The sequence below is a fragment of the Sceloporus occidentalis genome, unplaced genomic scaffold (genome assembly GCF_023333645.1).
Source record: "Sceloporus occidentalis isolate IW3139 unplaced genomic scaffold, rSceOcc1.0.p SCAF_1, whole genome shotgun sequence".
NCBI classification, from domain to species: domain Eukaryota; kingdom Metazoa; phylum Chordata; class Lepidosauria; order Squamata; family Phrynosomatidae; genus Sceloporus; species Sceloporus occidentalis.
Window position 1 is genome coordinate 96,964,328 of NW_028316981.1, and position 119,723 is coordinate 97,084,050.

Genomic DNA, 119,723 nt, shown 5'->3' on the forward strand with positions numbered 1-119,723 from the left:
GTGAACTCTGCCTATGATGATTTTTATTTAGCTCTTAGTTTTTAATCTTACATTGTTTAATCTTGTTTTAAGGGGGGGTATTATGTATATATGGATGTATTTTAACCTGTTGTACGCCGCTTTGATTGCCTGGCAAAAAGCGGGATAGAAATAAAAAAAATATTTATTATTTATTTAGAGAAGCAATAAATAAATTCTTTAAATAAACAATGGCCTTCTACAGAAGGGCCTAAAGTACGCCCCATCACATGCTAGGGCTTGGCCAAGGGCGCACCACCCATACATGTCTCACCCCTAGCACATGATGAGGGCGTCAAAATGGCAGCGTCCTGTACACATGGGCACCGCCATTTTGACGTGATGGATGCCTAGCATCCACACATCCTGGTGTTATTGTGATGCTGCGAGTGTGCCATTGGCACACTGCAGTGTCACAATTGCGCTGCAGAAAGAACCCGCTTTTTGTGGTTCTTTTTGCGGGTTCTTTTTGCTCTGCAGGGAAGCCCCACGGTCTGGAGTCTGCAGCTTCCGCATGGAGTAAACCAGGGCGGTAGGAGACCGCCCTTTTTGGGCGGTCTGTATCCCACCAATAATTTTTTTTTCAGAGTGCCTTCATCTTTAGTGAGAGCTGTAACTAAACAGATGGCCTTCTCAGTTGTGGCACCTTGATTGTAGAATCACCCTGCCTTTCTGTTTATTCAATACTCTCTTTTGATGATTCTTAGAAACCAGTTTAAAATGCTACTCTGCAGCATCTGAGTTTAGGACCTCATAAGTTAATGTTTTATAGGCTTTAAACTCACTTTAAGCTCTATTTGGATGTTTTTGTGGTGGCTGATTTTACCATGATGTTTGTTATTTTTATGTTCTGTCTTTATTATTCTCTGGTTGTTTCAGTTTAATGTGTACATGGATTTTAATTCTGTTGTCAGCTACACTGAAAATCAAGACTGAGGAGCAGAATACGAATGCCGCCCCATACAAATCCACTTTGTACATGATGATATTTGACATCATTTCAAAATTATAAGGCGGGATCCTGATGAATGACATTAGAATGCCATTTGGGAATTCCAGTACCAAGCAGACCAAAAAAACCCACCAATATAATAATAATGGTGCTGAATAATCAGACTCTCTTCCCTCACTGAAATTAGACACTACTCAAAAGACAGCTGTACCTCTGTAGCTAATACTTTTTCAAAAATCCAAAATATGTCAAAGGTACAATACCAATAGACTAACACATCATCTACTGGTCTATGAAGATGATTACAGTGGATCCTTGTTATACACTGGGGTTTGGTTCCAAGATCCCCCGTGTATAACAAAATCTGTGTATGCTCAAGTCCCATTAAGTATAATGACATAGCAAAATGGTTTCCCTAATAAAAAATGGAACATCAAGGTAAATTTATACTTTTTTGGAACATTTTCAAACCGTGTATGCTTAAATCCGTGTATAAAAAATCCGTGTATAAGAAGGGCTGACTGTATTTTGTTAACTGGCAATAGAAATTTCAAAATGATTTTACCTGTGCCAGCCAAACACCTATCTGGCTGTGTAAGTTGTACTCAAAAAGATGTGTGCATCATGACACAAGCTCCAGTTAGTCTCCCCCCCCCCCCCCCTCTGATAGCAGTGGCAAGCTGGCTAGTATTGGTTTTAATGTGATGTGATTTTTTAATGTAATGTTTTTTGTGGTATGTGTATGTTTTATATAATGTTGTGCACCGCCCTGATTGCAAGAAGGGCGGTATAAAAATAAAACTTTTATTTATTATTATTATGAGAAAAGAACTTCTTCTGGGAATTTTTTTCAAAAACCAAGCCATATCTCTGTCAGAAAGTGTCAATAATTTTGCTTTATGGGCATCATTTTTCAAACATTTCTGAGCCTAGAATCAGATACTTTTCACGTCTGTTTCTAATTTATTTTACTACTAAAAAGCCATAGAATAACGCAGACTAACCACTTACTGTTAAACAGGACATTTTTCAAGTGGTTCTTTTCGTAATATTATACACCGCCCCACTACACATAATCATAAAGTGCTTCACAGCTGTAATACAAAAAATACACATGAGTTCAAGATCTTGGCACCAAATATTATACTCCTTCTCTTTTCTTGAGAGGGAGTGGGACTGGTAAATGCCATCTATGATATTCTCAAAATATTTGAAGAGCTGAAGATTTCACCCGCCTGTGGCATCTAGCATATTTCCTTGCTCTTTCTCACATTTTGAGGTTAATTTGGGAAGAAAATATGCTCCACATCTGACACTTGCTTTCTGTAAAGGGGCATAGCCCCGTGGCTCTAGAATAATAGACAGAATCACCAAAGAAAATCTTTTCCATCTTGTTCAAAATGGCCAAGTATAGCATTCCAAACATGGGTTTCAGCTGATTCGCTTCTCAGGATATTATTGCTGCTCATGAAAGCTTGGAAGTCAAGTTGCATTACATCACCAAGATTTCCCTCTCCCAATTTCTTTTGCTCAATTTGTAACTCTCCAGACATTGTTGGATTAGAATTCCCACCAACAAACACAGCCAGTGGCAAAGGATAGTTAGAAATGCAGTTCAATAATATCTGTAGGTCCACACATTCCTGACGCTGTTCTAAACTATATAGTACATGCAAATATGTAATGCATACACTTGTAGTATCTATGTATGTATTACATTTGCCTTAACCCTTCTGATTTATTTGTATACAGTACTTGCTTTGGCCCTGTAACTGCAGGGACACTGCTTCCTTGGCAACACCTCCACGACTACTGATGCACTTCTAAAGGACAGCCATCTAAGGAGCCCAAGGTTTGACTTCCCACAGGTTGGAACTGTGTCCTGTCTGATCTTACTTGTCCTTCAGTGATATCTACTTGTCATGCTTCCCTCTGAACCAAGCTTGCTGTTAACTGCCATCAAGTCAACTTTGACTTATAGTGACCCTATGAATGAGGGACCTCCAAGTCACCTTGTCATCAGCAGCTCCGCTCAGGTCTTGCAGACTCAGAGCTGTTGCTTCCTTGACCAAGCCTATCATAGCATTTTCTTGGCAAGTTTCTTCAGAGGGGTTTTGCCATTGCCATCCACTGAGGCTGAGAGAGTGTGACTTGCTCAAAGTTACCCAGTGGGCTTTTATACTTGAGTGGGAATGTGAACCCTGGTTTCCAGAGACATAATCCAATATTCAAGTCACTACACCACAAGACAAGCATTATGGTCTTTTCTAGGGGGTCATGTCTTCTCATGATATGACCAAAGTACAACAGTGTCAGTTAAGTCACCCTGGCTTCTAGGGAGAGTTCAGGCCTGATTTGCTCTAGGACCCATTTATTTGTCTTTTTAGCAGTTTACAGTATCTGTAGAATTCTCCTCCAGCACTACATTTCAAATGAGCTGATTTGCTTCCTATTAGTTCTCTTCACTGTCCAGATTTCACAACCAATCCATACATAGGAAGTGGAAGTATTTAGTGACAGATCTTTGCATTTTAGGATCTTGTCTAGTTCCTTCATAGCTGCCCTTCCAAGTCCTAGTTTTCTTCTGATTTCTTGACTGCAGTCTCCATTCTGAGCCAAAGTATGTATGGAAAACCATTAACTTTTTCAGTGTCTTCATCATCTACCTTAAAGTTATGTAAGATATCTGTGGTCATTATTTTTGTTTTCTTAATGTTCAGCTGTAAACCTGCCTTTGCATTTTCTTCCTTGACTTTCTTCAGTGATTGTTCCAAGTTTTTGCTATTTTTTGCTATTAGTATCATGTAATCTGAATACCTTCAACGGCTAATGTTCCTTTCACCACTATTTTGTGCCTCCTTCCTCTGTGTCTAATCATACTTTGCATATGATATGTTCTGCCTACAAGTTAAACAGATAGGGTGACAAATACAGCCTTGCTTGACCCCTTTTACAATTAGAAACCATTCAATTTCTCTGTATTCTGTCCTGGTGATAGTCTCTTCTCCTGAGTACAGGTTGTACATCAGGACAATCAAATGTTGTGGCAGTCCCATTTCTTTAAGTACAATCCATAGTTCTCCTTCCTTGGGGATTGAAATGTATATTGAGTGTTTCCAATGTATGTTGAACATTTCCTCTAGGCCATTGTTTTGTTTTCCATATTCACTGACAGATTTAAATTAGAACTAGAGTGGATTCTGTCTCCCCCTGGGGGGCCATGGCAGCCCACGGGATCCTGCCGCGCCTGGCCCGGGCCCGAGCAGGGACCCGCCATGGCCACGTCACTTCTGGCCCATGTGGGGCTTGGACTACTGCTCCCAGACTCCTCTGGGAGCGGATGAGGAAGTGCCGCGCTGCCGGGCCACGTCCGGGCCAGGAACTACAGTTCCCAGCCTCCCTTGCGGGGCGGAAGTGGCCCTTGATTGGCGGCCTTCCCGGGCATCGGATTCTGATTGGCCGGGAGGCGGGACCACCCCCAATTCCCGGCCAACCATTGGCTGTCACGCCTTTTTTAGGCCCAGGTCGCCCGGGCCTCGGTGCCATTTTAGCCTGCTCCCCACCCACCCACCCACACAATTTTGCTGTGCTCTGTCACAACTTCTAGGTCTAGTTTTATGGGGTGGCAGCATAGGTCATGGATCTGATGGGCATGGTTTCCGATGTTGCGGAGCACGGAATCGGGAATCCCACTGGGACCCGGGGGTGCTGAGGGCTAGCGATGTCGCCAGTGCAGGGGCAATGTCGATTCAGCGTTCCCCGGTGACATGGGGTGAAGATGCGCTTATGCGCATAGCCAGTGCTTTTAAGTGGTGAGCACGGTTTAGGCCAGTTACCCCTCTGTCATCCCAAAGCCTGGGCGTAGCCAGGCGATTAGGTTCATCGACCAACGCGGGTTGGTGGATGTCAGATCCAGACCTCATGCTTTCTGGCCAACCCACTTATTGTGGTTTCTGTGTTTAATAAAGTTGTGGCCTTTCTTTTGCCAATTTTGTGTCTGCCGTGTTTTTCCACCCGGCAACCCCCTTTCCTCTGCAAAAGTCAGTCTGATGTGGGAGACCCTCCCAGCAGTACTGCTGCCACCAGCATAACCTCTTGCTTTGCAGAAGCATGCAATCCCACCACCAAAAAGTAGTGTGTGTCTTCCCATAGAGCTTTAGAAACAGCTTCTAATGACAATGTGTGGAGAGGGGCTGAGAACCTCTAAAAGTGGTTGAACTCTCCTCAGCCCAATCCAGCATGGTCAGTGGTTGGGGCTCTGAGATCATTAGGAGAGGCCCTTCTCACAGTTCCACCAACTTCACAAGCACAGTTTATGGGGACACAAGAGAGGGCCTTCTCAGTGGCTGCCCCTTGACTTTGGACCTCCCTTCTGTCAGCACCTTCCTTTTTTTCTAGAGACTTTTAATACAGAAAGTTTTAAAAGTATAAGGTATGGGAGCTGTATTGTTTTAAACTGACGTGTTGCTTTTTATTCTTTTATCTTTGGGTCTGAATTATTTTAACACCCTAAACCAGGAGAAAAGTGGCATATAAATAAATTTTAAAAATTAAAAAAATGATAATAGTGTGGCTTGTTTAATTCTATTTTAATGTGTTTATTAAATATTTATTTATTTATTTATTTCACTTTTAAACTGTAATCCATCTTGAGGCCCAGTTTTGGGATTAAGGTAAGATGATAGTAGTAGTAGTAGTCAGAGGGGGGCAAAATGCCCTGCAAGGAAATTTTTCTGCCACTAATGAATTCTGCCCCCTAATAAAAATTTTCTTCACTCCCCAAATTTCTAGCACTACAGTAACTTAAAGTTTAGCTTAGCATTTAGAAATAGAGTTTAGGCATCTAAACATGATCAGTCAAAGTTACTGAGCAAACGGAAACACAAGAAATGCAAGAGTTCTAGCTGTGAACATTTTTTCATGTCTCACTCTCTGCAAAGCTAGGAATTTGGGGACTGAAGGAAAATTTCATTTGAGGGGCAGAATACTCATTTTAAGCCAGTGCTGTCATTTTGCTCTTCCTCTCCCAATATCTACACCTCTGCATACATTGTATCTGTAATATGAAGGATAGATTTGAATAGATAAAATATATCAGTTTCTGCATATTTGTATCATTTATACATGCCTGAATTGCAGGATCCCCAGCCTTCAGCAAAATAGGTTTAATTCTTTTCTATAAACAAATATGAATGAAAGCAGGATTTATTAGAATATATACTGGATCTTACAAAATAATTTATCATTACTGAAGCATGAAATATTGAATTAGAGCCTTCATAAGAAAGAGCATTTGGGGCTGAATTGAAATACAAGCATGTGGAGGCTCTGGAGATCTTAGGAAATATTGTCCAAGGGCAAAAGCAGACAGCCAAGGCCCCAATCAACCAAGGCCACAGTGACCACATGGCCTGCTCCTGAAGCGGGCTGCCACTGCAGTCCCGAATGGGCCGCTGGCAGGAGCGAATTAAATCCATTCCTGAAAAGTCGGGCTCCTGACATCTCAACACAGCTTCGGAGTGGCTTCTGCCACTTTGAGGGTGTGCATCATCTAAACGCCATGCCCCCAAAGCAGCTGGAACCCAGGTTTTTTTAGGTATTCTGTTTTGGGCCTAAGAGATGTGAGCTGGGAGGAATCAGCTTTCTAACTTCTTCTAAGAAACTAGTATCTCCCTTTAAGGATCATCCATAGCAAAATATATCAGTCCTTGAACAGATTCCAATTCAAAACAGGTGAATTGATCAGGAAGTTCAACTCAATTCTCCTCTGCCCAGAACAAGAACAAAGGCATTTTCCTTCCTTCTTTGCATTTATGTCCCTTACATCATAAATACAAGACTTCCTGTATTATTACTCAAGTATTATTAATGACCACTATTAAGATCATTATTCCTGTCCATACTTCTTTGCATTTTAATGCTCCACATCCCACCACACATGCAAAGCACATGTACAGCTTTGAATGAGTTCTATTGGTCATTCCCAACAAAAATAGACCCACCTAATCAGATGCTGAACGGTGACTCAGGGGTAAATCCCATGGATTTAATGGGTCTAATCTAGTTGGGATTTGGGCTGTATGTCTGATGACACCAGTTGCAGTTCACAAACTATATGCCTGATAAATAACTGTTTGTTCTTAAAATGCCACAGAAGTCTTTGTTTTTTGTTGCCACAAACTGAGAGCAACTCACACACTAAAATTATTATACCAAGCACAAAGAGTTTGCTTTTTTACTTTGCCACCCAACCCTTTTCCCATGCCATCTGAGCAATTAGTGATGCAAATGAATGACTACATAAGTTGACAACATGTATGCAGAAATTCAGATTCCATCATGACAAAGCCACATGTGCCATACGTGTCCTTAGATGGTAGTCATGATATATGATCCTTATTTCTATTCTATGTTCTCACTGATCACTGTGGAAGGGAAAATTTCATGCAGCCATAAATTCTTGTTCCTTTCACCCAACAAACAACAAAGGGGGGGGCGGTAAATGCTATGCACACACAGAATAACTCTTCATTTTGCATCCCATCTGGGTTTACCACTTAACAGTTACCACATGGCCTCCAAGAGAAAAAAAATCACAGGATATGATCTAACAGTTTGACCTAAGCCTATAAAGATCGAAAAAGATATAGTCACAAACACAACGATACATTAGCAGAACAGCCAAATTATGTTTACATTTCCCAAGATGTGAACAAGCTGGGTAAAATCTGATTTCTGACACAAGTTCATGAGGGAGATTTGCCACTAATTTCAGTCATGGTTATGCAATGCACAAAAAGGGTTCTCTCCTTTTTTTTTCCCCAGATGGAAAGAAAATAACTTCATTTATCTGTTTGGATTGATAGAAGCATAAGACTTAGATTTTTCCTTCAGAGTCTGCAAAGATTGCAAGGTGTTTTCTTGTGAGTCTCGTAGCAGAGCAGTCAAAGTGGCAACAATTTCATAATAGAGTTTTTGCAACCTAGAATGAGGCAATAAGCAAATATATTTAGTTACTGTAGCAAAAAATGTGATGACTTGTTAAATCTATATGGTTCCACTAAATCTGGCAAACAATTTTAGACAGGGACAGTACTACATGCTTTTTGCTTTCTCGCTCAAGCATTAGCAGGAGACAGATAAAAACATCTAACACTATGATGCTTAGGAAGTGACTTTGTTATTTGTTACATGCCATCAATTTGACTCTGACTTATGGCGATCCTCTCATATGGTTTTCGTCACAAGATTTATTCAGAAGGGCTTTGCCATTAGCTTATTTTAGGACCGAGAGAGTGTGGCCTGCCCATGTTCACCCAACAGGTTTTCATGGCTGAGTGGAATTTGAACCATGGTCTTCTGAAGTCCTTAGCTGAACACTCAAACCACTACTCCATACTGTGGGTGACTACCTCCTCCATCCCAAAATTAGTTTAAGCACCCCATCCCTTTTGAATCAGAAGCTCCATCTACCAATGAACTCTTTTTTCATTGCTACTGAATTTTTCATGGTTTCTTTAAGAGATGTTTATGACTGGGTTCTCAGGATGCTAGCAACAATTCCAGACATTTCAAAGAGTAACCTACATTCTCAGTTTTAAGCATCTCTGTCAGCAGTAGCAGATGGTGGCTTCTATGTCAGTATGGTGGTGCATCTGCTCTGGGTTTTGGTTTGAACTTTAAAGGAGATATCCAGGGTGTTGAATTCCATAACCCCAAAATAGGTTGAGCACACCTATTTTGGACCAAAACACAGGGCAGATTCATCACCCTGACCTGGGCTCCACCAGGCACCACAGTCTGTCACCTCCCTTACAAGGGCTCATCCCTCTAACCTACAGTCAAAAGTAACTAGAGGCATAAAAATGTGTGAGAAACATCTGGATCACAGCAGGAATTGTGTGGTCAATGGGCAGCAACATGGTTGTATTTGAGGCCCTGGGGGGTCACAGTCACTCTCTTAAAATGTTTCTTTTAAGAATTAAAGTGGTTTAATAATTGAATATAATCAAGATTTCTTTAAACCAGAACTTGTTAGAACTACAGCTCCCAAGGTTTCTCAGCCAGCATGAGCACTGGCCAAGTTAGCTGGGGCTTTCTGGGATTTGTAGTCCATCAAGCAATATTTCTAGCCTCCAGGTAAAACAAAGCACCATGATCAGGATCAAATGTTCATTTCTATTGATATAAGAAGATGCACATACTTATAAATTGTGGCATCCTGGCGATCTAGGGATGCTAGATAGAGATCAATGAATGGTAGGCTGGCACAAAAGTCTTCTAAGATCACAGGATCTGTGTGAAGCAAGGTTTTTTTGAAGTCTTCCACCATTTCATCAAAGGTTTGATATTCAGTTGATTTCTGATGTGAAAAGACAGGAGGACAGTTGAAAGATTAGTGCTGCAATGCTACATTTAACTTCTCAGCATGGCAATACCAACCAGGTTGGTGGGTTCATGGCAATACCCACCAACTCCCAAAATGGCAAATAACCAGGGCTGGAAAAGGGAGGGCTCTAAGTAACAGAAGTTGCATCTACAGTAGATCAAGATTAGTGTTTTAGTCAAGAATTTATTGAAATTTAAATACGGCACTGTATGGGCAGCACTTTCAAACTTTTTTCAAAAATTGTCTCACTGGGAAACGAATGGATTGGGGGGTGCCTTATTATGGCACCCCCATGAATTTCATAGGGTTGTTGTTTTTTTTAAAGCAAGGGATATTCAGAGCAGCAGCCGCTAAATTTCTGAATTTCCTGCTACTTGTGGTGACTGTTTCAAATTTTTTCAAAAATGGTCTCCTAATACTGAAGGTTAGAGAAAGGTTACTTTTTAAAAAAAAAAATGCTTAGTACCATTGACACAGGAGCTCAGCAGCAATCTACTCAGAGGCTGAGATACTGAGGGTCTGAACAGACAGGCCAAAATAAATCTGCTTCAGGTCACTTTGGAGGTAAGCTGTTTAAATGCTGCATGTGTCTTAAGAGGTCGGAAGCCACGCCAAAGCCACGCTCCAGTCCTAAGGACTGCAGCATAGCTTTGGCACAGCTTCTGGCCTCTTAAGATGTGTGTGTCATTTAAACAGCATATCTACAAAGTGACCCAAAGCAGCTTTATTTTGTCCTGTCGGTTCAGGCCCTGAGAAAACATCAGTATCAACCAAAGAGGCTGAGCCTAAGATGCTGGAGATCCCAGAGTCCAAGGGGACACCTTAGCCCTAGATCTGGGAATTCAGACAAACATTGGTGATCCCCCTGAACCTACTTCCAGCACAAGGACCACAAAACCTTATCCACAGCCACTGGAGCCAATGTACCAGTACTGGCAATGTGCCACACATGAGTTCTTGAAGAGACAAAGAACTGCTAGGATATAAAGACCTGGTCTTTCATAGCAGAGGTGAGCAAAATAAGACCTACTGGCCATCTGAAGACCCTCAAAGGCTGCTTTTGTAACCCCCAGGTTCTCTCAAATGTGACCTCACTTCTAGAAGCCTCCCCAACTCCCCACAAAACCAAAAAATTGAAATGAGCATCTGACCAGGGATTGATTTTTCACTTTTTTTTTTTGGGGGGGGGGGGACATATTTCCAAGGCTAGTGCAACCTACAGCGGGGGTGAAAAACTGACCCTCAGCTTCATGGAAAGGTACATCAATACTGTAGAAATATTGCAGTTTGACACCACTTTAACTGCCATGGCTCCATCCTACAGAATCCTGAGATATGTAGTTTTGTGAGGCACTAGCACTCTTTCGCAGAGAAGACTAAAAATCTTGTAAAACTGCAAATCCCAGGATCCCATAGGATAGAACTACATCACTTAAAGTTGTCTCAACAGCATTATTTCTACTTTTTTTTTTTTTTTTGGAACAAATTGCTCACTCAGATCTCTTTCAGGTGCCATCAATTCACAGTTGCCTTGAGGTGTGATATCTTCAGCAACCAGCTTGAGCATGTGAAACAGATTCTTGAGTCACTGCATGTCCCTTTTCTGCATACATTTCTGAGTCACTGGGAAACTGATAGATTGGAGGGTGCCTTCTTATGGAGCTCCCATGAATTTCAGGGTTAAGGCAAGAAATATTCAGAGCAGCATCCATTAAATTTCTGAATTTCCTGCTAATTGTGGTGACTGTTAATTTGGCTTAATCTATACAGGGAGATATAGGACCTGTAAAAACCAATGAGGCAACTGCAAGCATGAGTAAAAGATATATATGTGTAACTAAGCACAAATTATCATAAGCCATGGTGCTTATGAGATAAGAGGCAATATTCCCCACATAAGCAAGAGGGGTTTTTTTTTTATCAATTTGTATAGTTTCAGCTTTAAGGGCACAACTACTGCTTTCCGTTGAGCAGTTATATACCGTCTGGTCCCAGGCGGTGGAGCAGAGGTACAGCCAAGCCAAAGAGAATATTCTTCTAATTTATATGCAAAATATACAAGGTAAGTCTCTGCTTTAAAAGTAATGAAAATCTATAACCTGGTTTGCTTTTAAAATTTTATAATGCTTAGGAATTCATGAAAACTTGAGACTAACAAACAGGTTAACCAGATGTCCCACATTTCAACCTTCTGTCCAGGAGGAATTCCAAAATGTCCTCCATTCTGAGCATGACTCAGAAACATAAATTTCTATTTATATTAGTGTTTTTAGCTTTTATTTGGTAACATTCTACATTTCCCTTGAATGTCCTACATTTTGAGGTGCCTTGTCCTCCTTTGCGGTTAGGACGTCTGGTCATCCTAACTAATGAATAGAAAGTACAGTACTATTAAGAAAACAGCAGAAAATCCAGTGCTAACTTGCTGAGCGAGCAATTCATTCACTTCTTCCTGTTGCCTTTTTAAAATGGCTTGCTTCTTGGCAATCAGATTAGCCCTCCTCTCCGCTTTAAGCTTTTGATCATATTCTTCAGTGGACTCCTGCGAATACCAAAGCAAATGTGTCAGATGGTCCTGAGATAGGAAGTCCTGCTATCTTCCCCATTTTGTAGGGAGAATCCCTCAATTCAGGAAAACTACCTTTCCTTGTGCCCTTCTTGCTCCCTTGGTACATAGATGAAGTAGCAGGTAAATAGGGCTGTACCACATTCACATGAACATGGAGTCTGCCTAATGCTAAATAATCTATCTATTCTCAGACTGAAAAAACAGTCTCAAATAAGTCAGCACCATTAGTTTAAAATAAGACAGAGCCATTGAATCAACAGAACATACGTACATAAGTATTTTTGTAATAAGTTCCTATTGATTTAATGGGCCAACTCTAGATAAGAGCCAGTGTGGTGTAGTAGTTTCAGTGCTTGACTCCATGACATCAGGATTTGAATGCCTGCTCAGCCCTGGAAACCCCGAGGGTGACAAATCACACTCTCTCAGCCTCATAGGAAGGCAAAGGCAAACCCCCTCTGAACAAATCTTGCCAAGAAAACTGCATGATAGATTTCCTTTGGATTGCCAGAAGTCGGAAATGACTTGAAGGCACACAACAATTCTTGTTAGGGCTAACAAATGGATTTAAGCCAGAATTTTAATCAGAAATTTCCCTATCACTCTCAGAGGCACAAACACACACACAATGCTTAACTTTTTATTTGTTTTATATTAAGTGTCAAACAATAAATGAACATACATGCCCAGGGGGAAAAAAACTACAGCCACCTCACAAAGCCAACTTACCTGAATATCCATAATGACAACTCCAATAAACATATTGAAAAACACAAAAAATCCTAAGAGAATGAACACAATTGTGAAAGCCCGGCTTGTAGCAAACATTTTGTCGTCCAATTCTTCTTGCAAGTCTGTCCAACCATCAACCTGAAAGGTTATTTAGAGCATCATCAAACTCTATGAAATAATCAGGCATGAATCATATAAATCAACACCATGATGCAATGAACAATGCACATATACACTTCTGTTGGCGCCTACCTATATGTAAAAGGATTTAAACTCCTTTTACTTATAGATATTAAAAAATACCAACTATAATTGTCCCTGAGATTTTGCATGCAGAGTTGCTTTATCACATTTTTCTTTTTTTTCTTTTTTTCTTTTTTGTTTTATCAGTTTATTTCTGTGTTTTGTATCCCTTCTGTTTATATAGGACTTTATCACATGCGGGTTTTAAACTGCAATTTTAGCAAGACAATAACACCTTTGGCAGTACCTATTGCATGGCATCACCTCTGATTCATTGTTGTTGTGCCTCTGAAGGCATCTTGTTAGAGGGCATCTTTTAATTGAGGGGCAAACCCATCAATAACCAGCCAATCATATGGAAACCCTATTGCTCCACAGGCTCGATGAGCGACAGTCCATGGTAGTCCTGATATTGGGCAGTCAAGTGGTGTCAGTCTCCTTTTTCCCCACTCTTCCCCTTCCAAGCAGCCTGTTTGTTCTTTTCCCCCACATTATTTTCACCTTCTTCCCCCTCCTCTTTTTTTCTTCTTCACTAAATTGCATTCCCAAACTATGGAATTCCTATATATATATATATATATATATGATGGACAGGTCATAGGGAAGGAAGGGGGGATATGCAGACAAGAGGACATGGCACCGTGGATGGCAGCAAAATCCCCAGATATGCTGTTGAAGATATGTGACAATAAAAGCTCCCAAACCAGTATGTTTCCATTCTTTTTAAATAAAATGATTTATTTCCATGAAGACAAGGCTTGTGTGATAAAGTCTGTAGTCATGGAGGAAAAGACTACCAATGGCTACTAGTGATGATAGTTATATCCAGGATCAGAGGCAATATCAGACCCTGGGGAACAACAGTAGGAGAAGGCTACTGCGCTTTACACCTGTTTGTGAAATAACCAGAGGCACTTCATTGGCTTCTGTCACTCCTAGGCACAGACTAGGTAGTCTTCAGGACTTCTTATGTTTATTTCTGCCTGAGCTTGGAAATTACTTATTAAAATTAGTTGCAGCTGTAGTGCAAAGATAGGATAACTATGTTTTTGTTGTGTGTGTTTTAAGGTAATTTCTATAAGAGAAAACCCTCTCTCACATCCCCCACTATGTATTACCCTGACTAATGGGACATAAAAGTGGGCTCCTCCAGCAGATAGCTTGAGAAGAGAGTCAGAATAGACTGCTGGCTTGTAGTACAAAATACAGGCTATTTCCCAAGCTATCCTTCTCATAGTACCCTAGCTCCAAAGAGAGCCAGGTGCTAAAGAAATAAATATCTTGAGAAAGAGGCAGACTGTAGCATGAGATATGTGATAGGAATTCTGCTGCAAGAGATATTAACATGCTTTTGGTATGGGAGGAAATTTACTACAAGTAACTAGTTACTTCCAAACTCTGACTCTGTCCAGCCATTGTGAAAATGTAGGAAAATCAGGAAACATGACTGGAATTTTAATATGTGATAACAGCCTGGATGAAGTGCACAAACTGTGCCAGCTGTTTCTGAGCCTTGGAAAAACAATTAGTGTAAATATATCCTGACATTTCAGTGTCACTGTGTGGTACCTGCACACTTTGTGCCAGATGGCAAACAGCAGCTGGGGAAAAGAATTAGACAGCCATCCTGATAACATGATGTTCTACAGACTAAAAAGACCACTCTTCCAGTTTCTTTCCACCTTTTACTATTGCATACCACAAATTGAACATGAGTCAACAGTGTGATGCGGCAGCTAACAAGGTCAATGCAATTTTAGGCTGCATCAATAGAAGTATAGTGTCTAGATCAAGGGAAGTAATAGTGCCACTCTATTCTGCTTTGGTCAGACCCCACCTGGAATAATGTGTCCAGTTCTGGGCACCACAATTCAAAAAGGACATTGAGAAACTGGAGCGTGTTCAAAGGAAGATGACTAAAATGGCGAAGGGTCTGGAAACCATGCCCTATGAGGAACGTCTTAGGGAGCTGGAGATGTTTAGCCTGGAGAAGAGAAGGTTATGGGGTAATAGGATAGCCCTGTTTAAATACTTGAAGGGACTAGGACCCAGAGCAGTGGATGTAAGCTGCAGGAAAAGAGATTCCACTTCAACATTAGGAAGAACTTCCTGACAGTAAGGGCTGTTTGACAGTGGAACACACTCCCTCGGAGTGTAGTGGAGTCTCCTTCCCTGGAGGTCTTTAAAAAGAGGCTGGATGGCCATCTGTCATGGATGCTTTGATTGAGATTTCCTGCATGGCAGGGGGTTGGACTGGATGGTCCTTTCAGTCTCTTCCAACTCTATGATTCTATGGCTCTACTGTATCACATCTAGCGGCATTGCCAAATGAGGTTTGTCAAAGTTACTGTCACTATTGCATAGAACCAACATAAAAAGAATCCCTCTGCTTAAAGGTCTTCCATTCTTTTTTCAAATCAGGAATGCTGTTAACACAGTCTGTCTACCAAAGCTCACTGGGACATGAAATACTTGGAAATAAATTACCGTTACTAAACTGAAGAGAGTGAAAAAGGCAGCTGCTAAGGTGCCCCAGTTCTTTGAGTCTCCACGGTCAGTATCTCCATACAAACCATGACCCAAAATTGCAAAGATAAACATTACGAGGAATAACAAAACAAGGACATAGATCACATTTTTCATAGTCTTTCCCAAGGCTGCCATCAGAATCTGGAGAAGGGGTTTGGAGGGGAGAGGAAAAAAGAAAAAGGAAATGACATGAATACAACTGACATGACAAAGAAAAACATTTTCTCAAGTTAAAACAATGGGGGCAGGGATTAGGAAGTAGAGCACTGTTATCAATGGCATAAAATGGCTATTTTTAGGAAGATGCATACAGGAGAATGAATTATCAGCTCTAACCTTCAGGATCTTGGATTTGGGAACTAATGCCAGATGACAAAATAAACACACAGCCAGACCTTGAAAAATATTTTTTTCCCCAAGAAATCCCAGAATCCCCCAGCTGACATAGATACTGGCCATGCTAGCTGAGAGTTTCTAAAAGGTGTCATCTAAAAAGCAGCTTCTTCGAGCTCATTAGACTCCTACTTGCATAAATGGTTGCTTTTCCCCAGCCTTCTCCTAATCATTGAATATATTTATTGAACAAGAAGAAGTGACAGCATTCATACATGAACATCACTGATCAAGAACCTGAGATCCTTGAGGTTTTGCACTCAAGAATGGGTATGAAATATAATGTAGAAATCAGTCCAAGACAGGGCTGCATCTGGAGTTATGGAGAGTGAAAACTGCCAAGCTGGTGATAGCCTTGATCTTTAAAAAAAAAACAACCCACAAACAATTTCCTTTGCCTTACATGAGATACAGTTGAGCATCTTATCCCAGCTTTATATAAACCTATTCACCAGGAAATGACACCTGAACAGGCCAACAAATGGATTTGGGGTTGAAGTATGAAACAGTGTTGGCAGTCACAGCTGTTTGTCTTAAAAGAGCCGGTGGATTGTATAAGAACCCCTTTGGCATTTGCATTTGGCATCTGCATGCTTTCTGTAGTGAAAGGAAGGCAGCCAGCCCATTCTTTAGTCAGTCCCTGGAGTAATATAATACTCAGGCAGTGCAGAGTCTTCTGTAGTTTTGAGTTAATAGAAATGTTTGTGATCTTGGCCAAGATCCATGACCAACAGTCTGACTCAAGCGGTATTCCCAAGTCAGTATTCTCCCCAGCTCCTCAGAGAGTCTAGTGTACATTCTGATGTAATTTGTCGTACTTTATATGAGTTCATTCTGTTTAAAGTTCTTACCCAGTGACCCTGTGCTTTTCAGTGCTTCCTCTAGGGGCATATTAAGCCAGAGTTATCGTAGTGCAAAAGACCAACAAGACCAGCATCTGCTTCATAATAAATATCACTGATGCATTCAGTCAACAGGACCATAGTGGATTCGTTAAGGAAGTACGGGTCCTCAAGAAGTTTTTCTTTCCCTTTCAACTGTGACAACTCTATATGGGATAAGGGATTCTGGTTACAAAGAGAATCAGTTACTCCAGAATTACCATGGGGGGCTAAACAGAATGGCTTGTATACAAAGAACTGCAACCAGAATTCTGTTTTTGAAAGGAGATTTTCCTTTTCTGCTTCTTATTGCAGTCTTTTGAATTGATCCTGCCTTTTCAAGAAAACACTCCAAAAGGTTAGCTGGGGAAAGTGCACACTGTGGTGTAGCAGCCTGCTTCTGGGGAGAAATTAGAACATTCCTGACACTTGCACAAACAAAAATGTTTTCCCTCCAAGCACAGCTTAGGGCCCAGGAGCAAGAAATACAAATGCCCCACCTCTTGTGCTGCTTCTTCCACCATTTTGTCCATTGGCAAAAAGCAGAGGTGGGGCAGGTGTGACTATGTGGCCTTCCACTCAGGTTAGGGTATGCCTGCCTAGCTTCAAGCCAATATAGAATACTGTCAAGACACTATTCACACCCTCTGACCTACGTCTTCCATTGTGACTGCAGCAACCAAATGAAATGAAAAAGTGCAGTCCTCCCTCCGTTCTCATGGACTTGGGATCCACGGCCCTTGATTATCTGTGGGGGTGAATAGAGGGAGTTAAAATGGGGCATGTGCCCGTGGTGTGCATCCCCTTGCCCCCACAGGAGCACGCCTCCATTCAGGCCAATAGGGCTTGAATATGCACATTTTCATTTTCATGGGAGGGGGGTGGGTTTCCAGAACAGATCCCCCACAAAAAAGAAGGGGTGACTATCTGTCATGGTCAGAGGGTTTCCCAGCCAACAATGGATCACTAATTAAACAGACGCCATTCAACAACAGACCAAATCACAGACGAACATGGGTCACACAGTTTATATATACCCCACTCTCTTCCATGCCAGCATTCTCTGAAGATGCAGCCACAGATGCTGGTGAAACATCAGGAATAAACTCTTCTAAAGCACATCCACTTAGCCCGAAAAACTCACAAAAAACTATGGATGCTCACCGTGAAAGCCTTCGACTTCATGTCTCTCTGTTTGCTTTTTATTATTGTATCCCACCTTTCTCCCAAACAGGACTCAAAGTGGCTCGCAATATAAGTTTAAAAAAGAATAGCTAACACAATATGAAGTTCAAAAGTTATCTGGGCAAGGCCAACTGTCTGATGGCGTCCCATCTAATGTTTGTCTGATCAACATAAATGTCAAAGACATTTTAGCCAATACTTTTTTTAAAGGAATCTTTGCATTCTAAATATTTCTTCACAGCAACTCAGTGATAGGAGGGATTTAGAGCATGACGCTATGAAATACAGGATGAACATTTGAACAGAGATCTGAATACAACAAATGTACACATTTTTTCTTTTTATGGATAGTGTTTTACAAAATTACAACTAAAAGGCAGATGACCTGCCCCGAATAGTTTCCAGTCTGACAGTGGGTGAAGAGGAAGAATGAGACAAAAACTTAGGCTTTGTACTTAGCCCAAGTTTCAGTAATGGTATTCAGGGTGTGCCAAAGACTTAACCAAAAGGGAAAAGAAGCTGAGGAGAGCTTTAAATGGATAGAGAGGAAGGTGGTATCATATACATATAAGATCCAGGCAGAAGCAGCAGAACTTCAGATGTGGAACCAGAGAAGGGAAGATCGTGGTCTGGGGTATATTGGAATGTGAGAGTGCATAACTACTGGAGCAAAGCTATGGTGAACCAATCAATATCATTATTCTTTCTTGCCAACAAGAACAAGTAACTCACACAAATATCTCTTCACTGCACTTTTCAAGGAAGTATTCACAAGAATTTTCTGTGCTGGAACCTTGCTTTTGTGTGGTGGAGGGTAATGGGATTTGCAAATAGTCACCTTTTTCCCAGAAAATTCTAGGTTTTGCGCTCTCTCTCTCTCTCTCTCTCTCTCTCACACACACACACACACACATAGACACACACACACACACAATAGAGACATACCCACCTTGCATATCCTCCCATCCTGAGGCCTTGCTATTCAACAACAGACTAACACAGAGATTAACATGTAAATTTCTTCCTCCCAACCAAGGGTCACACAAGTATACATACAACCCACACAATTCCATTCCACCACCCTCTGAAGATGCCAGCCACAGATGCAGGCAAAATGTCAGGAATAAATTCTTCCAGAACGTGGCCACATAGCCTGGAAAATCCACAGAAAACTACAAAAAAAAAATCCTCACCTGATGAACTCTACACAAAACAATTCTTAAGAGCAACGTTTGTGGTGGCCTGGATTGTTCTTGTCAGCATGGAGAAAAACTATATGATGTGTCAAAGAACTGAATATGGGTGGTGCAAGCAAGACACAGACTGCATCTACATTGCTGAACTAATGCAGTTTGACAGTGCTTTAATTGCCATGGCTCACTGCTATGGAATTTTGGGATTTGTAGTTTTGTGAGATATTCAGCCTTCTTTGTTGGATAGCGGTGGTGTCACAACAAACTACAAATCCCAAAATTCTATAGCATTGTGCCATGACAATTAAAGTGGTATCAAATTGCATTATTTCTGCAGTGTAGATGCAGCTTAGGTTACAAATGCATAACTGCAATACTGAATGAGAGCCAATTAAAATAGTTACATCCATATCAAACCTAAATACAAACAGCAGTGCATCTTAAAATGTTAACATTTACAAAAATGTTTTGATAACATGCTTATTTTCAACTATAGTTTTAAGTAATTAAGAATGAAATAAATGGTTCAAATGCCTATATTTCCTAAGTTCTCACACAACTCTAGGCTATTCACCAAGTGATTGATGTCTATCCTCGCCCACAGGAAACTAGGATGTTTACCACCTGTGTCAACCTCCTGTATTGCCATTCCCCCTATTGTTTAACATAAAATATTTAACATAAAATATTTGCTATGATGGCAAACCTCCTCTGAACAAATCTTGCCAAGAAAACCCCATGATAGGGTCACCTTTGGGTTGCCGTAAGTCAGAAATGATTTGAGGGCACACAACACACACATACGTATGTACTTCTCACATTTCCATCCAGCTAGTTGAATTCCACTTCATGAAGAAATGTGAAGTCCAGGCTTGCATTCCTTAACTAGCTAAGAAAGATGCACTGGATGTAAGGGGAAGCATCTCACCTGCTGTAACAGCTTGGTACTGATGCTTTTGTGTACCCCAAAAGGAGATGCAAAAGGGCTTTCTTGAGCCTAATGGAGATGCCTCTGCGTGTGGCCAAAACATCCAGACAGAGAAGCATCCTCCCATAAAGTGCTATGTAAATCAGTAACAGTCCAAAAACCAGGCTTAGCACCCTGCATGATCAAGCTCTTAATCATACCTTTAGAAATTGGCCCTCAAAATGAGAAGGAGGAACAAACCCATTTACACTCCACAGCATGGAACATTTTTATAAAGCTATGTAATGGTGGTTCAGTCAATCAGGGCTTTAGATACAATCTTTAAAAAGGCAACCTCCCTTCAGGTGAAGCCAACAGGAGAGCTATAAAAATGCCAGCAGCAGCAACATGCCAGCAAGCACCACTTGTATATTTATACCCAATAACTTTGTTCCCCTGGTCCATCTTTGCATCCTTCCATTTGCCTTCAGAAACCCACAGCAATTCCTGCATCTGTTCTCAAAGAATAGGTTTATGCCTCTGACCTTTGCACACTTGCACACAATGTTGAAATTAGTCCCCAGTACATCTCCTGAAATGGCAGTTTTCTAAATAATTTGGCATTCTAAACATTTATTTGCAAACCAGCCAATGGATGTGTGGAACCTCCATCATATATGAAATTGTGTCTAACAGAACCCCTCTGTATGGAACACAACAAGGAAATAATATCCCCCAAGGTGGAAATTTACTGCACTGAAGTGGAAGGCAGAAAGCTATAAAGCGGCTGTTGCTTTTTAATTAATAAAAGGGAACCCTACAAAGAAGGTGTTCCATGTTTCCCAGCCCTGAATACAATTTCCCTGCAAAGGAGTAATTTAGGCTGCAATTAATAAATTGTAATGCTCATACAGATGTAAACAACCTCCCACAACTTCCAGAGGCTGGAGATAAGGTCCACTAGGGCACAAAGGGAAATGGTTTTCAGAGGGGGAAATATCCTCCTTACTATAGGACATTATCCTACTGTTTTGGGCCAAAGATATGTGAAGACTCACAATTGTCTCAGCCATAATCAAGGATTTTGGAGAAGGATGCCAAAGACTTCACAATGACTTCTTCGAAGCAGATGCACTGCAGTCTTTAGATTGCTATAAAGCAATGTATTCCTGTGCAGCTGGGGGGTTGAACTGGATGGCCTTTGTGGTCTCTTCCAATTCTATGATTTTATGAAAGAAGAACTTTTAAATACTCAAGGAATAGCCAGAGCCAAAGTATGGGTGGTCTACTGCTCAATGATTTATACAGTCTCACACTGCAAACTTCAGTATATTTACTCAGAAGTAAGTCCCACTATGTTCAGCACAGTTCTCCTAACCAGTGTATTCAAGACTGAAAACTAACCATGCAACCCTATCATGTCTACTCAGATGTATGTCTCATTGGGATTAATAGGATAAGGAAAGTATATATAGGATTGGAGCCTTTTACCTCTCTTTTTCAAAATATAAATTTGGTTTCAAAGCAATCTAGTTCTGTTTCCTCAGATCTGCACAGATGAAACAGTGTTTGTACATAGAAAAAAAGTTTGTTCCACAGGTCAAAACTTTATTAAATCAGTTTGCTCTCTTCCACATTTTATATGGGCATCCCTTTCTTCAAGTATTATTAGCAAAGATAAATAGAAATGCATGATTTACCTTCTATAAACTGCTGGGGTTTTTTATATACCCCCTTCTCAACCTTTTTTCCAGAAACGCTGGATAATTAGCATATAAAAACCTGGTGATAACTGAAGTCCAAGATCAAAAGTAGTGGGATAAAGGCTCAAAAGTGATCATTATAAGAGCTTTGTGCCTATAAATATCCCACTTCTGGTGAACTCCCAGGCCAATTAATGACAAGCAGAAACTTGGGCTGAATGGCCACAATGCACACATTAGCTCCCTGCTTGAAAACTAAACCTCCAAGGTTGCCAGGAGAAAACCATGGGCCAACACTCTTTAGATTCAGTGTGTTACTGTTTATATGCCTGTGCCTATGCATAGATATGCATTCATGTATATATTTATCCTGATCCAACACTGCAACCCTTGTTCATTTCTACTGATAGACAGAGAAACGGTCTACATCTCGTTGAGTAAATAAATAAATTGAAAATATTCCAGCATCTTTGGTACTATATGGTTAAGCACACTAATTGAAGATGCAATTTATTTACTTTCAAAGGTAAAAGAGAGCTAATATTCCACATTATAAAAGCACTCTCAAAATGCTTTAAAATGTACAACTGAAATCTTATGGAAAAAGTAGCTGATTTTATATAACCACACTATCCAGGAGGTGTGAATTTTCTAAATGGTAGAGACTCTTAGATAAATTTAACACAGAACTGAATGTTAAACTTTTAGCTATTCAGTTTGATGCCCATTCTGCATTTAAATGTTTCAATATAGACACCATCTTCTTCCACATGATAGTTCCAGAGCCCATTGCACATTGAACTGCTTCATGGGACATGGTTCTTTGTGGATTCAGCTATGATGTAATTCAAAATTCAATGAGTGATGATCAGGAGGAAAAAGATATCAGACTATTCTAGAAATCTGAAGAATGGAAGAATTAACTCTTAATTTCTCTGCTTAGTTCCACACATACATGGAGAAACAGTGGCTACCTATTTTGAGACCTGTAGTTTTAAATGTGAAATTCAAGTTATAAAATCCTCATCCTCATCGACACCAACATCACCATCATCTCTACCACCACCATCATGAGCCTCATCTAGCACCAAACATATTATTGTTAACAATATCACCTTGTGCATTCAAATTATTCCAGGTTTAAAGATCAAACATATCCCCAAGTGGCTTCTAGTGATCAATAATATAAAAAACTGTGGGGTTAAGTGGTCAGAGGTCTTACATCTACTGAAGGCACAGATCCCACCTAATCTTGGAAGCTAAGCAGAGTTAGACCTGATTAGTATGGATGGGGGGATCACCAACAACTACCTGCTGCTATAAGCTATATTTCAGAGGAAGGCAATGGCAAAACACCTCTGATTAGTCCTTGCCTAAGAAAATCCTATGAAATTCACAGGACTGCCATAAGTCACCAGGCAGCTGGAACCAGGTAGTCATTATTACAGCTAAGTAGTAATGACTCACTTTATATATCAAGATAACATAATAACAATGGGGGGGGGGGTCAAAATCTGTCTGTCCCTGTTACAAAAGAAAATATATCTGTGTGCATACATACATATGTTCATAGTTACAAAGGTCTGGAAATGTGATTGCATTCCAAAGCAGATTTAAATGTCAAGAAGGTAAGTGAACCTACCAATGACACTGTCTCACCATGGTGGTGGGCTTACATGCACATGTGAGGGAAGAGACTATGCTGACTGCAGCACTCCTGCTGGGAAGGTCTCCCACAGACAGGCTGTTTCTGAGGAACCAGACTAAATGGGCCAAACAGCTATTGGGCAGTAACAATAGTGGAGGGTGACACTGGTGGAAGATCTCTCAGAGAAAATGCCATAGCTAATGCTTGTTAGTACTGCACAGATGGAGGCATGATAAAACTCCTTTTGATGATCTTTTACCATGAAAACCCTATGATGAGACAATCCGAAATGAAACAAGGGATAGTGCCAGAAGATGAGACCCCCAGGTCAGATGGCACTCAACAAGCTACTGGGGTAGAGCAGAGAACAAAAACAAGTAGTGATGTAGCTAGTGACGTAACTGGACTCAAGCTGAAAGGACAATGATGAGCACAGAGGTGAAAGGAAAGTCTGGAACTGCACAACACATATTATAGGAACATGAAATGTGAGAATCAGGGAAAGCTAAACATAGTAAAACAAGAAACAGAACATATAAACACTGGAATACTCAGGGTGAGTGAGCTAAAGTGGAAAGGAATGAGACATTTTAAGTCAGATAGTTAACCAATGTTTTACGCAGGAAATGAAAATCTATGAAGAATTAGGATGAAAATTATATTGAAGAGAGATATAGTAAACACTATCAAAGGATACCATGTGAACTCTGACAAGATCATGTCAATAGGACTTCAGTGAAAACCTATAAATGTAATGATTCAAGTTTATGCTCCAACTACAGAGGCAGAAAAGAAGAAACAGAAAGGTTCTGTGTTGGAGTCTAGAAGGAAATTGTTCATACAACAAAACAAGATTTCTTGATAACCATAGGCTATTGGAACATAAAAGTATGAAATAGAGTAGAATCAATGTACAATAACATCAAAATCCACACAACAGTGATATCTTTATTGAGACAACCAAAATGCATAAAATATATGTTGCAACCTTTCAGAACTCCACTGGCTTCTTCATCAGGCAATGGTGTTAAAAAACATGCAAGAGGTGGGAAATGACAATGTTAGTCACAGGCATTTTGTCAAGATGTTGTTGATGTTGTTCTGAGTTGAAATGATATGGAGGAATTTTGTGTGTGTGTGTGTGTGTGTGTGTGTGTGTGTGTGTGTGTGTGTCTACCCCGGATGTATTTTCCATATTGTAGAAAAAATTGGTCCTAGGATTAAGAAATCAAGCAGAAGACCAACCGACTGACGACCGAATTTTGTGAGGCCAACAGTTCGTTAATCACAAACACATTGTTCAAGCAACCAAAGACATAACTGTGTATATGGACATCACCTGATGACTTATATAGACATCAAAGAGACTATCTAATTGGAAGCAGCAGATGGAGAAGCTCCAGTCTCTCTGCAAAAACAAGACCAGGAGCAAATTGTGACCACGAACTACTAATATAATTAATTAGAATAAACCTAAAGAAGTACACTAAACCAACCATCATGCCAAAATACAACCTGAAGAACATCCCCATAGAATTTAATGATAACATACAAAACAGATTAACACTATTAAGCCTAACTGAATGGGAACCAAAAGATTTCTGAAATGAAACCAAGGACATTGTCAGAGAGGAAAACTAAAAGATACTATCTGTGGCCAGAAAGAAAGAGAAGCCTCAGTGGATGACAGATGAAACTCTTCAAGCAAGTAAGGGCAGAGAAGAAGCAAAAGCAGTTAAGCAAAAGCAATTAAGGACAAACAAGAAGCAAAAGTAAAAAGTGACAGAAATAGAGTCAGAACCCTGAATGCAATTGTTCAATGACTTATGCACAGGGGCAAGGAGAACTATTATAATAATCAATGCCAAGAAATAGAAGTTAACATCAGAAAAGGAAACACAAGAGACCTCTTCTGCAAGATTTAACAAATCAAAGGGAAATTTAAACCAACAGTGGGGATGCTCTACAACCAGCAGATGAACATATTACATGACCAAGCAGAAATATAAAGATGATGGAAATAATACACAAAAGAACTATATAAAAGAGCTGAAAGGGTGAAAAATTATTCAAGGAAAAACCATATGAAGATGAACCAATTTTAAAAAGCGAAGTGGAATCTGCTTTCAGAACACTTAAAATAAATTGTCCAGGGGGTCAGGCTAGACTTCGTTTTATTACCAGTTTAACTTGCATACTGAACATATACATAAAGCAGGATTAAACTCAGGGGAAGGAAGCATGAAACTGGAGGAAGGGATATTAACAATTTCAGATATGGAGATGACACTACTAGCAAAAAATAAGCAAGGCCCTGGAATAATTACTGGATGAATATTGAAGAAAGTCAAGGAAGAAAGTGCAAAGACAGGTTTACAGATGAAAATTAACAAACAAAAATAATGAATACAGTTTATTTATGTAGCTTTAAAGTAGATGATGAGGATATAGAAATAGTTCAAGATTTTCCAAGAAATCTGAAGAAAACTAGGGCAACAGTGAAGGAACTAGACAAGATCCTGAAATATAAACATGACTATTAAAGTTAGGATAGTCCTTGCCATCATATTTCCACTTCATATGGATGGTTGTGAAAGCTGGGAAATGACGCAAGCTGATAGAAAGAAAATCAACTCATCTGAAATTCTCCAGATACTGTGCTTAAAAAGGCAAAGAAATGGGTCCTAGAGCAAATCAGACCTGAATGCCAAGATGACTAAACTGAGACTATGATACTGTGGCCATACCATGAGAAGATGACACTCAATAGAAAATACAATAATGGTAAGGCAGAAGGCCTAACTGAAAATAAATCTGGCATTAGTCTGAATTTGATCCATGCCTCTGGGCTATTGTCATCTTTCCACCTTATCTGACCAGCATGACATAGTGACATGGATCAAACAACATTATACATAGAAGCAGGAAGCAAAGCTTGCAAAAAATCAGTCAGAACCAGGTAAGGTAATGATGGTATCGTGTGTCAAAGCAGGGCAAAGCTGTTCTGCTTTGTAAACATCTCATTGGGATTAATATGGCCAGCAAACACACAAACCACGAAGCTAGCTACCACAGTCCACAAAACTGGCTCCATCTAATTGAGAGGCAGGATTCCTAAACAGGAGGGAACATAACATACATGGATGTGATTTTAACTCCTGGGAAGATTTTGGGGCCCTTTATAAATTTAAAGCTGGGCATACTACAGATATTATGAGCTGATTAGTTTTCTCATCATTAGATAACAAATTCAATATCATTGACTGAGAAATTCATGTTTCAGTTACGTATGACAAGACCAATCAATCAAAAAGTACAAAACAGATTTCACTCTCATGCCACTCTCTGAGAACATGTCACAATGCATGTGGTAGAGTTTCGGTTGTGAAACTGATAATCTGCAACCACTGCGTTTCACTGCAGACGTACAGCCATATTAACAACTAAGAATATTACCTGATCCTGACAACAGATGTCAGCAGTGAGCACAACAAATAGAGCAGAGAACAACTCTGATATTACAGTCTCCCTTATCCTATAAGCTTGGGACCAGAGGTATTTGGGATTTCAGTTTTTTTCTGAATTTGGAATAACTGCATATACATAATGATATATCTTGAAGATGGGACCCAAGTTTAAATGTGAAATTCATTTATATTTGTTATGCACCATATATTCATAGCCTGAAGGTAATTTTATACACAATATTTTAAATACTTTCGTTCATAAAACAAAGTTTGTGTACACTGAACCACCAGAAAGCAAAGGTGTCATTATCTCAGCCACCTATATGGACAATTTTGGAGTATTTGGGATTCTGGAATTCCAGATAAGGGAGACTCAACCTGTATTAGTAGCAGGGTTTTGACGGCCACGGAGGAGGGAGGGACTGCAATTCATAGAATCCTACAGCCAGCTTGGCCACTGCCTTTTTTGGATTACAACTCCCATAAAAATTACTTTTTGGATTCTCCAATTCCTCAGTATTCTGCGATTGTAGTAAGTAAGGTTTCCAAGCTCTCGTTAGCACTGTACCATTTGGGTTGCAATTCAGTGCTTGGATGTATAAAAGTATGCCCAATTCAACTCACGGAGTGTTAGGCCTGTTACAGACTGCCAAAATAAAGCTGCTTCGGGTCTCTTTGGAGGTATGCTGTTTAAATGATGCATGCATCCGAAGAATCTGGAAGCTGCACCAAAGCTGTACTCGAGTGCTTAGGAATGTAGAAGATTATCACATATCGTTTTCTCAGAACGTTCCGAGACGGAACGTTCTGGGAACGAATATTACCGCATTAAGGAAAGTGGAACGTGATGGGAACATGATGAGAACACATTTTACCGCACAGCGCATCCCTTTTTCTTGAGAACGTTCCCAGAACGTTTTGCTGTAGCGCATGCGTATTTCATTTGGAGGACTGTAAGGAACTGGGAAGATTTGGTTTCTGCCCCTCCGAATGCCTCTGGAAGCAAGTGCCCACTACAAATACCTCAATCTGGGTATTTAGCCCCGGCAGCCATTGCAGCTCTTTAAACCGGTATGAAAGGAAGAGTCCTCTGCTGTCACTCCAGTTCCCCTTTTTTGCAGCTTCTCACCCTTTGCCTCCTGTGTGTGTGCATGTATTGTGTGCCTTCAGATTGTGAGCTTCCTTCCCCGCTTTAACTCTTTGTCTGGCTCTTTGCTATGGAATTCTGGGAGTTGTTTGCTTGCTTTTGTGTGGTGCTCCAAACAGAGGAGCTTTTGTGGGTTCTCTCCTGGAGGGAAGGAGGAGAGGGTCCTGGGCATCCCTGGCATTCCTGCCTCCTGCAGGCTGACAGCACAGGAGCCCCACTGGACACGAGACCCTCTCCCTCTTGCTCTCTGCCCTGGTCCCCTCCTTCCCTTCCTTCTTTCTTTTCCCTCTGTTTTGCCCACTCTCCTTCTCGCTGCTTATCCTTCCTTCTCTCTCCCTCTTTCCATTTTCTCCTTCCTTCTCTCTTTCTCTCTCTTTCCCTCCTTTCCTCTTCTCTCCCTTGTCCCACCTTCCCTCCCTTTTTCCTTCCTTCCCTCCCTCCTTCTTTCCCCCCCCCCACACACACACCTTCCCTCACTGCAGTCGCTCGCCTGCCTGCCTCCCTGCCTGTCATTCTTTCAGCCAATCAGGAGACGGAGGAATGAGAGAACGGATTTGCGAACGGAAGAATACTGCACAGACCTCTTGTGGAATGTTCTGAGAACGTTACAGCTCGCTGGGAACACATCTAATCCGTCCCCTCCCTGGAACACATGTGGAACACATTGGGAACATTCTGGGAACCCGATGGGAACACATACGTGTGGTATACTTAAATGCGTTCCATTCCCATCGGGTTCCCAGAACGTCCTCAGGACACTGTGCTGTATTCTCCGTAGTGTGGCTTTGGCGTGACCTCCGGATTCTTAGGACCCATGCATCATTTAAAATAGCATACTTCCAAAGAGGCCTGAAGCAGCTTTATTTTGGCAGTCTGTAACAGGCCTTAGTTCTGAATAGAAACAGGTAGAACTGAACTGTTAGCCTTGAATGGACAGCATATGTTTTCCTCCCTGTGTATAAAGCCTGAAGTCAGTTCTGATGCATATCAGCACATATGTCCCCACATTAATACCATAATATGAAATTACCATGTAAGGCTAGGCTAAAATCCACACTACACATCTGTGTCCAATGATGAGGGTTTTCAACAGGAGCATGTTAACATAGGAAAACACTCAAACATGAAATCTCCACCTGCAACTTGAAGTGCTACAAACCAGGAAGGGCTGTGCCACAAGTTATTTCTGCACAGTGGTATCCCTTCCCAAATAAAAGAAAATGGAATTAATTCTGAATGGACAAAGAGGTGTGTAGATCAGGACATGTGGTTTTCATGGGAATAGCAATGTTAATACAGAAGTGGAAAAGTTAAGCTGTGACTAATACAACATCTTGTTGCACAGCTAACAAAACAACAGCCACTTACCCTCATTCCTGGGCTATAGTAGATAAGTTTGAGAACCCGTAGTACCTGGAAGCCTTTTAGCATGGTTGCAGTTTGGTGCATTTTGGGGTTGCCTCTGTCAATGGTGTATGGGAGGTAAGCAATGAGAAGGACAATGAAATCAAATCGTTTATAACCATCCTTCCAATAATTAACAGGGTCCAGGTAAAAACTCATCAGAAATTCTGTGGTATAGATGGCTAAAATGATTAGATCTGTTACCTGAAAAGGAACAAGATGCTAATGAAGGAATCAAGAACATCACGAGGAATCTATTTGGTACTTCAGTTACAAAAGAATGTTCAATCACAACTAAAAGTTACCCCCACGAAGTAGGCATTTGGTATGAAATAAAGAACTTCTGGAAGCATGAGTGATCCTGTAACCTAGTTGTGCTCAGTTACACAGTCCATTTTATTGTAAGGATGAGGACAAGCACCCCAACATTTATTAACTTCCCACAAAAACTGTAAAATCAAGTAGTACTGAATGGAGCTGAGATGTTTAAAGGATCTGAAATATGACAGATCCCCACGTCAATGATCTGCAACAACTGTAAAGGATGCCAGTGACTGTAAAGTCAAAGCTTGTTGAACAAAAAAAGGTTGTTTCAGTCTACACAGCATGGAAGTTTAATACTGTACTTTCATTACTTGCTGTAGTTTTATACTTTCAGACAGTAATGTTTCTTCAAGGGAGACAAAAACAACCATCTCACTTAAAGGAGAGAATTTGACAGGCAACTTTACAGAACAGTTTAACCATCCAATCCAGCCTAAGAAGGCAGCCATGATTTCTTGCACTTAAGGATTCACCTTCTGAGATCTTAAATACTCTTATCACGTTAAGTTTCCAGCTCTTTTAACATTATAAGACACTTTAGAGTTTATCTGCACAACCCCAAAATAGCAGTTTTATGTCATCTTAACTGCAGTGGCTGCATCTGATGGGATGCTGGAGTGGAAAGATTTCTTAGTGTGGGGACTGACCTTATAAGCTTTTCTATGTTTATTAAGCAAAAGGGGGGGGGGGAAAGGGGGGGAGCATATGCAGTTACATACTCCTTGTCACAAGACCAACATAAATCATACACATTTCTAGTCTTGGTACATTTCTTTCCCAGACATCACAGAATGTAGGCTTGTATCACTTATCATAGACTTTACCTAAATCTTAGGTATAGATTCAGATATTTCATTTTATTGGCATATTATGTATGTTCTCTCCTATAAGGGACACATCTCACACCTATCAGGCACATGGTATTGATAGTCCATTGAACATGGCACTTATTACACTGCAATGGTAAAAAAAAATCAACCTACACAATCTTAGGACATCGTAACTTATATGTCATCTTTTGAGAAAATTGGCACACTTCATATGAACATTTACATGCACTGCTGTTTGTGACAGCATTATGTTGCACACTGCATTATGTTGCTCCTTCTGCAATACAGTTCATATACTTAACCACATAGTAGTATATTTACATATATTGCATTATTTCAGCATATCTATTGCTACAGAGTGTAAACCTTTATCTGTCAGGCTGGCATTTTATTGTAAATAAAACATTCTCACCTATCCTGGAGGCAGCAATCCGCCAGCAGCTTCCTCTGCCATGGTTGCCTATGACCAAACTGGCCTTGACCAGTGACACTCAGTCTGCTTATATAAAGCGTGCAAGCAGGTTGTTTATGTTTCCATTACCCACTCACAGATGCATTTCTGTGCCTTTCCTTCCAGTTCTGTTCCAGATGCCAAACACTCTCAGTTTGGCTTTCTGCCTGAGGTTTCCTGCTCCTTTTATGGTAGATATTTGAGAACTTTATATTGGCTTTGTTTTGCTGCTGCACAGAGACTTCTGTTGCCTCTTATCTTTTTCCTTACTTTTAGCCAGCTGGCAGGGCTTTAGCTTCTTCTGTTAATATTTCCCTGTCGCTATACACAGACAGGGCCTTTTAAACTTTTGTTTTTTAACAGGTTTTTTCTCTTAAATTCACTATGCAGAGTGCAAGTTGTCATAATTGACATATTTTCTATTATACAGTGTTTGCATGCAAACATTTTCAACATTAAAACAGCATTTCAAGGAGGTCACATTATTGACAACAACAATCCCAAGGTATCTTTTTGGGATATTGCCAAAAACAATCTCAATGTATCTTTTTGGGGAGCAAATTTGAGGCTGTTAATAGCTATTTATGTCTGCTGTTCATTTAGCACTAATGTATCCTCTCTCACTGCATTATCCCAATGAATTATGGATCACATCATAAGTATGAAATAGTGCTCACTCTAAATAGGTGAACATATATGCCTTTTTTCACAGTTTTTAACCCCCACCTCTAAAACCAGGGACTACTCTTTACAATTTACAGACATGATTGTAAAATCCAGGGTCTTATTGATTTAGCCCTAAAGTTATAGTTATATAGTACCAGCTGTATATATTTTTAATTCTTTTAATACAATCCTTCTTTGGCCCTGCATAACATAATGAGTAGTTTTAACAATATAGCAATAGCAATAGCAGCTTCATTTATGTACCACTTCATACCACACTAAGCAGTCTCTAAGCAGTATACAACTGTAAGCTAATTGCCCCCAACAAGCTGGGTACTCATTTTAGGACCTTGGAAGGATGTAAGGCTGTGTTGGCCCTGAGCCCTGGCTGGAACTGAACTCAAAACCTTGTGCAATATGATGCTTTCCAGCTGTTTTCAATGACATAGTCTATCATCCCTTGACAGCTATCATGTGGTTTGTGAGTGGCTCAGTACAGGCATTTAAACACTGTGCCACTAGGGCTCATATATATAATGTCAACATGTTATAAAAGTTAGGAAGGTGTCATCTGCACTGCAGAAATAATCCGTTTTGACACTGCTTTAACTGCCAATGTTATGGGATTCTGGGATTTGTAGTTTTGTTTTATATTCAGCCTTCTCTTTCAGAGCGCTCTGATGTCACAACAAACTACAGATCCTATAATTCTATAGCATGGAGCCACAGTATTTAAAGGCAATGTCAAACTGCATTATTTCTGCAATGCAGATTAGAACTAAGAGTAAATGCTGCAAGTGTAACCCTTCAGTGTAAGAAACGGTACATGTTCAGAGTGCATGTCTCACCTGCAACATGCACATATTCCTATTTAGCTAACTCTACACATTGTGTATATGAATATAAAAACAAACTTGTACTGCCATCACATGAAACAGAATACACAGTGGCTGCCGTCCTGTTGGATAGTCCCAAGTGCAGTGGACCAATTGTTGAATTGTGATTCAACTTTTAAGCGAATCCCAACTGTATAATGGACCTATTCTAGTTGGAAGAACAGGATTTAAGCCTACACAGAAGTAACAACAGTGTAAGAAACATATTTTGTGAACTTCTTTTACTTTTGTGTTGTGTTGTAATGATGCATAGGAGTCATCATCCCATTCACTGTGGAGTGTGATAACAGATAGTGGACAGGATTATCAGCCAGAAAGGGGCTATAATAGCAAAGATATGTTTAATACAAGTAGTAAGGCAATTATTTTCTATTGGCTCTAATTGGTGTGTTTCTTTCTGAAATACAGAACATGTGTGGAAATTACAGTGCCAAGCACACATTTACCTCAATACCCAAGGTATATATAGAGTTTGCAAAGTTGAGCTTCCCACAAAAATGGTATTGAAGAAATTTTTTTAAAGCTTTTATAAAGCAATAAGTCGACTTCTTGATATTTTCCAGACTTCTCTGTTGGCCTGTATGGCACGGGGATATGGAGTTAAACTTCCAACAGTTGCGTACAGTAGTCAATTTCAAACAAGTTAAGATATGCAAGGTGTGTGAAAGATAAGTCCTTCTCATGAGAGGTTATTAACAATCTGACCACTTTCTTTGCACAATACTGTTAAAGCCAGATGGTGTATTAAATACACTCCAAAAGGAAAAAAAAATGTATCAGGAGATGGCAAAGCACTAATAGTGCTGAGTATTGGTCTGCAGACACACTTATCACATCAAACAGTCTCCACTGGCTTTGTCAAAGATACGAGATTTGTTAGGATGGACAATAAGGAGAAAACATGACCAAGAGATACATGGCAGTTGAGTGGTATGAGGGGCCTTGAAACAACTGTAAAAGTAGGTGCCTGAAGTGCCAGATAAGGAGACATCAGATGGCATGTATGATATTAACCTGCCAGCATCAAGCATCTTCAACCTACCAGGATTTTTGAGAGGGAGGAGTTGCCTTTGCCTCCCTCTGAGGCTGAGAGCATGTGACTTTCCCAGGGTGAGTATTCATGGCTGAGGAGTGCTTTGAACCCTGGTCTCCCAGAGTCTTAGTCCAACACTTAAACCACTATACCACTCTGGCTATCTATTGTTAGCAGACCTGCCCCTAAATTCTAGTTGGTATAATGTGTGGTACATAGAGTTTAGTAGCCAGCATGGAGTAGTGATTTGCGCATTGGACTGAAACTCTGGAGACCAGGGTTCGAATCCCTGCTTGGCCATGGAAACCTACTGGGTGACCTTGGGCAAGTCACACACTTGTAAATGACTTGAAAGCACACAATAACAGCAACATTTAGTTCAAGGGTTCTACCTATGTAGTTCCATTGGTTGACAATGATCTAAAATAAACTACTACCTACATTATTACTTGGAACCAAGTGGAAAAGGAAGAGGGACAAATCAGAATTCTCTAAACTTTCACCCCAACACTCCTATCCTCCCCAGTATATTCCTCTGTTCTGCTGGGAAAGAGAAAGTGTTTTCCGAACAATGAAAGAAATAAATCAAGGCAGTCCCAATAGTCTAAAATCTTTGGTTACCTCCAGGAAGAAATTGGACTCATAGCGAACTTTATAATCAGTTTCTAAAGCCAAAAAGATTGCATTTAGTGTGATGGTGCTGATCATAACTGACTTGAACAGTGGATGATAGAATAATGTTTCGATGAATTGATACAGGTCATTGTCGTTCCTCCTGGAAAGAAATAAGAAGAATGAGAAAATTTAATCTATTAAACAGGGTAAATGCCAATTTATATATGCAGTTGAAGAGAAATCTGTAGCAAGAAGGCAGTTGCATATACAAAGAAGATAAATTCAGGGAAGGAGGACTATAAGAAAAAAAGATTTATGCATTTAGTCAAATTTGCTGAGACAGCTATATCATGCTAAGGTAGGCTGACCTGAGGCTCCCCTTTTAGAATCCCATGTTCTCCAACAAGAACCATAAAAGGCAATGTTTTAGGAAGAAGAGTGGACACAATGCACAGGAAAGTCTCTTATGGATTTGTCTGATCCGTGACCCAAACCTCCGCACCACCATTTGCAAGGTATCATTTAAAAAAATTAGTGCTTTTTCCAAACTCTGTCCTACCCTAGAATCCAAAGCCAGGTTCATACCATGGCAGTTAAAGTGGTGTCAAATTGCATTATTTCTACAGTGCAGATGCATCACAGGAATGGGATGTAAGACACTAGCATAAGCTCAAAGGAATTACACTTAAGAATAAAGGCCAAGAATTTTCACACTGTTCTCTGTGTACACCACTACTTTCACACATTTTTGTCAGCAAAGCTGCTTCTCCCAATTTGTTAAAAAATTGAAGCATTTTTTTTTTAAAAATGTAATTTTATTACATGCTTGATAAAATGTTACTTTAAAAGTTAAACGTCTGTTCCCTGAGTTCTCAGGAGTCAATGAACCCCTGTGTTCAGAGATGGGTTAAGATACACTGAGTCGTGCCAAATCAGGTTTATGAGGCATCATGGCATTATCAAAAATGTGCATTATTCTAACAATTATGTAAAAATTTAATTTTATGGGATTATGTTTAGAGTCCCCTCATAACCTGAGGATCAAAACTGTAGCATACCTAGCTGATCCCTGTGCTCCTGCTGAAAAGAAGTCTAGAATAATGATTCATGCAAAGATATGAGAAGACATACGAAGCTGCCATATTTCAGGTCTGTCCTCTAGCAAGTATGCTGTACTGTCTCAGGCAGATTTCTCTACTTTCAAGAGTTGGTAGAATGGTTTGTTTTTTGTTTTAATTGCTAAAAACAACCCACATACTCCTAAGAGCCATGGAAGGCAAACTCACCATGTTTTTAGAACTCCCTGGGCTAAATTTGGGCATTACAGACATTTTTAGCAAGATCTAGTCTACCCATTAGAATAACCTGCATACTTTTTATTTGCTCTGATGACGTTTTCCATAATTTCTATGAATCAGTCATCATAGGTCTTTCTAATTAAGACTCCCAGGAAAGTAAAAAAACATATAGCGAACAGACACTTTAGTTAATTTCTGCTAAGGCTCTTGCACTTACAAAAAAGAGTGAAAAGAGTTTTGATTTAACAAAGTTCATTTCCAATCCCTTCAATACTCTCAAAATTATCAAAAAGTTTGTTCAGTCCTGGGAGGGTCATCTTTGGGAAAGGAAACAGGGGATAGTCCTGTTTTGTATCCCTTGTAATAGAAATAGCAATAACAAGTACATTTCTATACCGCTTATCAGTGAACTAGCACCCCCTAAGCAGTTTACAATGTGTAAATCATTGTATAGAGAAATAGGAGCTTAATCTAGTTTATTAATATGTTCCAAGGCATGCAGTCTCAGCTTTAAATTAATAAGGAAGGATTTAAAATTTCATCCCAAACTGGGGTGGCCTAATAACATGAGGTGTTCATGTTATTTATTTTAACGTTCATGTAACACTCCATATGATCAAATGCTTTTTAAGTCTTGAAGAAGAGGAGGGAAAGAAGAGAAGAGAAACTGCTTTCCCTCCTCATTTATTATTACTGTGGATCATATTTCAGGTTTTCCTAATTGCATCTGCTAATAATGTGCCTGGCATGAACCCAATCTTGTTAGGATGTTTATTGTTGTTGTTAGCTCCCCTCAAGTCGGTTCCAACTCATGGCGACTGTGGATGAGACATCTCCAAGGATCCCTATCTTCCACTTCCTTGCCCAGATCCTGCAACTCCTTGCCCATAACTCCCTTGATTGAATCTCTCCATCTGGTTTGTGGTCTTCCTCTTTTTCTTCTACCCTCTACCTATTCTAGCATTATTGTTTTTTCTAGTGATCAGTGCCCCAACTCATTGGAATGTGCTTCCGGAAGAGATTCGACTGAGTTCGACATTGGAAACCTTTAAGAAGGTATTAAAAACTTATCTCTTCCGGAAAGCATGCCCTCCCGATTTGTAGAATTTGGATGAAGCTTTTTATCTAATGCCCGACTGTTGTTATATACATTTTTAAGATTGTATTTTTGGAATTGTATGAATTGTTCGATATATTGTACTATGACTTGGATCATAGAGTTTTAATGATGTAAACCGCTTTGATCGGAAGGAAAGGCGGTATATAAATAAAAGTTTTATTTATTTATTATTATTCTCATTATGTGGCCAAAGTACAATTGTCTCAACTTGATAATCTTAGCTTCCAAAGAGAATTCTGGTCTGATCTGTTCAAGAACCCATTTATTTGTCTTGTTGGCTGTCCATGGTATCCTAAGTACTCTTCTCCAGCACCACATTTCAAATGAGTTGATTTTCTTTCTGTCTGCTTCCTTCACTGTCCAGCTCTCACATTCGTACACAGTACTTGGGGATACAATGGCCTGGACAATTCTGATATTAGTGCTCAGTTGTATGTCTTTGCTCTTCAGCATCTTTTCCAGTTCTTTCAATAGTTGCCCTTCCCATTCCTAGTCTTCTTATTTCTTGACTGCAGTGTCCATTCTGGTCAATGTTTGATCCTAGATATGGGAGTTCTTTAACCATTTCAGTTTCTTGTTATCTAGATTGAATTTGTGTATTTCTTCTGTGGTCATTATTTTTATTTTCTTTATGTTCAGCATCAGACCTGCCTTTGCACTTTCATCTTTGACTTCCTTATTAATTGTTCTAATTCCTGAATGTCTTCTGCTAATATTATGTTGCCATCCACATATCTTAGGTTTTTAATGTTGATTCCTCCTATCTTCACTCCTCCTTTTTCTGATTCTAATTCTGCTTTTCTTATTATGTTTTCAGCATATATAAACAAGTAAGGTGATAAGATGCAGCCTTGCCTGACCCCTTTTCCTATTGGGAACCACTCTGTTTCCCCAAATTCTGTTCTGATGGTGACCTCTTGTTCTTGGTACAGATTCTTCATCAGGACTATAAGATGTAGTGGCACCCCCATGTCTTTGAGTGCATTCCATAGTTTTTTGTGATCTATACAATCAAATACTTTGCTGTAGTCTATGAAACACATGCTGATTCTTTTTTGGAATTCTTTGGTGTGCTCCATTAGCCATCACATGTTTGCAATGTGGTCTCTAGTGCCCCTTCCTTTTCTGAATCCTGCTTGCACCTCTGGGATTTCTCTCTCCATGTATGCTTGGAGTCTATGCTACAGAATTTTGAGCATTATTTTGCTTGCATGTGAGATTGGTGCTATTGTCCTACTGTTGCTGCAGTCTTTTGTATCTCCTTTCTTGTGGATTGGTATGTACAGTCCGCCCTCCCTATACCCAATTTCTTTGAATTGGATTTCCTGCATGGCAGGGGGTTGGACTGGATGGCCCTAGTGGTCTCTTCCAACTCTACGATTCTATGATTCTATGATTCTATACGCGGGGGATCCATTCTGGATTCCCCCATTTATGGGGAAATGAGCATATGCTCAAGCCCCATTGGAAATAATGAGGCGCATGCTCACAGTGGGGCACAGGGCACATGGCACGGGTACGCACAGTGGGGCACAGGGCGCATGGCACGGGTATGCACCGCATTTTAATTATTATTACAGCTTTCAATTATACATATAAATTTGCATTGTTGTACAGCGCGCCCGTGCCATACGCGGGCGCGCCATACGCGGCCTTGAGCATACGCGCTCAAGCCGCGGGGTGCGCGCGGGGCAGAAGGGGCGGCGTGTTCCATTCAATTGAATGGGCGCGCGTGCCCGTTGGCCCCACGCGCTCCCGCGCCGCCGCGCACAAGCCCCATTGTTTCCAATGGGGCTCGAGCATAGGCGGAATTCACCTTACGCGGCGGGATCTGGAACGGATCCCCGCGTAAGGCAAGGACAGACTGTATATTGCTTATATTTACATCTTCATTTCGATCTTTGGTATTCACTTAACAATATATTTCTACTACATCCTGTATGATTTAAAAATTAAACACCATTCCCTCCCCTTCACTTTGTCATATTATTCAATTTGTTTGGTTCTTGCTTGAGCCTAGTTGTTTCAACATTCTTTCTTTATAAAGTTTCTTTTATTTCATTTATCCATGTGTCACTCATATTGTTTTTAAATAATCGTTGTCTGTACATCTTAATTCATGTTTTTCTACCATTTGGTTACTTGTTAGAAAATATTTTGATTTGATGTTTTGTCCTTTTATCGGTGCTATTAAATGCATGTGAAGTCATTGAACAGAGATAACATTAATTAAATTTGACCTTTTTGTAGAAAAAGATAAGATTCTACAATTCCTATTCTTTTTCTTCTTTACGACATATTTGACAAGTGTCTATGTATCGGCACCTTTTTATATTCCCTTTGGCCTGTTACAGACTGCCAAAATAAAGCTGCTTTGGGTCTCTTTGGAGGTATGCTATTTAAATGATGCATGGGTCCTAAGAGTCCGGAGGTCGCACCAAAGCCACACTCCATTCCTTAGCACTGGAGTGCAGCTTTTGGTGCAGTTTCCGGATTCTTAGGATGCATGCATCATTTAAACAGCATACCTCCAAAGAGACCTGAAGCAGCTTTATTTTGGCAGTCTGTAACAGGCCTTTGTTGGTATCTAGCCCTTAATAATTTATATCGTATAGATTTTTTTATATTGTATTATTTAATACCATCGGTTTTTACAAAATTTATTAAGAAGTTCCCAGTCTTTGTTCCATCCTTCTTTCCAATTCCTGTTTATTAACATAGTCAATCTATCTAAGTCTATCATATCAAGACTTTTTCTTAGCCAATCATCTAGAGTTGGTATTTCTTTTTGTTTCCATTTCTTTGCATACGTTAATCTTGCTGCCATAATCATATATAGTAAACATTTTCTTTCTTCTCTTTCTTCTATAATATTTAGCAGAAAACACTCTGGCTTGAACTTGATTTGAATTTGTAATATTGTTTGCATTGTATTGTGTATATTCTTCCAAAATTTCTTCCTGGTCTGATTTTGGCAACAAGGATAGAGCCTCTCCATATTCTACTTCCAATGATGTAGCCTATCTGGTTTTTGTGTTTACCATCTGGTGATGTCCAGGTGTATAGTCTCCTATCTGGTTATATGAAGCAGGTATTTGCAATGAACAGATTGTTGGCCTCACAGAATCCTATCAGGTGCTCTCCTGTTTTATTTCTTGTTCCTAATCCAAATCTTCCTACTGTTTTTTATTTTTCTTTGTTGCCAACTTTAGCATTCAAGTCTCCAATTATTAGTTTGAAATCTTTTGATGGTATTTGTCAATTTCTTCCTGGACTGCATTATACTTATTTTTATACTTATTTTTATGTTTTATAATTATGTTCATACTGACTTATTATTTTATTTAAATATATTTGGCAAAAGCACTATCAATAGTTTTAATATCTTAGTTGATGACGGATGACTCAGTTCAGTTCCAAGATTTTGTCAGAGCAACCACCCAGAACTATTTCCGTGACTGCAGTATGTATCCTCCATATACAACTTTGTTAAGCAGCTGGTGATGTGGAATAATTGTATCTTCTAACAATTTGTGACAGTCTTCTGTTAGGCTCTCTACACTTGGGAATCTGCTGTCACATCTTCTATTTCTGCTTTGATTTCCACTTCAGAAACCGGATCATTAAAGAATTCCCTGTGCTCTTCCTTTAAGTTGGACATTTCTATTACTGAATTCATTTCTCTGTGTGTGATGCAAGGGATTTATTAATTTATTTAATGTATATCCTGTCTTTCTCTCAGCACAGGATTCAAGGAGGCTTGTAGCCATTTAATAACACAGTATAACTAAAAACAATTATACAAGAGTTAAAAGACAATTAAATCACAGTTCTGTTTTTAAAAACCTTAAAAGCAGTTTTAAAAACATGCTTAAATGTAATGAAATTGTTGTTGCTGCTATGTGCCTTCACGTCATTTCTGACTCTTGGCAACCCTAAGGTTTTCTTGGCATGGGGGTTTCTTGACAAGATTTGTGTAGAGGAGGTTTGGCATTGCCTTCTCCCCATTACAGGGTTTGTCTGCCCCAACTAGTTAAAAACCACATGCCTGCCTTTAAAAAAAGGTCTTAAGGAAAGACAGCAGTTAGGAGCCAACCAGACCTTCTGTGGAAGGGTATGCCACAACTTGGATGCAGCCACCAAGAAGGCTCTCTCCTCTGTCCTTGCCAAATGTGTCTGTGTCTGTGATGGTGGTCAGAGTAAAAGAAAACCCTCCCTGGTAGATCTTAAACCTGAGGCAGGCTCATAACAGGTCCAAAACACACTGCAGAAATAATCCACTTTGAGACTGTTTTAACTGGCCTGGCTCAGTGCTAGGGAATTCTGGGATCAGCAGTTTTGTGAGACATTTAGCCTTCTCTCTCAGAGAGCTTTGGTGCCAGTATAAACTATACTTTTCCCAGGACTCCATAGCACTGAGCCAGGGCAGTTAAAGCAGTCTCAAACTGGATTATTTCTGCTGTGTATTTTGGATCACAGTCTTTCAGATAGCCAGATAGGTTGCATTTCAAAAAAGGCTGCTAGCTCCCAAACAACTCTTTCAAGTTACTCTGGATCATACCTTTGTTTTATGATAGCTGTCTATAGGCTCAGAGGCTGCCTGAGGTCCTGGGACTTCTTTCACAGAGAAGTTGGAAGGGGACTCTCCATATTGTCTTTCCATTGGCAGATAAGGATTTTTTTTTTTTTAATTCTGGAAGAGACTATTGAGAACCAAAAGTTTCTAAAGAAAGAGCTTCCAAGAGAGTATGGTACTGTTTTAATTGTGCTGCTTTTTAAACTACTTTTTATTCTTTTTAGTTGTATGTTTATGTTAGTTTATTTTAGTTGTTATTTTCATGTTACTGATAATTTACCGCTATTTTAATTTCCCTTAATTTGTAAGTCCCCATATATCAAAATTTGGGGGGAAGCAGGGAATATATAAAGATGTGGTGGCAGAGGTGAATTTGTTTGTTTGATATATATCCTGCTTTCCTAGGACCCCATCAGCATATGTGCACCCACATTAATGACAGAGGAAAATCTCAGAGAGCATGAACATGAGCACCACCCTCACTGTGATTATTATTATGTTTGCAGATATCCTACACCACCTACTGAATGACAAATGTTTAACATTTCCTGGCTCAACTCCCTGAACCTACCTTAACAATCATGACTATATAGTTGTAGTGAATTGTGGTATGAATCCGTAACTCTTGGTTACAAATCTGTAACTAGGATGCCTCACCAACCATGTATTTTCCCCAATACTGACATTTAAGACAGCTACTAAAATAAAAACAAATACAAATTTGTCTTGCAGCACACAAGCCTCTCATGCTACTGGTGTAAACCCAACTGAGTAATGCTGTTATATAGGTCCAGGAGCATCTCCTTTGGCTACAACAGTACCAAATTCCTCAGAAGGAATGACAAGACAGTGCCTAACCACATGTTCACTCCTAGAAAGCTTGTTCAAAACCTCCTGTCCTACTATACTGCATCAACCATATTTTTTGTGGGATTTGTGTTTTCAGAATTCCAGGGAACAGGTTCAGGGGGGCAGGATATGAATATATATTGAAAGCCTTACTTATATCCAAGGATAAAATGTTTCACGTCAACCTCAGAAGTAGCATTGAAGGCCTCCAAAGAAAGCTTATTGATAAGCCGCTGTTCTTCAGGCAGTTCAACCATTATTTCAAATGTCTGGACATAGCTTCTATAGGTGCTAGGTATATTTATCTTGTAAGCAACACTGGAGATTAGAACAAGTAAGTGCAGCTGAAAGAGAATGCAATGGATAATGTGACCTCATGCACTTTGTGAGATCATGTATAGAACTCTAGAATGCCGAGGTCAAAATCTTTAATGAACATTCATTAATATTTGAAACCATCGTACAGGACAAAATTGTGAATTTAGAACAAACTGTCTTGCTAAAGGATGAAGTAAAGCTACACGCTAAGATGATGCAAAACTTTTTGGTTTAAAACAAATCCAGAAATCCTAAGCAAACCTACTTAGAAGTTAACTAACTAAAAATGGACTTTGAGGTAATGTTGGGTATTAGAATCCACTTCAAAAAAGAACCACAGAACTAGTACCTTCTGCTCAAGACATCTTTAGCATTCACAAATAGCTGCCTTCCCCTGTGTGAAATGGCAAACTGCCTTTGGAACTGAGGAATCACTTATTCACCCTGGTGCCTCAGATGTGCCTGAAACTATTATTTGGATTCCATGGAAGATTTATTTGGTGCTAAACCCAACTGAGAACTTCTTGAAATGTGACATTTCCCCAAAAGGGGTTATGTCATTGCCACTTGCATCATATTCTTACCAGTATCAGCTCTGCTGACTCCTTGCAATTAACAGTGATGCCGTGTGCCATTGACTGGCATGCCTGTCATTGATTTGTTCCAGTTAGGGTAGATGGAGTGGTCTGCAGTGTCTAGATGAAGCTGACATACTGTTTCCAGAAAGGCCAGAAACACAATTACTATGTGTAGTTGAAGGCTTACATGTCTGGCATCCATAGTTTTTTATGGGTTTTTCGGGCTATGTGGCCATGTTCTAGAAGAGTTTATTCCTGACGTTTCGCCAGTATCTGTGGTTGGCATCTTCAGAGAATGCTGACACACTCTCTTCCAGGTCAGCATTCTCTGAAGATGCCAGCCACAGATGCTGGCGAAACATCAGGAATAAACTCTTCTAGAACATGGCCAGATAGCCTGAAAAAACCACAAAAAAGTACAATTACTATGCTTGGTGGTTCAAATTTCCTCAGACTTGACCAAGTTGTTCAGACTTGGAATGATGGAACTGAGGCAAGGTGGGTGGGGATAGAGCAGATACTTGTGAAAAGTCAGTAGAACAACAACAACTGTACAAGGGAAAAGGGAATAATAATCACAACTGAAATGTGAAGTCACCTCAATAGCTGCTTAAACCGGAAAAGGAAGAGGCATACCAACAAGTGGATTCCCCCCCCCCCCTAAATGGCTCCTTTTCATCCTGGAGAGAAGTGACCAGTGGGGTCCTACAGGGCTCTGTTCTGGGCCCTGTGCTATTCAACATCTTTATCAATGACTTGGATGACAGAATTGGGGGCATACTCATCAAATTTGCAGATGACACCAAATTAGAAGGAATAGCTAATACCCCAGAGGACAGGATCAAAATTCAAAATGACCTGAATAGCCTAGAAAGCTGGGCCAAAGCTAACAAAATGAAATTCAACACGGAGAAATGTACGGTATTGCATTTAGGTTGGAAAAATGAAATGCACAGATATAGGATGGGTGACACCTGGCTGAATGAAACTACATGTGAAAGGGATCTGGGGTCCAAGTAGACCACAAGTTAAATATGAGTCAACAGTGTGACGTGGCAGCTAAAAAGGCCAATGTAATTTTAGGCTGCATCAATAAAAGTATAGTGTCTAGATCAAGGGAAGTAATAGTGCCACTCTATTCTGGTCATTGATAAAGATGTTGAATAACACTGGTCCCAGGACAGAGCCCTATGGGACTCCACTGGACACTTCCCTCCAGGATGAAAAGGCGCCATTGTTGAGCACCCTTTGGGTTCGGCCGGTCAACAAGTTACAAATCCATGTAACAGTTACTTTGTCTAGCCCACATTTTACAAGCTTGTTTGCAAGAATGTCATGGGAAACCTTGTCAAAGGCCTTACTGAAATCAAGATAAACTATATCCACAGCATTCCCTTCATCTACCAAGCTGGTAATTTTATCAAAGAAAGAGATTAGATTTGTCTGGCATGACTTGTTTCTCTGCAACGCATGTTGACTTTTTGTGATTATGGCATTGCCTTCTAGATGTTCACAGACTCTCTGTATAATTATCTGCTCTAGAATCTTTCCTGGTATAGATGTCAGACTAACTGGATGATAATTGTTGGGATCCTCTTTTTCCCCCTTTTTGAAGATGGGAACAACATTTGCCCTCCTCCAGTCTGCTGGGATTTCTCCTGTTCTCCAGGAGTTCTCAAAGATTATTGCCAATGGCTCCGATATTACATTTGCCAGTTCTTTTAATACCCTTGGATGCAGTTCATCTGGTCCTGGACACTTAAATCCGCTGTCCGACAGTGGAACAAACTCCCTCGGAGTGTAGTGGAGTCTCCTTCTTTGGAGGTCTTTAAGCAGAGGCTGGATAGCCATCTGTCGGGGATACTTTGATTTGGATTTCCTGCATAGCAGGGGGTTGGACTGGATGGTCCTTGTGGTCTTTTCCAACTCTACGAATCTATGATTCATCTGGGCAAGCGAAAAGCACCATTATTTCTGTGTGGCCACAGTTATTGATGTCTCAAAAGAAGGAACATGTTTAAAAAGTACTATGGAGAAAGCAAATATAGCTCAGAGCCCACAGAACCACCTCTGAAATATGGAACATCTAGCACTGCTAAAGTGGAGGTTTGAATTAGAAGAGGAACTGAATAATTTTCAGTTAGGTAGATACACCTTATGCCCCCCCCCCAAAAAAAAGAGTGCCTTTCTTCCTTGATATTTTTAAAAATACTTTTAACATTCTCTTTAATTTGGCTGTCATTTATATACCTTGTTAAATTGTATTTTAACATCAACATAACTAAAAAGATAGGGAAAAAACCACAATTTAAGTTATATTTGCCTTTTTAATCACTTCTGGTTTGAGTAATGGGATTTATTCAGATGTGGAATAAATGAATGAGTATGTAAATAAATATAGGCTAAAACTGAATGAACAAATGGAATGAATGATACCGAAATAACCTTTTAAGCAGAAACTAATTACTGAAGAATTATTTATTTTCCATCACAAACATTTACATTTGTTCTCTTTTAAAATACAGGATTCGTTTTAACAATTAACTTATTTTCTGTAAAAGTCTGTTTAAAAGGCACAGAAATGCTTTCATCTTCTGAACAGGTGTTTTAATTAATTAAAGCTTTTTGAAATAACAATTTTTCCTTGCTGTTGTTGTTAACTGCCTTTGAATCGACCCCAACTCATCAGCTTCATCTCTTGCCACATTGTGTGCTACATCAATAGTCCCCCAAGACCTTCAGCGCAGCATTTGGAATATGAGGAGAATGAAGACATAGTATGTGAAAGGGCATCTAAGAAGCACCAATATACACATGGAAACTGTCCCTATTATTTTAATCCCAATAATTTGCTGCTTACCACTTGTTGGTTATCAAGCAAAAACTGCCATGAGAAATCATATTACCCTCATTCACTGCTGTAGCAGACACTGGGGATATCACTGCTATGGTAAATTGTGTTACATCCACTGGCTGTATATATTTATTGCCTTTCTCCCCCCACCCCGAACCTGGGACTGAAGGTGGCTAACCATGAAATGCATAAAACAAGCAGGGGTTAAACACGGAGCAGTGATTTGTTGTTATCTACCTTCAAGTCATTTCCAGTTTATGGTGACCCTATTGTGTGGTTTTCTTGACAAGATTTGTTCAGCAAGGATTTGCCATTGCCTTCTTCTTAGGCTGAGAGAGTGTGACTTGCCCAACATTATCCAACATCATGGGTTTCCATGGCTAAGAAGGGATTTGAACCCTGGTCTTCAGAAGTGTAGTCCAATACTCAAACCAATACACCATACTGCCCCACTTAAAACACCGGATAATTTTAAACAGAGAAAGAGAAAATATAGCATCCCAGCTGGCTTAAAAGTACTTTGTAAAATACAACTTAGGAGCCAAAGGCCAGTCAGTATAAAAAGGTCATTGCTTGAAGGAAGAAGGAAAGATTATGGTGAAGGGTTGGGAGCCTAGTCTTTCCTGGTAAGGAGTTCCCACAGCCTGGGAAGAAGCCCAAACTAATCTTATCAAACTGGAATATGAAGGTGGCAGAATAAGAAAAGAGCTTCCCTCTGAGATCCCAAAACCTGGTTGGGCTTGAACTGGAGAACACAGCCCTATACAACTAGAACTTGAATTGTATAGGGCTCTAAATGTCAAAGGATGGGGAACCTTTGGCCCATGAGATATTTTGGACTACCTTAATACTTTAAATTATTAGCATTGGCCATGCTAGTTAGGCCTTCAAAGAATCCAAAACATCTCAAAGGCCATAGTTCTCCCAACCCTAGTCTACAGAACGGGAAAAAACAAATGCTGACCTTGATTAATGAGGGTGGAGCAAGTAAACTGAGCTTTCAACGTTCTGCTCTCTGGGAATGACTGATGGAATATTATTAACATTGTCAAGGGTATGGCAGTTATAGCGCCAGTCACATGTAAGTATACCGAGTGAAGGGATCTCAGAGCACCTTAGTCTTCTTTATCCAAAATTTCTAGTCTGCAGACCACCAGCAGGCTGCCCACCCAATACATCTCTATGCTTATGTTTCAGCCTTTGAAACTATGGAGGAACTTAAGGATCAATATCTTTGAAAGAAAGAAAAGAGAGAGGGAGAATGAAAGTCTCATATAATGTAGAGGGAAACATTTGGAAGGAAATGCTGTTTTGCACTGATTTCGACACCCCGTTAGACAGATGATGCAGCTTTGTCAATAAACTGAGCCAGCTTGACATCTCGCTTTGTCAGTCCACCACAGTCATGGGAAATGAGAGTTATTTGGACCTGTTAATGAGAAGGAAGAAAAGAACATTACAGTTCATGAGCCAATGTGTTTCCATACAGACTGACTGGATTCAGTCTTAAACTCTTTGACACACATTTTGATTTGTTTATTTACCATATTCATTTTTTAAAAAATCCAATCTGCTGATTGTAAATTGGAATGGCACTGCTTTTTCAAATAAAAGGCATCATGTAACACAGCTGTCAGGTGAACAGCCTTGAGAGAACTTGGAGACTAACCAAGGAGAGCTCTGGCACACAGCACATAACATTTGAGGGTTGGGACTCCTGAGCTTCCTCCAGAAGAATGGTGTCCAATTAAATTACTCCAGAAGAAAGGTGTCCAATTAAAATAATTGCATATGTTGCTTTCGGGAGGAAATCAGGCCCTAACCCAATTGCAAATGCTAAGTTGTGCAATTCAAACCAGAAACCTAAATGTGAAGAACTTGATAATACTTTGCAGCAGGTCAGTTCTGAAAAGAAAAACAGGCCGGTGTTGTATGGTGTAAAGGAGCCCTGGTGGCGCAGTGGTTAAATGCCTGTACTGCAGCCATTCACTCGAAACCACAAGGTTGCGAGTTCAAGACCAGCTAAAGGGCCCAAGCTCGACTCAGGCTTGCATCCTTCCGAGGTCGCTAAAATGAGTACCCAGACTGTTGGGGGCAAATTAGCTTATTAGCTTACTTGCTGTTCACCGCTATGATCTTTGGAATAGCGGTATATAAATAAAACAAATTATTAATTATTATTATTATTTACACTCTCCCCCTGCACTGGAGAAATGTTATGTGCTACTTAGCTAAATTTTCCTGGTTAGACAAGTTGGGGGGGGGGGGGCAGCGGGGAGGAGATAATAATATATGCTGAAAATCTAGATGATCTTGGTTTAATTCTCAGATATTAAAGCAATGCCAGGAATAGGCAGAAATACAGTTTCTATACAAATATAGCTAATTGGTATAATAGAAATTGTACTCTCCATATCCAACCGTAGAAGCCATCCTCGGATTTGGTTTAAAATGGGTGATATTTATCTGCAACTAAACATTTCTCAGGGTGAAATGGGAACACTTAGATAACAGTTTTATACTACCCACATTGTGACAAAGTTGCCTTTCTTTCTGAAAAATCTAGGATCCCTCTTCTGAAGCTTCTATTTCAAGTTATTTTTTCAAAGACCTATACTCCATCCCCATCCAGACATTTTCTTTCCCTTATATCTGTGTTTAAGGTATTCTTTACAGTAAGAGTCAGAAATTGTGCTCAAAAAAATTTAACTGACTGTAATTTGGAAATTTTACTTAGGACATCTGCAGACAAGAATGCCAGACACCTTATCTTTCTTTAAAAAGGGTCTGAAATGGAAAACAGAGGATAGAATACAACACTGTGTGACTGGAGATCCACTCATCCAATGGGATTTTCATATTCTCTCCTCTCCACTGCTAACCCCCTAAACCATCCCATTTGCTTCACATGGGGTCCCTAACCCTCCAAAGTTCAGAGTCTGAGCGTGCAAAAGGAACTGCCCAGGGTAGGGTTTTTGCATCCTTCTGATTCCACTGATGGAAGTAGTTCTCTTAGCAGAAACACCATATTGGATTTCTCCCACATAGCTTTCTGAAGATTTGAACAGGAGGTTTGAATGAGAGATTCTTGACTATAGTGCTTCTCACAGAGTGTAGTCTCATCCTAATTTGCCTTCTGGTAAAACAACTTGGGAGTGTCTATTGTTTACAAAAATTACACACTGTTTTTGGACCTAGAGACAGTAGTAGGAGAAAAAAATGCCTGTTCACGGTGAGAAGCTGTGGCTCTCAAAACAGTTTGAGAAACAGATAGGATTTTTAAAGATGGTTGCGAATGGCAGCAGTATGTACACTTTGAAAAAGGTAAGAACAGATGCTTGACAACATTAACAATTGGGACTCACTTTCACTTGTCTTTTCAAAAGTTACTCAGTTTTCAAAGCTGCTATCCAGTCAAGGATCCAGCACTCCCCAGTGGCCAATGGAAACAGCTCAGTTATTATTACATTTATTACCTTGTTGTATACATTAAACCACTCAGGGTGATGATTCATCTTTTCAGCTTGAAGAGCAATCCGAGTCATAAAACCAAATGCCTGTATTAAGAAAAAGAAATATTTAAACATTTTACATAGATATGTAACTTTTAAGATAAGGCGTTATCTTCTGGGGAAATGTGAAGAGAGAAACATGAGAGGAAGAGTAACAGAGAATTAAAGCAACCAGGAGTAGTTGACGGAAAAATATATAATAATAATAATAATAATAATAATAATAATAATAATAATAATATATTTATTTGTATACCGCCCTGTGGCGAACCAATCCGGGCGGTTGATAACAGTAAATATCACAGAGTAAAATATAAAATTAAAAACATTATAATCCCTCCCCTCCTTATGAAAGTATTAAAAAATATGACAGATTAAAAACACAATATCAACACATAAAGCATAATTAAAACAAACTAAAAACCCTGGTGTCCCTCTGGAGATCCTCAACCATCACTAAAGATGGGGCCACGAGAGGAAAGAGGGGATCAGGGAGCCCGGGCCGGGATGGTTAATCTGGAAAGGTATTGAGCCTCCCCCCCCCCCCCCCCCCACACACACACAGAGAAAGTTTTGAAGTAAAGAAAATTCTGGCAAAATGTTGCTTGTGGAACAGAAAATGCTAATAAGGAGATAGTTCTTAGTGGTTGTATGATTGTTGCCATTTGGCTCAACAGAAGAACTACTAATATTTTGAAATATAGCAACAACAAATGCATTTATAAAGCATATTTCAAATATTTCAATTACTTCATTATTTCAATAACCCCAACAAAAGTCTTATAAAAGTCAACCAGCATTATTATCTTCACATTGAGGAGGGACACCAAGAAAACATTAACTTCCCTAAGACCACCTACTGAGTTCACGGCTGATGAGAGAGTTCCAGAAACAAAGCACAAGTCTGTAGCTGCTATACTCCACCAGTTTTTTGTACACAAATAAATCTAAATTACATTGGCAGATATGCTGTGTATTAATGCTCAAAACATCAGAACTTTTAATTCTACACATTTCCTTCCAATACTGTACCCTAAACTGCTCATCTCAGCACAAGACTAAGAATCTGATCTAATTTAAAAGAAAGTAGTCTATGGTGTACTAAATACATTTTTAAAGCTATCTTTTCAAACAGTGAATTGTCTCTGCAAAATAATCTGCACTGAAACACGTCCAATCCTACAAAAGTCATTCTGAACAAGTACACAATTAAGAGACGGCATAATAGCTGGTAATAGTTCCAGGTTTTTTCCCTCCACCACTGCTGAATGAATGAAGTATGACTTTGCAAGCCACTTTGTCCGTCAGATTAAGGCGGTCATTACAATCAGGGCAAATTATTCCAGTGAAGTTTTTCATTTACAAATCACCAAATTGTCAGCATTTGAAATGACCAGAAGCTGCCGTATGCCACTTTCCTTCAAGCTCTTGTTTGGTTAATAGTCTGAACATGCCCATGTTTATTTGAATTTAAGTCCCACTAAGTTCTATAGAATTTCTTTCCAAGTAAAAGCACACACAACTTCTGCCTTCATTTCACTTGTACAAAACAATTTATGTCTCAAAAAACAGTTCAAGTGGTTTTGAAACCTTTCAAAGTACAAGTGGCATGTATTAAATCATCTTTAATTTATGCAAAAGGTATCCATGGCCAGCTCGAAACTACTAAATACCCCTGAAATATGCATTTTGTATAAAGACCCTTTTAATAATGTTTGAGAACAGGGTTCTCAAACTTTCTATTCTCAGCACCCTTGACTGAGCCACACCACTCACAAAATGGCAGAGCAGGGCTGAAGAAAGTTGCAAAACGATGTCAGATGGACTACACAATTGGTTGGCAATTACTGTTATCATTTTATATTAACATTTAACCTCTCATTAGAAATTGCTATGTTCTTTGACAAAGCAATTTTCTTATACTAAGGAGTTCCATTTTAGACATTCCTCAAGCATATGAACATTGGCTCTAGAAGTTATCATAACTCAGCAATCCAGTTTCAGGGAGGACTAGCTGATCCAGAGGCTCTGACCACATCACTTTTTATTATTCACCTCAACATGCCTCCTATCTTCTCCCACTTCTTTTCCTAACTGGTATCCTATCCCCAATGGGCAGTTTATTCCTGCTGCTTTTACATTTGCTTCCACCTGTTAACCCCTTCCCTTCCATTCCCAGATTTTTAAAATATTATTTTTAAATAACAGAATTATTATATTTTATTATTTTAAATTATTATTATTTTATTATTAGTAAAAGTAGTAGTGGTGATTGTTGTATACTTTCAAGTCATTTCTGAGTTATGGTAACCCTAAGGTGAACCTATCATGGGGTTTTCTTGGCAAGATTAGTTCAGAGGAGCTTTGCCATTGCCTTCCCCTGAAGCTGAGAGCCTGTGACTTGCCCAAGGTCACCCAGTGGGTTTCATGGCCAAGCTGGGAATCAAAGAAAGTCACAGAGGAAAGTGCTAAGGCAGGCTTGCTGTTGAACATTAAGAAGACAAAAATAATGACCACAGAAGAGATATAGTAATGTAATACAGACAATGAAGAAATGGAAATAAATATTTCCCATACCTTGGTTCAATCATTGATCAGAACAGGGACTGTAGTCAAGAAATCCAAAAAAGACTAGGATTGGGAAGGGCTGCTATGAAAGAACAAGGCAAGATCTTAAAGTGCAAAGATACTAAGCTGAATACCAAAGTTAGAATAGTCCGGGCTATTGTATTTCCCATCACCATGTACAAATGTGAGAGCCAGAGAGTGAAGAAAGCTGATAGAAAGAAAATCAACTCATCTGAGATGTGGTGCTGGAGAAGACAAACAAATGGGTTCTAGAACTGATCAAGCCTGAAATCGCCCTGGAACCCAAACTGACTAAACTGAGGCTGCCATACTTCAGTCACATTATCAGAAGGCTCACTAGAAAAGGCAATAATATTCGGAAAGGTGGAGGGCAGTAGAAAAAGAGGAAAACCACATACCAGATGGATAAACTCAATCAAGGAGGCCACAGCTCTGAGCCTGCAGGACCTGAGCAGAGTAGTTAAGGACAGAGCATCTTGGAAGTGTCTCATTCATGGGGTCACCATGAGTCAAAGCTGACTCTAGGGCAGTTAACACCAACTATTATTGTTGTTGTTATAGATAGATAGATAGATAGATAGATAGATAGATAGATAGATAGAGATATATAATTTCCTTCAGTGCTTCCTTGAACCTTTTCCTTCAGAGGATGGAGAAGTCTCCCCACCACCACCAAAAAAAGAAAATTTGTACCTCCCAGCCACCTTTACTCCCTTCCACTTTCCAGTTCTCTCACCTCCTCTGTCCCACAAAGGCACTCACAGTGCTTATAGAGGCCTCTAAGGACCTTATCACACAAGGCACTTACCGCGCAGGTATCGTGGCCCAAATGCTTCAGAAGCACGGAGTGGGGATCACCAGTCATGCTTCTGAAGTGTCACTGAAGCATATCCTGCTCTTCTCCCGTTGACAAATCATTCGCTGTGCAGCCATTTCTACAGCATCTACTGTTATGCAAAAAATGACTGCTCTGTGAACGCTTTGACAACGAAAGAACAGCAAAATGCCTCAATGACGTTTGAGATGTGTGACCAGCAATCCCACCTCCGCGCTTCTGAAGCATTTGGGTCACGATTCCAGTGTGGTGAATGCCTTATGTGATAAGAACCTAAGGCTGCATCTACGCAGCAGAATTAATGCAGTTTGATATTGATTTCACTGCCATAGCTCCATACTATGGAATTCTGGGACTTGTAGTTTTGTGAGATATTTAACCTTCTCTGTCAGAGAGCTCTGGTGCCACAACAAACTACAAGTCCCAGGATTCCACAGAATGGAGCCTTGATAGGTAAAGTAATGTCAAAGCGCGTTAATACTGCAGTGTTGCAGCAGCCAAAGTACCAGTGTTACGGTCCAGTGCCAGATTGCGGAAACAGCTGTTGTTGCAACCACAGAGAGGCAGCAAAGGCTACAAGTGGTTCTCTTTATCCTCTCCTTCAGGTAGTTTTTCCTTTTTATTTAATATAATTTGGTCTGACCTTTCAAGGAAAGGCCTCCACAATACAGATTTGTAAATAAAAACGTAAAGCATAACATGCTATTAGCAATGAAATTTTCACCTCCCTTTTCACCATTCTTTTTCTTCCTTCCCTCACCCTCAGCCAGCAATTTGGTTCATTCTACAGTATCACACATTTCTTCTCTTCCTCCGCCCCCCCCCCCCAAAAAAAAAACAACTTTGCATGGGAAAATTGTACTGCTGGTACCTCAGGAAATTCCTGAGCAGCACACAAGGCTGTGGGAAGGAAGAGAGAAGGTGGAGGTCCCCTTGCACTGGTTAGCACAATATTAGGTCTTGACCCAGGTCTCAAATATTCCCCCCACCTTTCCCCACTGGCATTCTGCCATACATTTTGCTCAACTGCATGCCATCAACACTTGTTTCAGTCTTAAAAGCACACAATGAGAGGAATAATTTTAGGTATATAGGTGCAGGTGTGAGAGCTAGCATGGTGTAGTAGTTTGAACATTGGACTACGACTCTGGAGATAGGGTTCAATTCTCCACTTGGCCATGGAAACCAGCTTGGTGACCCTGGGCAAATCAAACACTCTCAGCCTCAGAAAACCACATGATAGATTCGTTGTCCTAAGTCAGAAATGACTTGAAAGTGCACAACAGCATATGACTTCAAGTCGCTTGTCAACTTATGGAAACATTAATGCCCTCTAAAAGAGGATCATTGTGACAGAAACACTATTTTATTCTATGGAATGACTCCAATACAAGCCTACTTAAAAGGGTAAAGCTGAATGTGGGAACAATCTTTCTTGTAGCTTGGAACATTATGTCTCAAAATAATTGGATAATGTTAAACATCAAAAATTGGACAAATGTTCACTAACTAACCACTAATAGTAGAAATGGCCTGATTTGATATTTGTCATTAATTCATTAATTGAGATGTCAGGGTCTGGCAAGAGATTTACAGAGAATGGCATGAGGTGGTCTTTGTTGAGTTTAGAGGAGCAGATTTTGTTACTGGGTCCTTCAAAAGTGGGCTCTTTTTGTCCTTTTGAAGTTGTATTCTTCTAAACTAGAATTCTTTTCCAAATGGATTACAAAGCCCATAATAAGATTATTGGCTAGTAATGGTAGGAATTGAGAACATCTGAGAACTTTCTGGTTGAAGCAGGTTGTTCCAAATCTCATCTCATCTTACATCCTCTTCAATTCTGTTTGTCCCTCATCTGCATATCTCTTTCCTTTTCCCCTCTTCCAAAACGTATATTTCATTCACTCTTCAAATGTCTTGTTTGTCCAAACTTAATAAGCAGTTATTTATTTCAGTTACAAATAAAGCAGAATGTGGATAGCTACATATATTGGCCAGTGGCTCAGGAGTGGAGAATTATTAATCTGAAGGGGTGATTTTTAAAAGCCTCTCAGCATATGTAGAACATTTTTCTGCACAACTGCATCACACATCCTTTCTGCCCCCCCCCCCTCCTAATCAGGTGGTAGAGCATACTGATCCTAAATACAGAAGCAAGTGATTCTAAATACAGTCTGTGGCCCATTCTTCTTTTCATCCCTATTGCCATAACTAAGTGAAGGTCTAGATGCCAGTGTTAAAGCAGAGACCAGAGTAGAGGTATCCAGAGCTTCCGTGGACTTGGTTAAACTGGATCACTTTGAGCCTGTAAGTACCGAGGATGTGGATAGGATCCTTAGGAGTGTTAGGAAGACGACCTGCTCCCTCGATCCCTGTCCCTCATGGCTGGCGGCTCAGGGGGGACCGGTGGTAACTTTAATGTTACACCGGATTATCAATACATCTTCAGGGAAGGGCAATTTCCATCGAAATTAAAATTGGCCACTGTAAGACCTTTACTAAAAAAGCCCTCCCTGGACCCCCTGATGCACAATAATTATCGGCCTGTATCGCTGTTGCCATTTTTGGGTAAGGTGATTCTGAGGGCGGTTGCGATCCAGCTCCAATCGATCCTGGATGATACGGATTATCTAGACCCATTTCAAACCGGCTTTCGGGCGGGCTACGGGGTTGAGACTACCATGGTCGCCTTGGTCGATGACCTCCATCTGAGCATCGACAGGGGAAGCGTGTCCCTGTTGGTGCTCTTGGACATCTCAGCGGTTTTCAATACCATAGACCATGGTATCCTTCTGGAGCGCCTGGAGGAGGTGGGGATCGAGGGCACTGTGCTTCAGTGGTTCCGGTCCTACCTCACTGGGAGGTTCCAGATGGTGCAGCAGGGAGACGTGTGCTCCGACAAGAGACCCCTAACATCTGGGGTCCCTCAAGGGGCCATTCTGTCTCCCATGCTTTTCAACATCTACATGAAACCGCTGGGAGAGATCATCCAGAGACATGGGGCGCGGGGTTATCAGTACGCTGATGACACTCAAATAATTTTCTCTATGTCTCCGACTGATGCAGTGACCGGGGATGGCATCTCTCCTCTCGTGGCCTGTCTGGAGTCGGTAATGGGCTGGATGAGGGAAAACAGGCTCAGCTTGAATCCAGAGAAAACGGAAGTACTCGCGATAGGTTCCCCTGGCCCAGGGATGGCGGTGGTTCCACCTGTCCTGAACGGGATCACGCTCCCCGTGAAGGACTCTGTACGCAGTCTGGGGGTGCTCCTTGACTCGTCGCTCCACCTTACATCTCAGGTGGATGCGACGGTCAGGAGCACCTGTTATCAGCTTCGGCTGATACGCCAGCTGCGTCCCTACCTGAGCCGGGGGGACCTAGAAACAGTAGTACATGCTCTGGTAACCTCTCGGTTGGATTTCTGCAATGCGCTCTACATGGGGCAACCCTTGTACCATACCCGGAAGCTGCAATTAGTGCAGAATATGGCAGCGAGACTGGTCACTAATACACCTAGGACCAGTCATATAACACCGGTCTTAAAGGACCTACATTGGCTGCCTATTCGCTTCCGGGCGCAATACAAGGTGTTGGTTATAACCTATAAAGCCCTAAATGGCTTGGGCCCAGAGTACTTGAAGGACCGCCTCTCTCCGTACAATCCGCCCCGCACGCTCAGATCCAGCAGGCAGCAGCTACTAAAAGTTCCAGAGGCTAGATTGAACAACACCACCAGAAGGGCCTTTTCGACCTCGGCCCCCATCCTCTGGAACGCGCTGCCTACCGAGCTCCGTTCAGCAACCTCCCTGGCCCAATTCAAGAAGGAGCTAAAGACGCTTCTCTTTAGGCAGGCTTATGCCTAAGCCTCTGCCTTGTGAGCTCTTCCCCCCTCTGTTAAGTCCCTGTTAAGTCCCTTTGTTAGTTCCCCTGTTAGCCATTGGTGAGTCATCTGTGATTTGGCACAGACTATTTTTACTGTATTGATGGTTTTAATATGTTGTTTTAATAATTGTATGGATGTCTGCTGTGAACCGCCCTGATGTTTCGAAGGGCGGTATACAAATAAAGTTTATTTATTATTATTTATATAATTAAAGGGAGTAAGGAGAGGTAAAAAGCAGAATGGGAAGTGGGCAAAAGAGAAATGAGGGATGGGTTTGAGAAAAGCTTTTCACTTAGTTATCCAAGAGCCTAGCATTGTGTGAATAATACACTGAAGATTTGCAAAAGAGTTTACTGCAGCTTTTCCCAAGTAATATTATACACTTGGCCCTTGGAACTCACCAGGGATCTGTTCCAGCCCCCCCACAAGTTCCAAAATACGTGCATAATGGAGTTCGCCTCTCTGTAGATTTCCAAGTTCGTGGATCTCAAGTCCGCAGACTTGGAGGGGCGACTGCATGTAATAATTTTTCTTGGCTCAGCCATGTAAACCCAATAGGTAACCTTGGGTCACCATAAGTCAGAAACAACTTGAAGGCACACAACAACAACCAACAAAAATGGTATATTATACAATAGAAGTAAGTCCAGTATATAATCAGTATGGGGGTGGTGCTACTAAAGAGACCCAAAATGCACCCCCCCATGTCCCAGAAAGACTGCAAACACTTTCCTTCTCCATTCTGAAATTGCCCAAATAGCATCAATAATAATCGTTTCTTATACTATAATATACAGTTGAAAACAGTCCAGCACAGGAAGAAAAGTTACTAAACAGTGTCACAATATATCACCACCCCACCCACAAAAAACTCAGATCACCATTTATATAGTTTCATAGGTTGAAAGGGCCCTGTTTGCTTGAGGGCCTCAAGTCTTCTGCTAAGCAAACTACAGTGGACCCGCAAATCTGTCAATAATCAAAGCCACAAAAATCAAAGCCGCAAATCTGGAGGGCCAACTGTAATCACTTTCTCCACTCCCATTCCAACTCTTATATAATCATATACAGCACCCATGTCAGTGTGTGACAGCCTGGCGGAAGAAAAATGTTTTTATCTGCTGCCAAAAAGAAAGCAAGGATGGAACCAGCTTGGCCTCTCTAGGGAGGGGGCTCCAGAGCTTGGAAGCAGCCATGGAGAAGGCCCTCTCTCCTGTTCCTAACAGACATGCTTGGGAAGGTGGCAGAACAGAGAAGAGGCCCTCTCTGTCCCATAGAGAAAAATATTCCCAAACAAAGTGTAATTTTGACCTCCATCTGTTTGGCTTTTTAATTCTCTCATTTGAAGTGTATTGATGAAATTACGACTTTAAGAATCTTATTCAGTCTAAGGATGGTATGAAAGTTCTGTGGTAGAACACATGATTTGTATAAAGGGCCCGAGTTAGATCCCTGATATTGCCAGGCAAAATAATTAGCTAGTAAGTTGTGATAAAAATCTTGACCCAAAACCGTGTGGAACAACCACCAATGGACAATCCTTGGGTAGATAGATGTACACACAAATAGGAAATGACTTTGTAAAAATCAGCCTGTGTTTCTAATATCCTGTGGACATCTAGTTCAGGCCCGAAAACCAGGCAGAATTTAGCCACATTCCTTTGCCCTAAAAATGCCCACTGTTAAGCATGCTTATGTTCCATTAGAATTAGTAAGTGGTATAAATCAGTTCAACTGCAACCAGAGCATTTGAATGTCTTGGTGTCAAAACGTTTTCTGAAATTTTAAACAAATAAATAATGTGTTGTGAATCTTGTCAAAACACTTGGTTTGTCTGTGAAAATATTAGCCTGTCCCAATAATGTTTCTATGGAATTGTTAAATAAGACAGCAATCTCCAGATTACATATATTTTGTACCATGAAAATGAGAAGCAGGTCTGTTGAAGTAATTTCAGCAGAGCAATCTCCATTAAGCCCTCTAAATACTTCCCTTGCTAATTAAATGAAATTAGAACTTTATTGTTTATGGATCACCTTTTGTATCTGTAGGCCTGTAACCTTCCTTTATAAAATACATTTGGCAGTGGATGGAAAAGCTATTTAAGACTGATTATATATGAAAACATTATTACATAATCAGTTTGGACATTTCTTCACGTCTTGAAACATAATCAGTAATTGGGTGTAATTGGTGATCAAGGAAACTATCTGGTGATCAATTAAAGTAATTACCAGATTCCGGCAACACAACCAATCTTAATTTGAGGTAAAGTCTGCACTTCTTCAACTTTAATTTAAAATAATGAATATTATTAAGCAGTCTGCAAGCCAAGATCATGGTCAAGCATACATGATATGGCAATAGCTTCAAATTAGTTTTGATGACTTTTGTTTACCAGCCAGCCAAAGATCATGTTGGAAATTATTTTGTTTATTCTGAAAAATAATTCCACCGTGGTCTTGACCTTCATTATCAGCACTGAGAGTACTCTATCCTGACCACAAGAATAGTATTTTGGCATCCCAGTGCTTATGTGCAAACCATTTAACAGTATTTAAAAACAACTCAATGGAAAACTATCATCCAGACTGCACTGGTATGTCATTCAAATGGTCTGGATTTCTCTTTATCTTTGTGAATGAAAACACCTAGGCAGTAAAACCATTTTCTGGTGCCTGATTAAAGCCGAAAGGCAGTATAAAAATATTTAAACAGAAAAATAAAGCCTATCTTAAATAGAAAAAAATAAAGCCTAAAAATAAAAACCAAAAGAAAAAATCAATAGGACATAGCTTCTCATAATAAATTTATAATATCAGTGTTGGTAAAGCAACTTTCAAAAGATTAAAAAAACTTCTCTAGTAAGAATGGGTTTGGCTTAATTGTGTAAAAGGGAGTAATGCTAAGTAGATATCAGTTTATCCTAAACAGTAACACTGTCAAAGAACAAAAAGAAAAGACGAGCAGGTTCTGTCAATAAGTTATTAATATTAAATATCTTCACAAGATCACTTTTGCCTAGTAGGACATGAAGGGAAAAGGTGGCATTTTGTCTTACATTTCTTGTATACCAAATCCTAGAACAGATTATAGATGGAAGGTTATGTGTTTTGGTTAATCAGCTGTTATTCAGTTTTATATTATGAAATAAAGCCACTGCAGTGCTTATGTAACCAAACTGCCTGGATGAAAAGACATGTACAACTGTTAACAGACCACCTCTAATACATTTTCTCCAGTTCTGTAGACCAAAAAAATTACAATACCGTCAGCCCTCCATATCCATGGATTCTGCATCCATGGATTCCACCATCTACGACTTGAAAATATCCACCACCACCACCAAAAAATAAAATAAAAAAATTCAAAAAGGAAACTTTGATTTTTCCATTTCTTATAAAGTACACACCGCTTCTTTTTACATAATGGGACTTGAGCATAAATGCATTTTGATATCCACAAGGGGTCCTGGAACCAAACCTCAGCAGATACCGAGGGCCCACTGTACTTATCAAGCATGCCAACTAATTCATCCAAGCAATCCAGAGCTATGGAGAATTAATGTATTATCACTGTGATATTTTTAATTAAAAATGGGAGAAGGAAATAATGACGGAAAAGAAAGAATCCTCTCCAAACTGCCACAACTCATAGAAATATAAACTATTGTATTCGTTATGAATGCCTCAGAACCTTTAGGTAGTTTGAGGGAAAAGAGAGAGAGAGAGAGAGACTTCTGCCAAATTTATTTAACTTTATATCCAGTGTGTGAACATTTTGCTGAAAAATGCATTAATCTTGCAAAAACATCAAAATCTTACAGTAAAGGTTGCATTCTCTTGATAGCTTCACTACATAATGAGAATTGATACCATATCATCATATTTATTTGAAGTGATGGACAACGTATGCCATCATAATAAGTCCACATTGTAAAATGTATGATAATTGCTTTGATATTAAGCATTACTGCAGCACATCATATTCTATGATAGTCAGTTCCACACTATTGTACTTTATAATATTATTTGTTTGTTCATTTGTTTTAGAAAACAGAACAAATTTACACTGTTTAGAAAGCTACACATTTCTCATTTGTGCTTCACTTTGCTTCAACTAGTTTCATCGTATCGCCTCCTTGTCCTAATCAAAACTACAGTAATCAAACATGAATGGATGAGATTAACCAAAATGAATACTTCCAAACAGATGAGGGTCAAACAGATGTTAGGGCATAATGTACTAATGTGTTATCTTGTCTTTATAATTAGTCAGATATCAAATCCAGGTTAAATGCTCCACTCACACTCATCAACATTACATGCAACTCCTCTTGCCCCCAGTAAACAAGGGGAAGCATAGAATTTAGGCACAAATTCCTTGTTGGACAAGAGAAAAGTCCATCTAATCCAGCCCTATGTTTTTAACACTGGCCAGTTCCATTATCAGCAGCAAATCTTTATTAGATTTGATTATGTCAGGACACTATTGCTGATTTTTTTTTTTTAAAAAAAACCTATTTCTTAATATGGACATTTCTTCCATTTCCTGATTTCAGATCATCAAGCACACTGATGCCACATGACAGAAGAATAAAAAAAAAATGTTTAAAGAGACTCTGTAGTATACCAATTCTTTCTAAAACTTAACTGTTATGATTATATTAATTAAATCTTTTGTTTCTTAAATGACTTATACTGGGCACCATTAGTGAACAAACATGTATGAAGGATGGACTCTGGGTGCATCCAGTTACGCCTCACACTTGCACTGGCAAGACAGAAGACAGAACTAGAGGAAGACAGTGAGTGTTTGGACAGACACCCAACCTGCTATGCATACCCTCCAATGTTTCACAGGAGAAAAGTGGAACACATGGCTGACCATCTGACTCTGTCCAAAAAGGTGTGTCCAGACAAAAAGAGGGCAAACATTAATTAGAAGGAACACACATAAAACAAATATTTTAAACAGAGCATCCTTGGAATTTATCTACTGGATTTAGGACAGTCTTGGAGGGAAAGCTCAAATAAATAAATACAGTGCCCTCTGTGTGTACACATGCTGCCTCATTAACAATGTATGTAGTACTGTATTATATACTACTAGAACCAGCTCAAAAGCAAAGCTTTTTGTGCAATCTGTGGTCGCTGTTGAGCCCTGTGTTCATATTCTTCACCTCAGCACTTTATAGACAGGTCAAATCCCAATTTCCCCTAACATTCAATTTGGAGCCAATCAACCTCTCAGCATTATCTATTTTATATATTTTTTTTCTTAAGACAGAAATAGGAGTGTCAAAAATATACAATATTTCTGGTTTCAGGAGATAAATGGGAATTAGTTTTTTAAAAAACATATGGCTGAAAAAGAGTTTTGTCCTAATGAATTCCAATAATCCTTTGGGGAGAGGAAACTATGAAGATGAACCCCAAATTTTGGAAAGTGAAGTGAAAGCAGTACTCAAAGCAATTGGAAAGAACAAAACACCAGGAACAGATGACATAACAATAGAACTACTACTACCCATAGAGACAAGTTTAATTTTAATTAAAATCTGTCAACAAACATGGTAAACAAAGCAGTAACTCACAAACTGGAAGTGATCAATATAAATCTGCAGCAAAGACTCCCTATCACATATGGTGTGAGAAATCTCTGAGGTGCAAGGTGGATTAAGGAAAGGAAGGGCCACTAAGGATAAGATTGCAAACATATACTGGAAAACAGATCACACCAGAGAATTACAGAAGAAATGTGCTTAATTAACTACAACAAAGCCTTTGACTGTATAGATCACAAAAAGCTATGGCTTGCACTTAAAGGAATGGGAGTGCCACAACATTATTATTATTATTAACCTTTATTTATGAAGCACTGTAAATTTACACAGCGCTGTACATACAATCTTTTAGTTAGACGATTCCCTGCCCTCGGGCTTACAATCTAAAAAGACATGACACAGAAGGAGAAGGGAGTGGTGGAGGGAAAGGGTAAGAGGTCCAGCAGTTCCTCTCTACCTCCGAGGCCTGGACCAAGGCAGATGGACTGGAGGGAGGGGAAGGCTTCATAATGGCTTCATAATGGATGGTTAATCATTTTCCAGGGAAAATACATACTCTCAAGTAGGATAATACATATACAGTACATAGCAATACAGGAAATGGTTCAATAAACAGGCAGCACAAGAAAATCAAATAGTAAGCGACAATTATGCATCTGACTGTCCTGATGTGCAACCTGTACTCAGACTGCCAACAGAATTGAATACGGAGAAACACAATGGTTCTCAACTGGCAAAGGGGTCAGCCAAAGCTGTATATTATCACCCTATTTATTCAGTCGATATGCAAAAAATATCATACTCAGAGCAGGTTTGGATTCAGAAGCAGGAGGAGTGAAGATAGGAGAAAGGAACTTTAATAACCTATGATATGCAGATAACACAATATTACTAGAAGAAACCAACAAGGACTTGGACTAATTATTGAAGGAAGAAAGTGGCAAGGTTGGATTAATGCTGTACATAAAAAAATATGACCACAAAAGATCTACAAGAATTCATCCCAGACAACAAGAAAATTGAAATAGTCAAAGAGTTCCCATACCTTGGTTCAAAAATATATCAGAACAGAGACTGCAGTCAATAAATCAGAAGACTATAATTGGAAAGGGCTGCTCTAAAAGAACCGGACAAGATCATAAAATGTAACAACATAATTCTGAACACTGACCTGAGGATCATCCAAGCCATTGTATTATCCAACACTAGGTATGGATGGGAGAGCTGGACAGTAAAAAGGAGCCAGTAGGAAGAAAAACAACTCATTTGAGATGTGATGATGGAGAAAAGTACTGAAAATACCATTGACAGCCAAGAAGACAAATGGATCCTTGAATATGTAATACCAGAACTATCCTGGAAGGCAAGAGGACTAAATTGAGGTCATCGTACTTTGGCCACATCATGAGGAAAAATGAATCTTTAGAAAAGATAATGATGCTAGGAAAGGTGGAAGGCAACAGAAAGAGAGGAAGGCTGCATTCTAGGTGGACAAACTCAATTAGGGAGGGCCTAAGCCTGCAAGACCTAACCAGAGAGGTTGAGGACAGGGAGTCTCTCAGACTTGTCTCATCCACAGGGTTGCCATGAGTTGAGGTTCACTCAAGAGCAGCTAACCACAGAGTCCCACATAGGCTACAGTCCTGTACACATTTACTTAGGCGTAACTCCCACTGAATTCACTATGTGTACAGTTGCACTGATAATGTAAATGGAGCACTGCTTTGTAGAAAAAGGATTATAAAACAGACAAAGATACAGAACTGAAAGGGGGGAAGTGTGCTTTTCTACAATACCAATCCATTTTAGGAAAATAGAGAGGGTTGAGATGAAATATTAAAGAAGAGTAAGGGAATCTGGATAAGAGACAGTTTGGGAGAAGATGGTTTACAGTTCTGAGAATGAGCTAATTCAGTCCCTTCAAGGATAGTCCCTTTTTGCCACACCAAAGCCCCCTGATAGTACAGTGGTTCCTTGTTATCTGCTGGGGTTTGGTTCCAAGCCCCCCTGTTGATACCAAAATCCATGGATGCTCAAGTCCCATTAAATACAGTTGGAGAGTATAATTGTGTCCCTTATATAAAATGGAAAATCAAGGTTTGCTATTTAGAATTTATACTTTTGTTGAATATTTTTAAAGCCGCGGATGCTTGAATCCATGGATTAAAAATCAGTGGATAAGGAGGGCTGAAAGTAAAGTTGAAGGCTTTCATGGCCGGCATCCATAGTTTTTTGTGGGGTTTTCGGGCTATGTGGCCATGTTCTAGCAGAGTTTCTTTCTAGAAAGAAACTCTGTTAGAACATGGCCACATAGCCTGAAAAACCCACAAAAAACTGAGCACTGAAAGTACTCACAGAGGCTGAAGCTAACACCTTTTGCTGGGATGGGCAATACTCCACCCTCTCTCTTTTGACAGAGTAGGATGGCAGGCTGCTTTGGGCTGGATTAATTGGGTACAAAATAATTTGAAGCTTTTGGTTGTTTAGAAGAAAGAAAAAACCCTGTATTGCTAAGAGGGGAAATCCAGGATTTCTAAAAACAAACTTGAGAACCCAGGAAAGCTAAAGAGTAGATGGGCCATCCCATGTGATCTATGGCTATTGGAGAGTATGTCTATGGAGAAATGCTGTCATATTCTAGAGATGGCCCCCATATGCATCCCTGGAGATGACATTTTAAAGGACTTCACTTTTTGAAAAACATAAACTCTGTGGCATCTTTATACACCCTTAATCTCATCTCCAAATTAATGCAGATTCTTCCATTAGAAATCAGTCCAACAAAACAAACTAGAAGACTACCAGACAGTTGATGTCTCTATGCTCTCTTTTCATTCCTATAAAATACAGCTTCTGTTTTCCTGTGTCCAGAGAAAGAACAGATACTAATGTTCATACCATAAACTGCTCTCCAGCTCTATAGGCTTCATAGAGCACTAGAAGAAATTTAACAGTATATAGAAAGAACTTCATCCTTTTTGCTAGACTTGCAGGCTGCTCCATAGCATCCAAAGTTGTTTACAATTATGCTGATGAAGAAACTAGCTAGCCAGCTCTATATCAAACATTTTGACAGCAAAAGGACAAACACTGATCTATTTTAAGTACTTTGCCACTTTGTGTAATCTTGTAAAAAACAGTCATTCTTGCCTTTGATATTTAGAATGTTTACATTTCATATGTTATTCAAACAATGTTTTACATATTAACAAATAATGTGAACAACACTTCACGTTAGTTCACATTCTTTAACAAGTGTCCTGCCAAAATAATGTGATTCTCCTATAAAATTATTCCAATTTGTTGATCTTACACTGGATGAAACATACTGTAACAATCTTCATAATTTATGTCCTGGTGGGACACCATGATTTAAAGTAACATAATACAGACCAGCAGCACTGCTAATCTAAACCACCTGACCAGATAAACAACGGTTTCCCCTTCTCTCTTCATTGAGGGCATTTCTGTTTATTGTCATATGATTTGCTAATTTTCAGGAGATGAAGAATGAATGTAGCCAAATTAAACTGTGAGTGAGAGGAATGATCTGCAACACAGTGGAATATTTTCACAGGCAGGTATTAGCACAATGTCAAGAACATCAAGACTGAGTGGTCAATATTGCTACAAGTATTTATATAAGGCTACTTATAAATCAGTAGAATTTAATCCTGATGTAGTTTTAGAAGCTACATAGTTCAAAATACGTATCAGAGGTGTTACTTCCAAGAGAAAAGAGCTAAAAACACTTTCACAGGCACAGCAGTGAGCAAACAGGTAGTAGGAGCCAGTAAAAACAGGTGGAAATGTATTCAAGAGTATAATTTGTGCACTGTTGGCATTGTGAGTATGCAAATGGTACAACAGAGGTATAGTGGGAACTATGATGAAGGAAAGAAACTAAGTGATCGAGAATATTTTGCAATAAAATATTGGTTTCTAAGTTTTATAACTGTGAGGTGACTTTGGTTTCCCTTTGAACTAAAAAAAGTACAGTACTCTTATTTATAAATTAATAGCTAATAATGACTAAACAATATTTCCTTTTGCACGTTTAGATTCCATAACAAACCATCATATTGTCTGACATAATATGTATTACCGTAATTTCTCACACAATTCTTCAAACCTACATGAGATAATAACAAATAAAAATTTAAAGGCAGTTTACAAAATTACAACTAGAGGTAAAACTATAAAATGTGGACAATGTTTAAATAGGATAGTTCTACAAATGGGATGTAACAAGCCATGCAACCAAGCTTGAGAATCCAAAGTTCCTGAAATTTGTTTTTTTCAAGAACTATCCTCCACATCCATCCTATGCCAAATGACAAACTGCCTTTAATCAGAAAGAAATTTTGGAAAAGTTTTGATTAAACTTTGAAGGTTAGCTATTCACGGAAGAGGGACTGAATGTTCCACACACATGCCTTTGAGCAAACCTCAAGTAGTATTTTGTTTTCCATCCCAAAATTTTCTTAACCCTTAAAATTTATGGCATAGAAATTCAATAAAACATTATGTCAAAGAAGTAGGATATCTACTCTACTGCACAGAACCACTTCATAAATAAAGTTCTACTTCTTTATCTTTTAAATTGTTTCTCTCTAGTATGACATTATACTTACTGCATTCCCCCAAATTCATAGAAAGTTTTTCATTATGCTTTTCTTTTTATTCATGTGGTTCTACATTAATTTCATGTCAGAAAAATATTAAAGGTAGAATGTGAAAAGAAACAGGGTGAGGAAAAAAGATCATAAGATGCTCCATGTCTGTTCACAGAGGAAACACCACTTACCATTTAATGTCCTTGCTACTACCTCTTTCCTTAAGAGTTTATTTATCAGGCTTGGTACTCCAAACAAGAAAATAAAAATTTCACTTGACTCAAAATACACCTTTATAGTGGTACAGTATTTGTTCTTCTGTTCAAAATGAATAAACTATCAGCACAAAACCAATACATTCAATCTGAGAGTTTAACTGCACAACTCCATAAATTCTAAGCAGCAAACACCTGTTAGAACAATCAGCTGCTTTAAATAATAACGTCTCAGTGCAGTTCAAAAGCACAGTGATAAAGTTACTCCATCAAACTCACTCTCAAGTACTGCTATACTATAAACGCAAAGAAAACCAGATATTTTCAGCCCTTTTTTAATCGACAGACTCAAATATGTGCTTTTGAACTTTTCCCTCATGATTTTTACTCCCCTGAATATTCTGCATTACACAACAAATGTCGCTCCTGCATCAAACAGAGCACACTTGATGATGCTAAACCCTAAGAAAATTGCAGTACTATAGTAAACCCAATGTGTCTTCAGTTACAGAGCTCAGGAATGTTATTTTCTTTTGGACGATAAATCCCAGAATGCTCTAGCTGATATGGGCACTGGCCATGCTGGCTGGGGTAACTAGAGGAAGTGAAGTCCACAAGCTTTACTCTATTGTAATCATGCCCTTTCCCTGCAAATGCAAACAGTAATTGCAAAGAGCTGAAAGCATGCAATTACAGAAGAAAAGCAAAAATCAGACCTACCAAGTCTTTTAAAACAACATCTTTCTTTGGTAATCAATACTATAGTCTGGCTCTAGGTCTATGTCAGATGAACTAGTCTACCATTATGAAAAACAGTTTGGGGGTGGTAACTTCTATGGCTTCTCCTCAAGAAATGGCTTGACATTGATCTGAAACTTGGCAGTACATGAGAGATCGGTGTAAGGATGGTCTGCGCTAATTATGAGATACAAGACTAAGGAATTGCTTATTTATAGGACTTTAAAATGTGGCAAATAACCTCCATCAGTTTGACAAATATTATATTTCACAGACTTCACTTAGAAGTACTGACTGATAACCACATTTTTATACAGCACCCTTTAGAAAACCTTTTGTGCTTGGTTATGAAAAAGGTCTGTCTGTCTGCTTTTCTATCTATCCCATTTATTTATTTGTGTCTAAGTATGTGCTTGTGGTTTTTGTAAGTTCAGTGGCTGGTGAGGCTCTACTTACATATAACAGCATACAGACAACACATGTGAAAGACCCTATCTTCCCATATGAACCTGCAAGAACTCTACGATCTTCTGGGGAAGGCTTTCCTTCAGTCCCACCACTATCCCAGGCTCGCTTGGTAAGGACACGAGAGAGCCTTCTCAATGGTTGTTCCCTCTCTGGAACTCCCTCCCATGGGAGAGTAGGCTGGGCCCATCCCTGCTTTCCTTTCGCCAGCAGGCAAAAATGCTTTTGTTTAAGCAAACTTTTAATATGTAATTGGGGTGTATGTAAAATATAATATGTAAAAAACCAGGGGGGCTTTTTATTTGAAGTGTATGTTTTGTTTTGTTTTTTAACATTTGTATGTTTTTTAATAATTTTACATTGTTTTAGTTGTAATAGTTTTGAGTGTCTCTAAAACTGCATGGGTAGATTTTAATTGATTTCTTTTTGTGACCTGCCTTGAGTCCCACTCTGGGAGAAAGGCAGCATGATGATGATGATGATAGTGATCATGACTTTGACAGAGCAAAACAGGTCACAACTTTCTGGGATACAGCTTGATGATGTCTGGCCCTAGAACAGGTCCAGGTCCAAGCACTGGTTGACTCTACTGCCAATAAATAGACAGCAACTTATCCAGTCCACCTGCTGGGTATCTATCTAGGATTACAGATACGGGATTCCTCTGTGAAGTTCCCCTGGCACCTGGGAGTGAGGCAAAACCATTTGGCCCTGAGCTGAGCATGATCTCCCTCCTGTAGTAAGTCAGGGAATGCTTGTTGTTGTTGTTGTGTGCCTTTAAGTTGTTTCTGGTTTATGCCAACCCTATAATGGGGTTTTATGGTTGAGGTGGGAATCAAACCCTTGTCTCCAGAGTCATAGTCCAATACACAAACCATTGCACCATGCCAGCTCTCCAGGGAATGCTAGTACTGCAAATATTATTTCTGGCCCATGTTAGACTATGGAACTCATCACTTCTGTTCTGTACCTGAATGGTACATGTTGCCTAGCATACTTGGAAAAGGCCAGAAGGAATGGGATAACATGGGACTTTGTGTGGCTAATGGCCAGGAAGGCAGGAGCAAAGGGAGGTGAGAAGGCCCCATCTACTCAGAGTTATAGAAGATATCAGATAAAATCTGAAAGCAGAAATGTCTTGAATATGTCATGAAAATAAAGGACAATTTTTACTCTTGGGCAGCTGACCTCATTTATACTAGGTATTATTATTCTGACAATAATATTTCTAATTCATGCTAAATGTTTTTATCCAGTTATTCAGAAAGGATCAGAAGTTTTTAAGACAGAACCCACATTAAGTAATGCTTGCCTACCAATAGCCCTAGAATTATTGTCATGGCATTTCTAAAGTCAATGTAGCTGCATGCTTTCAGCTCTTTGCCATCACTGTTTGCATTTGCAGGGAAGGGGCATAACTTGAGGAAAGCTGCATCATGAAATTTCCTGCAACAAATAACAGTTTTCAAAGAGATGGCTGAGGTAGCCTGTTTCAACATAAAATGTAGGAGGAAAAGAATCTAGTAGTCCAGTCCCTTTGAGATGAGATTTATTTTAGTATGTGCTTTTGTGGATTTCCATCCTCTTTTTCAATGCACTTAAAGAAGTGAACGGAAATCTATGAATTTGTTGTTATTAACTGCCATCAAATCTATTTATGGCCATCCTATGAATGAGAGATGTACAAGTAACCCTATCATCAACCACCCTGCTCAAATCTTGCAGACTCAGAGCCATAGTAAATGAATCAGTCTAAACTTTCAGACTTTGCTGTCAGGAGAGAGTTGGGGATTGTCTTATCAATTATTATGTTATGTTATGCTTTGATTATTTGCTATGCTATGTATTTTTAACTTTTTGTATAACTACTTTAACTGTTATTGTGTTCTATTATTATGTAATGGTGGGGGGTGTAAGGGGATAGCATAATGCATTATTATTTGTACTTTGCATTTTTATTCTTGTATTTTATAGTTATTCTTGTTTTGTAATCCACCTTGATTCCTTCAGGAAAAGATGAAATATAAATAAATTATATTATTATTATTATTATTATTAAAAGGTGCTCCTAGATTCTTCTTCCCCACTCCCCCTTTTTAATTTTCCTACAAGGAAATCATTGCTACCAAGAATTAAGCAATGGCAAAATAGGGCTTTAGAAATTAATAAACATATAATATATAAAATATTATAATATATTTGTATATATAATAAAATAATTATATAATATATAATATAAAGATGAAATAGATATTATATATCAAGGCCAATCTTCACTTGCAGTTGCAATCATTTTGTGACTGGCTCCACCCTTGCATTGCTGTTTTATAATCAGTAGACATCAATCATTCACCCTGCCCGTGGGGGAGAAAAGTTTCAAAATCCCTAGTTTAGAGTGTGATAATAATACCAAGATCATATGTTTGATCCCCAAAAAGGCCAAGAGCTTTTACCTTTCCCTCCTTCCTCCCACTCTCCTGTCTATTGCTTCAAATTGCAATCTCTCTTCCTCTCCCTAATACACATCAGGGAAATGCTTTCACATTTCAATACAACAAGACTTATCCTGAGGATGAGCAGAGAGTCCTTCTACTGCCTCCAGACAAAGAGCCTGCAAACCTGAAAGCCCTAGCATCTTACCTCAGATTCCTTATGAAAAGGGATCTTGTAGCACCTTTGAGATTAACTGAAAGAAAGAAGAAAGTCGTGCCCCAAGTCACCCAGAAGTCACACTGACGATTATACACTGAGAGCTTTGGGGTGACTTGGGGGTGTGGCGTTTAGGAATTCAGCTGAAGCAGTGATGGGGAAGCTTCAATCTGCCCCAATCCTATTTGGGCCGGATTCTGGCTGGATTGGGGTCGTGGCATGTGGTTGTCACAGCCCCAACCTGACTGTCTCAGGGGTGGCTTGAAGCCACCCCTTTGGGCGTGGTCTGTTACTCCCCTTAGTCTCCAAGATGCTACAAGATCCCTTTGCTTACTGATTTTCCAGACTAACACAGCTATATCTTTGAATTCTCAGATTCCTTGGCATTCATCTTCCCATCTCATCCCCACCCTACCACCATGAGACTCCATTCTTGATTGACGGGACTGATAACAACAAGGCAACATTCTCAAATTTAGACCCCTTAAGGAACTTGCTAAGTACCTTGCACTCCACAGTGTAATGCAGCTTCTTCTCCTTTGCATTTCTGATGTTATAGAAAAATAAGTATGGCAGTCTCTACTCCAAGCTAACATTGTTGCTTTGTAATGGAAAGAGGCTGTTACTTCTCTAGGAATCTCATAAAGGCATCTCAACTGAGATGTTATAAATATTTCAATGTGACCTCTTTAGTATGCATACAGGCACTAGCCCATTTCAAACTCTTTTACTACATGGGTCAGAATCACATGGGTCAGCATCACAGTACCGGCAGACTACATGCAAACAGTTGTTCCTCTGTCCCCTTCCCCAGTACCTTGATGCTAATGTTTCTTCCCCCACCGCTGTCCAAATCCCAATGGTGGTGCTGGAAAGCCTGGCAGATGGTACACATATACCTTGTCTCCTAACAGGAGGTTTCAGAAGTGCAATTCTGCTAAGAAACAAGGTACATACTCTCGTGTGTATGTGTGTGTGAGAGATAGAGGGGGGGGAAGGGATTGATTTATGGTGGAAGTAAGATCTTACTCCGGATGGGTTCCAGGAAAGAGAATGCAGCACCCCCTTGCCCCAAAATTGGGAAGTTACTCAACCCTGTTCTATTAGCATCTTCATTGGGGAAATAAGATCCAATCACAGGAAATTAACCTTCAGACTCCTTTTACAAATCAAAATGTTATTAGTTACCAGACACTTCCATCAGCAGAATTATTCTAAGTATATTAAACACAGACATAGGTTGATGTAGGGTTGTAACATATTGTAAGATCTAGATCCAACATTGAAATGCTGAACTGAAGTCCTTCATTCCTAGAGGAAAAAAAAATAAGCAAAGCTCTCCTCAGATTTTAAATGCATTCATGGTACTGTGATATATGGATAAATTTTCTTGCTTGGCCCCACCAAAACAAATAGATCAAAACAGCAAATAAGGAGGAAGGGGAAGGGGGAAACCAGAGTCCCACCGAAGGCGCATACGGCCGATTTACAGCTTTATGCAAAGGGGGGGGGGGGAAAGAAAGGGGGAAAAAAGGAACCTGTACTTGATCCTAACTGATAAACTGTGGAGCTGCCAGTGGGTTTTTTGAGAGCAGATGTAACATTTTAGCAAATGTGATTGTTTGTGAAAGAAATAATTCTGATCAAAAACGAAATTGCAGCCAGCTCAGGCTCTGCACTTTGTCACTGTAATCCACTCTGACAGGAAGCAGTAAGTGGAGATTCCTACTGTGAAAGGAGCAGATGTGAAAGGTCAGCCTTGGCCTGGAACTTCAAAACCGTTAACGTGTAAAACAGTGTGCATTAAAGCCTGAAACAGCTAACCACTGGATTAACGGATGTCCGCTAAGTGGGTTTGATGTTCTTTTGGCAAGTAACGGTTAATTTTTAAAATAGGTATAATTGTAGTTTTTCTCTCCACCCCCACCTACGCCATCCCTATGCTTTTTTTTTTACCATCCAGAGTCCGTTTAATTACAGAGTATAATTTTTATTTTATTTTTTTATGAAATGCTTTCAAGGAGAAGGCAAGGGGGAAAAGCTACATACAGTTTTTATTAACATGTTCATGGCTAAAATATCAAAGTACATGAAGTCTGCTAAAGAGATTTAGATGCAGCCGCTGCTCTAAACGTTATGTCCAAAATGCCAAATATTTATCCAAAAGTGTTCATTACATCTACAAGACAAAATGTTTATTAACATTTTTCAAAAATAAATGTCCAATTGAAATATGATTGGAAAATGGAGCCAATACAAGTCATATACAGACTTATGCAACTGAGACAAAGCAGCTGAAAACAATACATGGTACAGATGGAACAAACACTGATGGGTTTTTCAGACAAGGCAGAACTTCAAATTTCTGTAAGTTAATCAAGTCATCTTACAAGTATTCAGCATCTCAAATTAAGAATAAATTGGCCTAACCATATGTTGTCCTCCTTTTTAGTGTAATGATGAATTGTGAAGTTACAAAGCAGTCACACAGCCAGTAACTAGGAGATACTTAGTGACTTGAAACCACAAACTTTGAGGCTCATTTAAAGATGGAAAGGTATAGTATAAAATGAATACTCATTAAAGGTTTCTGTTAAAACCAGCACATGAAATTTACTATATACAAATACATCTCTTTCAGCCCTTCCAAATAAGCTGACAAAAACAATGCACGCTATTTCATCAGAGAACTAGTGGGACATTTTACTTTAATATCCTTCATACAAAAGATGACACAGCTCAGTTTGAAACTGTCCCAAGTTACAAAGAGCAGCAGTGCTGCACAGGATGAAGACTACTATCTAATATGTTGCTTTCATATCCTGATTTTCATTTAGGGAGTTCAAGTCAACAGATACAATTTTCTGCTTCTTCCATTATGTCCTCATACCAACCCTGAGACAGAGAAAGAAACTGGTCCAAGATCACCCAGTGAACCTCACAGTAGAATCATGTTCTGAACCTGGGTCTCCGCAATCCTAGATCAATAGTCTAACCACAATATCATACTGGATTCCCTCAAAGGCTAATGCTTTTTAAACTACGTTTTAAAAAGTGTAAAATCCTACAGAGAAGCAAAGATAGACACACAGTTCTTTGGATTTTGGCCAAGATTTTCACACATACTTAGGTTAAAATCCACAGTACAATAATTATTATAGCATGTTATAGTTAATAAATCTACACTACCCTTTTAGTGCTTTCAAAGATCTGTTTTTATAAGAACCAAACAGTATGGAACTTCCTGACTCTATTTACATTGGATAAATCAGGATTAACATGCCTAAATCAGAGTTTGTAATACTTGCACTAAATTTTCCAAGAGAATCTTTGTTATAGAAAGAAGGAGAATGTATACAAACACCCATCTGTACACACACACACAAGAATATATATGGGCATAACACAACACATATATCTTATTCAAGGGAAGAGTAAAGGCAGCCAGGGTTGTGCAGACTATTGGTTTCAGATGTGAAAACCTCAGGTTCAAAGTTAGCTTATCATCCCTACTATTTCCAACACACAGGGCTGTTTCCTGACTAAGCATCGTTCTGGTTCCTTGTACAAACAGACAGACATACAGTATTATTTCTAATTTTTTTCTGTTATAACAAGTTAAACAAATAGCTTTCTTAGATCAATTAAGGCAGTTACAGTGAAGTCTTCCACAAAATTAAAGCAACATGGAGATTATGAACCTCCTTTTTTACCATCCACCTTTATGCAGCTGATGAAGTTTTCATTTCTTAAAACTTCTATCCCTTATGGTTTCATATCATTTTCAATGTACTGACAAGTTTACAGTATCATCTTGTGTGCCAAGCAAATTGTCACCTCAAATTACAAAGACAAACGTAGACCTAAATTCTCTTTTAGTCCTGAAGAAAGGATCCACTGAAGCCATTAGATTTATCTATGTGTTGAGTCACCATGCAATACTTGTCTGAATGGCTCTACTCTAGTTGGGACTAATCAAGAGGATGCCAGACATGGTTCACATCTGAATGCAACAACCTATGTAACATGAAAATTCTGACATTACTGGAGGGAAATGCCAACATCATAATAAAATGATTTTTTAAAAACAGATTACATTGACTGGGGCTATTTCTGCACTGCAGAAGTAATGTCGTTTGACACTGCTTTAACTGCCATGGTTCAATGCTATTGAATTCTGGGATGCGTAGTTTTCTGAAACATTTAGCATTTTCTGTAAAAGCATTCTAGTGCCCCAAATCCCAGGATTCCACACTACTGAGCCATGGAAGTTAAAGTGATGTCAAACTGCAATATATCTGCAGTAGAGATGCAGCCTAGGTTTACTGCAACTTCCTAGTCTTCTCTTTAAAATAGGAAACATGGGCTGGCATCCTGTCCGACAGTTACAAGATCATAAGATGGACTCAGTGATCTCATAATGGCTGGGGAATCACATTTACAGTCATTAATGACCAAATGAGACCCCAAAAATCTACCTCTGCAGACTGGAAGCACCGCAATTAAAGTGTTTCCAAGGAGCTACAGATCAAGATGCTTGGAAATGATGTCTGCAGCACTCTCCCAATCATGGGATGCCTTGAGAAAAGCGATTGTGGAAGGGCCCTCAGGGTTCTTTCCACCTGCCTGTTTGCAATGTGTCCCATGCAGTAGTGTCACTGGGAGGTGTGGGGGGGTGCAGACCGCACCGGGTGACACCCTAGAAGAGGGGTGACATCCGGCTGAGTGCCCCCCACACACACACACACTTCCCTGCCACATGCTGCAGCACACAGCAGAGGGAAAGGCCCCAGACATTCCTTCCTCCCTGTTGGCACAGCTTTACATACGCGTAAAGCCGCCCCAGGCAGGGAATTGAGGGTGAGCCCTTTTGGCCCGCACTGGGTCACACCCTGGTGCAAAACGCCACTGGTCCCCAGAATTCCTCCTGGAACGAAGGTTGAAATGTAGGACATGTCCTGGAAAAGGAAGGCGCCTGGTCACCCTGTCCATGACCAGAAGAATGCTGCCGACATCCCAGTACCCAGGTCTCCAGCACCTTGGAAATGCTTCAGTAGAGGTGCTGTCAGGCTGAAACATTCAGTTTTGGGAGGGTGGCATCATCACCAGTATGATGATGGAGTTCTGTCATTGTACTTACGTTGACAATGCATAATCTCAGTCATGATGAATCTTAAACTTACACTTCCATTTAATTATCATACAAATAAGCAGCTTTTAAACTCACGTTAAAAACATGAATATGTGAAAAGTTTCCAAGTATCACAGCTAAAATATTGCCCTCTGGTCTCCTGAGTGAGATGCAAGAATGTTATTTACTCATAGTTTTTTGTGGGTTTTTCGGGCTATGTGGCCATGCTCTAGTATCTATGCCAGCCACAAATGCTGGTGAAACGTCAGGAATAAACTCTTCTAGAACATGGCCACATAGCCCGAAAAACCCACAAAAAACTATGGATGCCGGCCATGAAAGCCTTTGACTTCACGTTATTTATTCAGTCTATTTATTTATTTATATGCCACCTTCCTTCCAGGACAGGACCCAAGGCAGCATGGGATGTTATACACCAATGAGATCTTTACACCAAAAAAGAATCTCATCTCATCTCATCAGAACCTATATGTTTTATAAGATGTAAGCTTGGATGTGTATGACCAATCTACTCTTGCACTATGATCTAGCCACAATTGCACCTGTGAATTGCTGTCTGGGTTCTGGAAATTTTGCCATTAGCTTTTCATAAAAGAAATAACTCCAAGCAGGCACAGCAACCAGAGGTTCAATATTTAACCAGCATTTTCAAATGCAGAGATTTTCGTCTGCTTTTCAACACTGCTCATAAATAACCCTGATTTATACTGAATTGACTATTTTATCCTACATGTAGGGAGGTTACCCATCAACCTAACTACCCAACGAAATACTGTTATAAACTTTGCAGGTGCACAAATCACAGCATATGGCAGAGGACTCAGAGGATAATGGGAAATGAGGCAGCTTAGGCAAGAGCATATGAAAAACACAGGTCTAACCTAGGTGGATATAAAACTCATTCGAAAGGTAATCAAGTGCAACAGTCTAAAAAGGGGGGGGGGGGAGTTACTAGTCAACAACATCTTTTAAGGCAATGAATCTACCAAATGCCATGAACATTTTAAATAGAACAGGCACTACTATTAGTTCTGCAGTGTTCTTCTTGGAAAGTAAACACAACTGATTCAAGTTACATGTGAAACCAATATTGGTACACCTCCAAGAAGATTCACATGCAAGAATGAAATCTGTCAGAAATGCATTTGTTTCCGATCATAATGTAGCCAAGTTGCATTACTCCGACCTCCATTTAACAAATCAACTTAATGGGTGCTGGGAGTGCCATAAAAACTTAACCACAGAGTGATTTTTAAAACTTTTAAAATACAGTTATGAAACAAAATGTTGGGAGAACCCCTTCAATACTGGAAATCAAATTAAATCTAGACATTTCTAACAGTCTTGACAGATATAATCCTGGTTACCATGTAAATTTATGGTAAGCTGCTGTGATATTAGCCACAGGTGCTACTTTTAATATATGAGCCGCATCTGGTTGGGAATAAAATTTCTCAGAGGACTAGAAATGACCTCACTATCAGACAATGGAGGGGGAAACACAAGGCCAGTGTGGCATATAAAAAGCAAGAGATGTGGTCCATAACCAAATATCTGACATAAAATTCATTTTAAGTTTGCAGATTTTAAGCTAAAAGATATTATGTTTTCAGTACATTAAAAGGCGTAGACATTTTTCAGTCAAAGAGCCAAAAGATTAAATAAGCAAGACAGGCATGAAATATTCTATGACCATAAAAACAAATTTTCTAGACTTTGATCAAAAGGGAAGACAAAGCAATGTGATGAGAAAGTGAAAAAAACATATAGATCCAAAGTGATTATGTTCTCAAGTGTTTAATAGTATTACACAGCAAGCTTACCTACATTTAAGGAATAGCTGACTCTAGCAACATGCCAATTAATTAAAAACCAGTGCCAAAAAATTCTAGCTCAAAAGAAATTTGGTAAATATTCCCTTCATACCCTTAATTAAGTACATATAAAAAGAACTCATGCCAAGAAGCCATCACTAGGTATGAAGACCACCATAAATAAGAGAAATGTCTATCTAGTTCACCATTAATGCTGGACTTATAAGTAGAGCTGGTTGTCCCTGAGCATTTAACATGGAAGGAAACCAAACTCTCTTTTACATTCTGTATTTAAGTTTTTTTCAGCCTCACAAAATTTACATAACTGCAGTCATTCTGGTTTTGTAGAATTAATAACTTGAGATTAGAAGAACTTCAAGCACATCAAGAGCAATCATTCACACTATACTGAATGACACTGTGGAGGGTCTCCTAACCTGCAGAAGAAACTGTAGTAGGACAAGTTCCAGGGTGGAAATAAAGGGCATAAAAAGCCCTTGAAGGCATTGGTGTCACTAGGATCAGTGTCACCCCAGTGCTGTAAACTCATGTTGTGACCCTCTTGGCAGCCACTCCAGGGGAGGCAACCTAGGGAAAGAGCTGGCAGGGACGGAAGATGAGTTGTAGTGGAAGGAGAAGTAGCAGCAGGGAGAGAGAGGTCTTGCCATCTGCCCTCCTCATCCTGATTGCTTCCCTAGCCCATCCAAAATGACTGGCACATTCTGCAGCTGTCCCCCTATACCCACTGTGGCTGCCTCTGCCATCTGCTCGCTGAGGCTGCTAGTGGGAGTGGGGTGCTGCTCCCACCCAGCAGCCACTTCCTCCATCGCATCCTGGGCTGCAGCTGGCTCACCATGGCTGCTACCTCCCGTTTAAGCTTCTCGATTGCCTTGGGCTCTCTTCGCTGAAGTCAAGAAAGCTCAAGGCAATGGAGAAGAGTTTATGGTGTCACTGCTGCTGGTGTCCATCCAGCATCCCTGCCAGCAGGGTCCAACCAGGTGTCATACCTCCAAGATGTTACCCCGTGCAGTCCACACTAACGATACCCTTGCTGGTAGGCACCTAGACTACCTTTTGCAACCTGCCACCGTGTCAGCTTTCTATTGGCAAAAGGATTGGGGAATAGGGAACAGAAACTATTAACCACAAATATCTATGCATGTTTTCTAAGGAGTTCAGCCACTTTGTTAAATGGGGATTGTTGTTGCTGCTGTGTGCCTCCAAATGGTTTCTAACTTATGGGGACCCTAAGATGAACCTATTATGGGGGTTTGTGGGCAATATTTGTTTAGAATAAGTTTTGCCTTTGCCTTCCTCTGAGGCTAAAAAAGTGTTACTTGCCCAGCTTGATCCAGTGGGTATCCATGGCCGAGCAAGAATTCAAACCCTAGTATTCAGAGATGTAGTCCAATGCTCAAACCACTACACAATACTGGTTTACTTCTAGATAAATGCACACATAAGTGTAGCAAAGGAAAATCCTACAGCATACTCAAGATACTCAGTTGGAAACCCTGTTAAGTTTCTGAGGCATAAGCATCCCCCCCCCTACAGACACACAGACTGAGCTACTGACAGCTTTTACTAAGTTTGGAATACTAGCCAGGGGCACGCAAAGGCCAAGCAAGTTGAAGGCTGTCTTCTGCAGGGAGCACCACTGCAAAGTTTTATCAGACATGAATAAAACATACTCCAAACACAATCCCTTAATAAGATAATGTAGCAAGACAGTGTAAGATTTTCCTTCTATTAAGGAAAATTATAATTCACTGTGTATTGGTCATATTATAAGCTACAGCAACATACTTTTTTTTTGCTCTGCTCTCTTCTCTGCAAAATTTGTTTGAGAGGTTCCATGCAGGATGAATCCCTGAGTAACATCCCTTATGTCTGACTGATAGACTTGGTTGAGAATTGAAAACAAGCCATATCACCAAGGCCTCCTGTTTAAACTGCCACCAGATGAAGGGTGAAGAAAGGGAGAGCAACCAGCTCTTCTTCCTAATGTTATAGTGGCAAGAGAAATCTCCACACTGTCTGCTGGGATCACCCCTTCAGTGAACTACCTGGTATGCTGTCTGGCTCCCAGAGTGATAGGAGGTAGAAGGACAGATCTAAGAGTGAGATGTTTCTTCTCCGGTCTACTCCTCAGTCATATAAACAGACCTGTCAAGGGACCCAATCTCACTGCTGGACTATAATTTCTCACTGTGCTGTGGGAAAAGGTCACTTTCCCACTTGTACCAACTATTTAGCAGCTTACACAGAGCGGAGCATCACTCAAGTGCCATTCAGTGAGTCCAAGACAACACTCTCCTTTCTCCAGTTTTTGTGCTAAGGTCTCAGTGAATTTACAAGAGCTAAGTCTCTCCCTCATCTGTTCTGCCTTCTTTCTTTTGCAGCTCCATATTGATGTTGCAGGAATCACGCATCAATCCACATATTTTCCAACATTTTCCCCCAATTGTGAGGAACAGACAATTGCTTTTTAAAAGAATGGGTGCAGATATTAGCAAGAAAACATTGTTTGATAGTAATACATTTTGCATAGCACATGCAGAATAATGACAGTCTTGTTTATAAGGGGATTAAACAAGCCTAAACAACTAAAAATATACATAAAAGCCCTCAATGCCAAAACTATTGTTTAATTTGCTATTGAAGGCATCTCCATATATTGTCTAAGTCTTAAAACATATATGTGACAAGATTAAGAGATATTTGCTATCATTCTTATAATTCAGGATCTGAAAATAAATGAGAATGAAACAACTCATGTGTACGCAACAACTCAAAAGCTTCCCCTCTGAATGAAATGAACTCTATTCATTTCAATAGGATTCCTCAAATGTATTATCATTTTGTACAACTAGACTGAGGCTTGTATGCAGTTTACTCCATTAAGTTATTGTTCATGTATTCAGCAAGGATAATATTTAACCAAATCATCCAACCTTTTTTTTTAAATCAAGCTAGAGAATTTTTTGTTTTAAATATTAAATGTAATCCTAATACTCACATACAGTTTACTTGCTCCCATAAGACAAAAGCCACAGAAAAGTTGTTTTAAAACCTAAATGAAGCCTTTAACCTAAAGCTGTTATTTACTAAACACAGTAGTTTTTGTAAACTGCTTTCAAGTAGTCCAGCCACCTTCAAGTAGTCCAGTTCCCCAACATGTGCCGTCTTTTCCAAATATCCTTTTCTCTTCTGTTGCTATTTGGCCAAAATAAACAGGAAATCTGGCTGACAATACAAGAGAATGGAGGAACATCGATAACAACTTACAAAACCAAGAAATTGTGTTTTCTCAACACTTTCAGCTGAAGTTATATTTTATGCTACCTACAAAAAGGCAAAAAACCTTTACCAATCCCACAAATTTGAGAGCAATTATTTTTGTGAGGAAATCCAGATGTGTCTGATGACCACTTTGAAAAGGTAGGATGAGATGCATGGAGAAATAAATTGAGGTGGTGTAGATGCGGAGTAGAGCAGTCTCATCTCCAAAAATTTGCTAAAGCTGACCTTCTCCACTCTAGATCTTTGAAATACCTTTTAAAGAACTTTTAGGAGCCCTGGTGGCACAGTGGTTAAATGCCTGTACTGCAGCCACTCACTCACAAACCAAAGGTTGTGAGTTCAATATCTGCCAGGGGCTCAAGATAGACTCAGTCTTGCATCCTTCCAAGGTCGCTAAAATGAGTACCCAGCTTATTGGGAGCAATTAGCTTACACATTATAAACTGCTTAGGGGGTGCTTAAGTGCACTGATAAGCGGTATAGAAATGTACTTCCTATTGCTAAAGACGCTGAGAGCAATAAAAGCTGCACAGAATTCTACTATAAAAATGCATTTAATGAACTATTGTGGGGATTTTGTAATGTAGGCATACCTCAGGGGCTGGAGGGGAGGCCTCCAGCAGCCCCTATTACACCCAGATCGGGGCTGCAGCAACCACACGCCGCAGCCCCGATCTGGCCTTTGCAGGGTACAAATAGGAGCCACAAAAAGCGGCCCCTTTTTGTGCCTTGCAAAGGGCATGATAGCCACGGCTTTACGGAACTCCTTTGGTGCTGCATTGTGGGGGCACAGTGGCAGAGGAGTGCCATGAGCAGCACACAGCATTATGCCGCCCTGGGGGTAGAATCGGGGCATGCGTCATATGGATGTTATGCCCTGACTCCATCCCCCAAGCCGGCCTTTAAGGCTGGTCTGCACAGGGCTCCAGTTAACAAAGCCTCTGACAAAGAAGTTCTTTTTCGCAAAGTGGCTTTATGCTCATTCGTCTCTCTTTTCCTCCTTTTCCTCTATCTAGCTGAATTTTTAGCAGCATTAGCAGTGGGAACATGATGAAGGAAGGCTGGACTTCATATATTTGCAGCAGCATGTTTGCAATAATAAATGCAATAAAATAAATGGAATAGAAACTTGAATCAGCAAAGAAAAGGATCCTATTGTAACTCTGTGTGGCTGCCCACAACAGGCAAGGTAAACAGCAGCTGTCTCCAGAATCTCTTATGAGCATGCATGAACAGGAAAAGAAAGAGAAAATAGGAGCAAATAAGCCAGCCTCGCCATCATGTTAAAAAACCTCTTCCATCATGTTAAAAAAACATAGATTTAAGATTTGACCACCAAAATGTATACCATAAGAAAAGTAGAGGCTGGCAAAACGAAAATCATACCTAGATGCATTTTGAACAAAGCCTCTAAGTAGCCTCTAGTAGTCTCAGAATGTTTTTCTTTAGTTGTGTAAGGCTTGCCATTTTACATGTGCAAAGTGTTAGTTCTGGATAGAAAGTCTGCCAAACTATGTTGAACTCCTTTGTTGTGATGCAAGAACCTATCCCTATTCTTTCCATTTCTGCTTGTAGTACTAAATGTTCTGTGCCCAGGAACATATCTATTTTATTAACAGAGGTATACCTGTACATGTATTTCAGTCCATGAGAGAGAGAGAGATGTCAATATATATAAACATCTTATATACAGAAATTATATAGAAAAGGAACATTTAAGCAGTTCTCTTCAATTTCATTTTCCCTATTCCTTTCTGGAAGTGATCACGCACAAATACGCACATGCATGAGGGACCAAGAAGAACCAATAACACATTCTATCAAAAGTTACCAAATTTGCCACAATTTGGGGGATGGGGAAGGGAGGCTGTAATCAGTCTGTCACAGCAAAAATAACCAAGATTTGTGTGATACCTTAAAGATTAAGGAGTTTCATTTGGCTTAAATATTCATGGACCCCATGCACCTAATGGAATAAGCTGGAATCCATAAACATTTGTACCAAATAAAAATATCTTCAGGGTGCCACAAGACTCTTTGTTGAACTCACCGCAAGTATTTCAGCTTGGAATCAAAGCTCTTGGTTCAAGTTTTCCTATGCATCAATAGAAAAATCTCTGCATAGTAGTAAAGGCCTAAACACTATTGGTAGCCCCAACTAGAGAAGACTTATGTACATTCCCCTGATTCAGTGGGACTACTTTACTTGCTACTAATACTAAGAGTCAGTCAAAAATGAGCCATAAATCATAAGTCCATAATTTGAGTCTTGTCTCTGCCATGAACTCCCTCAGAGACTTTTGGCACGCCACTTGCTCTCAATCCAAGAACCCAGACCCTTATAGGGTATAATAAAATCAACTTACCTTAAGATTATTATATAGAGTACAACTACATAATGCATGTGAAACACTGAATATATATATGCTGAATATATTTATTATACTAAAAATATACCACCAGATCCATATGCATCTACACGAACTTCCACTCACAGAGATGGGATTTTCTTGTGAGAAAAAAAAAAATCCATGGCCACATGGGCCAAATGTGTTTGAGATGTGAATTATTCAGGCCAAGATCATGTCTGTATTTAATCAACTTTTTAAGGAGAACAATGAAAGTAATGTTATAGTAGAAGTAGGGTACTACCCATTATAGTTCACTGAAATGACAGCACTACTTTCACAAAAAAAGAACAAAAAAAGACATCCCTATGGCTTGCTATATAAAAATGTCAATACATTCCTGTATTGAGGTTTGAGCATAAAATTTCCTAGCTCATGTTTATAATAAACTAAAAATTGTGAAGGCTGCCAGAATTCTTAACCACCGTTTTACAGAACAATCAATCCTCAATTCTGTTACTTCAAAGATAGATTCTCGGCCATATATACTCTAACATACAAAAAAACTCTCCTTTGCTCTTGCTACTGAAAGTAATATGCAAAATAATATTATGCCCGTAGGCTTTCAAAATTTTGAAGTAAAATATGTTAACATCTGTTGATACACAAAGTCTTCAAAACCTGGCCACAAGTTTCTATGTATCATATGTCACAGTTTTCTATGTATCTTGTGTCATTTGTGTTATCTATGAAAGCTACAAAATTTCCTGGAATAGACCAATCAACTCAATATCATCTGCAACACATAAATAAAAAATGCCTTTCATGTCAGTTCAACTTGTCAGCTTTTTAAACACCTTATTTTATGCCATCTGTAAAAGCATGGTAGAAATCACTGAGGAAATTATACTTCTTGGCTGCCTGACTTTTGTTAAATAGCTGTACTGTGTTTTGTAAACAGAAAATTTAATGGCATGAAGAAAAACACTGTAGGTAGAAAATTACTTTTCTTCCTTTAAAACTATACTAACAACCCACATTGCAACAGTGGTACATAGCAGTTTCAAGCATGGACATATGTATGTGCACATGTGCATACACACACACACACACACACACAGATTTTTGGAAGTGCTGATAAAATAGAAATATTGAGAGACCAGCGTGGTGTAGTAGTTTGAGTGTTGGAGTATGATTCTGGAGACCAGGGTTCAACATCCAGCTCAGCCGCGAAACCCACTGGTTGACCTTGGGCAAGTCACATGCTTTCAGCCTCAAGAGAAGGCAATGGCAAACCTCTTCTGAACAAATCTTGCTATGATAGGTTCACCATAGGGTTACCATAAGTCGGAAATGACTTGAAGGCACACAAAAGCAACAAGAATATTGTAAAGAAGGGAAACAAAAAGGTAAACTTCTTAATCCAAGTTCACAAAGCAGCCTTACCAGTGAGTAAAATTACTGCCTGTGGTGACAGTTGTTGGGCTAAAGCAATGAGAAACTACCCCTTGAGCATTCAAGCCATATGTCTCTCTTGGGAGGACATAATGCCACATAACTTATCTTGCATGTGCTAAACTAGACCACTGCCCTCTGGTGTCGTAAAGAACCCTAATCTATTGCCAGAATTCAAATAAGGTCTAATTTCCAAGCCCCATGTTCAAAATGAGAAAAAAAGAGGACCCAGGCAACTACTAGCCAATCACTTTGGCATGAATACCAGGAAAGGTTGTAGAACAGATAATTAAACAATCAGTCTCTATAAAAATAAAAAGGAATGTTGTGGTTATTAAGAACCAGCATGGGTTTCTCAAAAAGAAGGCATGCCAAACTAATCACTTTTTTGAGAGAGAGTTACGAGCTTGGTAGATCAAGGAAGTGCTGTGGATTTAGTATATCTTGATTTCAGTAAGGCTTTTGACAAAATACCCCATGATATTCTGGCAGGCAAGCTGGTGACTTGTGCATTAAGCAGTGCTACTCTTAGGTGGATTTGTAACTGGTTGACAGACTGAACCCCAAAAGTGCTTAATTTTTCCTGGAAAGAAGTGACTAGTGAAGTGCCTCAAGGCTCTCTCCTGGCCCCGATGTTGTTCAACATCTTTATAAATGCCTTAGATCAGTGATGGCAAACCTATGGCACGCGTGCCAGAGTTGGCACTCAGAGCCCTCTCTGTGGGCACATGTGCCATCGCCCCAGCACAGAGTTTGCCAGAGTTTGTTACTAGAAAGCCAGAGGGACATGGCACTTTGCAATAAATAAGTGGGTTTGGGATTGCAGTTTGGGCACTCGGCCTCTAAAAGGTTCACCATCACTGCCTTAGATGATGGAACAGAAGGCAATCTTACCAAATTTACTGATGACACCAAATTTGGGGGTTGGGCACCTAATACCCTAGAAGACAAGAATAGAATTCAAAATGACTCTGATAGATTGGAAATCTGAGTCAAAACTAACAAAACAAAATTCAACAGAGATAAACATTAGGTACTACATCTAGGCAGGAAAAATGAAATGCACAAATATAGGATCGGTGATTCCTGACCTCTCAGTAGAAGATATGAAAAGGATCTAGGGATCTTAGTGGACCGCAGTGTGATGCGAAAGTCAAAAAAGACAATGGAATTCTAGGCTACGCAGACAAAATTACAGTGTCCAGATCAAAGGAAGTAGTAGTGCCACTCTATTCTGCTTTGGTCAGATCTCATCTGGAAAACTGTGTCCAACCCTAGGTAACACAGTTCAAGAAAGATATTGACAAGCTGGAACTGTCCAGAGAAGGGTGATCAAGATGATCAAAGTCTGGAAACCAAACCTTATGAGGAACAACTTGGGGAGCTGGGTATGTTTAGCTTGGAGAAGAGGTGACATGATAGCCATCTTTAAATATCTGAAGAATGATCATAGAGGATGGAGTGAGCTTATTTGCTACTGTTCCAGAAGGTACAGCATAAACCAATGGATTCAAATTATAAGGAAGGAGATTTCACCTAAACATCAGGAAGGACTTTTTTACTGTAACAGGTGTTCACAGACTGCCTCAGAGGGTGGTGGACTCTCCTTCTTTGAAGGTCTGAAGGGCATCTTTCTAGAGTGCATGGCAGGGGATTGGACTAGACAGGCCTTGTGGTTTTTCCTAACGCTAAGAGTCTATTATTTTATATCAGGGAGAAAGTGTGCCTGGAAAACTGCAAAGCAGCTCCAAATACACAGCACCAGAGAACAGGATGTGTCCTCCAGATGTTGTGGATTCAACTCTAATAATGCCTTGCAATCATTTATGTTGGGTGGGGCTGAAGGGAGGACCGGGTTCTCCCAGCCCTGGCAATGAATGTTGGGAATTCTCTAATTTTACCTGGAGTTCCCTGTGTGTATTTGATCCCCTGGATTTAGATCATGTGTTAAAGATGAAGGTATTAGGGAGTGTTAAGGGCTGCAATGCTAAATATACAAGCTTGGCCACAGGTCCAATGAAATCAATGGGAACTCTGAATAAAAGAAAAAGGGTAAATCTCTTTTTCAAGGATGGAACAGTGTTACAACATTGTAATTGTGTTTCACTACTAAGTAGCTGACTTAGCAGTCTTCAGTGGCAGATGAAGTACAAACAAGAATGAGGACAAATACATTTTCTTTTTGTTAGGAATGATGTGTTTACCTGATTGAATGTTTTGAAGGTGAATTCCTTGTATATGGCATCTCTTTCTGTGAGCTCAGACCAACCTGTAGCTTTGAGATCATATAAAACCTGGTTCCTTTCTTCTGTGGTCAGCCAATGAGACTGTGAAGACTATGGCAGGAAAGACAAAGAAAATGTATTTTTAAAAAAACCAAGCTAGAAAGTTCTGCTCCTTATCAACAGTGAGAATGTATGCCCTATCATACTGCCATGTGCATTTACAAACAAAATTTTCCAAGCTCTGGCCACACGATACACATTTCTTAAAAACTGGCTTGGGGGTCATGAACCTCAGTAGCAGCACACATTCCTGGTGTGAATGAAAAAATTCCAGTAGTATCCAACAACTAAAAATCTGACAAGATTTAAAGCGAAAAGGGTTATAGCAAAGAAGAAAAAAGAATATCCTGAACACTGCTGCAAGTGTAACAGATGAGAAGGACTGGTAAATTACAATGACCTAGATCAGATTTACATTGTTGCAACTTACTTTTTTTTGTTTATTATGGAGGTCAGACTTCTTATGAAATTGTTAACAGGAATGCACAGTGACTTAGCTGTAGAAAGTGAGAAAACATTCTACACATGCCCAGCAAATGCTGCAAGTGTGAGTCACAGAGACCACAAAAAAGAAGGTATCAGGTCAACAAAATATATACACGGACAACATCTAAATTAAGACAGCTTAGCCTGCTATTCTAAACTGGGTGACTAGGGAGTAAACACCATTGGATAGAATCCAATTTGAACATACCATTCATGGACCCATTTTAACCTTTGGTGGCCACAGAGAACTTTCTATAGCAAGTTTTCAGGACTGGAGCAGGCTGCAGGAGGAAATCTCAATTCTACCACAAGCCATCAATTTCAGCATTTTGGATATATGCCAATGAATACAATAATACTTACTTCTGAATAAGTATACACAAAAGAGTTCTATTAGCATTCTAAAGCTGAGGAGTTGGGGATAGAAACTGTGGACATGATCCAGCCAGTTAAAATATTTTCAAATCCCACTTGTTTCAGTGGAAAAGAAGCATGTGCAGTTTACTTTCTCTCACTTTTTCTCATCATACCTTTTAGAAGTTCAGTGTCGGCTAGACTGTATCCAGGTGGATTCACCATCTCCAGCCCATCCCAAAAAACTAAGGATATGTTCAAAAAGGTCTTTTGTGTGGTATTATTATGCTAGTGATCATTGCTGGGTGATTTTAAACTACCCCAAACTTAACCAACTCATTCTAAAATGGTGGGGGAAAAGGCCTCAAACTTGTCTGGAATCCTGTCAGTGAATTGTAAGTCAGACTGACACCACAGCGACTCTTTTTTTTTTAGAGAGGTCAGATTTTTTACAGAATTAGAGAGGTCAGAATTCTTTATCAACTGCATAACAAAATCACCCCCACACACCCTTTCTTAGCTGCATCTCCATGAATCTGGCTTTTTCCTGGTTGGTGGGAACATCTAGCCATCTCCCTATAGCTGGACATGGAACCAGGACATCATCTTCAGTGATCTTTGAGGGATCCCCAGAGGCTCTTGTGTATGGATGATGCTATGCATCTAACCATAGGAAAATAGCTTGATACCTGTCTGCTGCTCTTGCTTCTTTCCCCTGAGCAAGAAATGGAACTGTAGCTGAGAAAAGAAAGTGGGGGTGGATAGACGGGAGATTGGTAGCTACATCTCCCAATGCAGGATCGTAGCTGATCATTCATAAACATACTGTTGAAATCAGAGTAGCATTTGTATGTATGTGCCTTCAAGTTGCCTGTGCCCATGAATTTCATAGGGTTTTCGTAGGCAAGGAATACCATATTCTCCCAGTATTTGTTATACAGAGGAAGTCAAATATAGTCATAAGCCTTGTCTACATGGGTATTTTACCCCAAGTTCCCCCTAGGCTCCATGTGTCCTGCTTATGTAATGTGGGGCCAAACACCCGAAGTGGGTCAATTGTCTTCAAGTCGCCCACACCTGATTCAATGCTTCCTCCACCTGATCTGAAATTTATAAACACACTTTTTGCTGTGAGTTTTCAGCAACAACAGGTGACTGCCTTTTTACTTGTGGTCATTATTCATTGCCCAATGCCACCACTAAAGGTGCACGTCACTCTGAGGTAAGAATGAGGCACCCAGCATTGATAGCATGGGCATTCTGAGACTAGCTGAAAGAAATAAGTTGGCAGTGTGAGCTTTCGTAGACTAAAGTCTTCTCAGATGCATATGCATACTTTTAAAATACATATATATGTGTGTGTATTTATTATCACATAACTTTTAATAATATAAAACAACATCTATGGGAAACTGCACATACAAATTACACAAACTAAAGTACTACACAAAAGGGAATATATATGATTTCCAACTTACTAGCGGTCAGTTTTAATTTTCAAAATATTCTACTGCCTCTAAGACTGTGTGTGTATAGGGTACACTTGTGCATGTTATTCCATTTACTATTCTTCAAATCCTAAAACTGCTATTTCCCCCCAAAGTTTTCTCATAAAATCAATTATCATGTCCCACTCTTTTTTATAGACGTCCCACTCTACTCAAAATTAGCAATTTATCCATCTTAGTTTTATCAGCCATTCTTCCTGTGATGGAATATCCACATCTTTCCACTTCTGCATGTGGAGAATTCTAGTAGCTGTACCCATAGACTGGACAATTCCTCCATATTTCTTCTCCATCTATTCATCCATCAACCCCAATAAGAAAAGTTCCAGCTTTGATTCGAATTTAAACTTCAAAATGTCTTCCATAATAGAACATATCTGAGTCCAATATTTTCTGGCCTTAGCACAAGTCCACCACATGATAAATAAGTTCCCTCTTTTTTATTACATTTCCTACAAAATACATGCACTCTGAACTTTAAGAAACCTGATTTCAGTAAGTTTAGGGAAACACTAGGAACTGTAGTTTTATGTGACATTTAGCCTTCTCTGTCAGAGAACTCTGGTGCCACACAACAAACTAAAATTCCCAGGATTCCTTAGCACTGAGCTAGGGCAGTTAAAGTGGTTTCAAACTGGATTATCTCTACAGAGTGTTTTGGACCTTAATCTACTTCATTAAATGCAGAATCTAATTATCAAATTCATTCATATATTCAGTACAGGCTGTGTTTGCTGACAGCCAAGGCCCTACATAACCTAGCTCCTCCTTATCTTACAGCTCTTATCTCTTTTGACCTGCTTTTTACCTGAAATCTGTACTCTGGGAATTCTGGGCCATGTGTATGGATGGCACTATATAATGAACAACAACAACAACAACAACAACATATTCTAAATAAAGTATTTCTTCCAGTATCCTCCAGCCATTCAATCATTACAACACTCCATTAAATATTGCTGCAAACACTATTATGAACTATCATACATTCTAATCTGGCTTTAATATCTCATTAGACATAATCTACTTTACTCTCCTTATACAATTAATTTAAAATAACCCCAAACCCTCCCATTAAGCCACTGGCTCTTCAAAGACTAAATCAATCAAGGCTATTTAAGGGCAAATTAGCATTTCAAGTATCTTTTTTTAAAAATACTAGTTACACATTTGGAACAACTAAAAATTAAAATTCAGCTGCACACTCAGATATATAGGAACAATGGACAATGTCTGAACCCTCAACCATATACAGAAATTGCCACTGGTCATACAAAGTATTTGTCTTGACCGCCAGATGGCACTGCATTTCAAATTTGAATAGTTCCTCTTTCAAGACAAAGAAAATAGAGGCTTTTTATTACAAAATTATCAAGACCAAAATAAACAAGACTAACATAAATAGAACTCTTAAAAAAAACAAAAACAAAGTCACAGTGTATAAGACAACAATATATGTATCTCGATCTTATTGCTATCCCATAATTATATTCACAATTACATTCCTGAAGCATTTTAAAGCACTGAAAATAAAGCAACTTTGCAAGGAATATAATCAGCCATCAAAATGCAGTAGACAGGAATGGAATGTTTCTCATTTCGTCAAAGTATACAGTTTAAATAATGTATTTAATATGTTTTGTTGTTGTTGTGTGCCTCCAAGTCATTTTTATGGTGACCCAGCCTAAGGCTATCCTATTTTAGGGTTTTCTTGGCATGTTTCTTCAGAGGGGGTTTGCCATTCAGTTCCTCTGAGGCTGAGAAAATGCTCAGGGTCACCTAGTGGATTTTTATGTTCAAGTAGGGAACTGAACCCTGAATCTTCAGAATTGTAGTCCAATGCTAAAACCATTATGCCACACTGAATAGATATACTCAGCTATGTTGTACGATTTGGGTGGGGGGACTAGAGTGGCCAAAGAAAGTTATTAGCCAGTTTAACTGTACTGTATATTTAAAGGCAGTTTTGTAAAGTCTGAAGCCCAGAACAAATTATATTTCTGACTTGTCCATTAATAATTTGTAATAATGATAATTTTAATTTAATTAGGAAATTGTAATTGATCAGATCATGCACTTTCAAAAAATTAATTACTGATCTTTAAGGGAAATGTGCTTTTTTCTGTCTTTACTCATTCAATGCATGTTTATATGTGTAAAGTTTTACCTATAATATATTTATAATAATATTTAAAAGTCTTCTTTCCTAGTAGAGGTAAATAAAATGTTATTGGGTCTACAGTAAACACAGGTAAAGATGTTGAAGATAAATAGGAAGAACTGGCCATCTTTCCATTCTCTTTTCACACTGCCCTCTGAATCCTGCTTCACCTCTTTGGGGATTAAAAAGTTATAGGCATGGAAAATGGAAACACAGATGCCACTGCCCACTTGACCTCGAAATTCTTTAATGTTGATGGGAAAGGCGTGAAGAACTTAAACCACAGACTGCTGAATTCAGCCAAAGTGATTCATGGAAGCAAAAACACAGACTCATGTGTATAAATATGCTTTATACCTGAGGCCTTAATACCATTCAGTATTGCATCCAAAAAAGTGGGTTTCTATCCATGGAAGCTCACGCAAAAACCAGTTAGCCTTAAAGGTGCTAATATTGCTTCCTCCTCCCCCCCCCCTCCTTCCTCCTCTTTATGTTGCAAGACAGTAAAATGGCTACTTCCAGACTGCAATGAGTTTCCAACCTTTTGGAAGACTGTAGCTACATTACCCAGCCACTCTTAAAGCTCCTCTTCAGACCTTTTCCTACAAGGGCAGAGTGTGGGTGGTGTCAGGCCCAGCCTGGCTGAGGACTCAGAGGAGAACTCTGAGGCTGAGCTGGAGCCTCAACCTCAACCTGAGCCTGGCCCTAGCTCTGCCCTGAGAGCTCCAGAAGAGGCTGTGATTTAGAAGGTGGACGTGCATGTCTCCATCTGTCATCCATGCTGAACAATATTTGGAGGCCTAAAGAAACTATGAAACTACTAAAGCTACTAAAGATACATATACAGGCAGAACAGAGAGCATGTGATTGAATGGTTTGAGTGAAAGAATGGAAATGCATCTACAAGTAGAAATAATGCAGTTTGACACCACTACATTATTCTCCATCCTACAGAATCCTGGGCATTGTAATTTGGTGAAGTACCAGAGCTCTCTGACAGATCAGCCTGAATACCTCACCAAACTACAAATCCCAGGATTCCATAGGATGGTGCTACAGCACTTAAAATAGTGTCAAACTGCATTATTCCTACAGTGTAGACGCATTCTAGGGGCTTGTTCCCACTGTGATTTAAACCAATTTGCTGATCAGTTACATGTGCCTCGTTCACACTGGAAACGGTTTCAGATCCAACTGCGTTCCGTTTCAATCATGCAGAATCGAGGTGAAGCAAGGCAAATGCAAAAGAATAACTTTTTGTGAAAACGGATCATTTGGTGGTTCTTTTGAAAAGAATCGGTTCGCAATTGTGTTCAAGCGTGTTCAACAAATGGGAATGACCATTTGGATCTGAATCACATTGTACTGGGGGGAGGGACTATGGAAGGGGGTTGGCAGAGGGGTGTAACCCATCCCACCCCAGGTTTTGGGGAAATCTGGCCAGGTGACAAAGTTAGGAGTACAAAAAACATGAAGGGTTATGTATTACAGAATATATAGAGCCAGCGTGGCATAGTGGTTTGAGTGTTGGCAGAGACCCCCCAAGAGTGGCAGGTACCCCAGCCAAACTTTGGTGAAGGGGCGACCCAAGACACACACACCCAGGAAAAGTCAGAAACCCAGAGGAATTGGGGACATCCTTATAAGACCCCCCAAAAGCAGTACCGCTAATTTCTATCCATGCCAAGGGGTTCCCCCCTTCCCTTTCCCACTCACCAGCTAGTGACAATCATGTCAAAAAAGACACAAATTCATGGAATAATTAAATAATTCACTTCCATAGTGGGAACTACACATCAGCCTGAATCAATTCAGCAGTCCAGTGTCAATGCAACTTGCAAAGTGGGTTAAACGCAAATGGGAATGAGCCCTAGGACTCCAGGATTCCAATCCCCACTCAGCCATGAAAACCCACTGAGTGGCCTTGGGCTAGTCTCACTCTCTCAGCCTCAAAGGAAGGGAATGACAAACCCTCTCCAAGGAAATCTTGCCTAGAAAAACCCAACATAAATTCGCCGTATGTCAGAGTTAACAGCAGACTGACCAAATTAATGCATGGAAATATATTCTGGCTTCCTAGATTATTTCAAATATTTTTATATTTATTTAACAGTCTTTAAACCAGGCATGTGGAAGAATGCAATCATTAACATGGGTCAAGATTAGCCATTTCAGTGGTTTATCAAATGCTGACATTTCAATGTCCAGACACTGTTTGCCTTTGCTATTTCACAATTCAACTCCCCCCTTCAACGTTTCTGCACAGGAAAATCATATCAGGCTAGTAGTCCAATATATTTACTTGAAAATACTCTCTTGCATGGCAGCCATCAATGAATTAACTCCCCCAATTCAAGGGACAGGAGTAGCATTTTTCTTTCTTTTTTAAGATACAAAATGGCACAGAATTGCTATGCGACATGGGCTGCATCTACACTGCAGAATTAATGCAGTTTGACACCGCATTAACTGCCAGGGCTCAATGCTATACTATTCTAGAATTTGTAGTTTAGTGATATATTTAGTCTTGCCTGTCAGAAAGGTCTGGTGCCACAACAATCCCAGGATTGCACAGGATGGAGCCATGGCAGCTAAAGCGGTCTCAAAATCCTGCAGTATGGCAGCAGCCTTATTCATACTCTGAGATTTTCAAACTCTGACCCTAACTTTATTCTAGCCAAGTGTGAATTTTGCTAATTCAGAGATCATTCAGACAACCCCTATAGAAAATTATGGCAATGCAAATGCATCAGAAATGCTTTACTAAAAGAGGTCTAGATCACTTCTATCATAAAGAATATGTAGGGGGGATTTTATCACCAAAGATGCTCAGGCTTTTAGGACAGCAGAAAATGAACTACGGCAAACAACACCTGATGTTAACACTTATCTGAAGCACTATCATACTGCTAACATAGTGGTGGTGCATACGACCTCGTAACAAATATTTAAAGTAGCTTTAATGATTCAGAAAATTTCAAAATAAGGTTTCCAGGCTTTGTGGATGTTGAAAATCTACTGAAACAGAAACCAGATTTTAAAAAATAATAATAATAATAAATTTTTTATTTATATCCCGCCCTTCTAAAAATCAGGGCGGCTTACAACATGGGTTAAAATACAAACATGGGTTAAAATACAAAACAAACACTGATCCCAAAGCCACAGCTGTAAAGTTACTACAAAGGCTATATGTGTGTGTGTGTGTGATGAACTAAGTAGGGAAGTTTTTTTTTTATTATAAACTATTTCTATTTCTTTCTTTAGATTTATATTTTATAGAGTTGTTAAAAATGAATAAAAAATATTTAAAATGATAAAATTCAATGCCAAGAGATGTTTCGTTATGTACCCAGTATTAATTAGGTAAATATACAAAAAGAGTATATCAGTATTTTTATTTAATAAAATTATTCTGATAGTCATGGGGTAGTTAGTGGTCAACAAGGGTCTAGGCAGAACAACTGACAGTCACTCCCTGACCACTGGAAATTCTGATAAACTCTCCCTATGTTGTCATCCCACTACCTGAATGTTCAAAATCCAGGGCTATCAGGGCTGAAAATGTCTTTTACAAAATAATAAAAGCTGAAATCTTCAGAACGCTGAAATTTATACTCAGTACTATCTAATCTATGTATTGTACTATATATTGAGAGTCAGTGGTTTGAGTGTTGGACTACGACTCTGGAAACCAGGGTTCAAATCCCATGTAAACCCACCTTGGGCAAATGAAATGATACTCTCTCAGCCTTAAACGATGGTAATGGTAAACCTGCTCTGAAGAAACTTGCCAAAAAAAAAAAAACCTATGATAGAGGGCCACCTTAGGGTCGCCCTAAGTCAGAAATGATTGATGGCACCTTCACAACAACTATATAAACTAGCTCCTAAGTATCCTAAAGGCTTGAAACCCTGTCTGATATTTTCACTGATTCCTTCTTTTCCTTAAAACCACTTTGCACCATCTCCCATGCTATTCCAGAGGACTCCTCACATTTCCAGAGCTGATTTTCAGAGGTGTAAAGACACCAGACCCTGTCTGATCTTGGAAACTAAGCAGGGCCAGCCTGGTTAGTCTTTGAAGAAGTGACCTTAAAAATATACCATGTGCTATAGGCCAGTGATGGTGAACTTTTTAGAGTCCGGGTGCCCAAATGCAAAGACGTTCCCCCGCCAGGTGTCACCAGGGGGAAGGACTTCCAGGGGTAGGACTTCTGCCTTCCGAGGGGGGGCAGGACTCCCAGGGGTGGGACTTCCCCAGAGACAGCTGAAGGCCCAGGAGAGCAGGAAGGGGGAGAGCAGGAAGAGGCGTGCACCTGTTCATCCTCTTCCCTGACCTCCTGTGCCTTTAACTTCTCTGGAGAGGCAGCTGAAGGGACGGGAGGGCAGGGAAAGCGGAGGAAGAGGTGTGCACCTGTTCCTCCTATTCCCCCCACCCTCCCATCTCTCCACATGCCCTCCAAAATGGGACCTCCAACGAAGGTAAAACAATTTTTTCTTCTTAAATTTGGACTGAATTTACATATTTTCCCTCTATACCACCAAAATGTTCCTGATGCAAAAACATGGAGTCTTCTTGAGGAGTCCATTGTTCTTTGCCTACAAAGAGGCTTGTGACCTCACTGGAATGGGGACATACTGGGTTGCAAATAAGGGGTCCCTGTTGAGATGCAAACGGACTTTAAATTTCCTGGACTTTGAAAATCTCCCTACTGCTACATGGTCAGGAGGAGGAGCCTGCCTGCACAAAATATATCCTCCCCAGTATACTATCTTTACTAAGGACTGAATCAACATGCAGGCATCTGACTAACATCTCCAATGCTTTTTTTTTTCAATGTGAAGTCGAAGGCTTTCATGACCGGCATCCATGGTTTTTTTGTGGGTTTTTCGGGCTATGTGTTCTAGAAGCGTTTCTTCCTGACGTTTCACCAGCATCTGTGGCTTGCATCTTCAAAACGTCAGGAAGAAACTCTTCTAGAGCATAGCCACATAGCCTGAAAAACCCTAAAAAAACCATGTTTTCCCCCTCTTGTTTGGTTGTAACATCTTGCCTGATGAAGAAGCCCATGGAGCTTCGAAAGCTTTCAACAAGTATAATGTGCATTTCGGTTGGCCAATAAAGGTATCACTGATAGATTTTTACACATGTCATTGGTTTGCCACCACAGCTGTCAGCTATATTCTGAGGAAGGAATTGGCATTACTTACCTATGAAATTCATGTGGTTACCATAAATTGACAGATGACTTGAAGTGAGACACACACACACTATAATCCATGCTTGCTCACCACAACGTTATACACACACACACACGCACATATATTAGTTTGCTAAGGATGAATGTGTTCTGAAAAGAATTGGTGTAAAAAATTAAACTGCTTCTTAGTTCTGCACAAGTGTATATTATGTACCTCAAGATCACAGATGGGCAAAGTGAAGCCTGCAAGCTGCATGTAGGCAATAGCCACCCCTCTGGTCAAAAATAATGGGGGGGGGGGGGGCAGAATGCTTCTGAATGCCCACATTCCCTGCAAATGAATTATATGGGGTAAGGGGGCATTTCTACCACATTTGTGGCCACTTGCCCTCCTAGGGGTCAACAACAATTTTTACAAAAAAATTCCCAAAATTGTTTTGCCTTGAATTGCTCCAAAATGTCCACTAGGGGGCGTGGGTTGCATTTCCACCACATTTTGCATAGAATCATGGAGTTGGAAGAGTCCTCATGGAAGTTCCTCCTAATGTTGAGCATAGTCTCTGCAGCTGCAGAAAACAAGCTTGCTCCATCCTCAGTATGACATCCCTTCAGATACTTAAACAGGGCTATCATATCACCTCTTAACTTTCTCTTCTTCAGCTCCCTAAGTCTCTCCTTATAGGTCATGGTTTCCAGACCCTTCACCATTTTGGTGACCCTCCTCTGGACACGCTCCAACTTGTCAATATCCTTTTTGAATTGCGGTGCCCAGAACTGGACACAGTATTCTAGGTGAGTCCTGACCAAAGCACAATTGAGTGGCACTATTAATTCCCTAGATCTAGACCAGTGGTCCCCAAACGGTGTCCTTGAAGAGATTTTGAACTTCAGGTCCCAGAAGCCTCAGTCACGTTGGCTAATAGTCTGGGATTCTGGGAGCTGAAGTCCAAAGTCCCTTAAAGAGCACAGTTTGGGGACCACTGGTCTAGACACTATACTTCTATTGATGCAGCCTAGAATCACACTGGCCTTTTTAGCTGCCACATCACATTGTTGACTCATGTTCAACTTGTGGTCTACAAAGACTCCTAGATCCCTTTTAACATGCAGACTTTAAAACTGAGGAGATGCCTTTTTGAAGCCCAAAACATGGTGTTTGGGGGAAAACAATAATCATTTGGGAGGGAAGCAGGAGCAGGTATGGCCCTTCAAAGTCTTCTAGGGGCCTAGTGAGGCCTCCTAGTTTCCCACAGCTGCCCACTCCTGATTCAGATAAAAAGTCCTAATTATATCCCTAATTTAATCTAATCTGCCCTTCTGTTTCTACTAGCAATGTATGTATTATAAGATGTCAATATTTTGAGTTATTAGCACATTACTGTAGGTTTTATAAGTAATACTAAAGCTAAGATTCAGACTTGGAATGGGGGTGGGTGGTGGCCTTTGGATTAAAAATTCAGATCAACAGTGCATTTTACTAGGTGAATATAGGAGAATTGCTTTCTCAGCCTTCCATCATACGGTTGTGAGGATAAAATGGGGAAAATATACCTGCTACACTGAGCTCTGTTGAGGAAGGGAGAACTATTAATGTAGAAATTCTTACCTTAAGCACCATTGGTCATGCAAACAACACTAATAATAATTTCCCATTGCCCCTTATTTCATTATATCATACCATCCCGTTACTCTAAGTGTTCACCATTTAAGATTATGCAGTACTGACAAGCTTGTGTTGGTGCTGTTGTATTCCTTCAAGTCGTTTTCAACTTATGGCGACCCAAAGGTGAACATATCATGGAGTTTTCTTGGCAAGTTTCTTCAAATGGGGTTTGTCACGGCCTTCTTTTGAGGCTGCGGCAGGGTGACCAGATGTCATAACCACAAGGAGGACAAGGAACCACAAAATGTAGCACATTCAAGAAAAATGTAGGCCATTACAAAATAAAAGCTAAAACACTCATGTAGATGTAGATTGATGCTTCTTAGTCATGCTCAAAATAGAGGACATTCAAATTAGGCCAAATTAAGAGTCACCACAAATAGCAGGTGACTGTGGGTCCTTCAGAAATGTAATGGATGCTACTGTGGCATAGTGGTTTCAGTGCTGGACTGTGCCCCTGCAGACCAGAGTTCGATTCCTGGCCAGGGAAGCCCACCTTGGGCATGTCACACTCTCTCAGCCTCCTCAGGGGAAGGCAAGGGGAAACCTCCTCTGATGAAGCCTGCCAAGTCAACCCCAGGAGAGGTTCGTGGCCTTAGGGTCACTATAAGTAGGAAGCGATTTGAGGGCACCACCCCATCTACTGTTGCCAATCTGGTGACTTTCACACCGAAATGGGTACTTTTCAGAGCCTTTGGTGTGATTTTGGTGATTGGTTTTAATGCTAATTTTGAGAGTTGAAATAAGTATTTGGTGAGATTCGGGGGGGGGGGGGATTTGGTGAGTTTTGGCCAAACGTTTGGGGAATGATCTTCGAGGCTTCTTGGCAACACTGCAGCCCACACACAGCTCTGTATATCCCTTGCCCAAGAAAACCCTATGAAGTCCATGGGGTGGCCATATGCCGAAAGGGGACCCCATCAGGGTGACTAGAGGTCCTCCTTTTCCAGGACATGTCCTACATTTCAGCCTTCTGCCCAGGAGTTATTCCTAAATGTCCTCCATTTTGAGCAAGGAGTAAGAAGCACGAATTTACCTTTATACTAGTGTATTTAGCTTTTATTCCCTGTCCAGGAGGCATTCCTAAATGTCCTCCATTTTGGGCAGGGACTAAGAAGCACAGATTTACTCTTTATACTGGTGCTTTTAGCTTTCCTTTTGGCCATGTGCCCCATTTTCCTCAAACGCCTTACATTTTGTGGGCATCATGCACAGTCCCTCCTCCTGCTGCTGCTACTGCTGCTGCTGCTGCTCTCTCCCTCTCTCCCTCCCTTCCTTCCTTCCTTCCTCCCAGCCTCAGCCTCTCACCATGGCGGAGAGCTCCCTCAGGCCTGCTGCAGCCAGGAGCAGCCTTCTCAATCTCAGCCCTCCTCCTCCTCCTCCTCCTCCTGCTGCCAGGCCCAGCATGGCTCCAGGCCGCGCCTCCCGCTGGATGGAAGAGAGGCGGAAGCCCCAGCCAAGGAGGCCCCCCACTGCAGTTCTACATACAGTACAGTGCTCAGAGCTGGCTAAGTAACTCAGTGGTCCCAAAACTGTGGGCCCTTTGAGAGCTTTTGGACTTCATCTCCCAGAAGCCTCAGCCATGTTGGCCAATAGTCTGGGATTCTGGGAGTTGAAGTCCAAAAACTCTTAAAGGGCACCGTTTGGGGACCACTGAACTCTTTGGAAACAGGCAAAGGTGATTCAGCCTTCATCCTCTTCATTCTCACTCGCTGTTCCCCAAACTCTGCTCTTTAAGGGGTTTTGGACTCCAGCTCCCAGAATCCCACACTATTGGCCAACGTGGCTGAGGCTTCTGGGAAATGAAGTCCAAATCTCTTAAAGGGCCCACATTTTTCTTATTATTAAGATATAATATATTAATATTTTAATATAATATATTAAGATATTTATAAATGTATTTATAAATTATAAATTGACATGGTATGATCGTACATATAATCAATTAAAATAGATAAAATAAACCAGCCTATGGCATACATTCTATGAAAAATAATTAAACATGATGCGTATCACATTCAAAGAATAAAATATAGCAAATGTAAATACTATAAATGCTAGCTCTGTGCAAGGAATACTGTAATTAAGCATTATTATTATTATTATTATTATTATTATTATTATTATTGACTTCATCTCCCAGAAGCCTCAGCCCTGTTGATCAATAGCTAGGATTCTGGGAGTTGAAGTCCAAAATCCCTTAAAGAGCACAGTTTGGTGACCACTATGTCTGGACTGGATACTCATAAGAATATCATCAGATGGTCATACACACATTTACTTTGCTCAGCATACAACTAGAATACAGAATTGTTTGTCACATCTAGGGAGACACTTGGATGAGCTGGGTTTTGCCGGTGTTTCCTAGGTCTAACAAGATGCAATCTGCACTGCAGAAATAATCCATTTTGACACCGCTTTAGCTGCTCTGTCTCCATACTATGGGATTCTGGGAACTGTGGCTTGTTGTTGGGAGCTCTGGTGCCCAGAATTCCCTCCTGGGTGCTTGGCAGAGGGCAGGGAAAGGCAGCCGGGGGGGAGGCAAAGGGGCATTATGTTAAGTGTTGTTGGGTGCCCATGGTTTTTGTGAGCATTGGGTTACTGGAAGGAAAACTGGGTCCAAAACACATGGCAGAAATAATCCAGTTTGAGACCGCATTTACTCCCCTGGCTCAGTGCTAGGGAGTCCTGGGAACTGTAGTTTGTTGCAGCAATGGAGCTCTGTGACAGAGGAGGCTAAGTGTCTCTCCCAAAACTAAAGTTCCCAGGACTTCTTAGCACTGACCCAGGGCAGTTAAAGTGGTCTCAAACTGGGTTATTTCTGCAGTGTGTTTTGGACCCTGGATCCAGCTCCTGGCTGCGTGGAAGCAGGTATTTCTTGCAGGTAACCAAGCAAGCCCTGCTGAAATTTGCTCCTCTCAGGGGAAGGCCATGGCAAACCTCCTCTGAACAGGGCAGCCAGATGTCCTCAAAAAGGAGGACCAGGCCTTGCAAACTTGAGGACAGTCAGGAAAGAATGGAGGGCATGACCCCATAAAACCAGGAAAAAAAACTCATAGAAATGTACATTCATGCTTCTCAGTCATGCTCAAAATGGGGGAGCTTTTGGAATTCTTCCTGGACAGAAGGACCTGGAAAAGTAAGGCCTGTGGTCACCCTGCCTATTGACAAATCCTGCCAAGGAAACCCCATGACAGGTTCGCCTTAGGCACACCATAAGTTGGAAATAACTGGAAGGCACATGACAACACACACAGTCATTAAAAGTACCAGAATCCACTTCAGTTTTCGCTCTGACAACCCTAAAAACAAAGAAAGGCCGATGACAGTATCTGGCATTTGAACGAACTTATCTTCCCATATCAAAGGGATATCATCACACCTTTGAGACTAATGGTGGCTGTATCCACACTGTGGAATTAATGCAGTTTGACACTTTAACTGCCATTGCAATGGAATTCTGGGAATTGTAGTTTTGTGAGATATTTTGCCTTCCCTGTCACAGTTCTGGTCACACAGCAAACAACAAATCCCAGGATTCTACAGGATGGAGCCATGACAGTTGAACCAGTGAAAGTTATTGCAGCATACTCTTTCGTAGACTTACTGGTAAGTCTGCTTCCTCAGATGCAGCAAGTCTACCAGAACAAGTTTTAAAAAGATTATGCTACAATTTTTTTTGCACAGTGGATGTCAAAGGTGCTGCAGGGTCCCTTTGAAAACTGATATTCCAGACTGTTTTAAAGTAAGGTTTTAATACATTTATTTTAATTAGGTAATTCTGTTATTTAATACCGTTTTTATCTTGGATTCTGTGTTTTTTAACTATGGTTGCATCCACACTGAAGAAGTAATGCAGTTTGACACCATTTTAACGGCCATGGCTCCATCCTATGGAATCCTGGGATTTGTACCATAGTTTATTGTGGCACCAGAGCTAGCAGAGAAGGTTCACAAAACTGCACATTTGTAGTTTTGTGAGACATTTAGTCTTCCCTGTCAAAGAGCTCTGGTGCCACAACAATCTGCAAATCCCAAAATTCCATAACATTGAGCCATGGCAGTTAAAGCAGTGTCAAACTGCATTATTTCTGCAGTGCGGATTAACCCTATATGTGTTTTACTATTGTAAGCTGCTTTGCCTTCCAGCCTGGGAGAACGGCAAGATATAAATAATGGGCCAAGATCAGATTTTGAGAGTACAAGAAGTGTCACAGGGTGGAGGAGGAATTCCCTTCACTTTGTTCCACTGAGACAAGGCATGTCATCGAACAGACAGGTAAAGTGGCTGCAACCTACAGCACAGTACAACTAGCTTGAATTTTTTTGTTTATTCAAATTATTTTAGTTACAACATAAACGTCAACACGATACAAACCCAAACTGTAAAAAGCACAGACACTTTAAAATTTACATAGATTCACAGCAATGCTTAAGTTATAACATTGCTAAGCACAAAACAATGTACATTTTTCCCAATTACAGCAGTTTATTTTTGTGTGCCGTCTTGCTTTTAGGAAGCAAAAACCTATACTGCAAGTTCAGCCACAAATTTTAAATTTTACATATCAAAAATTAATGAAACTTTCCTTTAATGTTCTGACGCTTGAATTGCAGCACTCTCATTTAAATATTCTCATTAAAGTACCACAATTATGAAAGTGTCTATGTATCACATCTCTAACTAGTGGCACCATACATCCAAAAACAGTCCCTGGATATAGCCAAGCAACTAGGAAAGCTCATTCTGATAAATTTCCTAGTTAACATTAATTAGTACAAGTAGGGAAGCACCTAGTCAGTTACTGCAACCCAACATAACTTACACGTCAACACGTCTTTGAAAAGCATCTGAGTTGCAAAACTTTCGGGCAGAAGCATGTGAGAACTTTCCAGAATGTAAATTTCACACTTAACATCTGGTATTTCCACACTACAACCTTAGGTACCTGTAGTCATTTTCCATTGTGCAAAATTTTCCTGCAGTTTCTGTGTTATGGTCATCTACTTAATGTACTGAGAGGTCAAGAGGTAGTCCAACACTCATTAAAATGAATGATACATTCATTTTTTTAAAAAGGCATGCGGGTCTGGAGTGTGTAAGAAACTTGAATACAAGGAAAACATTATAGAAAACTTGCTCATCACCATTTTATTTTCTGCTGCACCTTTTCATATCTCCACTATAAATATTAACAGCAAAGTGATGCTGTGTGATTTTGAATATATGACGAACACAGTTCTGGCTCAAAAGAAGGCAAAGAGTTGATCCATTGTTCAATTTTATGTACTTTTAACTTGTTATGAAAATACAAGAGTTCTTGTTTTACATGTCATTCCTGATGCTCCTGATCTTGACCAGGTATTAACCACCGAATACTCTCAGTACGAATGGTAGCATACATGATGAAACTGATAAGAAACAATAAAGAAAATAAAAGAAGCCAGTCTACTCCTCTACTCAGTGTGCTGGGCAAGGGACCAGCCTGATCTTCTTCAGTGACTGTCACATCAGCCTTGGGCTCTATCCCTGAAAGAAAAATACCATTTATTAGCTTGATGTAAGATTAAACAAATGATTTGTACTATAGATATTTGCAAGCATCTACATTTACCAATTAACATTCAAATAATTTCATTCACTACTACCTGCCCTAATGTTATTTGAGCTCTGTAGATTTCACTATATATTTCTGTACCACACTAACAGATGTTAACTATCACTATCATGCAAAATGTGATTCTCAGATTTATATATATATATTGCTTACCATTGTAGGAATATGTTATTTTTACAAATACTTCTTTGTTCGCTAGTCCATTAGAAGGTCAGTTATGCCTTCTCCTAATTCCTGTCTTCAAATGCTGAGTTGTGAGCGTGGCTGTTATCTACACTGCAGAAATAATCCAGTTTGACACTACTTTAGCTGCCATGGCTCAGTGCTATGGAATTCTGGGAATTGTAGTCTTGTGAGACATTTAGCCTTCTCTGCCAGAGATCTCTGGTGCCACAACAAACTATAAATCCCAGGATCCCACAGCACAGAGCTAGAGCAGTTAAAGCAGTGTCAAACTGAATTGTTTCTGCAGTGTGGATGCAGCTGTAGGCAAAACAGGAATACTGAGAAGCAAGGAGACACCATCATGAGAGGGAGCGATCAGGCAGACCCAGCAACATCAGGGACAGCCTGAAGGAAGAGGCTCCTCCTTCCTTAACTGTCATCTCAGCCTCAGAGGGAGCGATTAGGCAGACCCAGCAACATCGGGGACAGCCTGAAGGAAGAGGCTCCTCCCTCCTTAACTGTCATCTCAGCCTCAGAGGGAGCGATCAGGCAGACCCAGCAACATCGGGGACAGCCTGAAGGAAGAGGCCCCTCCCTCCTCAACTGTCATCTCGGCCTCAGAGGGAGCGATCAGGCAGACCCAGCAACATCGGGGACTGCCTGAAGGAAGAGGCCCCTCCCTCCTCAACTGTCATCTCGGCCTCAGAGGGAGCGATCGAGCAGACCCAGCAACATCAGGACTGCCTGAAGGACGAGACTTCTCCCTCCTTTAACTGTCACATTGTATTTTGTATTGTATTGCAATTTTTTACTGTACACCGCTATGATTCCTTGCGGAATAGCAGTCTATAAATAAAATGTATTATTATTATTATTATCATCATCATCATCATCATCATCATCATCATGCAGAATTAGAGACCTCTAAGTTTTTAAAGGTAGAAAAACACTTTCAGACACAAAAACTGAATAGCATCCAATGAAGATAAAGTATATTCAGCAAATACAGATGGTTGGGTGTCTGTTCTGGATGATGGGAAATGAGGAGGAGAAGCATGGAACAGAGCATTCTGATGCTGAACATGAACATATCACATTGCACTGCTTTCTTGCTGGTGAAAAATGTGCACAGGGCTACATTCTTCTGTCATCTTCACAAATCCTACATCTTGATCAAAGTTGAAAAGAATCTCCTAGTACAAGCCTAACAGAAAGCAACGTCAAGGTTCCTGAGAAATCTAAATTAAACCTACTGCTAGAGTGTGTCAGACTATAAATTCTACAATTCTGTTAAACATGACTATCTTACCTGTCTGATTAAAAATGAAAGCCTTCAGTATTTCCAAGGTTCGATCTGTATGATTAAATCTTGCCATGGGCTTAGCTCCTTGAAAAAGGAGGATGTTGGGAACAGCCACGGTTCCAAATCTGGTTGACAAACTGTGAAGACACAAGAGAATGCCAGCTTTACTAAATATGTCTCTCACTTAACTCCAGGACAAAATAACAGAGTAATCTGTCATCTCGGCCTCAGAGGGAGCGATCAGGCAGACCCAGCAACATCAGGGACTGCCTGAAGGAAGAGGCCCCTCCCTCCTTAACTGTCATCTTGGCCTCAGAGGGAGCGATCAGGCAGACCCAGCTCCATCAAGGACTGCCTGAAGGAAGAGGCCCCTCCCTCCTTAACTGTCATCTTGGCCTCAGAGGGAGCGATCAGGCAGACCCAGCTCCATCAAGGACTGCCTGAAGGAAGAGGCCCCTCCCTCCTTAACTGTCATCTTGGCCTCAGAGGGAGCGATCAGGCAGACCCAGCTCCATCAAGGACTGCCTGAAGGAAGAGGCCCCTCCCTCCTTAACTGTCATCTTGGCCTCAGAGGGAGCGATCAGGCAGACCCAGCAACATCAGGGACTGCCTGAAGGATGAGACTTCTCCCTCCTTTAACTGTCACATTGTATTTTGTATTGTATTGCAATTTTTTACTGTACACTGCTATGATCATTGCGGAATAGCGGTCTATAAATAAAATGTATTATTATTATTATTATTATTATTATTATTATTATTATTATTTATTAATTTTCATTACAAACCTGAAAATATTTCCCTTCAATACAGATAGTAGAAAATATTGTAACTGGATGACAGTATTTATGTGTAGCCTATAGAAGGCATGAAATCATGGACCCTACCATATGTTGTTGTGACTGCAATTCTCAGCATTCTTCATCACTAACCATTTCAGCTAGGTCTTCTGGGACTTGCAGTTCAACAGCATATGGAGGACAATATGATTATCTTCACTAGTCTACAATATGCACTACAAATTTATACAAGAAACACAAAATATAAGCATTTTTTCAAGAATTCCAGTAAAGATGAAAGCAGAAGGAGACAGAAACCTCTCAGGCAAAGCTATGTATTTTAACACATCTGTTCACAACACAAAATGTGACAGGCAGTAACTCCAATAGAATAGTCCTGAAGGTATATAGAGTTATACTATTACATATGTCGCCTTGAGTCCCTATACCAGGAAAGATAAATAAAATAAAAATAATTATATATAAATAATAGTTACCTGCTGTGTTGAGAAGCATCCAAGGCCAGGAAATGAAGAGTTGGGAATGCTCGTGGCAAGGAATTAAAATGAGGAGCTAGATTTGCAGAGAAACGGCACCAAGGGGTATAGAACAAGACTAAGGTACAGTCACTGCCATTTGGATTTAAGAATTCCATTAAATCCTATGAGAGAATTTAAAAAAGAATTCACATTATATAGACTTTGATGTTACTGTTCACAATCAGTGGCATCACTAGGTTTGGTATTACTCGGTGCAGTAACTCATGGTGTCACACACACACCCCACTGTCCTCCTCCCTTTTCACACCATACAGAATTCTTAGTAATGCTTTTTTGAACTAATGTTACTTGTAAACTGTAATCCCCATATACGAATGAATGTAATACAGTACTAATAGTTGGAACATAAACAGCTAGAAAAATTTAAAATTATCAAAATTGCAATATCATATGTGCAACCTAAATGCATTTACATATATATTGTGAAGATTTCGTTACAATGTAATGTTTTAAAGAACATTTTAAAAGAATTAAAAAAATTAAATTTAAAATTTTCAAAAAAAATTAAAATTTGAAATTTGAAAATTTTATTTTAAAACATTCTGAGGCCTCTCCTTTCTCCTCCCACTGAGCTTCACCCCACTTCCCCCATCTCTTAAAGCATTTTAAAGGGAAGTAGATGAATGCCACAGCCCGTTTTTGCCAAAAGGTAAGTGTTTCGGGAGCAGAAGTGTTACCTCCTCAGGGTGTGCACCCCCCCTAGTGACGCCACTGCTTACAATTCCTCCTCAGGAAATTAATGTAGTAGTTCTATATGCAAGACAGAATTTCCCATGCTGACAGTACAAAAAAGTTTCTTTCCAGGTTGTCTGTACAACTGCCGTAGAATGAATTAGAGGACTTGGTGTTCACCAAATAATGTCTTTATAAGTATCAGTGTTGCTGTTCTCCACCATTAGTACAAAGCACAATTCATTCAGATGCCTCACACTGGTTTGCTCTTATTGTTTTTTTGTTTGTTTGTTTGTTTACAGAAAAGACAAGGGTATGAAAACATTAAAGTGTAACTTAAATATGTTTTAACCACTGAGCATAAAATAATATTCAAATTCAGATCCTATCAAATCATAAAATAGGAATCAACTTTCCTGCCAAAATCTACTAAAATAGCATCTGTGTATAAAAGCTTTATATAAGACAGAATATTACTAACTTACACTTTTGAAAACAACAGTATAGCACATATACTGCCCTGGATTAATAATTTATATCCTGTATCTAACAGTAATCAATACTAGTGCTTCAGAATATGCATTTTACCAACACCACATATAATGTAAACAGTAGCATCAAAATCCATTATATGGTTCAAATTCTCAATAACTTTAAAGTCTGGTCCTTTTTATATTATTCATGTATTGCAGAAGGAGGACTGAAGCATCTTGATGAATCCATGGCAGAGGCACAGTTTTACCTGGGCAGTTCCTGGCTCCAAACTGAGCCTTCTAAAACCTGGGCTACACTAACTCTCAGTAATAATGAACCAGCATGTCTGCCTATGATCTCAACAATAAAGCAGTGTTTTCTGTAAAGTTTACTGTGAGTTTCCAAGTTTTAATATTTTAGGGGGGCGCATAAAAAACAAAATGGCAACTTCCAAATACCTAAAAATAATAATACGTTCAAAAGACAGTTCCAGATCACTCAAATCTAACTCTTGAAGATTGCGGAGGAGACAAACAATTGATTTCTTCAGAAATACAAAGCAGGCATCAAGGAGTTTCTACCTGACTTTAAAATATAAATCCATTTTTAAATCTGTAGTTTCAAACAGAATGTTTATTTCCAAAACAGTCTGGGGTACTATTATCAATCATGTCTCCAGGAACTTGCACATTTTAATTAAAACGATGTGAAAGTAAATATGTGGGCTATTTATAAGGGGAAAACCTTATGAGATGCTCCCAAAGTGAAATGTAAGGGAAGTGGCACAAAACTTTGGAAGGAGACTTTAGAGTTGGAGGCGGGGAGGACGTACAATATAAAACCACAAATGCTATCCATCTTCTTTCTTCTCAGAATCGTTATACTCTGTAATCCTTCCCAGATTTAAAAGGAGAGCTGTGCTATGTAAAATGTCAACAGGGAAGTAAAATACTCACAAAATAAAACTGCATAACATACGTAGAAATCTATGAGAATGTTTTCCACTTACTTGGGAAATACTCAAGATTTGTAATGTGAAATTTGTCATTCCTGTAATGTTTCTTTCCTCACAGTTCACTTTTGGAGTTTTCATACTGTCTGTACTATTAGAGTCCTCTGCTGATATAGGATGCACTGCTTCCAGAACTACAGGTTGTTCTACTAGTGTCTCCTGAGCATGAGATCCTGGCTGAGATAAAGATGAAACAACTTCTTGTGCGCTGCATTCACCATCGACTGCTGCATCACAGGTGCCAGTGTCCATCTTAGAGACATATCCTTCCTTTATCTTAGCTGGAATAACGGAAAGTTCCACTGATTGACCTGCTGGCATGCTGTTACCCATCATAGCGTCAGCAATCTCTGCCGTCCTGTACCGTATTGGTTCTTTAGGCCCATCTTGCCTTGCATGCACATGACTGCTTTCTGGGGGGAACGCTGGCGTTGTTTCGCTTAACTTGTCAGACAACAAGTCAGTAGCTTCATCTGTTTCAGCTGCTACTACAGAAAATACAACATTTAATATTATGGGCCCCTTCTGGGAGAAAGGCAGCATACTAAATCAATCAATCAATCAATCAATCAATAAAATATTCACTATATGCAATATGAGTACACCCATCTACATTTGTTTGACATGAAAGCTAAGTAATATAAGTGTAATAACTTGAACTTCCAGTTCCATTCACACCGTGAAGGTTGAAGACTAAAGAACTTTTAAATAAAGGAATAATGCCTCTATTCAGATGCTTTTAGCCCAGTTTAGCATAACCAGTGGTATGACAGCTTTGTGTGTGTCAGCAATGCAGAAGTGAATGCAATTTACAACCCACTGAAATATAAAATAAACCAAAAGAATTTTTAAGAAAACAGACAATTATTACCCACACATTCGCGTACCATCACCAACTACCTCCCTTGTTACAAAGAAAGGTTGCAACAACAACTTGGCATAAAATAGTCAGTATTTTTGACCAAAGTCAAATCCAAATGGTTTCGACTGACAGTTTTCCTCAAACTGTAGGTAACTGACAAAAAAACTTGTTCAGTTCTTGCTTGTGCCATGCTATAGTCTGCAGCCACCTACACTTTAGCCGTATTTGGCTGTTAACATTGCCTCTGTACAACACTAGAGTTGAAGACATTCAAATCCCTCACAGTCCTACACTTTTTGTCTATTAAAAACCAACTGCATGATCAGAGTAAGGAAGCAATAGCAACCACACGTGAAACCTTTTAGAAATATGGCTAGAATGGGCTTCCTTCATAGTTCAGCTGCAAGAAGCACGGTGATCTTACTGGTTTTATTGCATTTCAATTAAGCATGCTCCAGGCTGTAGGTTGTTGTGTATCGTTTTGCTTTTGTTTATCCAATACTATAAACAAGTCGTCTATTCAGTATCTGTACAAAAAAGGCAATAACTCTGTGCCAGCGTTCCAGGAACACAAAGGCCAACGCCGGCTACCACTCTCCAAATGTTTTCCATGTACAATTACAGCAAGAGTAGAAGAACTAATGCCTTTGGCAGAATAATATATTATTATAAACTTTATGATCCGTCAGTATTTTTAACACATAAAGTAAGAGCACACACTCTGAGCCTCTTTGGGACATTTTGTTTAATCCACATTAAGTGTCTCTGAGTGTGCACTCTTGCCTAAGCAGCGCATGGCTTGCTGGATATACAACTGAGGCCCCATGTGAACCTCTTCCTTGCCACTCCTCCACTGATCCTATAAAGAAGTAGGGAAAAGAGACTCCTTTGCCTTCTCTTTCCAGCACCAAAACCTGACATTCTGTGGGATTTTGAGATTGACTCGAAGGTGCATAACAACAACAAAAGGATGTTGGGGACCTTACTTCTGTTTCCTACAGCAAATGGTGGGGTAGGACCTCGCCCCCAAAACATGGAGGCCCTAATCCCTACTACTACTCTTCCCAAACTTTTCTGTGTGCAAAATTTACAAATGCATTGAGTTAAATGTTAAATAAAATTGTTCAAATAGGAACACTGTTATTTCCATTGTTGTTGATGTTGTGTGCCTTGAAGTCATTTCCAACTTATGGCAACCCTAAGGTGTAACTATCATAGGGTTTTCTTGGCAAGTTTCTTCAGAGGGGGTTTGTCCTCGAAACCGTCTGAGGCTGAGAGAGCGTGATTTACCCAGAGGCACCTGGTGGGTTGACATGGCCAAGCGGGGATTCAAACCTTGTTCTCCAGAGTCACAGTCTAATGCTCAAACCACTCCATCACGCTGACTGTTATTGGCCTGTTACAGACAGCCAAAATAAAGCTGCTTCGAGTCACAGTGGAGATATGGTGTTTCAATGATGCATGCGTCCTAAGAGTCCAGAAGCCACACCAAAGTCACGCTCCAGTCCTTAGGGCTGAAGTGTGGCTTTGGTGCGACTTCTGGACTCTTAGGACGCATGCATCATTGAAACACCATACCTCCACTGTGACTCGAAGCAGCTTTATTTTGGCTGTCTGTAACAGGCCATTATTTCCTTTTAAAATATGAATATACATGAATGTGCGGACGAAAATATGACATTAAAAAACCAATATATTTCATTCGTAGATGTGGAGTGGGGAGCATGCAGATGCAAAGGGTGGGGAGGGTGCCAAAGATAAAAGTCTGAGTACCATGGGGGAACATATGTGGCGGGCAATGTCACAAGGCAAGGTTTCTGGAGGGAAATGGGAGGCAGAGCAATGGATTGGAGCCACAGGAAAAGAGAGTCCACCTCACCATTAGGAAGTACTACTCCCTGATAGTAAGAGTTGTTCAAAGGTGCAATATGCCGACTCAGAGAGTGGCGGAGCCTCTTCTTTGGAGGTTTTTAAACAGAGGGTACTCTGATTGTGAGTTCCTGCATGGCAGAATGGGGTTGGGCTGGGTGGCCTTTTGGGTCTCTTCCAAGTCAGTCTCCAAAACATACAAAGGTACCTTTCAGCAAGTGCTCAGTGAGGCGGGAGGCGGGAAGGTTTCAGGGCAAGCTCTGGCTGCCCACCGCCACCAGCGCCTTGGCACAGCGGCATGAGCCAGCTGGCATGGCCCACCCCAGGGACAGGCGGGCGGCACCCGCACTTCGGCCCAAAACACACTGCAGAAATAACCCAGTTTGAGACCGCTTTAACTGCCCTAACTGCAGTTTATTGTGCACCAGGGCTAAACGCCTCACGAAACTACAGTTCCCAGGATTCCCTAGCACTGGGCCTCAGGGCAGCGACAGCGGTGCCGACCCGCATTAACCCTTCCTTCCTTACCGGCCAGGAGCCCCCCCAGCAGCAGCAGCAGCAGCAGGGCAGCCCCCCAGAGGGACCACCGGGGCCTCATCCTCGCCAGCCAACGCCGCTTCCTAGCATCGCTTCCGGCTTCCGGCCTTGGCTCGTTTCCGCTTCCGGGGCGGAAGAGGAATTCTGGGAATCGAAGTTTAATGAATGGAACTACAGTTCCCAAAATTCCACAGCATGGAGCCATGTATGCCACTTAAACCGGATTCCTCCTCCGGCGTTGAATGCGGGCTCGCAGTTCCCGGTGGCGCCTGTCGCGGGTCGGGAGGAGGGCTGCTGGGGCCCTTGGAGAGGGAAAGGGAGAGGCAGCCCAGCCTCCATGTTGTGGCTGTTCCTCCTTCCCAGGGACGGAGGCTGCCTGCATCCGCACTGCAGAGGCGGAATCCAGCTGGACGCCACTCTACCTGCCCCGGCTCAGTGCTAGGGGATCCTGGGAACTCTCTCTCTGACAGAGAACGAAGGCAAAGCGCCTCACAGGAGTACAGCTCCCAGCATGGGCTCCACCTGGATTATTCCTCCAGCAGGCATTCAGCCTTGGAGAGGAGGAGAGCCAGTGTCCTCTGGTGGTTTGAGGGTCAGGCTACATGCCTCTGGAGATCAGGGCTCAAATCCCCACTGAGGCACTAGAAAACCCTCCTAGCTGAGCCTGGGCAAGTCACACTCTCTCAGCCTCAGAGGATGGCAATGGCAACCCCCCCCCCCGCCCTCTGCACAAACTTGCCAAGGAAGCCCTGTGACAGGTTTGCCTTAGGGTCACCGTAAATCAGAAATGACTTGGAGGCACACAAGAAGAACAGAGGAGAAGCTGACACACACGTCTTCCATGGAGGGTCTCTCCTCTGGCACGCAGGGGCAGGATGCCCTCTTCTAGCCTTCCAGCTTTGGCCAAGGGGCTCAACAACCATCTCAGATACTAAAAGGGACCCAGCCGCCTTCTTTCTCTGTGACAATCCCCATCTGTGTAGACATTTCAGACCATGGCAATGGCCAGCTCTAACCAAGGGCAACTTGGCCTAAGTCCTAAGAATACTCTGCATTCATGAAAAAGTAAGATGATAATGTAAAGGTATCAAACCCTCACAATAACAAAAGTTTTATTACATGAATATATTGAGCTAACGAGTGCTCTCCAGTGACAGAACTCATACCAAAAAACCCTAACATTACAGCAGGACAGACGGACTTGAGTCATGCATTGGACTATGGCTCTGGAGAACAGGACTCAAACTCCCATTCAGCCATGTAAACCCACTGGGTGATTTTGGGCAAGTCACACACTCTCAGTCTCAGAGGAAGGCAAAAGCAAGCCGCCTTAGAACAAATCTTGTAAAGCATACTATGTTATAAGTTTACCTTAGGGTTACCATAAACTGGTGAAAGAAGTCCTACTGAATTTAAAGTAATATACAGATGTTTGGCTCTTAATGTGCTGACAGGTGTAGAAATATGAGGGGTACACAAGGTATTTTTAATGCCCTCACAAGATTTTTACCAAAATATATGTATAGAGGTAAAGGTGCAAAAAAAAGTGGGGGGCAGGCCTCTGAGCATAGGCAAAAGACATTAAGCCCCTGTATAGCTTGGGAGGGCAAAGTTAAAGGAAGAGAAGGACACCCGGGAAAACCAATGGGGTACCAAGCCTGCACAGAAAGAGCCCTATTTCCCCCAAACTACCTGCTTAAAAAGGAAAGGAAATCCCAGAGAGGATGCCTGTTGGTAAGAGAAGGGAAGAAAGGATTAAAATGAGAGGAGAAAGAATAAAATAAAGGATGAAAAGGCAAAAGAATGGAAACCATGCCCTATGAGGAACAACTCAGGGAGTTAAGTATGTTTAGGCCTACTTAGGTATTGAAGGGATGTCATATTGAGGATGGAGCAAACTTGTTTTCTGCTGCTGCAGAGAACAGGACCCGGAACAATGGATGCAAGCTGCAGGAAAAGAGATTCCACCTCAACAGTAGAAGGAACTTCCTGACAGTAAGAGCTCTTCCACAGTGGAATGCACTCCCTTGGAGTGTAGTGGAGTCTCCTTCCCTGGAAGTCTTTATTTTCATAGAATTAAACAGAGGCTGGACGGCCATCTGTTGGGGATGCTTTGATTGTGAGTTCCTGCATGGCAGGGGTTGGACTGGATGGCCCTTGTGGTCTCTTCCAACTCTGTGATTCTATGAAAATAAAAAGTGAACTGGGGGGAGCAGAAGGGGGTTTAGGTCAAAATAAATATATACATACATAAATATCAACAACAACTTCAGGAGAGGTAAATTATAATAATGCTTGTACGTCAAGTAAATAAAATGTGAATGAGGAGGCTGTGGGGAGTGCAAGACAAAATAGTAGCAGTAATCATAACAATGAGACTTGAAGATGAGGTAGAACAAAATTATTAATAAAACTGCTTTCAAGTGCAATAAAATAAAGGAAAGGAGAACCCCAGGAGAGAGTGGAAGGGGCGCCCAGGCAAATTAAAAAAATAATAATGCTTTCAGGTGAGGTAAAATAAAGATATGGAATTAAGAATCATGGTGGTATGTGAGCAGGGGGGTTAAAATAAAGAAAAGGTGAAGTGTGCAGGGCAGTGGAGAATGTCAGGCAAGTTATTACAATAATAATGGTGATAATGTTATCTGCAGGTGAGGGAAAATAAAAGAAAGGTGAATGGGGGGGGGGGGCAGTGCAGACTCCCACACAAATTAATAAAGTAAAAATGCAGCAACTGAGGTAAAATAAATATGAGCTTTAGACGGAAGGAAGGCTTTCCCAGACATAAAATAAATTAAAGCTAGGGAGGCACACACACCCTCCCATGGATCAAATTCACACATGGAGGGTAGGAAGGGGGAAAGCACCCTCTTCCTCCAGTCCCTCCCCGCTTTTCCCAGCCTTTTCCTTTTGGGGAAGGGAGAAGTGTGAGGCCACCACTGGTGCTGCTACCACCTCCCTTTCCTGCTGGCCAGCAGCCCTGCCAAACCCAGGAGGAGCTGAGAGGCAGCAGAAGGCCAGCAGGCCTCTGCCAGGAAGCTTGACCTGGCCGGAGTTGATTAAAAATGGGACAAAATAGTTATTTATGTTAAAATGACAGGACAGATGGATTTAAAAAAACAAACCAACAGTACTGTCCCATTGTCTGAGTATTTTTAATATATAAAAATTATATAGGTTAAATATTTTGCAAAAAACTGTTAGCTACCCAAAACAATTTTTCCATGTTATATAAATATGTGTTTTCTTGCTCTGGGTGTTTAGGTATTGTGGAATGTCCTTTATTCTATACCCACAAACACTTTTGTGGGCATGAGACATTTTTATCTCCTGAAATATACTGGAAATCCAATGGTGGGAGTGGTCAAAAAATGCCCATGGTCACTTAGTGAATTATTGTTGTTATCAATCTTGATAAGAGTTAATGTCTCTCTTAAACCAAAGTTTTGTTGTTTTTAAAAATCCATCATATAAAAGGAGCAAGGCATGAGAGCCACTTCAGCTACATAGCAAAATAATTCAAGCTGCCTGTAGATAATTGGACTCCTTTATGAAAAATACTGCATCTATGAAGCATATTTATTCATTCATTCATTGGATTTATATCCCACCTTTCTCCCAAAATTGGACTCAAGCTGCACACTCTGTGTATCTCTACATACTGTCTATCTCTGCGTACACAGAATCTTAAAATATCCTTTTTTTCCCCTTCACTTCTATTCACAAGACATGTAATGGGCCACTTTCATTCTGTCTTAATGTAAGATTTATGAAAAGTTTGAGTTGAAAGAGAAAGATTCACATTGCAATGCACAAATATCTACTCCAAATAAAATGGTTTTATTCTTTCTTTCTTTTTTTAATCACGACACAAAATTTAAACTTCTTCATTAGGGCTGTTTTTATGCAACTGAAGCCAGAAAGAGTTCCAGCTTTCCAAGACAATACAAAGACTTTGAAGTGATTCTTCGTGTTGCATTTTAAATTTCTGAAACAATTAAATTAACTCAAAATAAATTTAGAAAACAGATTGTATCTTTGCCATCATAGCTGAGGGAAAATGCTCAACTATACTGTAGAATATCAACATTATTTAAACACAAGGAAAAAACTGGTGTTAAGGGAGGGAAAAAAAGTAAGAAATCCTTAGAAAATTAAAAGCAATTTGGGATAATTTAATCTAAGCACATGATCCTGGAAACTACTGGTTCAAGGCAGATTTATCCAGTAGCTGCATCCTGCATATAATCAATTTGCAAATTACAGTAGTTTCTCTGGACTGGAAACGCATGGGTGTTGACACTCACTACATAGCTCCCTTCCTGAAAAAAAGTTACAGTATGTCCAGTCAACTATGCTACCTGAGGCAGATGTTTAACATCAAAGAAAAGGAACCTAGTGAATTGCCTGTTTTACAAATATGACAAACTTGGTCGATTCTATGGGGTGAGGGAAGTGGAGTTTGAAGTCTCATCAAGGGAACAGTTGCAGCTACTGATAAGACAGGAGAATAACTAAGAAAGTCTCACAGAACTCCTCACATGCTTTCTTCAGCCATCAGGATAATATTGTCGTTTATTCCTTTTGTAGCATACCTTAGGATTTAAGTTGTCTGGTGTAGTGGTTTGAGCACTGGACTAGGTCTCTGGAGACCAGGGTTTAATTTCCTTTTCAGCCATGAAAACCCATTGGGTGGCCTTGGGCAAGTCACAAACTCTCAGCCTCAGAAAACTCTGACAGGTTCGCTTTAGGGTTGCCATAGGTCAAAAACAACTTGAAGGCACACAACAACAAGAACCAACACAGTTTTATAGCTGAAGTTCTAAATAAATTTACCTAAAATTACACAATAATTATAGGTAGTTGTGCTGGCTCATTAGGAAAGAACTTCCCAAGGCTGTGATATGGTAATTTTGCTATTAAGACAAAAGTATCATGAAGTCAAGAGCAAACTTTTTCATTTTCTAGCAGTCTTGTTCAAGCTGACAGCTAAACTAAATGGGGATATGAGGGTGGGAGGAAAAATTGGGCATGATTTTAAAGTTCCCAAATTTATAATATGAGTCTTCTTAGTTTTTCCTCTGCTAAATGCCAAGAAGCTCTCCACATTACTCCAAGAGCTATTGAAACAAAGCAGCAACAATGCCTGCTCAAACATTTTAATTTTAATGTGGAGGGGGAAAATAAAAACCAAACATTACCAAATAAGAACTCCCAGGTCTCTTGTGAGGCAGAAATCAGAAGTGAAGAAAAATGTGGCTGTCGTTTTATTGTCTTTTTATTAATTTTGTCTATCCAATAAAGAAATATCAAAGCTACCTATCACGCAAGTATTAAAAAGAGGAAAAGTGGGAGGAATGTAGAAGCACTTTTAAGACTGTTTTTGTTTTGGCACAAGCTGTCATGGATATAACCCTCCTTCTTCAGATGCTCACAGAGTACTAATGGCCAGGCAAATTATACAGTCTGCCATCCTTATCGGTGGACTTGCCATCCATGGTTTTATCCATCCACAGACAGCAAGCCCATTTTTTTAATGGCGCTGTGTACATACAATCACAATAGCGGGTGGGTGGTGCTCTGCCATTAAAACAAATTGCACTTGAGCATGTTCAGATGTTCATATCTGGGGGGGAGGTGTCAGAACAGATCTCCCGCAAATATGGTGGTCCAACTGTATAAACAGTTGTGGAAGTGGGATGGAATGTATTAGGATCCAGAAGGATGCATCCTTGTCAGTATCCGAAGTGGGTTTATATCCATGAAAGGTCAGGCAAAAATAAAAACCAGTTAAGTCTTAAAGGTGCTGTTACAGCCCTTTTCTCCCTTCTTTCTCTCTTCCTCTTTTTTATGTTGCAAGGTCCAAAACACTGCAGAAATATTCTAGTTTGAGACCACTTTAACTATCCTGGCTCATGGGAACTGTAGTTTTGTCAGACATTTAGCCTTCTCTGTCAAGAGAGCTCTGGTGACACAATAAATTACAATTCCCAGGACTCCCTAGCGCTGAGCCAGGGCAGTTAAAGAAGTCTCAAACTGGATGATTTCTGCAGTGTGTTTTGAACCCAAGAGACTAAAAAAATTTAAAATTACTACAATTATTAAAGAAAACCAGGGAGGTGAAAAGCATCCAGGAAATATCTTCCCAAAACATGGAGAACCCTAACTTAAGAAAAACTAAAAAAATGAGGATGGCAAATTGACTGAACTCTTCTATTATGAAAACACATCTTTCTCAAAGGTTCTCCTGGGGCTCCCATTGCTGCAGACAAAGTAGAACTGAGACTACACCTGAAGCATTGGCATAAGGAGGACTGGGGTGGCTGCCAGTAGTCTGTTTTTCAGGCAATTCCCACAAATGCATATGATAAAGGAACAAGTTGCTTGCTTCAGGTATCTAATTACTACCTATCTAGAAGTAAGCCACTGAGATCAATGAGATTTTGAAAAAGTATTATGACTGGGCTTTAATTAACCAGTTTAAAGCAAGGCATTATAATGCTATCTTGATGTCTCTTAAAAGATATTAAACATTCTTATGGTTTTCAATACGTCTCCTTTCTCTTGTCGCAGCATCATCATGCGGCCTTCGTGGAACTCCCTCAAGATGTTATCTCTTGAGACTATCCTACACAGTGATGTGTGATTATACTATATAGTGGTTTGATCAGCTTGAACATATTCCACACTTGAGAATATGTTATGAACAAATTATCACAAATTCCATGTACCTAAATCCAAAGATAAATAAAATAGAACATAGCAGCCTAATAATCCTTTCAGGTATCCTACTGCAACTATCACAGTATTACTAAATTGTTTTTCTTATGTTAAGTGCTCAAAACTACTAAATTTATCTACATCACCCTACCTATCCATATACATATTAGTGTGTAAATGATGCACTTCATGAATGCCTTACCTGCAAAATTTTTGAAACCCTTCTGGTTTCAAACAATACTTTTTACAGAAAAAGTAACTGTGTTTTCCAAAACTATTCACCAGGAACTGATAAATAGAGGATAAACTAATAAATAGAAGTGAAGATTGCCGTCTATTACTGTCAGGCACCTCAAAGGAAGCTTGTGTGTCCCGGCAATGTTTAAAAAGGACTAGCTTCTCATTATGGAAAATGTTCACTTCTCAGTCTTAACTGCAGACAGTTACTATATATGTTTATATACACTGCAAACAGGCTACAGAATGTCCATTATGAATTTCAAATTTGACAACCTTACAGAAACACCCTAGTCTAATCTATAATAATCTAGGAATTCCTATGGTACCTGGTATCCAGCATGGT

At 40.1% G+C, this 119,723-nt stretch overlaps 3 protein-coding genes across 4 annotated transcripts; all 3 read right to left on the minus strand.

The window, feature by feature from the left end:
* Positions 1 to 6,126: 6,126 nt before the first annotated feature.
* On the minus strand, positions 6,127 to 46,092 carry CATSPER3 (cation channel sperm associated 3). The gene is made up of 9 exons (XM_089529788.1): positions 46,006 to 46,092; positions 42,172 to 42,362; positions 34,182 to 34,335; positions 29,325 to 29,564; positions 15,391 to 15,573; positions 12,658 to 12,798; positions 11,782 to 11,901; positions 9,175 to 9,332; positions 6,127 to 7,952 (listed from the first exon to the last, which is right to left on the minus strand). The coding sequence occupies exons 2-9, from the start codon at positions 42,273 to 42,275 to the stop codon at positions 7,817 to 7,819; spliced, it is 1,236 nt and encodes a 411-aa protein (XP_089385914.1). The 5' UTR covers positions 42,276 to 42,362; positions 46,006 to 46,092; the 3' UTR covers positions 6,127 to 7,816.
* A 1,004-nt stretch (positions 46,093 to 47,096) lies between these two features.
* PCBD2 (pterin-4 alpha-carbinolamine dehydratase 2) lies at positions 47,097 to 100,082 on the minus strand. Its single transcript, XM_089529800.1, has 4 exons — positions 99,878 to 100,082; positions 87,113 to 87,244; positions 49,245 to 49,325; positions 47,097 to 47,197 (listed from the first exon to the last, which is right to left on the minus strand). Exons 1-4 carry the CDS (start codon positions 99,974 to 99,976, stop codon positions 47,102 to 47,104), a joined length of 408 nt encoding a protein of 135 aa, XP_089385926.1. The 5' UTR covers positions 99,977 to 100,082; the 3' UTR covers positions 47,097 to 47,101.
* Positions 100,083 to 102,881: 2,799 nt separating this feature from the next.
* Positions 102,882 to 112,536, minus strand: TXNDC15 (thioredoxin domain containing 15). 2 transcript variants are annotated; one of them, XM_089529824.1, is made up of 5 exons: positions 112,412 to 112,536; positions 109,150 to 109,637; positions 106,932 to 107,095; positions 105,662 to 105,792; positions 102,882 to 104,099 (listed from the first exon to the last, which is right to left on the minus strand). In XM_089529824.1, the coding sequence occupies exons 1-5, from the start codon at positions 112,479 to 112,481 to the stop codon at positions 103,903 to 103,905; spliced, it is 1,050 nt and encodes a 349-aa protein (XP_089385950.1). In that variant the 5' UTR covers positions 112,482 to 112,536; the 3' UTR covers positions 102,882 to 103,902. The 2 variants fall into 2 exon arrangements, with proteins under 2 accessions (XP_089385950.1, XP_089385939.1); XM_089529813.1 differs by having other exon boundaries at positions 109,150 to 109,640.
* Positions 112,537 to 119,723: the final 7,187 nt, after the last annotated feature.

What these genes read in the sequence shown, in the direction of transcription:
- CATSPER3 (XM_089529788.1), bottom strand. Translation starts at nt 42,275, where the DNA reads ATGGTTGAACTGCCTGAAGAACAGCGGCTTATCAATAAGCTTTCTTTG. An exon ending in AGTCCAATTTCTTCCTGGAG is followed by an intron (nt 29,565 to 34,181) that starts GTAACCAAAGAT and finishes GTTCCTTTTCAG; the next exon opens with GTAACAGATCTAATCATTTT. An exon ending in ATGAATTGCTCGCTCAGCAA is followed by an intron (nt 9,333 to 11,781) that starts GTTAGCACTGGA and finishes TTTTCACATCAG; the next exon opens with AAATCAACTGAATATCAAAC.
- TXNDC15 (XM_089529813.1), bottom strand. Translation starts at nt 112,481, where the DNA reads ATGAGGCCCCGGTGGTCCCTCTGGGGGGCTGCCCTGCTGCTGCTGCTG. An exon ending in AAATCTTGAGTATTTCCCAA is followed by an intron (nt 107,096 to 109,149) that starts GTAAGTGGAAAA and finishes ATTCTCTCATAG; the next exon opens with GATTTAATGGAATTCTTAAA. An exon ending in TTTCATTTTTAATCAGACAG is followed by an intron (nt 104,100 to 105,661) that starts GTAAGATAGTCA and finishes TTTTTCTTTCAG; the next exon opens with GGATAGAGCCCAAGGCTGAT.
- PCBD2 (XM_089529800.1), bottom strand. Translation starts at nt 99,976, where the DNA reads ATGCTGGGCCTGGCAGCAGGAGGAGGAGGAGGAGGAGGAGGGCTGAGA. An exon ending in TGAGGGAGCTCTCCGCCATG is followed by an intron (nt 87,245 to 99,877) that starts GTGAGAGGCTGA and finishes TTCCTGCCATAG; the next exon opens with TCTTCACAGTCTCATTGGCT. An exon ending in CCTTCAAAACATTCAATCAG is followed by an intron (nt 49,326 to 87,112) that starts GTAAACACATCA and finishes TTCTTAATACAG; the next exon opens with GCATTTGGTTTTATGACTCG.